Genomic DNA, 120028 nt, shown 5'->3' on the forward strand with positions numbered 1-120028 from the left:
AATTACATTTTTCTGTGGTACACTGAGGACACAGGGGTGGCAAAGTGGGGGACACTGAAGGCACAGGGGAACAGAGGTGACACAGAGGAGGACAATGGAAGCACAGGGAGGCACAGAGGAGGTACAGGGGACAGAGATGGCACAGTCTTTCGACTTATGGACAGACTCAGGTTAAAGAACAAGCGACACCCATGATAACCTAGAAATAAAAAACACATACATAAGTAGATAAATACTAGTTCTACTTACATAACAGATGTATTGTGCTATCCACATAATGATTCCTGTGAATTTTATAAAGGAAAAGCAGAAAATCCTATTCTAGGCAGTGGCCATCTTGCCAAGCTAATGCTGACATCATATCCTCCCTGACTCTTGTTTCCCCCCCTCCCTTCTCTTGCTCATTGTGTATTCATTAGCTGCCCTCCTCCCAGAGTCTTCAGACACTCCCACTGAGGTGTATACTAGGAACTACACTGTCTTATCCTCCAATCACTGAGTCACCTCAGCCTTGCTTGTGGAACACAAGTAATCAGGGCGTTTCTGATAAGCAGCTAGGCAGGGAAATAAATGGAAGAGGAGGAGTATATTATAGATAAAAAGAATTCCCAGCATTCAACTCTTTGGCACTGTTTGGCACTAGGGCCAGTGCTCCTAAAGTATGTGATAACTACAAACCATAACAGCAGAAAAAGTTTTGCAAGTTTTAAATGCAAGATCAGCATCTTTATCACTTAATACACTCAGACCAGTTGCTGTTGAAATTTGATTTTTATGGTGACATTACCGCTTTAAGGCTGACCTACTGTCCCTATCTGGTTCATCAACCAGGGACTACCTGTAGTTGGACCTTAAAGAAGGCATTCTTTTCATTTTTATCCGCATGATAATAACATTAAGGAGGACACGTTGATTCATAGCTCTGATTGCACAATATAAATTTTTAATAAACACTGAACATGTGTTCTGTACTAATAATAATATCACAATAAAAATATAGCACAAATACTTCATCGTTATTTTACATTATCTACAAGAGGTGGAAGGTGATCTAATTACAAGTAGTAAGAAAATACTTTGATACATTAAAATAAAAAAGAAATTGCTGTAAGACATACAATAATGTTCTGTACAATGGAAAATACACATTCAAAAGCTCTTGAACCACTGAAGCCCAACCCACCCTCATCTGTGATTGGTCAGGGCTCACGTAGGAGGAGGAGCATAATTATATTGAAAAATAAATATTTTCATTATATATTCATTTATAACTGGTCAACATTTTATACTGGGGAAATAATTTAACTTCTTATTATTTAGGTTGATGGAGAAGTTAAGCGGATTGCATAGTTGTGTTTTGTTTTTACTTCTGTTTTTTTTGGTATACATTTATTTGGTGCATATGAAACATTACAGATCAATATTTTTTTTAAGTGTGACACCTGCTGGTTTGACTGGCAAAGTATATTTAGCAGAAAAAGAGACTCGCTTTACTGTTGTGGTAAACAATAATATTGGTTTGCATGCAAAGTTTATGCAAAATGGAAAATGGGGTCAATGAAATTAATTATTTGCAGGCAGGCCAGAATCAAAATAAATGTCTATTGGTGAGTAATGTTGAGGCCTTGTTATTTTTTGTGTAGAATTTTTTTTCCTTTACTACTAAGCTGTAAAATTAGACCTTTTTTTTAATTCAAACCGTCAAGTGGAGCGCCAGCTACCGTCATTGTGATTTTTTTTTTAATTAGCTACATGCATTATTCTACTGATTAGAGAAAATATTGTTTGTCTGCTTTTTTAATGCCTGCTTAGGTTCTTTTTTTTTTTATTTTTTTTTTATTGATTTAGGTCACATTATATCTAAACAAAAAAGAACAGTTTCAGCTGAGCACATATTTGTATTCTAGAAGTCAATTATTTTTAGTAATAAAACTAAAAGCTAAATATAATACAAATCTGAAAAATAAATTACTATACCTTCCCTTCAAAATGGTCAATAGTCTAGTTTAGGGTACCCAGCAGGACACCTCATTGAGAAATTCAGCTGACGTGATTGGGTGGACGTCACCCTTTCGAACTGCTTGGTTTCAGATAGGTTGTAGTAAACCACGCCCACACTATTCAGCCAATCACAATGCTTCATGCCGTAGAGGGTGCTGTGATTGGAGAGCTGTTCCCTGTGTGGTTTCCTGCCCAGTACCCTAAACTAGACTAGCGCTGGAAAATGTACCTCAGGGGGCTGTTTATAAAAGTTTTTAAATCCAAACTGACGCCCCCCCACATGCTCCAACATTCTCTCGCCGGCGTACAGGAAGTAAGTTGCTGGTTGCCGAAAATGAATGAAATAAAAGCTGCTCTCACAGTACTGACGTTAAGCCAATTTAGCCAGATTTGCACAGCCAGACTTGTAAGGGTTAAGCTTGGTGTTGAGCACGCATAAATTTTCTTGTAGTAAGCACAGTACTGACGTTGCATGGCAGCGGAACAGACAATATAATCGCATCAAAACACAATGCAATTGCATTTCAATAGCACTTTTACACCAGCTCGCGATTTCTGAGAGAATGATGCAGCGCTTTACCGGACAACGCGATTTCACATCACCACTGCGATAGTATTTTTCAGGGTGTGCAACACCAATGCCATGTATGTAGTGTGAAAGTAGCTTATCTAAAACTAATTTCCTAGAGACTTGATGTATTTCTGAAGCAAATTTGGAATGTGTTCTGAGGAACCATTATCAATAAGGCCTAGTGCGCACCAAAATCGCAATCGCAAATCGCTAGTGCTTAGCGCTTTTCAATTGCGATTTTGCAGAGCAATTTTTGAACAGATGCACTTTCGTTCATGCTGAATTGCTACCAAAATGCTACATGCAGCATGATTGCGCGATTTAAAAAAAAATCACAACGCTGCTGTGGGAACACCCCCTTTAAACGTTACAGTAGCCAAGCGCTCTTGGTGTGCACTAACCCTTAGGCCCCGTTCACAATGGGGATCGCAAAATGGTAGCAAAATCACTAGCGTTTTGCAGCGGGGTTTTTTTGTGTTTTTATACTGGACTTTTCTGCGATTTTTGAGCTATTATGATTCGCGATTTTTTTTTATTGCAAAAAAGCACTGCATGTACTGCATTTTTGTTTTCCACAACCCTGAATCGCTGGCGATTGCTGCAGTGAGATCACTACCATATACTATAAATTACACTAGTGCTAGCAATCGCCGGTGATTTGAAAAACTGTGGGAAACGCCTATATATTGCCGCAGTGTTAAAAGGCCCTAAGGGCCCGTTCTCATTAGGGCAATTAGCGGGTGATTCCAACTAATCGCCAAAGCGCTAGCACAATAGAAACCTAATGGCAGTGATCTCACTGAGGCAATTGCCGCAGATCGCAGGCGTTTAGCGATTAACGGCAATCGCAAAACGTGTTACCTGTAGCATTTTGCTGTTATACTCAAGCGATCGCGGTACAGTGCTTAAACAAGCGCTGATCCTGATCGATGGGAATCGTAGGGGTGTACAGTGATGTTAATCGTGGTAAAATCACCTGCTGCGCAAAACGGTAGCGCTAAGTGCTGAATGGGTTCTAAGGGGGACTTTGCTAGGCAAATGAGGGCTGCCTTTTTCTCAATATCCTGGTCACAATATTTTAAGTTTTAGCTCTTCACCACATAAAGGGCCTCACCCAATTATAGTTCTGTAGAAACACAATATTTTAAAGACACCTCTGCAGAACTTTGCGTAAAAATGTTTTTAAGGTAATTTTGAATAATGTCTTTTATATCCATAAAAATAAACAATAATGTGTAATTAAGGATGGTCTGTAAGATGCGAATATTTCCGAATTGATGCTGGATTGTACAAATTTTGTAAGGCGTTTTATGGAGCTTGAAAATGAGCCAATCACGTCCCTCCAAAGTGGAAATAATCCTAGCTTGCATAAAAAATATAATGCAAGTTTTATGCAACTTGAAATTGGGCTAATCAAAATTGGTAGGAAGTGCATTTGATTGGCCAATTCCAAACTGCATACTATTTGCAGTAAATTTGCAGGTAAGTCAGAATTATTTGCATTTCCACAATCGGCTCTATGGTAGATCAGGTTTTACAGAATAAACCACAGAAAGTACCAGCAATGCCAGCGCCAATCAGTCATACCTAAACTGCGATTTTTACAATGCGATTGTAAAATCAGGGCAAGCAAACCGCTCCTAAAAACTGACCCCATTTGTGTGATGCAAAAAGAGAGTGATAAACCTCAAGAAAGTCGCAGAGGATGGAATTATACACAATGCCATTATTCAATAAATCATGGACAAAATGCGTTAATAGCAGCAACCAATCAGCCAACAGAAAGATAAAGAAAAATGCAGGTTTCTTTTAAAAAACGCTCCGAAAATCATCGCATTGCAAAATAATAATCATTAAGTGCTTAGCGATTGAGTTTTGCAGTGTGATCTAAGCCTTAAAGCAGAACTGTAGTGAAAGAGATATGGAGGCTGCCATATTTTTTTTTAAGCAATACCAGTTGCCTGGCAGCCGTGCTGATCCCCTGCCTCTGATGCTATTAGCCACAGACCCTGAACAAGCATGCAAATAAGAGGTTTCTGAATTTTTATCTAGTCGGACTTCAGGTCCAAGCTGCATGCTTGTTTCTGGTGTGTGATCCAGACACTCCTGCAGCCAAAGAGATCAGCAGGGCTGTCGGGTAGCTGGTATTGTTTCTAAGGAAATAAATATGGCAGCCTCCATATCCCTCGGAGTTCAGGTGTCCTTTAAAGAGGGCATGGGTGAAGCTCTGAGAAGGTTGCAGCATGAAGCTCTGGAAGTCTTTCCTAAAGGAAGTAACTCCCAATCATTTATGTGACTTTGGCTATTCAAGAAGTTTCTAAAAAATAAAAAATAAAGTCTGTTACGTGGACGGAGCACCTTTGGCCCAGTTATTAGTTTTAGCCATAGAACTTCAGTAAATTTTTCCCAAGTACTCAATATTTCTCAAAAATAAAATCTCAGTTCCTCGATATATATATATGTACATAAAGAGTATATAAAAATCTGTATTTCTGTAACGTAGCTTTGATGGTCAGAGAATGACCCAAGAGTTCCAAACCATTGGAGAGCTTTGTCCAACACAGTCTTGAGGGCCACAGCAGGCCACCTTGGTCCCTAATTTAGTCCAGTCAATGGTAGCCCAAGTCTAGCTTGAGATGAGTTTGCTTATTTTGCTGAGTCTCTTCCTGTCCCGGCTGTGGTGGTGTTGGTGGGCGTGGACGGGCTTGACAGACCCTTCATAATTGTGGCTGGATTCGTTGTGCTGCCTTGAATACCTTTTGCACTTGCAGGAAGTGACCACGGTGACTTTGTAGGTCCTGCTGGTGCCGTCGGCGCACTGCAGCTGGATCCGCTGGGTCCGGGACTTGTCATTGACACACCGCCACTCCTGGGCGCTTCTGCGGCTCCAGTATTTCAGGCCGTAGCCGCCGCCAATCCAGTTGGGTAAAATAGGAAGGGGAAGGCATTCTCCGGCGCAAACAAGCTCCTTCAACGGCCTCAGGCTGGTGCACTGACCGTCCGAAATGTACTTGGTGGACCTCAGCTCTCGGCACCCAACCTGGTGGTGGCCTACAACAAAAATAATGAGATGAAACATTAGTAACTCTGAAGATTAAGTCTATGTGTTCACAAATGACTGTGTAACTCAACAAAAACAACTAACTACTACATCAACAACTCTTATTTTTAATTGTATAAAAAACACATACATTTCAACTGAATTATCACAACTTAACTGTTTGTTTTTGTGGTTTTTTTTTTAACTTTTAACTTTTTGCCAGTCACCACCAGTTTAGAAGGGTCCACCCATGGCTGCTACACGGGGATGGTGGTCGAGCCAAAGAAATAAGTAGACTGCGAAGGAGGAGCTGTGCTGGAAGGGAGAAGTTGTAAGGGTGCATACACACATCCAATTTTGATTGGCCTATCACTGACCAATTTTAACACCTCCATGTAGTATGAGGGTCAGCAGACTTTGAATACTGTGGTCATACAGTGTAGGTAAGCTCTCATACCACATGGTAGTGGCAAAATTGGCCATTCATTGGCAATCAAAAAGCTGCACTTGGGAAAAGGAAGGGGGTGGGGTCACATTTGATCGGGTTCATGGCCAGGCTGCATACATTTGCATCAAATCAGAATTATTAGCATCTCATCGACCATCAATTGACCATTTAATAGAGTGAATCACACATCCATAACGATAAAGTTGTCGACCGTCATGGCAGCCATCCAACCATTCTTTCCCACGGTGCCCTGTTATCTGTGGCTGGAAAGTGTAATGGTTAAAGGCTCTGCCTCTGACACAGGAGACCTGGGTTCGAATCTCGGCTCTGCCTGTTCAGTAAGCCAGTACCTAGTCAGTAAGGTGACCTTGGGCAAGACTCCCTCTACTGCCTGCTGAGCATGCCCTATTGGCTGCCTCTCAAGCGCCTTGAGTCGGACAGAAGAAAAGCGCTGTACAAATGGTGGAACTATTATTTGTAAGGACAGATCTGATCCTGTGCGGTCACATGGACAAACAGCTCATTTTCTCCCCCATAATGCCCTGCGGGTGGAAATAGTAGGTTGGCGTGTTGTGGTCATGTGACTATTGCCTATGATGAAGATAAAGTTGTTGGATCGTTACGGCTGTTACTTCCGCCTTCTTCCCCATAATTCCCAGCGGTGGCAGCATGGAAACCGTCCAGCTGGTTTTGGTGGTCATGAGACCTTCACTTTTAAGCTGAGACACCTTCAATTACCAGTTTAGCCCTGTCTAGGAAGCAATGACCTTAATTATGTTTACAGGGAACCTGAGAACCGTCCCTGGGCCGCCAGACAAAAGAGGAACAAGGAGAGTTGGAATTTGACAAGACTTTTAAAAAGTGGTGGAAGCGTTGATGAGGGGTTCCCATTCCACCGGAAAGAGACTGTCAGCCGATGACAATGGCTGAAGCCAAAACATTTCAATGACACGCCGCCTCCAATCTGGGCTGAGATCTTGTGAGAGCGAGATATGACTCTGGTTTACATCCTCATCGAATGCTTCACAGCTCAGCTCTGAGACATACGTCTCACGCATTAACCAGAGGAGTAAATAACGACAAAAATCCTACTTACCTAAGGAGAGGGAAGCCTCTGGATCCTAATGAAGCTGTCCGCCGGTCCCCTGTTGCTGCTCGTGGACCCTCCAAAGATTACCAACAAGGGCTTGGCACAAGCGAGTTCATACTGTGCCTGCGCAAGTATGGCCACATCTATGCAGTAAGCCAGTGCCGCTAGGGCACGAGCAGCTCCATGGAACTGCACAGGTGCTTTCACGTGTTTTGGCAGCTAATAAATCGCTTTCCTAGCAGAAAATGGCTTCTGAGAGCAGGAAAGAGATAAAAAGGGTCAATAGTTCATACATTTTAGCTCTGGCATACTTCAATGAATGTGTCATTGAGCAAAAACAGTGGCTGGATAGTGTAATGGTTAAGGGCTCTGCCTCTAACACTCGAGACCTAGGTTTGAACCTCAACCCCTCCTGTTCAGTACTTCAATGAATGTGTCATTGAGCAAAAACAGTGGCTGGATAGTGTAATGGTTAAGGGCTCTGCCTCTAACACTCGAGACCTAGGTTTGAACCTCAACCCCTCCTGTTCAGTAAGCCAGCACCTAGTCAGTAGGAGACCTTGGGCAAGTCTCCCTAACACTGCTACTGCCTATAGAGCGCGTCCTAGTGGCTGCAGCTCTGGCGCTTTGAGTCCGCCAGGAGAAAAGCGCGATATTTGTGTTTGTTTGTTTTTTGTTTAATATTTGAACTCCATTTAAGAGAGTCAAGAGACGGAGCCCGAATTATGATAAAAACAGCGTAATTGGGAAAGCAGCAGTAGCTGTCAGCAAAAATCTTACCCCAGAGTCCATGGCGGCCTGGAGGGGGAATAATAATTAACGCCGCCGGGACTCTTGCAGGAGCAGTTTGAGACATTTTTTCAGTTTCACCCTGTGCCCAAATCTCACAGTGCCTTACATGTACACAACTGGATTAGCTGCATGCTTATTTCAGGTGTGTGATTCAGACACTACTGCTGTATGAAAGATCAGCAGGATAGCCAGGCAACTGGTATTGTTTAAAGGATACCCGAGGTGACATGTGACATGATGAGATAGACATGTGTATGTACAGTGCCTAGCACACAAATAACTATGCTGTGTTCCTTTTTTTCTTTCTCTGCCTGAAAGAGTTAAATATCAGGTATGTAAGTGGCTGACTCAGTCCTGACTCAGACAGGAAGTGACTACAGTGTGACCCTCACTGATAAGAAATTCTAACTATAAAACACTCTCCTGGCAGAAAATGGCTTCTGAGAGCTGGAAAGCGATAAAAAGGGTCAATAGTACATAAATTTTAGCTCTGGCATACTTCCATGACTGTGTCATTGAGCAAAAACAATAAAACAGTTAAAACTTAAAAAGTAGATTTAAACAGAAAAAAAAAACAGTGGCATATCTTACAAAGTCATTTTCAGGAGAAGGAAGATAGATACAATCGTTTATTCGTTTATTTTCGCTTTGGGTGTCCTTTAAGAGGAAATAAATATGGCAGCCTCCATATCCCTCTCACTTCAGGTTCCCTTTAATTTGCGGACATTTCTGCTGTTGGAGATCACATAAGATCTGAAAGTTTCTCGCCAATGAAGACGACCTACCCAGACAGGTTACCCTGGACTTCGAACCTTGAAACTTATGCTCAGAACCAAACTTCCTGAACTGTGTGTGAGCTCAGGAGCTGTTCAGTGCAGAGCTGTGGACGGAGGGGGCTCTGGCACCTCCTGATGACACGGAAGCTTCAGGTAGGTCGGGTGGGAGAGCTGCAGGTAAGATGGGGGTGGCGGAGTTTTTATGAGACCGGCCTTGTGTTGACATTTGCCGGGAGGCCTGGAGACGCGCTATCCCTGCCAGGAAGAGGAAACAAAGACTGGAACTGAATCAAAAGCCTTTTATGTGTGGGATAAATCACTACATATTTCTCAAGTGCCGCAGACAGGTGAGAGTGGAAGGGGGGCCACCCCAGCCACCCCCCCCCCCCCCTCCCCCAGCTTCCCCTGCAGCTGCCGGAATGGAAAGGATGTAAAGGTGGGAAAATGTGTATTCCCTTTTATGTGAAGTTATTCATATCTCTCAGCTGAGCACAAACCACTTCCACAGCTTCACAGCGAAAGATCCAGGTTTATTCAACAGAAACGTATCGCCATATGGTTATGAGCGGGATTCTCCTTTAAGGCTACTTGCACATCAAGACGTTGCGTTAGGTGCTACATTAAGGTCGCATAACGTGCCCCTAACGCGACGCCTGGTGCTCTTCGGTGTGGACGTCGGAGTGAGCCGCGTTGTGCAGCTCACTCTGGCGTCCGTGATGCCGTGATGACTCTTGGACGCATGCGCCATCACGTGGTCCCGCCAGCCAATCACCGCACAGAGCGGCCGCACCAGGAAGTAAACACTGCACGTCACATCGTGCAGTGAATATTAATTAGCCATGTGCATGGCCGCTATCCGCTCCTCCCCAACATGACTGCGCATGTGCAGACAGTCTAACGCGGCTTAAGCCGCTCTAACGCCGTAGCATGCTGCACTTTCCCGACAATGTGCAGCGTTACATGTTACGCAACGTGGGCAGTGTGAACAGCCCACTTGTGTTACATTGCTGTGCGTTGGGGGAGCGTTACAGGCTGAACTAACGTGCGCCTGTAACGTCCCTGTGTGGAAGCAGCCTTAATTATACTGTACTCACACTTTAATATACATAAAATGTTCTTATTCTGCCAGCTCTTAAGATACTGTATGTTGTCAGTATGAAAAGCTATAAGCTACCCCATCATGTACAGACTCAGTATAAGCTGTTGCTCTATGCCTGTATTAATAGTAAACTAACTGCAGCGTGTGCTGATCTCTGCTACCTCCACTATGTAGAGTATGAGCTGTTACTCTGTGCCTGTACTGATAGTAAACTAGCTGCAGTGTGTGCTTCTGATATCTGCTACCCCCAGTATGTACAGTATAATATAAGCTGTTACTCTGTGCCTGTACTGATAGTAAACTAGCTGCAGTGTGTGCTGATCTCTGCTAACTCCAGTATGTACAGTATAAGCTGTTACTCTGTGCTTATACTGACAGTAAACTAGCTGCAGCGTGTGCTGATCTCTGCTACCCCCAGTATGTACAGTATAAGCTGTTACTCTTTACCTGTACTGATAGTAAACTAGCTGCAATGTGTGCTGATCTCTGCTGCCTCCAGTATGTACAATATAAGCTTTTACTGTACTTTGTGCCTGTACTGATAGTAAACTAGGTGCAGTGTGTGCTGATCTCTGCTGCCTCCAGTATAAGCTGTTATTCTGTGCTTGTACTGATAGTAAACTAGCTGCAGTGTGTGTTGATCTCTTAGGGAATTATGTTGACTGCAGAGACTGGCAGGGAAGGATGCTAACAGCACAAATTGGCATAAAGGGATGCTGACTGCATAGACCAGCATGGAAGGATGCTGACAGCAGAGATTAGCAAGGAGGGAGGTTGACTGTAGAGATTAGCAGGAAAGGGTGCTGACTGCAGATATTAGCAGTGAATGGTGCTGACTGCAGAGATTAGCAGGGAAGGGTGCGGACTGCAGAGATTGGCAAGGAAGGGTGCTGACAGCAGAGATTGGCAGGGAAGGGTGCTGACTGCTGAGATTAGTAGGGAAGTATGCTGACAGCAGAGATTGGCAGGGAAGGGTGCTGATAGCAGAGATTTGCAGGGAAGGAGACTGACTGCAGAGATTGGCAAACATTTTTAGGGGGGCAATGGGAAGCTGGGAAACATTTTGGGGCATTGGGAAGCTGGGAAACATTTGGGGATGTTATTAGTAAGTGGCGGATATTTCTGGCCATAGTAAGGCGGCATCTTTGCCCCGGTGGCTTCTGGGTAAGGTCTCCCTCCATGTAATGTCACACATTGAGAGCGTGGGATCTGGGTGTCAGGCTAGTATTACCATTGTGCTGTTTTCTATAGGACAGGACGTGGCAGTGTCTCCGCAGGAAGTACAGTCTTTGTGATGGCCGGGATCACGTTTAATGTGTTACTGGTGTCATATTAGCTGCGGGGGGTCGGGGGAAGCGGATCGGAGGACTTCTAGGGTTACTTGTCATGCAGTGAATAATGCTTCTGACAGCAGCACAAGGCATTTGTCAAAGGCAAAGAAATATTTCCTACTGTAGGGCAGGCCGGAGGTGGCCCCATACCTGACTGACAGGGACAATGCCACCGCTAAGACAAGAGGGAAACTCTCACTTTCACCAGATGTGTGTAACGATAAGAATTACAGCTGTGTGTTGTCATTCAATACCTCCACTGCCCCCCCGCTGCTCTGTCCCACAGAGCTTGCAATCAAATGATTTGTTTTATTAACAATAACAATAATATTTATATAGCGCTTTTCTCCCTGGGGACTCAAAGCGCTGTGACCCTGCATTATGCAGTCTCAAAGGCTAGGGAAAAGAGGTGAGTTTTTAGCCTTTTTTTAAAGCTGTCCAGAGAAGGAGCCTCTCGTACTGATTGTGGAAATGAGTTCCATAGAGTAGGGGCCGTGTAGGAAAAGGCCCGAGCACCAAATGTTAAGTGTATCCTGGGAATAACCAGCTTCATCTTGTTGGCAGAGCGGAGGGTGCGTGGAGGGGGATCAGTGAATAATGGCGCACAGTGCCTATGCATAGAAATGGCGCCGCATTAAAAAGATACGCTTATCGCTATTTATCGTTAGTACTGCATAATAATGGCGCACAGGGAAAAAAAGAAGAAAAACGGCACACAGTAACGTTATTTATCAATAGTGGCACACACTAACGTTATTTATCAATAGTGGCACACACTAACGTTATTTATCAATAGTGGCACACACTAACGTTATTTATCAATAGCGCCCTACATAAGCCAAACTGCAGAAGTTATTTAACTGCAAAACGATGAATGGATTTAATGTAACACTGTCAAGGTTAGGGTTAGGCACCTCCAGGGGGGTCTTAGGGTTAGGCACCACCAGGGGGGTGGTTAGGGTTAGGCACCACCAGGGGGGTGGTTAGGGTTAGGCAGCACCAGGGGGGTGGTTAGGGTAGGCACCACTGGGGGTGGGTCTTAGGGTTAGGCACCACCAGGGGGGTGGTTAGGGTTAGGCACCACCGGGGGGTTTAGGGGTTAGGGATAGGTACAGAGAGGGTTCTGTGTGTTAACGCTAAATAACAGTAAGGCTTTAACGCTAAATAACAATAAGGCTTTAACGCTAAATAACAATAAGGCTTTAACGTTAAATAGCGATAAGCGGCAAACGGATTAGCGGCAACACTGTGCGCCATTATTCACAGGCGCCATTTTCAGATGGATGCGCGTGGAGGGGCATATAGCTCCAATAGATCCGCTATGTATTTGGGTCCCATGTGGTGTAGAGCCTTGAATGTCAGCGGTTAGATCTTAAAATTGATTCTCCATTTTACTGGCAACCAGTGAAGCGTTTGCAGTACTGGGGTGATGTGTGAGCTGCGGGGGGCATTGGCTAGGAGTCTGGCTGCAGCATTCTGTACTAGCTGTAAGGGGCGCAGAACCTTATCTGTAGATCCGATGAACAGGGCGTTGCAGTAGTCTAGTTGGGAGGATACAAATGTATGAACCAGGGCAGGTAGGTCTTCAGCTTCATTAAAGAACCAGTTTTGGTAAAGGGGAACACTGCCCAAAACCTGTTCATTTATTATTTAAAACAAAAGTTTGCTTTCCTAAAACAGAAAGAATTTGCGATAATTCAGGTTGGAGTGAGCTTGAGATGTCTCCCAGAGCAACACTGCTGAATATATGCAAATTAACCATTGTACCCTTAGACACTAAACACACCTCCAGAACCGCTGGAATGCAATGATGTGTCAGCTTGTTAATTTGTACAGAGCCATAATAATCCAACATGCATACAGACTGTTTCAGATTGTTTGATCCTCATCAGTGCATGGCATGGATTAATTTGGCTCTATGGAGTAGGGCTTGTGAATCCGAGAGGCACAGACTAACCAGCAAGCTCATGGTGACCCAGAACTCATTGGAGTGTGTAAGGGACTACAATGGTCCTAAAAGCCCCCTTACTAAGATGTTAAGATGCCATTTATTATTTAGTCATTGTTTTGCCACTGTAAAATCTTTCCTCTCCCTGATTTACATTCTGAAATTTATCACTGGTGGGGACATCTTTAGTTCTGTCAGGTGATCTGTACGGAATGTTCGTTACTGAGAGTTCTATGCACAGAGCGAGGTACTGCTTGCTTGGCAGTTGGAAAAAGGCGTAATTTCCCACAATGCAACGAGGTTCACAGACAGGAAACTGTCAGAACCATGGTCATGACATCACACTGTGGGAGGGGTTTCACCACAATATCAGCCATACAGAGCCCCCCTAATGATCTATTAGAGAAAAGGGAAAGATTTCTCATGGAAAAGGGGGTATCAGCTACTGATTGGGATGTTCAATCCCGTGTTACAGTTCCTCTTTAAGATCTGTTGTAAAATTACTATTAATAACACCACTAGACACTATGACAATCGGCCTAAATTCACTCCATGCAATGCAGAGGTTGATTGGACTGAGGTTGGAGATCATGCAGTCGCCTATTGAACCTTGACAAGTTATTGTAAAAATGATCTTGTTTTAGGGTTGCAAAGGTTGGCAGCCTTCACTTGAGTCACATCAGCTACTAGTGAGAATTGATGAATTAGAGTTTGTGCTGTCACTAAAAAATTAATTATGATAACCGAAAAAACTAGTAGGGTGCTTTTCATTCAGCACATTCTGGAGTTCCCCTTTAAATGCTGTCATCATGTCAAGGACAGCAAACATCAAAATAGCCGTCTACGCACCGCTTCGAGTTTCGCCTCAACTGTTTGCAATTTTCTGGAGCGTATCGGAGACATTACAAAGTGATTAGAACAAGTTTGAAAAAAAAAAAAAAGTTCCTTAATGTACAACAGCTGCAGAGATTTACTTACAAAAGACAAAACCACATTTTAACCAGTAAAAAGAAAATAAAAATAGATATAGCGTGTACCAATGTGATCAAGAACATCGTAACAAGAGGTCTATCGAAAGAATTTTACGGATGGCTTAAGAAGGGCACACACACTGGACTTTCATCTGCCCGATTGTCGGCCACAAAGATCTAACGAGGAAAGATTGATAATGTAGGGTAAGTAGTACAATTATAACTGACCGCCTACCCCACTAAAGTCTGATACACACTTTTAATGATGATTAACCAATCACTGACCAATCTGACCACCTCCATGTAGTGTGAGGGTTTAGCCTACACAATCTGCTCATAGTATTCAATATCTGTTGATCCTCACGCTATATGGGGGTAGTAACATTGGTCACTGATTGGCCAATATCCATCGTGTTACATCCCTATTGACTGACCCCTATAGGGGACTATCATAGTGCTTTCAGCAGACTATCTTTTTCTGGTCCTCCGCTACCCTCTCCGTAGAACTCAGGGCTGTATATCCATTTTTTGCACACTAAAGCCTTCAATTATTCAATGACAGACACACCTCCAATTATGATTGGCCAATGACAGGCTAGTTCTACCACCTCCGTGTACTATGAGGGTCAACAGATTTTGAATATGTTGAAGATTGTGAAGGTGAGCTCTCATTTTATGCTCATGGCAGTGCTAAAATTGACTACATATTGGCCAATCAAAGTTGGAAGTGTGTGTCAGGCTTTATACTTTAGGTTTCCACCTTGACTAATGGTTAAAGAAATGTTTTTTATCTGAAATTAACTAAAGGGTTCTTTATAAAGCAAACCTGAAGAAATAGAACATTAGTAGCAAAGAAATGAGTCTCTAATGTTTCCCAGTACAAGAAGAGTTAAAAAAACTTCAGTTATCTATGCAAACAAGCTTCTCTGAGCTCTCCGACTAACCAGGCTGAATACAGTCCTGTTTTTTGAAGCACTTAAACAGTCAAAAAATAGTGAGAGACAGCATGAGATAAGGTTTTACTACAGGAAAGTTGAAAGGGTCAATACTTCTGCTTCGTTTTATAGCTTAAAAGTAAATTGTTGTCCTATTCTGAAGCTACAACCCTACAAAAGTCCATGATGTTCACCACTAAACTCCCTTTTCTTCGGCATGTAATATTTTACCCCACTTCTAATGTTCACTTAACTCAGAACTGGTATTTCAGTGTTTGGTGGATTCTGGAGACCAAAATCATCTCATGGTGCCTTCTATCTCCTGAAGAACCTGAACTGAGAACTTTTACTTCGTTCCCAGCTCTGCCCACCTGCCGAAGCCATTATGGACATTACTAGATTACTAGAAGATGATAGAAAAACATATATCATTATCCTACTGGGAGAAGAGGAATCCACAGTGACAATCGCTGCACACTATGTCACAGCATGCCACAGACTAAGAGGAGCATAACGGAACTGTAAACCTAAAAAAAAAAAAAGTCCACAGACTGCTTAGCCATTGTCCCCCTACCCCACCCCCTCCTATGTCCCCCATTTCCCCTTGCTTTGGCAATACCTGTAATGAATCTTGGTCATGCCAATAAAGCTATCTTTGATTGTATTTGACATTCCCCCTCTCTTCGTTGAGTTTTCTACTGATTTGAGAGGATGGAAACCGCAATTGATGTAGCAGGAGAAGCTCCCCTTGTAGCGGAGGAGTGAGACTCTGGGTTGGACAGGAACATCTGAAGCACCTGATGAAGGGTGTGTCTCCGCTGAAACATTGGCCTCAATTCACTAAGCTTATCTCCTGTCTTTAATAACTCTTCTAGAGTTGTTACCATGGTGATAAGGCATGTAGTATTCAGGAAACATTTTACCTTAGGCAAACTTAAAGTTAACTCTTCTGTCTTTAAGTTAACTCTTTAACCACCCTGGCGTTCTGATTAAATCGCCAGGGTGGCTGCGGGAGGGTTTTTTTTAAATAAAAAAAAAACTATTTCATGCAGCCAACTGAAAGTTGGCTGCATGAAAGCCCACTAGAGGGCGCTCCGGAGGCGTTCTTCCGATCGCCTCCGGCGCCCAGAATAAACAAGGAAGGCCGCAATGAGCGGACTCCCTTGTTTTGCTTACATCGTCGCCATAGCGACGAGCGGAGTGACGTCATCGACGTCAGCCGACGTCCTGACGTCAGCCGCCTCCGATCCAGCCCTTAGCGCTGGCCGGAACTTTTTGTTACGGCTACGCTGGGCTCAGGCGGCTGGGGGGACCCTCTTTCGCCGCTGCTCGCGGCGGATCACCGCAGAGCGGCGGCGATCAGGCAGCACACGCGGCTGGCAAAGTGCCGGCTGCGTGTGCTGCTTTTTATTTGATGAAAATCGGCCCAGCAGGGCCTGAGCGGCAGCCTCCGGCGGTGTTGGACGAGCTGAGCTCGTCCAGACCGCTCAGGTTTAATCCTTAAAATAACTCCAGAGTTAAAGACAGGCTGTTCATTAACTGCGTGTGAAAATAACTACAGAGGAGGTAACTTAACTACAGAAGAGGTAACGTAAGGAATGAAGAGATAAGATAACTCTCTTACTGTGTGGAGGTAAGTTTTCTCTTGCCTTATTATCTCCAGCATGATCTTAGTGAATTGAGGCCAATTGTGTGTGATCTGCATTAAGCTACTCGTTATTTAATTAAAAACGTTGAAGGTGGAGACAATTTGTTTTGGCTCCAGAACATCTGGGAACCATAACAGGCGCATCTCACATGCAAGAGATAGAAAGGGATAGTGGTTAACAGACTCCACCTGCAGCTGTACTTGGTGGTTTTTGGGTGGACCAAACCACTAAACTGCCAAAAATAAATTAGAAAAGCAAAGTTTAACATAAATAAAATCAAATCCATAATTTTAGCAGATGCCTATACCATCTCACCAGGTTGGCTAAAGATAAAACCCTTTCACCTTTTAAGGACACTATGTGCATGGAGATTGGATGTTCTACCTACGGTATGTTTAAGAGATTTTTCTCCTGCACCCTCATATCATATTGATAGGTCAACTGGCTTCCCCTAAACTGGCTGTGGTAGACTCTGGGGACTTTAGATTGTGAGGGACAGCAAATGACATGTGTCCTTCATTGTTCTCTGTATGGCATTGTATATTCTGCCAATGCTTTATAAACAAAAAGAATAAACCAACACAGCACCAAAGTGCCCTTGGAAACTCTACAGACACACTGCCAAGAATCAAGATCTTTGGGCCAATCTGTTCTCAAACAGAGGGGGAAAAAATTAAAGAATGGTGTTTAAAAACAATCTTCAGAAAGATGTCTGAAGTTAGAAATGATAGGGGCAAACTTTTCCACTAACACATCATCTGTGGTTTTATAAATCGGATGCTGGCATGTGGCCCGAAGAATGGAACATTTCCAAAGAAAATTACACAGATCTTTTCACAAGGGCTGTACTTTTTAACGAATATGATGGTGAAGATGCTTTTGACGTAGAAGGTATCCTGACAGTAGATGGATGGACAATCAAGGAGGACTCGTTCAGCTAGTCCCATTCTATAAACAGATTCCACAGAGTCCCATGAGACCAGATTGGAAATTTGTCTGCTCATAAATGTGGGCAGCTCGGTGGTTAGCACCCTGTCCTTGCATAATTATAGTCCCTGGTTCGTATCCCAGACAGGACAACCTATGCAAGAAGATGCCCTTCGTTTTCACATCTATAGATATGATCGATTCACATTATGGGGAGGTCGAGACAAAAGTCGTAAAGCTGGAGGTCTGCCCGCACACTTCACAACTGATGATGTCTCATGGCAATAGTACTCCAAACAGAGTACATGCAATAGTGTTGCCAAGAAACGCATATATTTTTGGCAATTAATAATGAAAGCAGAGTTTCCCAAAATATCCTTTCATTAGAGACCATATCTATATAACAAGTCATTTCCCGTATTTGATTTCTTAAAAAAAATCGATCAAACGTTATTGACCGACTATGTGAAAACCAGTTGACTGATTGAATAAAAGATACTGGAACCCCATTAAATGAATACATTGGATCAGTTCTCTCTATCTGCATGGGGTTTGTAGGTTCTCCCTGTTCTGCAGGTTTACTCATACCTCCCAAAAACATACCGGTAGGTTAATTAGTTCCTCTCGAAATGACTGAGGAGGGGACATTAGATTGGGAGCCTTTACTGAGGGGCAGTAAGTGATGTACTCTGCAAAGTACCCCAGAAATGGTTCCACGCTATGGAAATTTATCTCAACAATAATAATAATATTTTGAATGGTAGACTTACTGGTTCTGTCCATAGCAGAGGGGTGTCTCCCTCCGTTGCGGGCTTGGTTGATGGAGCTGCTGTTGGCGGATTGCAGAAGGTGTTTATCCACGTGGGAATACAGGATCTCGGTCCCATCGTTCTTGAAGGACAGGCAAGTTTTGCAGAGCAGGCAGGCAAGGTAGAGGAAGATCTGCAGAGGTGAGATGGGCATGGTTCTTGGATGGCTGGATCCAGATGTGTGTGTGGCTTCCTATGCCTGGGATTCTGTACTCTGCCTGTAGATGCCTCCTCTTTATATACTCAGAGGGGGGGCTTGGCGTTCATTCAGGTGTCAACTTCTTGAAGGGGAAGTGCTGCAGGGAGAGAAGGGAGGGTGGTGGGGGGAGGAGGAGGGAGGGAGGGAAGGAGGACTGAGAGGCAGCACAGATTTTATTTTTTTGCTTGCAGGGAAAGTTGTATGAAAAGGCTGATCTCTCTCTCCTGAGCACAGACACGAGGGGTGCAGGTTACACAGTGCGAGGCTGATAATATGCTCTATATACCGGGAGGCCTGGGGGGGACAATGGCATCAGGAAGTCTATGGTTCAATAGTTGGCTTTGTTTCAGGACCATACAGGAGGATCTGTGTCTGAATCTTCGCTGGGCTACGTGAGACGGGCAGAGGCGTCCCCCACACCACCACTGAAACCTAATAGAGACTACAATTCAACAGCATCTATTATTACTAACATAAACCTGAAGTGACAACAAACTGATGAGATAAACAAATTGTATGTATAGAAATAATCGAACATTTTTTGGGTATGCCATATTTTTTATCCTAGTTTGAAGGGTTAAAAATCTAAGGGCTCGTTTCCACTATTGCGGTGCGGAATTGCCTGGATTCCACCGCTGATGAAATCGCATGCGGATGCGATTCCCCATGCGTTTTTTGCCGCGAATTCGCATAGCTGAGGGTATACGCGATTTTAACCATGTCACTGCCTGTGTGAATTTACATCGGTACCTATGCGAATTCGCATGCGAATTCGCGGCAAAAACCGCATGGGGAAAACGCATGCGATTTCCCTATTAAATACATTGCATGCGATTCGCATGCATTCCACTCTCAGGCGAATTCGTTGGCTCTTTTGTGCGTTTTTTCACCGCTCAAAAAAACGCGCATCACCAACGCAACAGTGGAAACAGGCCCATTCACTTGCATACCATGTGCGAATCCGCATGCGTTGGACGCATGCGGATTCGCGATAGTGGAAACGAGCCCTCAATGTAAAGTGCTTCAAAGTCATTAAAATGAACCCGAGGTGAGAGTGATATGGAGGCTGCCATATTTATTTCCTTTTAAACAATACTAGTTACCTGGCAGGCCTGCTGATCTACTTGGCTGCAGTAGTGTCTGAATAACACCAGAAACAAGCATAGAACTAACCTTGTCAGATATGACAAGGATGCCAGAAACACCTAATCTGCTGCATGCTTGCTCAGGGGCTATGGCTAAATGTATTAGAGGCAGAGGATCAGCAGGGCAGCCAGGCAACTGGTATTGCTTAAAAGGAAATAAATATGGCAGCTTTCATATCCCTCTCGCTTCAAACTTCTTTCCTTTTTGTGATTTGTCACAAGTACGTCTCATGATCGTTTCAGGTGACTAAACCCTCTACAACACGCAACTCAGCTATCTGCCCTATAGGAGGGGGAGGGGATAAAACAGGAAGTAGCAGTAGTGAGGAGGCGTGGCTTATCCCTGTAGGCACGTGCCGACTTTATGAAGATCGCAGAAGGTAAAACAACAAAATAAAACTCAGGTCTGCAGCACATCTTGTAATAAAACCTTTTATATTTGTGAATGAATATGGCACAACAGCAGCACAGCATGATAATCTCACACAGTGTTAGAAACAACTAAAAACTACAATAGAGCAGAGTGGTTCAACAGCACATAACACTGAACATGCACATTAGCAAAACGCAAAGTGCCATCTTGTGGCCATTTAGCAGTCTAACATGAAATTTATATTTATACAGTGCCTCTGGCCTTGGGCGTATCAAGGGGCCCTGCCTGCTCTCTCCCCTGAACTCCTGCAGTTTTACAGAAAACTACAAGAGATACCTGAAGAGCAGAAATACAATGTCTTCATTTAATGTCATACATATGTCTATTTTTATTATTTTCCCAGAGCTCCACATTCAGGTTCTCAAGTGTTTTGGAGAGTAAGAAATGTATTTCAGGAGGGATGTCTGTATCTACAGCTAGTAGATACAGCTGCAGCTAGTTTACTATCATCATAAGCACAGAGTAAAAGCGTATATTGTACATGCTGGGGCAGCACACATTGCAGCCAGTTTACTATCAGTACAGGTACAGAGTAACAGTTTATACTGTACATAGGAGGAAGGGGGGGGGGGTAGCAGAGGTCAGCACACCCTATAGCTAGTTTACTATCAGTACAGGCACAGAGGCACAGAGTAACAACTTATACTGTACATATTGGGAGTAACAGAGATTAGCACACACTGCGGCTAGTTTACTATCAGTACAAGCACCCAGTAACAGCTTATACTGTACATACTGGGGGTAGCAGAGGTCAGCACACACTGCAGCTAGTTTTCTATCAGTACAGGCACAGAGTAACAGCTTATACTGTACATACTGGAGGTATCAGAAATCGGCACACCCTACAGCTAGTTTACTTTCAGTACAAGCACAGAGTAACAGCTTATACTGTACATACTGGGGGTAACAGAGGTCAGCACACACTGCAGATAGTTTAGTATCAGTACATGCACAGAGTTACAGCTTATACTGTACATACTGCAGGTATCAAAAATCAGGACGCCCTACAGCTAGTTTACTATCAGTACAAGCACAGAGTTATGCCGTGCATACACAGCTCGTTTTGTACTCATTTTGATCGAGCCAACTAGCCTCAGCTAGTTTACTATCAGTACTGGCACAGAGCAACAGCTTATACTCTACACTCTAGGGATAGCAGAGATCAGAAGCACACACTGCAGCTAGTTTACTATCAGTACAAGCACAGAGTAACAGCTTATACTGTACATACTGGAGTAACAGAGATCAGCACACACTGCAGCTAGTTTACTATCAGTACAGGCACAGAGTAGCAGCTTATACTGTACATATTGGAGGCAGCAGAGATCAGCACACACTGCAGCTAGTTTACTATCAGTACAGGCACAGAGTAACAGCTTATACTGTACATACCAGAGGTAGCAGGGATCAGCACATACTGCAGCTAGTTTACTATCAGTACAGGGACACAGTAACAGCTTATACTGTACATACCGGGGTAGCAGAGATCAGCACACACTGCAGCTAGTTTGCTATCAGTACATGCACACAGTAACAGCTTATACTGTACACACTGGAGGTAGCAGAGATCAGCACACACTGCAGCTAGTTTACTATCAGTACATGCACAGAGTAACAGCTTATACTGTACACACTTGAGGAAGCAGGGATCAGCACACACTGCAGCTAGTTTACTATCAGTACAGGCACACAGTAACAGCTTATATTGTACATACTGATGAATTTATAGCTGGAGATTATTTCCTAGGAAGCATAAATCGCTGCTGAAATCCCTCTAGTGGCTCCCAGGCCTTTATGTTCTGGGACACTTTAGGCCGTCTGCTGGGAAAGCTGGTCTGACAGTTGCTGTGAAGTTCCTGGGATTTCCTGCCCTGCAGGACAGCCGGGGTAGAAGGAAGAGATTTCTGCAATTAGGTGGGAAAAGTCTCAGGAAGTCATCGGAAGCAGATATCGCAGATAGCGGGCAGCTGCGGAAGCCAGACAGATTCTCCTAAGAGCGGACGCTTCCTGTCCTGTCTGTGAATTGGCTGCAGGATGGACACTCAGCTACATGGCAAGCGATGTGCAGAGCAAATCATCCCAGGCCAACCAACATGGCTGTCACTGTTAAAGGGAATCTGAAGCGGGAGGGATATGGAGGCTGCCATATTTATTTTCTTCTAAATTGTACGAGTTGCCAGGCAGCCCTGCTGATCTGTTTGTCTGCAGTAGTGCAGGCAGCGCGGTGGCGTAGTGGTTAGCGCTCTCACCTTGCAGTGCTGGGTCCCTGGTTTTAATCCCAACCAGGGCACTATCTGCACAGAGTTTGCATGTTCTCCCGTGTCTGTGTGGGTTTCCTCCAGGCACCCCGGTACTTAAAGATCTGATCCAGCGTGACAGTCGTAATCAACGTCGTTTGCATAATCGCACGCCTGTACCCACATGAAGAGATGGTGGGAACTATCGCTCAAAAAATCGCCAGGAAAATTGTTGGAGAAACCGTGTGGTGGGTACAGGCACTTTGTCATTAATCCTGGTTCACATGCACGTCACTAGCAAGGATGGGTACTGATCAGTTGGGCAACATTATTGAAAGACCGAGATGGAACAGACTCGTCATTAGTCTGTAGGCTAGAGACTAGTTCTGTTGCTATGGCCAGGGGGCGGGGTAGTGCGGTCCACAGAGCAGCACAGGAGTGATGTCACACGGCAGGCAGGTTGAGCGGAGAGGACAACGCTCTCAAATGTCACTAAGGCTGATCTCTGGCTGAAGCACGGGGGGAGCATCTTGGGCAGGGGCGTAACTAGAAATCCCTGGGCCCCTGCAACACTATGAAGCCCCCCTCGCTTTCTGCACAGATAAACTGAGAACCAATGTTATTCAATTATCTATTTTCTCTATCAATTACATTAGCTTCTGTGATAAAACGTGCATGTTTTCACACATCCAGACACACATGGTAAGCAGAAAATGCGACAGATGAGTGTGCTTTCAGCTTCAACTTATTACACTCACTCTGTCCATCTCTGATGGAGCAGAACTGGCTCTGCAGACTCCTCCAGCATCACTACAGCACACAGCACTTGGGGAGGGGTAGAGAGGCTGGGGGCGGGGCTCTGCAGACTCCTCCAGCATCACTACAGTACACAGCACTTGGGGAGGGGTGGAGAGGCTGGGGGCGGGGCTCTGCAGACTCCTCCAGCATCACTACAGTACACAGCACTTGGGGAGGGGTGGAGAGGCTGGGGCGGGGCTCTGCAGACTCCTCCAGCATCACTACAGTACACAGCACTTGGGGAGGGGTAGAGAGGTTGGGGGCGGGGCTCTGCAGACTCCTCCAGCATCACTACAGTACACAGCACTTGGGGAGGGGTAGAGAGGTTGGGGGCGGGGCTCTGCAGACTCCTCCAGCATCACTACAGTACACAGCACTTGGGGGGGGGGGGGGGGTAGAGAGGCTGGGGGTAGGATTCTGTACACAAGACCCTGCTGCACACGGAATAGGGACTGTCTACAAATCCTTGTCTGCAAAACTTTGCATGATTCCTTAACAGTGGCTGCACAGATGCAGTCATTAGAACAATTGTGCAGAGAGCAGAACGTTTTTTCTCTCTGTGCCCTTAGTTGTCAGTCTCTCAGGACAGGAAAAATAATATTCTCCTCCCATGGGGCCCCCTGTGGCTTCTGGGCCCTCCTGCGGCTGCATCCTTTGCAGGGTCTATTGTTACACCTCTAATTCTTGGGCTTCTGTACACATATTAGACTCTCAGCAGAGACGGACGTTATCGGCCTCATTTAGCGCCTTTCTGAGGCTTCACTGCGGCCCAAGTCTGTCAGCTGAGGAGGAACCCCGAACACCGATAAATCCATGCTAGCTATGCCAAATATACCGGCGAATAGTTCATTTATATAACTGTACATGCACCCCGCTAATGCCCCGCCGGCCGCCGCTACATACAGCTGCCAGTGTGCACTGTGGACACAACAGCTCTCAGTCCTGCAAACACCAGCTGCAGCTGCAATACTTGCTGAGAAAGATGTGACAGTGTGAATACCGACCCACCTTCTGTCAAATCCTTTCCTAATTTCTTACCTGGGTAAGACTCAGATGACTACAGTGCCACCTAGAGGCCGTGCAGTATAATTTAAAATCCAATGCAAGTTCAAAGCCAAAGGATAACTGAAATGAGAAGGATATGGAGGCTGCCTGCCATGTTTATTTCCTTTAACTTAAGCCAGTTGCCAGGCAGTCCTGCTGATCTTTCTGATTAGTATTGACTGAATCACACACCTGAAACAAGCATGCAGCCAATCTTGTCAGATTTTTGTCAGAAATATCTGATCTGCATGCTTGCTCAGGGTGTATGGATAAATGTATTTGAAGCAGTAGATCATACTGGTGGCACCTATACCTGGCTATCTATACTGGGGCAACTATACCTGGCTACCCATACTGGGGCAACTATACCTGGCTACCTATACTGGGGCACCTATACCTGGCTATCTATACTGGGGCAACTATACCTGGCTACCCATACTGGTGGCACCTATACCTGGCTACTTATACTGGGGCAACTATACCTGGCTACCCATACTGGAGCAACTATACCTGGCTATCTATACTGGGGCAACTATACCTGGCTACCTATACTGGGGCACCTATACCTGGCTATCTATACTGGATGCACCTATACCTGGCTACCTATACTGGTGGCACCTATACCTGGCTACTTATACTGGGGCAACTATACCTGGCTACCTATACTGGGGCACCTATACCTGGCTATCTATACTGGGGCACCTATACCTGGCTACCCATACTGGGGCAACTATACCTGGCTATCTATACTGGGGCAACTATACCTGGCTACCTATACTGGGGCACCTATACCTGGCTATCTATACTGGGGCAACTATACCTGGCTACCCATACTGGTGGCACCTATACCTGGCTACTTATACTGGGGCAACTATACCTGGCTACCCATACTGGTGGCACCTATACCTGGCTATCTATACTGGGGCAACTATACCTGGCTACCTATACTGGGGCAACTATACCTGGATACCTATACTGGGGGCACCTATACCTGGCTACCTATACTGGGGGCACCTATACCTGGCTACCTATACTGGATGCACCTATACCTGGCTACCTATACTGGATGCACCTATACCTGGCTACCTATACTGGTGGCACCTATACCTGGCTACTTATACTGGGGCAACTATACCTGGCTACCTATACTGGAAGTATGTTTTTTATTTTTATATCCCACCTGGGCTACCTTTCCAATCTGTGTTTTAAGGGAGGAGGAGATGAGGGGGGGAGGGGGGGCATCCAAAGTTTCAAAGGGGGAATACTTGCAGGGTACAAAAAAAACTATACTGGGGGAACATGGCTTAAAGTGTAACTGTTGGGTATAAAATAAAAAATCAATTCTTTATTTTTATCTGGTAAATGTAATAAGGATGCTAACCAGGCAATACAAAAGTTACAATCACTATTACTTTTCTTGTTGATAAATGATCATTCCCCAGTTTACCTGACTCTTATTTGGTACACAAAAAGGAAGTTGCAGGGCATGCTGGGTTGTCTTTTTTTCCTTCTCTACTTCCCCTCAGACTTAACTAATGCAGCCTGATTGGATGAAGCTTCTCTCCTTCCTGTTTTTCCCCTCCCACACCTCTGTTCCTCTCGGATTGGCCAATATTTCTAATGCTGAGACAATGCACTTTCTATAGTGAAGGGAGGGCAAATCAGGCAGAGGAGAGTAAGGGAGGAAATGACATCAGGATTGGCTTCAAAATAGCCACACTTAAAATGGGAAATGCTAAGAAGGATTTTCTCTTTTATTACTGTAGAAAAATCACTAAAATCAAAACGTGGACAGTACAATACATATGTTATATAAGTAGAGCAAGTATTTATCTACTTATATATTAAGGTTTTTTTTTCTGAGATAGTATGGCTGACAGCTCCTCTTTAATGTGTTGTTGGATAATGCAGTCATAGTTTAGGTACAGGACATGGATATATTTTGTTCTTTAATTGACAGATGATCTTTAATAAAGCCAGGTCACATGGGGTTCACTCATTACCTCCAGTCTTGGGGAGCCTCTTCAGTCCTCATCTGTGAGCTCATACGCTGTTACTAATATGATAACATACCAGCCGTGGGGTTGATTAGCTGTTTAGATAAACCTCACAGCAGACATTGCCTCTGACATCATCCATCCAACAATAAACAGGCGATAAGGCATTGGGAAGAGGAACCGGCGATGGTGGGAGCAGATTGCTCAGGTGGATCCTCTTATATAAATGATCCTGGTGCTTAGCAGAGCCAGAAACTCACTACCATATGGCTAATTGGCCATTAGTGTCTGTCCTTGTTACACACACGGGGCTATCGCTCATTATCGAATGATTTAAAGGGGAAGGAGAGGCTGGCCTGTGACCTGTTCTGATCTCATTATCCTCATCAGCTGAGGCCAGCCTCCCTAATTTCATAACATTAAAGGTTTTACTTTAGGGCTGGGCAGAGGGGCGACTGCCGGAGGCCCCAAGCTGTAGATTGATGCTTTTTGCTCTCATCACATTAATGATATCAGTGGTAATAGACTTATGTTTATTGTCTGCCCAGATTGTTGTTTTTTTGCAGTAAATGCCCAGAAAGGACTTATTTCCAATAATGGTTACAGTGTGTGAGAGGAAATAAGTGCAAATTATACCAGGGGAGGTGCCAGGATTTTTTTTATGGCTATGCAGGTGCTGTATCCACTGGTGAGGTAGCCGTCATGGGTGTGTCCATGCACTGGAAGGTGGGTGTGGTAATGAAGGGTCATGGGCAGGGCCAAATGTACATGAACTTAGCAGTGGTATAATTCACAGACAGTAGACATCAACAACAAAACTTTGAATGAAGCCCCCTTTCTTAATAACAAAAAATGCCCTTAGGGCTTTAACCCACTAGAGCGATTTTTTGAGCGTTTAGGGAGTGTGAGAAATTGCTAGCGATTTCCCTAAACGCTCTGCCAGTGTAAATGGATGGTGCAAATTCCACAGAAGCGATTGCAAAAATCACAAGCGCAGGACATGCAGCATTTTGTTAGCGTTTGTGCTTCAATGTAAAGTATATAATCGCTGGCGTAATCGCTCATCAAAACTTGCACGGAGTGATTTTGCTAGCGTTTTGAAGTTAATGTACACTGTAACAAAATTAAAATCAATAGAAAGGACCAATCAGACTTTAAAACGCTAATCGCTACACAACCGCTGGCAAATTGATATATTTTTTTAAAATCTCTCCCTGCTCATACAAAACGCTAGCGATTACGATTAGCGATAGCGTTTTGTAGTGGGTTCCAGGCCTTACAGAGATTAGATAGTGAGCTCCTGTGATAAATACATAATAATAATATGCTAGGACATTAGACTATGACTATGGTAGGATTAGATAGATGGCCAGGGGCTGCCTCCTCCCCCCCGTATATTGGTGGCCAGGTATTTCTGCCCTCCCACCCACAGCAGCACTGCCGCCAGTCACTCACCTCTCTACTCGCCTACAGCACCAAAGCTTCCTCTTCTCCTTTGTCATTAGCCGCTGCTATGTATCTGTTCCTGCAGTCGGGGTCTCTCACATGTGACTCGGCGGAACGTTATGGGCAAATCACATGATAGGAAATGCCAGCTGCAGAGACAGATACACAACGTTTGCTGATGATAACGGGGAAGAGGAAGCTTTAGTGCTGGAAGGGAGCGGAGAGGTGAGTGACTCTCTCACTGGGCTGGCTGTCGCCGCTCTCTTCCATGTGCTGCCTGCCACACACTCAATAGAGGCGCTATTGGGCAGCTTGGGGATGCTATGCTTTTGTGGAGGCGATGCTATGCTAGCCATACTTATGCTAGCTGAGACTCTGAACCAGCTACTCCTATTTACTGCCCGATGAAGCAGGTTGTAGCCCGTGAAATGCATTGCAAAAACATTTTTGGAGTATCTTATTAATGATTATTTATTCAGTGGATATTGACTGCTCGAGTCTGTTTGGGGAGGTAAGGCCACCATTACCTCCCATTTTAAATCTGTTTTAAATTGTTTTACACTTGGCTGGCGCCTCTGCTCAAGATTTACCAATTGTCATAATGAGAGGCAGCCTCATGGGGGACAATGACATGTAGGGAAAGACAGCTGTAAAGGGGAGTGATACAGGAATGGAGAGACAACTTCTGTACAGGAGGGGTGCTGATACACGAACCTAGAAGATAATCTGACCTTGACTGCAGAGGAGGAATATCTACTAGGCAACCTAGGCAGGTCTTGGGGCCTAATAGGTGTCAAGGGGCCCACCTGCACTTTCTTTGACCACTCCCCACTTCAGCTTACCAAGAGGACCACAAAGGTCTGTGGTGCAGCTGCACGGGCCCCAGAGGAAACGGGGCCCCTGTGTGGCTGTACAGCCTGCTCGGACCTATGCCTGCCCCTGAAATGACCTGAGCTCAGTCCGTTTCTTCTCTTTCTCATTGTCTGCCTTCTGCTAAATGCTTTGCTCCCAGATTTAAACGTGGGCGTTGGATCATAGGATCAGCGCTGCCGAGTGGTCAGAGAGCTCCGCCCTCTGCGGTTCTCACAGTGGGAGGATACACAGCAGGGAATCATGTGAGGAGAGGCTGCTGACAGGCCACACACTTTATGTCTCATCTGGATGCAGAACCCAAATCCAGACACCAATATTCCCCTGTCTGTCTGCATAGACGGTGTCCTTTTATCTGTGTTGCAGCTACTGGAATCGCTGTCTGTCAGATAATGTTGCTATTTTGATTCAAGAGATGGGATAATCGTCCTTATGCTGCTTCCTAATTTCATCTTGTCAATTACGGCAGATAAAACGGGAAATGCTAAGAGGGTTTTTTTTTTTTAATACTGTAGTAATATCACTAAAATCAAAACATAAAAAGAGCAATACATATGTTATGTAAGTAGAGCAAGTATTTATCTACTTATATATGTGTTTTTTTTCTGTGATAGTATGGCTGACAGCACCTAACCAAGCCCTTGTGACAGAGATTTTCCATCATTCCTGATCGACCCTAAGGGCCCTTTCCCACTAGCAGTCGCTAGCGTTCACGCTGAACGCTAGCGATTGCTGAATCGAAAAGCTAAAAAATTACCGTCGATTTTCCGACGTTTGCGGCCGCGATTTTGCTATGCACTGCATAACAAATATCGCTCCGCCGCGCGTTCGCGTTCCTGTAAAAAACGAATCGCGGTAGTGGAAATGACCTACCGCGATTCCTATGTTAAAAAGCAAACCGTAGCGATTGTAAAATCGCTAGCGGTTTGCGACTTTTCGATTCAGCCAGCGCAAACGCGCTAGTGGAAAAGGGCCCTTACAGATTTTGGGTGGAAATTAATTGAAAAATTAATCAGGTGGTCGTGTTGCAGTACCAATTCTCCTTCGATCCGATAAAATTATTGTATAGGGCGACCGGCCGGCAATATTAAACACTTTATGGGCACCCTTACTCAGCATCCATCTCTATAAGCCTTCCCCCTCCGAGTCCTCCGCCCAGCATTACGCCATCTCAGGGTGGGCGCAGTCACGGGTTTAGGAACCCAATCGTTTTACGTCACCTATTTAGCATTTCAAATATCCAGCGAAGATAAATGATTCCGCAGCGGGGTGTGGAGTTTAACAAGCTGTGGAAATTTCCTCCACGTCGGAATCGGCTGTATACATCTCAGGGCGACGGCCGCGTGTTTGAGGCTACGCTTTATTTGCTCTCGCAATTGGTATACAAGTTTGACGGCTATGCAAAACAGAGGTTTGCCTTCTTAACTCAGAAGATTTGCGATAATTCAGGTTGGAGTGAGCATATGAGATCTCCCACAATGCTTCACTGCTGAATATATGCAAATCATCCTTTGTTATCCCTGGTGGTTAAACACTCCTCCAGAACTGTTGGAATGCAATGATGTGTCAGCTTGTTAATTTGTACAGAGCCACAATAATCCAACATGCATACAGACTGTTTCAGACTGGTTGATCCTCATCAATGCATGGCATGGATTAATGTGGCTCTATGGAGTAGGACTGGAAACAGTCCCCCCTCCCCACCCAAAGCCTTCCAGGTCCTTCTGCTTGGCTGGGAGCGCACACGCGGCAAGGGCAGCGCATGCGCAGTGTAGCTCACGACCAGGGCCGGGCCGAGGCATAGGCTGGAAAGGCTCCAGCCTCAAGGCGCAGTGTAGGAGGGGGCGCAGAATTCATTCAGCTGTCATTCCTAATTGTGTTTGAAGCACAAATAAATAAGAAAAGGGGATAGATGGCAGTGACTGCAAGCCAGATAACTAGATATTAAGGTGTTGGGGAGGTTGTGGGCCCTGTGGCGCCTCTTAGTCTAATAGCAATCAGTGTGTGATGGCTGGGGTGGGAGGGATGGAGGGGCGCACTTTGGTGTCTCAGCCTTGGGTGCTGGAGGACCTTGCCCCGGCTCTGCTCACGACTAGTTAGTTGGGGAACTTTCGGAGGGGCTCAGCTGCTCAAAGGAGCACAACGCGGGGAAACCAAGAGACCTGCAAGCAGGGCCGGATTTGTACTCTTTACCGCCCAAGGCCGCTGTCACCAGCCGCCCCCCTTCACTATAGGTAGCCAGATGACCCCTCCCCCTTTTCCTCTAGTATAGGTAACCTGATGACCCTCCCCACCCCCCAGTATAGGTAGCCAGATGACTCCTCCCCCCTTTCCCTCTAGTATAGATAGCCAGCTGACTCCCTTAATCCCTCCTTTTCCCACTTTTACCCTTTCAGTATTGGTAGCCAGCTCGTCTTCACACCGTAGCAGCCATCAGTGTCACTCAGGGGCGTAGCAATAGGGGTTGCAGAGGTAGCGGCCGCATCGGGGCCCTTGGGCCAGAGGGGCCCCGTAGGGCCCTCCCTCAACAACAGTATTAGCTCTCTATTGGTCCTGTGCTGATAATAATCACTTCTATAGATACTTTCAATAGTAATAATAATTAGCACACTGTTCCCCACCCTCTTCTTGCATCTCTGACACTGTAGTTATCCTTGGCAGGTTTTGGTGCGCCATATCAATTATTATGTATAGGGTGCTTGGGGGGCCCCATGTAAAACTTGCACCGGGGCCCATAGCTCCTTAGCTACGCCACTGGTGTCACTTATTTCTCAGCTCGTCTTCAGTGCCGAAGCTTCCTATTTACCTCGGTCTCCAATGCTGCTCAAGTCCATAGCCGCAGGCCACAATGCAAACGTGCACAGAGAGCAAGATGGCCCCTGCACAAGCCGCTGGCAGCAGAGTACCATGGCCAGGCGCTCGCCTGATTTCCGTGGATTGCAGCATTTGCACGTTTGCAAATGCTGCAAAAGTTCAGCCTGCTGCTTTGGTGCCCTTGCTCCTGTGGTGCCCTAGGCCATGGCCTAGGTGGCCTAGGCCTAAATCCGGCCCTGCCTGCAAGGCTTCATGGGGCTGGAAGAAGCCACAGGTAATTAAAACAGAATTACCCCCACCCCTGTGACAGGTACACTTTAAAAGGGCCACTTTTTTCCTCTTCAAATTTGTGGTCCCCTAGAAGCTCGGAGACCGAAGGTTGTTTGAGGAGACCGGGTTACGCAACAGCCGCTCGGAAGTGCGATTGTTGGGCGAGCGCGTCCTATAGCGCATTGTGTGCATAGCTGTAGAAGAATGCAGAATAATGTGAATGTGAGATAGGAAATTGCCCGGGGCTGGTATAGAAGTCTGTCAGTGGAAAAAGCGCCGAGCGTTCCGCCGCCTCTCCGCACACAATACCCGGCCGTGAACCTGACACTGAGAATCCGCAGCGGGCTCCGGCCCAGGAGGGGGGAGGGACTTGTCCTCATCTGACAGACCAGTCAGGGACAAAGGATGAGATACTATGAATACAGCAGGTGACAATGACAAAAACATGGCGGGAGCGATATCCATGTCGGGCGGGGCTGTGATCACTGGGTGTGTCTGTGAGACCCAAACCCCGGACAATGGAAGACCAACAACAATGGACTCTGATGGAGAAACAGGTATAAATATATATCATATAAAAGTATATCAAAAAATTTTAGGATAGAAAATGAGGGAATTTGAGTCAAACGACCACAATGGTTCTTTTTTTATAAAAAATATAAAAATTTACCTTTTTATTAGTCAAATAAAGTACAAACGTCTAGTTAAAAAGAGTTTGTAAGGAGAACGGAGGCGCCAACAGAATAAAATATATCTAAAAACTTTAAAATTCCTCAGGAGGCGGTGGTGGATTCATCTCCCGGAAGCAGACATGATACTGTCGGTTTTAGTACAAACACATCTATCTTCTATATATATAATAGAGTAAGTGCCTCAACCTTCAAGCAAGAAGAAGAAGTAGTGCCCTCCCTGCCCCCAGGGCGTGCCTCAACCTTCAAGCCAGAAGAAGTACTTTGCATGAGAAAATGTATGCGTGCTCAAACACCAAGTTTAAGGCCTCTTTTCCACGGACTGTTGAGCTGTGTGCTCAGCAAGCAGTTACCAGGCAGCAACAAGCAGTTACCAGGCAGCAGTGAGCAGTTACCAGGCAGCAGTGAGCAGATACCAGGCAGCAGCAAGCAGTTACCAGGCAGCAGCAAGCTGTTACCAGGCAGCAGTGAGCTGTTGTGAGAGTTTGAGAGGCATTTCACTGCCTATCAACAGTCCATGGAAAAGAGGCCTTACCCTAGCAAGTCTGGCTTTGCAAATCTGACCTAATTGGCTATTCATGAGGCAATGCTCATGCAAATGCATGCACAAACCAATACCGCAATGCGGTCACCCTGCTACATGCGACATTAGCACTATCCAGAAGCCATGGGGAGGATTCCCAATGCCCCCTTTTTATACAACCGGGGGGACCACAGGGTCCCAGGCTCTCTCACTGCCTGGGAACCACAGCGGCACCCCCGAGGGGGAGGCTGGGTGGCGCAGACGACCCCCCCAAGTGTGGCCAGCGCCGGGGAGAGCCATCCGCACCCACCTCCCAATATTAAAAACAGACACTTACCTTAACGTCCATTGCGTTCTGCTACATGCGCATTAACTTGGGGGCACCACATGAGAAAGGAGTGAAGCATGGGTCACCCCGAGCTTTAGAGCTCAGGGCTGGCTCACATACAGCACTCCAGAGGGGGGAGGACAGGCGCAGACAACTCACTCCAAGGCTCACACCACCGGAGCAAGCCATCCACCACCTGCCTCCAAAGGATACAAACTGCAAAAAATGCTTTCCATGAGAAAATTAATGCGCATATAGCAGAACACAATAGACGTTAAGGTAAGTGCCTGTTTTTAATATTAGGAGGTGGGTGCGGACGGCTCTCCCCGGCACTGGCCACGCTGGGGGGGGGGGGGTCGGTTGCGCCACCCAGCCTCCCCCTCCGGGGTGCCGCTGTGGTTCCCAGGCAGCGAGAGAGCCTGGGACCCCGCAGTCCCCCCCCGGCTGTATAAAAAGGGGGCATTGGGAATCCTCCCCGTGGCGCTCCTGGATAGTGCTAATGTAGCATGAACTAAGTCCCGCAGGGCGACCGCTTTGCGGTATTGGTTTTTTGACCCTGCATAGTTTGGCATGCGAAAACAAATGCATATTTGCATGAGCATTGCCTCATGAATAGCCATTTAGGCCAGATTTGGAAAGCCAGACTTGCTAGGGTTATACTTGGTGTTTGAGCACGCATTAATTTTCTCATGGAAAGCATTTTTTGCAGTTGTATCCTTTGGAGGCAGGTGGTGGATGGCTTGCTCTCTAGGTGTGAGCCCTGGAGTGAGTTGTCTGCTCAGCCAGCCCTGAGCTCTAAAGTTTGGGGTGACCCATGCTTCACTCCTTTCTCATGTGGTGCCCCCAAGTTAATGTGCATGTAGCAGAATGCAATGGACGTTAAGGTAAGTGCCTGTTTTTAATATTGGGAGGTGGGTGCGGACGGCTCTCCCCGACGCTGACCACACTTGGGGGGGGTCGGCTGCGCGCCCTCCCCCTCCGGGGTGCCGCTGTGGTTCCCAGGCAGTGAGAGAGCCTGGGACCCCCGCGGTCCCCCGGTTTTATGGGGGCATTGGGAAGCCTCCCCGTGGCGCTCCTGGATATTGCTAATGTAGCATGAACTAATTCCCACAGGGCGACCGCTTTGCGGTATTGGTTTTTAGACCCTGCATAGTTTGGCATGCGAAAGCAAATGCATATTTGCATGAGCACTGCCTCATGAATAGCCAATTAGGCCGGATTTGCAAAGCCAGACTTGCTAGGGTTAAACTTGGTGTTTGAGCACGCATACATTTTCTCATGGAAAGCCTACTTCTTCTTCTTGCTTCAAGGTTGAGGCGCGTACTCTATTAGATAGATAGATGCGGCGTATGCTACGACGCGGGTTGGCTAGTGTCCCCAGAGGCGCTCACAATCTAATCCTATCATAATCATAGTCTAATCTGCACCATATTATTATGTAGTTATATAGCACTGACATCTTCTGCAGCACCGTACAGAGTACATAGTCATGTCACTGACTGTCCTCAGAGGAGCTCACTCTCTAATCCCTACCATAGTCATAGTCTAATGTCCTACCATATTATTACTATGTATATATATAGCACTGACATCTTCTGCAGCACTTTACAGAGTACATAGTCATGTCACTGACTGTCCTCAGAGGAGCTCACAATCTAATCCTACCATAGTCATAGACTAATGTCCTACCATATTATTATTATGTATTTATATAGCACTGACATCTTTTGCAGCATTGTAAAGAGTACATAGTCATGTCACTGACAGTTTAGGGATAAAGTTATTGAGAAATTTAAAGCAGGCTTAAGCTCAACACACACCATACAATCTTGGTTGTACAGATTTACCAAATGTACGTAGTATAAGGGCCAACAGATTTAAAATACCTTGAATGATTGATTGGATAAGCTCTTATACTACATGAAAGTGGTAAGATTGAACAACCTAGATTGTATGGTGTGTGTTGAGCCTTAGGCTACAAAAAGATTTCCAAAGCCTTGAACATCCCACGGAGCACTGTTCAAACGATCATTCAGAAATGGAAGGAGTATGGCACAACTGTAAACCTACCAAGACAAGGCCATCCACCTAAACTCACAGGCCGAACAAGGAGAGCGCTGATCAGAAATGCAGTCAAGAGGCCCATGGTGACTCTGGACGAGAGCTGCAGAGATCTACAGCTCAGGTGGGAGACTCTGTCCATAGGACAACTATTAGGCGTGCACTGCACAAAGTTGGCCTTTATGGAAGAGTGGCAAGAAGAAAGGCATTGTTAACAGAAAGCATGAGAAGTCCCGTTTGCAGTTTGCCACAAGCCATGTGGGGGACACAGCAAACATGTGGAAGAAGGTGCTCTGGTCAGATGAGACCACAATGGAACTTTTTGGCCAAAATGCAAAACGCTATGTGTGGCAGAAAACTAACACTGCACATCACTCAGAACACACCATCCCCACTGTTAAATATGGTGGTGGGAGCATCATGCTCGGGGGTGCATCTCTTCAGCAGGGACAGGGAAGCTGGTCAGAGTTGATGGGAAGATGGATGGAGCCAAATACAGGGCAATCTTGGAAGAAAACCTCTTGGAGTCTGCAAAAGACTTGAGACTGGGGCGAAGGTTCTCCTTCCAGCAGGACAATGACCCTAAACATAAAGCCAGGGCAACAATGGAATGGTTTAGAACCAAACATATCCATGTGTTAGAATGGCCCAGTCAAAGTCCAGATCTAAATCCAATCGAGAATCTGTGGCAAGATCTGAAAACTGCTGTTCACAAACGCTGTCCATCTAATCTGACTGAGCTGGAGCTGTTTAGCAAAGAAGAATGGGCAAGGATTTCAGTCTCTAGATATGCAAAGCTGGTAGAGACATACCCTAAAAGACTGGCAGCTGTAATTGCAGCAAAAGGTGGTTCTACAAAGTATTGACTCAGGGGGCCGAATAATTACGCACACCCCACTTTGCAGTTATTGATTTGTAAACAATGTTTGGAATCATGTATGATTTTCGATCCACTTCTCACGTGTACACCACTTTGTATTGGTCTATCACGTGGAATTCCAATAAAATTGATTCATGTTTGTGGCAGTAATGTGACAAAATGTGGAAAATACTTTTGCAAGCCACTTTATTCACGTCACCGTCTTTAGAGGAGCTCACAATCTAAGTTAAGAAGCCTTCACATTGAAGTTAGGATGGAATGGGTCAGTTTGAGGAAACTGGTGGAACAGGAAAGCGCAGTTGATGTCCTCAGCAGCCCTCAGCAAGCGGAGGGGGTGGGGCCTGTAACTTTAGCCTGCGTGCTGGGAGATCTCTGACTGTAACATCTGGAGAAGTGAGAACAGCATGGTAACTCCATCGTCTCGCTGCCTTCCACCGCTGGATTACACTTTATTACTCTCACAAAGGCTGCGAGATCAGCTTTCCCCCGACACCTGGGGGGAGCCTGAAGCCTGTAATGTGGAGCCAGCATATCGAATAGGGCCGGGGATACTGGATGTGCAGCTATTCAGCCATGTATAACCAAGTACAGACTAAAGGGGAACCCCGCTGCCCCCATCAGGTCAAATGCCTGACTCTAACCAACAGGACAAATCTCACATCCCCATTCCACCTACCTGCAGATAGAGAAGCATTTCCTGAACGGCAGTTGCTAAGTTAGACTTAGCAATTGCCATTCAGGAAATGCTTATGAAAACAAAGAAAAAACTGAGAATCCCCCATGAGGAGATGGACTAGTTCAAAACTTGTTGGTTCTTTCAGATTTTAACTGCTTACTTTGTTTTTCTATAGTGGTCCTTTAACCCCCTTGGCGTTATGATTCTTTCTGGATTTTAGGGTCTAAGAGCGATACAATTCTTTTGCACCCTTTAACACCCTAAAATCTGGAAAAAATCCTGCTGCCTGGGAGATCTGCAGCAGTTTTACAATCACTCACCTCCCTGGCTCCAGAGCGGCAGTTATGCCTCCATCCTCCGGGTGGCGCTGCAACTCTAAAGTGAAATTGCCGGCTGTCGTCATGACGACAGCCGGCGATCTCACCAGCAGGAAGCAGAGCCCCGGAGGAGAGGAAGAAGAATGGAGGCCAACGGCGGGATCCCCTGGGAGGTATCTAAAACCGCCTCTGTCGGCTACCCCGAGCAGAGGTCGGGATTACCGCTCTTAGCTGCGGTTTTCCGCCCTGACCCTATCTTGGGATTACCGGCCGCCAAGGAGGTTAAAGGAGTACTGTAGGGGGATAGGGGAAAAGAGTTGAACTTACCCGGGGCTTTTAACGGTCCCCCGCAGACATCCTGTGCCCGTGCAGCCACTCACCGATACTCCGGCCCCGCCTCCGATTCACTTCTGGAATTTCTGACTTTTTAAAGTCGAAAAACCACTGCGCCTGCGCGGCCATGTCCTTGCTCCTGCTGACGTCACCAGGAGCCTACTTCTCAGGCGCGGACAGTACTGGGCCTGCTCCGTACGCTCCCGGTGACGTCAGCAGGAGCGAGGAAACGGCCACGCAGATGCAGTGGTTTTCTGACTTTAAAGGGAACCTGTACTGAGTAAAATTATTTAAATGAAACACATGAGGTAACTTCAAATGAACATTAAATAGTTACCTTGCCACCAGTTCCTCTCAGAAGCTCACCATTTTCTTCTGACATTTTGTCAGAACTGAAATATATCAGTTGCTGTCAGTTATAGCTGAGTGGACAACTGATGTGCCCGGTAATGTCCATGTTTCCCTATGGCTCAAGTGGACGATGTTACAATTTAACAGTGTGCTGACCAGAAAGCTGTTATGGGGTAATGGCCATTTTTAAAATGGAGGACGGAGAATTCCCTTGATCACAGTGGACAAACAAGACGCGGGAGAGGAGAAAGAGTTTGAGGAGTAGACTACACGGGAGGTAAGTATGGCTTGTGTATGCTTATTTTGACTTAATTTTCACTTCAGGTTTTCTTTAAAGTCACCAATTTCAGAAGTGAACTGGTGGTGGAGACTGGAGCTTCGGCGAGTGGCTGGGCAGGCATAGGACATCTGCAGGCAGAGCCGGGACAAGGTCCTCCAGCACCCAAGGCTGAGACACCAAAGTGCGCCCCTCCATCCCTCCCACCCCAGCCGTCACACACTGATTGCTATTAGACCAATAGGTGCCCCAGGGCCCCCAGCCCTTCCAGCACTTTAATCTCTAGTTATCGGGCTTGCAGTCACTGCTATATATCCCCTTTTCTGATTTCTATTTGCTTCAACCCCAATAGGGGAATGATAGCTGAGTGAGAGTTGTGCGACCCCTCCTACACTGCGCCCTGAGGCTGGAGCCTCTCTTGCCTATGCCTCGGCCTCCTCCTGTCTGCAGGGGACCGTTAGAAGCCCCAGGTAAGTTAATCTCTTTACCCCTACCACTCTACAGTACAGAGCTTGAAGTGATTAAATGAGCAACTGTGGTTTCCCATGATGCATCACTCCCAAAAATGCAAATTATCTCTTTATACCCCCTGAAGCCAGGCACACATCTAGAACCGCTGGTGTATAGTGAGCCTGTAGGTATCTATCTATCTATCTATCTATCTATCTATCTATCTATCTATCTATCTATCTATCTATCTATCTATCTATCTATCTATCTAATAGAGTAGCAGTTACCAGGCAGCAGTGAGCAGTTGTGAGAGTTTGAGAGGCATTTCACTGCCTATCAACAGCCTATGGAAAAGAGGCCTTACCCTAGCAAGTCTGGCTTTGCAAATCTGGCCTAATTGGCTATTCATGAGGCAATGCTCATGCAAATGCATGCACAAACCAATACCGCAAAGCGGTCACCCTACTACATGCTACATTAGCACTATCCAGGAGCGCCACGGGGAGGATTCCCAATGCCCCCTTTTTATACAACCGGGGTGACCGCGGGGTCCCAGGCTCTCTCGCTGCCTGGGAACCACAGCGGCACCCCGGAGGGGGAGGCTGAGTGGCGCAGACGACCCCCCCCCCCAAGTGTGGCCAGCTCCAGGGAGAGCCGTCCGCACCCACCTCCCAATATTAAAATCAGGCACTTACCTTAACGTCCATTGCGTTCTGCTACATGCGCATTAACTTGGGGGCACCACATGAGAAAGGAGTGAAGCATGGGTCACCCCGAGCTTTAGAGCTCAGGGCTGGCTCACATACAGCACTCCAGAGGGGGGGGGGGGGGGGGGGGAGGACAGGCGTAGACAACTCACTCCAGGGTTCACACCACCGGAGCAAGCCATCCACCACCTGCCTCCAAAGGATACAAACTGCACAAAATGCTTTCCATGAGAAAATTAATGCGCATGTAGCAGAACGCAATGGATGTTAAGGTAAGTGCCTGTTTTTAATATTAGGAGGTGGGTACGGACGGCTCTCCCCGGCACTGGCCACGCTTGGGGGGGTCGGCTGCGCCACCCAGCCTCCCCCTCCGGGGTGCCGCTGTGGTTCCCAGGCAGCGAGAGAGCCTGGGACCCCACGGTCCCCCCGGTTGAATAAAAAGGGGGCATTGGGAAGCCTCCCCGTGGCGCTCCTGGATAGTGCTAATGTAGCATGAACTAATTCCCGCAGGGCGACCGCTTTGCGGTATTGGTTTTTTGACCCTGCATAGTTTGGCATGCGAAAGCAAATGCATATTTGCATGAGCATTGCCTCATGAATAGCCAATTAGGCCAGATTTGGAAAGCCAGACTTGCTAGGGTTATACTTGGTGTTTGAGCACGCATTAATTTTCTCGTGGAAACCTTTTTTTGCAGTTGTATCCTTTGGAGGCAGGTGGTGGATGGCTTGCTCTGGTGGTGTGAGCCCTGGAGTGAGTTGTCTGCGCCTGTCCCCCCCCCCCCTGGAGTGTTGTATGTATGTAAGCCAGCCCTGAGCTCTAAAGTTTGGGGTGACCCATGCTTCACTCCTTTCTCATGTGGTGCCCCCAAGTTAATGTGCATGTAGCAGAATTCAATGGACGTTAAGGTAAGTGCCTGTTTTTAATATTGGGAGGTGGGTGCGGACGGCTCTCCCCGGCGCTGACCACACTTGGGAGGGGGGGTGTCGGCTGCGCGCCCTCCCCCTCCGGGGTGCCGCTGTGGTTCCCAGGCAGTGAGAGAGCCTGGGACCCCGCGGTCCCCCCGGTTTTATGGGGGCATTGGGAAGCCTCCCCGTGGCGCTCCTGGATAGTGCTAATGTAGCATGAACTAATTCCCGCAGGGCGATCGCTTTGCGGTATTGGTTTTTGGACCCTGCATAGTTTGGCATGCGAAAGCAAATGCATATTTGCATGAGCATTGCCTCATGAATAGCCAATTAGGCTGGATTTGCAAAGCCAGACTTACTAGGGTTAAACTTGGTGTTTGAGCACACATACATTTTCTCATGGAAAGCCTACTTCTTGCTTCAAGGTTAAGGCGCGTACTCTATTAGATAGATAGAAGATGCGGCGTATGCTACGACGCGGGTTGGCTAGTAGGTTTTACAAAGCCACATCAACCCCACATGCAGACAGTCTGTTTTTGACTCTCTGTTCCTCATTGGTGTGATATGGCGCTATAGAATAGGGCTTGGACCTAGGGGCGTAACTAGAAATCACAGGGCCCCCCTCCCGCCTTCTCTCCGTGCTCAGACTCCTCAAGCATTACTACAGAACACAGCACTTGGGGAGGGGTAGAAAGGCTGGGGGTAGAGCAGGCTGGACACAAGAGCCTGCTGGACACTGAATAGGGACTGTCTACAAATATTTGTCTGCAAAACTTTGTATGATTCTTTATCAGTGGCTGAGCAGATGCAGTCATTAGAACAACTGTGTAAAGCGCAGAATGTTCTTTTCTCTCATTGCCCTTAGTTGTCTGTCTCTCAGAACAGGGGGCCCTGTGGCTGCATCCCTTGCAGGGTCTATTGTTACGCCCCTGCTTGGGCCAGTACAACAGATTACTCAGATAGCTCATGCAACCTGAACCACTAGAAAAGTATAGGGGACTAAATGAGACCTATAATATTGAGAAATAATGCATCATGTTTTAAGAAGGCAAATTGTGTTGCTTCCTATTAAGAGGGCTTTTCAGTGTCTTTTAGCCCCTCACACTTTCCTAGTGGTTCGGGGTCGCCCTGAGCTCTGGATATTCTGGGGCAATTCCATAGCTCCCAAGTGTCCCTCTTTGGGAGCCCTGTCCCTCTTCCCCTCTTTCCTCCTAATTTGTTCCTGAAAAATGTGTTAAATTGACTCTAAACTTTATTCCCATCCTTTAAATGGATATATTTCTTATTTCCATGTGTTAATATGAAGGAAATTTGAACCCAAGTCTACAGGACACATGCAGCCTGAATGGAGTGCCTTAGACCTTTTAACCATACTGATAGATTTTGTTATAAAATCTTTATGGTAGGTGTGACTAGGGGTGTGCCAGGGGTGTGATATGGGGTGTGGCTTAAAGAGGAACTCCAGTGAAAATAATGTAATTTAAAAAGTGCTCCATTTTTACAATAATTATGTATAAATGATTTAGTCAGTGTTTGCCCATTGTAAATTCTTTTAAATACCTGATTTACATTCTGACATTTATCACATGGTGACATTTTTACTGCTGGCAGGTGATGTAGCTGCAACACACAATGCAACAATGTTCACAGACAGGAAACTGCCAGGAGTACCACGGTCCTCAGAGTTTCCTGTGGGAGGGGTTTCACCACAATATCAGCCATACAGCGCCCCCTGATGATCTATTTGTGAAAAGGAATAGAGTTCTCATGGGAAAGGGGATATCAGCTACTGATTGGGATGAAGTTCAATTCTTGGTCACGGTTGGATCTGAGATGAAAAACTAACTATAAGTAACTAGTCTATATATCTTATCTAAAGTTTAGATAGTTTACACAGCAAATCTAGCTGCAAACTGCTTTAATAGAATATGATTATTTCTTCCTGTGATACAATGACAGCAGCCATGTTGGTTGTAAACATTACACACAGGCAGGCTTATCTGTATCTTAAAGTGAACCTAAAGCCACTAAAAAAAATGAGATGAACTCACCTGGGGCTTCCCTCAGCCCCCTGTCACAATAGCAGCATAGGGGGCGATATACAGGCTGAGTGATTGTTCGCGTTCCCATGCCTGTCGGCCGGTGATGGCCAAACCGGAAGTGTTCACCGGCAGGTCCTGGGCCATCGGAGCGGAGCTACGAGGGCACCGATCGTCTGCAGGGGGCTGAGGGAAGCCCCAGGTGAGTTAATCTCATTTTTTTTTTTGACTCTAGGTGATCTTTAAGCATCCAGCCTGCGAAAAAAAACCTAATCCCACCTCCTCCCTCCTCCCCTATGCCTCTGAAATCAATGGCTAGTAACCTCCTCCTCCTGCCCAGACTGAGCTCCCCTGAGCCCTTGCTACTGCCAAGGCTCTTTGAAAACCTGTGGGCGTGGCTTGTGTAGTTTATAGGGAATTAGAGTATTAAAACAAAAACAAAGAAGTATTTGGCTTGAGGAATGCTCTATAAACAATAGGAAAGGAACACAATTATGCAATGAGTAAAAGTTCACCTCGGATCCACTTTAAGTGTCCCTCTTTCTTATCTCAAAATGTTGGGAGGTGTGCAGTTCTCAGAAAGGCCTAGTTGACACCCAAAATCACTAAGGGTAACCGCAAACGCTTAGCAATTTTTTTCAGCGATTTGCAGTAGCGATTCTGGGCATGGAAAATCGATCTGTTCAGAGCTTTTTAGAGTGATTTTCCCCTTTTCCTATACTTTACATTGCAGTGTAAATGCCTCCAAAATTCAGCAGGAGCCGCATCTGCGTCTGGGAAAATAATCACATTGCTCTGGTGTGAACCGGCCCGTACGCTGTGCGATTTTTTTCGGTCAATTTTCGATTCGTTTTTCCGCTTGATTCTCATCTTTTCTTATCAATTTCCATTCACTTCTATGAGAAATCAACCAGAAAAACGATCGAAAATATCAGACATGACAGAAATAATCTATCGAACCAACACAAAATTGTATGGTGTGTACCTAGCAGATGAAGGAGATGTAGGTTTGTGCTTCTCACGTAGCAGCCAGGCAAGTCTTACATTCAGGTTCACTTTAAAGGGAACCTTAACTGAGAGGGATATGGATGTTTCCTTTTAAACAATACCAGTTGCCTGGCAGTCCTGCTGATCTCTTTGGCTGCAGTAGTGGCTGAATCACACAGATACAAGCATGCAGCTAATCCAGTCTGACTTCAGTCAGAGCACCTGATCTGCATGCTTATTGAGGGGCTGTGGCTGAAAGTATTAGAGACACAGGATCAGCAGGACAGCCAGGCAACTGGTATTATCTAAAAGGAAAAATCCATATCCTTCTCAGTTTCGGTTCCCTTTAAGTCCCGTCAGTTACTTACTCAGCACAAAGTTCCGCCTTCACACTTGGAAGTCATAAGGCATTACTTAACCTATAGGGGGATTATCCTTCACCCCCACCCCACCCCATTGTTGCCCTGCCAAACATCAGAGCCCCTATAAAACCAGCACGGCTGCAGCCGGCGTCCTCATCTGGCGGTGACCCGTGCCGTCAGGTGACGGGGCTTATACCGCGGTCTAATGACTTGTCCTGACCCCCGTCCGCGCCTCTGTAAATCACGCTAAACGATCGTTATTTCACATCAAAGCCACGCCGCCCGCTTTGGTCTGGCAGAAATGTCAATGTGTTGGAGCTTGCAGCGCCCCGAGGGCAGCGGAGTCACTTTATCTACAAATATAATAATCATAATAACGCAGCGACATAAAAGAAGAAATAGTTCTTTTTATTGAAAGTTTCATCAGAAAAATTGCAGATCTTGCAAACTTTTTATTTCTGGTGGCGGAAGATGAAAGCGTTCCGCTCGGCGAGGGGGGGAGGGAGACACAACAGTGATGTGCAGCTGATGGGTGTCAAAAAAATAGTAATAATATTAACAGTGCAGAAACTGACAGGGGCTGAGCAGCGAAGGTTCTCTGGTAAGCAGAATACATGAGATGGATTAAAATGTGTCGCTGGGCTATATCGGGCCTAAAGAGGACCTGTAAACCAGGACTGAACTTCATCCCAATCAGTAGCGGATACCTCGTTTCCCACAGGAAATATTTACCTTTTCTCAAATAGATCATCAGGGGGCTCTGTATGGCCGATATTGTGGTGAAATCCCTCCCACAGGAAACTGTGGTCCTGACAGTTTGATGTCTCTGAACCTCATTGCATTGTGGGAAATAACAGCTTTTTCCAACTGCCAAGCAAGCAGCATCTCCCTCTGTGCATAGAACTCTCAGTAACGAACATTGAGTACAGATCTCCTGGCAGGACTGTGTCACTCACCACCTATGATGAATGTCAGAGTGTAAATCAGGAAGAGGAAAGATTTGACAATGGGCAAGCACTGACTACATAATCTATAAATGAATACTGTAAACAATAAGCAGTTTTATTCATGATATCATTTTCACATTTAAAAAGGAACTCCAGTGAAAATAATTTAATAAAAAAGTGCTTCATTTTTTTTACACTAATTATGTATACATAATTTAGTCAGTGTTTGCCCATTGAAAAGCTTTCCTCTCCCTGATTTACATTCTGACATTTATCACATGGTGACATTTTTACTGCTGGCAGGTGATGTCATTGGAAGTAGCTGCTGCTTGCTTTTTTTGGCAGTTGGAAACAGCTGTTATTTCTCACCATTCAACAGGGCTCCCACAGTGTGATGTCAGGACCATGGTACTCAGTTTCCTGTGGGAGGGGTTTCACCACAAGCCATACAGCGCCCCCTGATGATCCGTTTAAGGAAAGGAATAGATTTCTCACGTAAAAGGGGGTATCAGCTACTGATTGGGATGAAGTTAAATTCTTGGTTAGGGTCTCGCTGTAAGTTCACAGTGGTGCGTTGCGGAGCGGCATAAGGGGCGCTTTGTAATGGCTGCAAGGCAATGCACCACCTTCACAGTGCGACGGGTGCATTGGTGTGCGGCATGGTAATGCACTCCATGCAGTGTTACCACAAAACGTGCACATTAGCAGGCACACTGAAGCATAGTTCTCATTGACTGTATGCTTCACTGTATGTGACACAATGCGTCTGTAACATGCGGTACATAGCTACTGTAAGTATCAAACCTGAAATATTTCCTCACTTCAGGTTTGCTTTTAGAGAAAAACAATCTTTAAAATGAAGCCGAGAGGCATTGAGAAAAGGATTTTTGCTCACCTGGGACTTCCTCCAGCCCTGTGGTCCGTCAGCTCCCTCACCGCCCTCCTGGTCCCCTCAGTTGTGCCGCTGTCAGCCACGCACTGTCAGTGACACAGCTGTGGCTGGTAGCGTTCTGCGCATGCAGTGTGTTAAGACTGTAACTGCACTTGCACACAATGCTCCCAGACAAAGGAGCAAGATGGAGGAGGTGTGTCGCCTGCAACAGGCAATGCTCAATGGCCCACAACCCAGCAGGACTGCAGACACTGTGCCACAACAGAAGGGAGCGGGAGAATGGGGAGGGATCTGGCAGACTACAGGGGTTAAGTAGCCGGCTCAGGTAAGTAACGGTCAGTTAACGTGGATGTTGAACTGCCGCTGATTGCTGCTCAAGCGCTGTCCATTGAAATAATGCCTCTAGGGGGCTCTGCACGTCTCTGTTGGTTGTCATTTTAGATGCGGCCTGGTTTTAGGATGTGCTGCCAATTCTTCCCTGTTGTCTAAAAAAATGAGTAAACCATTTTATAGCCTGCTGTTCCCAGGCTCACACTATCTTTGTTTGGTTTTTAATTTGAGGTTAGGGTCCCTTCTAGAAGGAAAACCTCATTGCGGTGGAAGGGTCTTGTACGGAAAACTGTTCTGGAAGCTAACATCCTCCATTAATGTTAATTTGGTGTACCTGTTGTGAATGCAAGTTGTGTACCCTGCTTATAATAGGGCTCTGCACACCTATGCTGGTAGTCATTCAGATGCAGCCTGTCGTGGGAAGCGCTGCCACCTCTCCTTGCATTCAAATAAAAGGACATTTTTTAACTGCTTCCGGACCAAAGCAGTGTGAATCTACATCCAGCAGGTGGTGCTGCGGCTCTGACTGGACGTAGATTCTACTGCTTCAGTATTCCACATCCACGCCGCTAGGCCGATCTCAGCGCTCTTTGCACGCCACAATTCGCTTGCTAAATGAGCAGGTCAGGAAATGCTTTCATTTGCTCCTGCCTGTGTGATCACGGAGAGCCAATCACATTGGCTTACATTGATAGACAGCGCCAGGAACCAATGAGAGCGGCTCCTGACCGGCTGACATCGCTCTGCCGTCATAGAGACAGCAGAAAGAGGGGCCTGCGGTGATGGACAGCGTCGTGACAGGTGAGAGCGGCTGGTATGTGCGGCAATTTATTGGTATGCTGCGGTTTTTGGTACTAGCAGTCTCTGGTCCTTAAAGGGACACTTAAGCCAGAAAAAAAATGAGTTTTGCTCACCTGGGGCTTCTACCCGCCCCCTGCAGCAGTCCTGTGCCCTCGCAGCCACTCACTAATCCTCTAGTCCCCCGCTGCCAGCTAGTTAATTTTTGTTGACAGGACTGGCCACGCGTAGCTTTCTCCGCATTCCCGACTGTAATTAGCACTATTGCAGGCCGAAACGCGTACAAAAATACGCATTGCCACATATCTATGCGTAGGTAATGCGGCAACGTGTATCTTTGTACCACAAGTTTTGGGATAGTGTTCTGTGTTCTGTGGACTGATGAAACAAAATCAGAACTGTTTGGGCCCATGGATCAACGCTATGTTTGGAGGAGGAAGAACAAGGCCTATGAAGAAAAGAACACTTTGCCTACTGTGAAGCATGGCGGGGGGTTCAATCATGCTTTGGGACTGTCTTGCTTCTGCAGGTACAGGGAAGCTTCAGCGTGTGCAAGGTACCATGAATTCTCTTCAGTACCAGGAGATATTGGATGAAAATGTGATGCAGTCCATCACAAACCTGAGGCTGAGAAGTTGGACCTTTCAACAGGACAATGATCCCAAGCATACCTCCAAGTCCACTAGAGCATGGTTGCAGATTAAAGGGATACTGTAGGGGGGGGGGGGGGTCGGGGGAAAATGAGTTGAACTTACCCAGGGCTTCTAATGGTCCCCCGCAGACATCCTGTGTTGGCGCAGCCACTCCCCAATGCTCCGGCCCCGCCTCCGGTTCACTTCTGGAATTTCTGACTTTAAAGTCAGAAAACCACTGTGTCTGCACACCCGTGTCCTCGCTCCCGCTGATGTCATCAAGAGCGCACAGCGCAGGCCCAGTATAGTCTGTGTCTACGCAGTACACTCCTGGTGACATCAGCGGGAGCGAGGACACGGGCGTGCAGGCGCAGAGGTTTTCTGACTTTAAAGTCAGAAATTCCAGAAGTGAACTGGAGGCGGGGCCGGAGCATCGGTGAGTGGCTGCGCCAACACAGGATGTCTGCGGGGGATTGTTAGAAGCCCCGGGTAAGTTCAGCTCATTTTCCCCCGACCCCCCTACGGTATCCCTTTAAAGGCTGGAACATTTTGGAGTGGCCATCGCAGTCACCAGACTTAAATCCGATTGAGAACCTCTGGTGGGACTTACAGAAAGCAGTTGCAGCGCAAGCCTAATGTGACTGAACTGGAGGCTTTTGCCCATGAAGAATGGGCTAAGATACGCGTAGATCGCTGCAAGACACTTGTGTCAAGCTATGCTTCACGTTTAAAAGCTGTTATAACTGGAAAAGGATGTTGTACTAAGTGCTAAGAATGAAAGTCACTTGGGGGTTAAATAAAACTGATAATGATGTGAGCACAGAAAAGGCATTTGTGGTTATTTCATTATAAATGTTATATTTGTCTGACTTACAAGTGCTTCTTTGATTTAATTGTAAACAAGATGACTGAAATGATCAAAATCAATGTCAAACTGGCCAAAACAGTCCATTTCAGTGGGGGTTGAATAATTTTGAACACAACTGTACAGTGGTGGGCGGACACATAGCGCTGCCAATGCAGTCATCACAGATATGAAGATTAGGAAGTCCTCTTTCCCCCCATATTCCAGAGATCTGCTGCTGGATTTAATAAGTCTCCCGTCTGCAGCCCATTAGCGCTGTGGAATGTACATGTAATCTCATAATGACACCGGCGCTTCCCTCCCAGATGTGTGTTTAGCATAACAAAGATAAAGCATGAATATTCAACAGGCTTCCCTTTCATGGCTAATTAACCCTTGTCGGAAGGACGACCGCACGCCCCGCAGGACGCCGCTGGCAAGGGAAGGGTCTGCAAGCAGGAAACGCGGAGCCCTACAGGAAGTGAGGGAAGGCCAGAGCCTACGCCAACCGCTAGAGCACACATGTCAAACCTCGGCCCACGGGCCAAATCTAGCCCTCAGAGCCATCCAATTTGGTCTGCAAGAGGTTTCCCCAGTCCCCACTATTCATTTGGGATATTATCTGTGATCCTTGTTGCATTGTGGGAAATAACATGTTTCCAACTACAAGCAAGCAATAACTCCCTCTGTGCATCTATCCCATACATGTCAAACTGCGGCCTGTGTGCCAAATCTGGCCCTCGGAACCATCAGATTTGGCCCTCAGGTGGTTTCCCCACGTTGCATAATGTTTGGCCCACTTAGGACCACCAGAGAAGCTATGTTGGAGTGTAAGCCCTAGATCACCAAGGAAGCTACAGTATATGGGTAGGGGAAAAGCACTAGGTACCGGGAAACTGTATGGGGAGGGAGGACCACTAAACATCAGGGAATTGTATAGATGAAGGAGGAGGTCCACTAGACACCAGGGAACCGTATAGGGGAAGGAGGTGGCCCCTAGACACCAGGGAACCGTATAGGAAATGGGGGGGGGGGGCTATTAGACACCAGGGAATTTTATAAGGGAGAGAGGTGGCTAGTAGGAATTGAGGTTGGCCCATGACTTGGTCCCAGAGCTCAATTTTGGCCCACTTCGTATTCGAGTTTGACACCCCTGCTCTATCTATACACGTTTAGCCTTTCACATTGTTAGGGGATGTGGTTATAGATGAGGGCAGTTGGTGCTGTCTGGTTATTTTTCATGCCTGCCAGCAGTAAAGATTATTACCTGCAGGATCATGGAAAATCAAACAATATAAATGAAATACACGGCGAGTATCAATCATATCCTGATTTATCTGCTAGGATTTAACCTCTCACTTTATTTGCAATGTATCGATCTACTACCATCTTTCAATAACTCTTTAAAGGGAACCAGAGATGAACGTTTCACACAAAATAAACATATCAGTTGATAGCTTGTAAAGAATAAATGCTCTACCTGATAATTTTGCCGCTCTGGTGTGCCTTTTTGAGTGTTTTTTATCCATTATTGCTCCAGAAAATATCCAATATGGCCGCCGGCTCATATCCCTTCTGTTTCCAGGTTATAAGCTGTTCTGGATGTGCTGTCTAGACCAGGCATGGGCAAACTCGGCCCTCCAGCTGTTACGGAACTACAAGTCCCACAATGCATTGCAGGAGTCTGGCAAATGCATTGTGGGACTAGTAGTTCCGTAACAGCTGGAGGGCCGAGTTTGCCCATGCCTGGTCTAGCCTCTATAAGACTATGGACAAGCAGGGCTGCTGCAGCATTTCATCTGTGTGCTTTCAACTTTAATATTCTGGCATGCTGTGTGGCTGCCTGTAGGAAGTGTCTCTCATAGAAATGAAACTGCATACAGTAGATAATGACTGGCTGCACACTGCACACAGATACACTTGTCTGTTTCAGAGCTTCTTTCTCGGCAGCAGCAGCCCCTCCCATATCAACAGCTCTGAGTAGGAAATCTGAGCCAAGAGGGGGAAGGCTTGGGCTTGAAAATACTCCACAGAAGAGTGACTCAGCTATGATTCCAGGGCAAACCTAGACTGAATCGGTCAGTGGATTCTTATCACAGCTGATAACAGATAGATTAGACTAAAGGTCCGTACACACGCCGGATTGCAGGAAACGACGGGTCCGTCGTCACCTCCTGCTGGGCGTGTTTTCAGCAGACAGTCCGGCGTGTGTACAGTCTGTCGGCAGACTGATACGGCTGTTTCTGAGCGATCCCAGAAACTACCGTATCAGTCCGCCGACAGTCTGTACACACCCCGGACTGTTGCTGGAACGCCCGCCCAGCGGGAGGTGACGACGGACCCGTCGCTTCCTGCAATCCGGTGTGTGTACGGACCTTTAGAAGAATAAAACTAAAAGCATGGTAGGTGTTTACTGTCATGTTCCCACTGATAAATGTAATAAAATACATGAGGGTGCTTCGTCTCTGGTTCTCTTTAAGTACCGTCGCTATGGCCGCAGCACAGATAATTCTGATGTTTGAGGCCTATTGAGACAATCATCACACCCGGATACAGAATGAAACAAAAAAGCAACTTTATTAACATTAAGTTGTATAATCAGGGGCGTAGCAATAGGGGGTGCAGCGGTAGCGACCGCATCGGGGCCCTTGGGCCAGAGGGGCCCCATAGGGCCCTCCCTCAACTACAGTATTAGCTCTCTATTGGTCCTGTGCTCATAATAATCACTTCTATAGATACTTTGAATAGTGGTAATCATTAACACATTGCTCCCCATCCCCTTCTTGCACCTCTGACACTGTAGTTGCCATTGGCAGGGAATGCTATGTATAGAGTGCTTGGGGGTAATCAGTAACAAGCTGCTCCCCATCCCCTTCTTGCACCTCTGACACTGTAGTTGCCATTGGCAGGGAATGCTATGTATAGAGTGCTTGGGGGTAATCATTAACACACTGTTCCCCATCCCCTTCTTGCACCTCTGACACTGTAGTTGCCATTGGCAGGGAATGCTATGTATAGAGTGCTTGGGGGTAATCATTAACACACTGTTCCCCATCCCCTTCTTGCACCTCTGACACTGTAGTTGCCATTGGCAGGTTTTGGGGCGGCGTATCAGTTGTTATGTATAGAGTGCTTGGGGGGCCCCATTGTAAAACTTGCATCGGGGCCCACAGCTCCTTAGCTACGCCACTGTGTATAATGGCCTGTGCACAATCATGTAACTTACATTGATTCCTCCTGACGTTTAACAGAAAGCCTGACGTGTAATAAATGCTATAAGCACAGAATCTGGCAGGACCAGATATCTCTAAAAATACACCTTGCATCAGGAACAAAAGAAAAAACCCAAACAAGACAGCAGACTGAATACATAGAAGTCCACATAGAAAATAGTCCAGTTTCTGTACACAGGTGAATAGCCATTTAGTTTTTATGACCACTTTCTGTTTACACAGAATCCAACTAGACAAATTTAAAACCCCAGTTCGAAACATATATTTTTTTAAATAGGCATTTGTAATACATGAATCACACAAACGCTTTGCCAAACACACTCTGTGGCTCTTGTAAAATAAAGCCGACAACTCCCCCTCCACCTCTGTGCGCTGCTCTCCGCGCTGTACTCCAGCTCTACAGCTACTTCCTGCTTCACAGCCAGAAGAGGAAGTATACGAGGGCTGGAACGGGATGTGGAGGGCGGCGCACAGATGCGGTGACAAGGGGTGAGTTAAAGAACAACTGTAGAGAGAAAGATATGGAGGCTGCCATATGCACTTCCTTTTAAAAAGAACCTTAAAGCGGATCCGAGATGAAAAACTAACTAGAACAAGTAACTTGTCTATATATCTTAGCTAAAAGTTTAGATAGTTTACACAGCAAATCTAGCTGCAAACAGTTTTAATAGAATATGATTATTTATTCCTGCGATACAATGACAGCAGCCATGTTGGTTGTAAACATTACACAGAGGCAGGCTTAAGGTGCCCATACACTCGTCAGATTGGCAGCAGATAGATAAGAAATGCATCTGATGATCTATCTGATGCGTTTTTGGAACATTTTTTACCAGGATAGAATTCCAATAGATTTCAGTTTGAAATCTATTGAAATTCGATCTGATGGCATTTTTTTGCCATCAGATTTCCATTAAGGCCAATGCAAACTGATACGCAATCTCATCAGATCAACCTAAATTTTCCACCCTGCAAGTTCGATGGAAATCCATCGAAATCGGCCGTCGATCGGTCAATTGGCCAACCGATTTGCAATCGATCGATCGGTCGGCCAGAAAATCGGCTGAGTGTATGGGCTGCTTTATCTGTATCTTCAGCCATCAGCCTAATCCCCTCTCCTCCTCCCTCCGCCTCTGAAATCAATAGCTAGTAATATCGCCCCCTCCTCCTGCCCAGACTGAGCTCCCATGAGCCCTTGCTACTGCCAAGGCTCTCTGAAAACTGTGGGTGTGGCTTTTTTTAGTTTATAGGGAAGTAGAGTATTAAAACAAAAACAAAAAAGTATTTGGCTTGAGGAATGACCTATAAACTATAGGAAAGGAACACAATTATGCAATGGGCCTGATTCACAAAGCGGTGCAAACACTTTGCACGACTGTGAAAAGCCCTTTATCACTCCTAAACTTAGTTTAGGCGTGATGTGAAGAAACTCTTGCAAAGTTTTGCGCGCTTCGCGTGCAGCGCCAATTAAGCCCTATGGGACTTTGTGCGCGGGAGCTTCGCGCGAGTTAGAGCAAAGTGGTAATAATTTTGCTAGTGCAAAGGTTATCACGCCTAAAGTCTTTTAGGCGTGATAACTGAGTTATCACCGCTTTGTGAATCAGGCCCAATGTGTAAAAGTTCACCTTGGATCCACCTGAGAGGGACATGGATGTTTCCTTTTAAACAATACCAGTTGCCTGGCTGTCCTGCTGATCTCTTTGGCTGCAGTAGTGGCTGAATCACACACCTGAAACAAGCATGCAGCTAACCCAGTCTGACTTCAGTTAGAGCACCTGATCTGCATGCTTGTTCAGGGGCTGTGGCTGAAAGTATTAGAGGCACAGGATCAGCAGGACAGCCAGGCAACTGGTATTATTTTAAAAGGAAAAATCCATATCCATCTCAGTTCACTTTAAATCATACCAGATGCAAAAGCTAAAGCTAAACCTGTACTGGGTAAGGGGGCATAATCAAATACTCACCAACCTCCTTTTTTCTCCCCCCCCCCCCCCCCTCCATTCCCATGGTGCTTTTTTTTCCGGTCTGTCCCGTTGTCCTGGGTGACTTTAGCGACTCCAAACCCTGATATACTGCGTCACGCATGCCCAGTATGTCCGCTCTGCTCCCCTGTGGCTGCGCAGTGACATCACAGGCCAGAAGCGCGATCGCTTCCCCCGCATCTCCAATTCACACTCACGCAGGGGCGAGCGTGCTCCTATCTTGTGACGTCACTACACGGCCACAGGTGAGCAGAACGGACATGCTGCACATGCGCAGCGCAGAATGTCCAGGTTTGGAGTCGCCGAAGTCGCCCAGGGCAACGGGACAGAACAGAGAAGAGCGGCGGGGGACGGAGGAAAACGGGAGGCGCGGTGAGTATTTGATTATGCCCCATAGACAGTACAGGTTTAGTTTTTACAAGATGCTTTTGCATCTGGTATCCTTTAAGGAATACCAGTTGCCTGGCTGCCCAGGGGATCCTCTAATACTTTTAGCCATAGCCCCTGAACAAGCATGCAGCAGATCAGGTGTTTGAAATTTTTGTCAGATCTGACAAGATTAGCTGCATGCTTGTTTCTGGTGTGATTCACTCTACTGCAGGCAGATAGCTTAGCAGGGCTGCCAGGCAACTGGTATTGCTTAAAAGGAAATAAATATGGCAGCCTTCATATACCTCTCACTACAGTTCTCCTTTAACCCCTCCTGCCCCAGTCTGCTTTAGTTGAGATTTGAGTTCTGCTCCGAAATAGAACACTCATCCCTAGTAGCAATCTATCGATGTAATGGTCAATGATGCCCTTAAAAAACAAGGTATCCTCTTTCTGTGCATAGTTCTGACATTCCCAGCAAGATGTCACCTTCCAGGCATAGGAATGTCACCTGCAGCGATCGGGACATGTGGTCGAATCGTGTCCAGTTCAGAGGCCAAGCTCTGTGTAGCCTGCAGGGTAGCGCTGCGTCCTGTTGCCATGGAGGGTGGAGGAGGGGCAAGGGCAGAGCGCATGACGGAGCAAGTATCTCTTGGCAGGGGACCGAGAGGCAGTCGCTGTACACAGGTTAGATTTTCGGCAGACGGCCAAGAACCATCTAGCATGTGTAGAGCACTTTACTAGCACGTTTATAGAGATTGCTTTGACAGACGAATTGGACGTCTTTGTACAAATCCTCCTGTCCATAGTCTCGTTATAAGCAGTGAATACTATATGCAAGTAAGACACGCCCAAGGGACAATGTATAAAACTCCGCCCCTGAACACAGCCCCACCCACCAGCTGACACGAGACCTCAGACCGCCGTCCCCCTCTCCAGGTTTTGTTTGATCTCCGCCGTGTATTTCCCGTAAAACCGCTCGGCCTTCTTGTTGAATTTGGCGTTCCTCTCGTTGATGTAGTCGATGTCGGCGTCATCGTTGTAAGCGCGTCTCCGGCTGTACTTCTCCCGCTTCTGAATCCTACAAGACAGAGGAGGGCGGAGTAAGAATGGAGCTGCTCAGAGTTCTAAAATGATTTCTTAGTCAAAAGTCAGAGGTAAGATTAAGGCTAGTTACACACCAGGACGTTGCGTTTAGGGGACGTTATAGGGCACATAACGTGCCCCTAACGCAACGCCTGGTGCTCTCTGATGTGGACGTCGGAGTGAGCCACGTTGTGCAGCTCACTCTGGCGTCCGTGATGCCGTGATGCGTACTCTTGGACGCATGCGGCATCACGTGGTCCCGCCCGGCCAATTGCCGCACAGAGCGGCCGCTCCAGGAAGTAAACACTGCACGTCACTGAGTGCAGTGAATATTAATTATGCCCGGCCGCTCTCCCCTCCTCCCCAACACGACTGAGCATGTGCAAACAGTCTAACGCGCCTTAGCCGCATAGAACGCACAGCATGCAGCACTTTGCTGCGTTACAATGTAACGCAACGTGGGCAGTGTGAACAGCCCACTTGTGTTACATTGCTGTGCGTTGGGGGAGCGTTACAGGCTGCACTAACGTGCGCCTGTAACGTCCCTGTGTGCAAGAAGCCTTAAAGAGGAACTGTCGTAAAAATCTTAAAATGTAAAACTCATACAAATAAGAAGTACGTTTCTTCCAGAGAAAAATAAGCCATAAATTACTTTTCTCTTATGTTGCTGTCACTTACAGTAGGTAGTAGAAATCTTACATTACTGACAGGTTTTGGGTTAGTCCATCTCTTCATGGGAGATTCTCAGCATGGCCTTTATTCTTTATAAAGACATTCCCTGAAAAAGATTTATACAGAGAAGCTGGACAGCTTCCCTGCTCGCTGCACACTATTTTGGCAGTTGGACGGAGCAACTGCCATTCACTAAGTGCTTTTAAAAAAAAAGAAAACCCTAAGAACCCCCCATGAGAAGAAGTGCTAGTCCCAAACCTGTCGGTAATGTCAGATTTCTACTACATTCTGTAAGTGACAGCAACGCAGGAGAAAAGTCATTTATGGCTCATTTTACTCTGGAAGAAAGGTACTTCTTATTTGTATGCGTTTTATATTTTAAGATTTTCGCAACAGTTCCTCTTTAATTCCCATTCGCCCTGAATGAGAAGTGACTATTTTGCAATTCATTTGATATGAACATTTTAGACCTGCTTAAAAAGCTGGAAACGGTTGAACGTTCCCCCATTGCACAAAGGCTTAGTTCACCTAAATCGTCAGCGCCATCGCAAGCGATTTGAGCCTTTTTAAAAGCGCCTTTCCCTGCGTTTTGCGCTTAGAAAAGCGCTTTTGTAACTCTGAACTGGAAATGAACAACTACAATATATTTATTCATAAAAGCGCTGGGGAAATCGCTATACAAGGTGCTTTTTCAAACACTTTGCGATTTCCCTATACCTTCCATTATAGGCAAATCGAAACGCTCAAATGTGAACACTCTCATAGGAAAAAGTTGCACATGCGCTTTTAATGCAATTTCTAAAATAGTCAGTGAAAACACAACACAAGCCCTAGAACTGTATTTATTGGCTGCTGAGAAAAAAAAAGCGAAACTGAGGAAGGTGCCAGCCATACAACCCATCCGAATTTAACCTCTTGAGGACCATGGTGGTAAACCCCCCTAGTGACCAGCCTAATTTTACCATAATTGGCCACTGCAGCTTTAAGGCCAAGCTGCAGGGCCGTATACCTCTGCACACAAGTGATCTCCCCCCCCCCCTTTTCTCCCCACCAACAGAGCTCTCAGTTGGTGCGGTCTGATCGCCCCCCCTGTGTTTATTTTTTTTTATAAATATTTGTTTGTTTTTTTAATATTTTTTGCCTTTTTCTTTTTTTTTTTTTTTTTTAATTCTAAATCCCCTCCCTCCCCCCAGCCGGCCAATCACGGCGATCGGCTGTCATAGGCTTCTGCCTATGAGAGACGATCGCTCTCTTGTCCCCCATGGGGACAGCCGTGTCACACGGCCGTCCCCAGTGCAGCGCTGCTGCTGACTGCAGCGCTGCACATGTAATTACACGGCGGTTTCGCCGTGTAACAGTCTCCCGAGCGGCGAGCGGCGCTCGGAGACTAAAGGCGGAGCTCAGCTCCGCCCACCAAGCGGGAGATGCGCGCGCATCGTGCGCGCGATCTCCCGTAAACTGCTGCCCCAGGACTTTCCGCCAATTGGTGTTAGCTGGTCCTGGGGCTGCCGCCGCGGCCACGCCTGCTGGCGTGACGCGGGCGGCAAGCGGTTAAAGGACAACTGAAGTGAAAGGAATATGGAGGTTGCCATATTTATTTCCTCTCAAACAATACCAGTTGCCTGGCAGTCCTGCTGATCTATTTGGCTGCAGTAGTGGCTGAATTACACACCTGAAACAAGCATGCAGCCAATCCAGTCATACTTCAGTCAGAGCACCCGTTCTGCATGCTTGTTCCAGGGCTATGGCTAGTCAGACAGCCAGGCAATATGCATTGTTTAAAAAGTGAATAAATATAGCAACCTCTGCATCTCTCTCACTTCAGGGGTGCTTTAGAAGGTAACTGTGCACCTGAAATAAAACAAAACAAACAAAGGAACGGTGTGCCTAGGAGGTCACACATACCTCTGCACTATACGTCACAGAGGTGGTCATGTGACTGCGCCCTTTCTAGCAGAAACAATGCATTTTTAGAAACTTGCACCTGCAGAGCAGATCTAGCAGGAGGGGGGACATTAGATGAGGAACATACCATGTGCAGAGAGGCTTAAAGGAATACCCAGGTGACAAGTGACATGAGATGGACATATGTATGAACAGTGCCAGACACACAATAACTATGCTGGGTTTCTATTTTACTTTCTCTGCCTGACCCGAGTTAAAGTGAACCTGAACTCTTGCACAGGACAGAAGGGAAACAGAGAGAAGTGCACCCTGTATCTATTTAGTGAGTTTAGCCTGTCTAATCCCCCCTCATTTGTGTCTAATCACAAATGTAATTTGATCTCTCAGCTATGTCAGCTCAGGAATCTACTCTGCCATGGCAGAGCAGCTAATTTGTAGACACAGGATGTTAACCCTATGTCTGCTTCCATGAAAGAAGGAAGTAGACACACTTCAGATTTATGGCAGGATTTGTATCGGTGGTAACAAATGATGAGTTTTATATTTAAATCGACTTTGTCTCTGCTCAATGACACATTCACTGACGAATGCCAGAGCTAAAATCTATGGACTACTGACCCATTCGTATCTCTAGCCTGCTCTCTGAAGCCATTTACTTCTAGGAAAGTGTTATATGGTTTTAAATTTCTGATCAGTGAGTGCTGCTAAAGTACGACCCAGTCCTGATCCGGACAGAAACCGGCACTTGCATGCCTAAGGTTTAAAAAAAAACAAACACAAAATGCAGAATTGGAATTGTGAAACAAAAAAATAAATACATTACAGGGACAAGTGTGACTAGCCCCTTAAAAGGACACCTGAAGTAAGAGGGATATGGTGGCTGCCATATTTATTTCCTTTTAAACAATACCAGGTTGCCTGTCAGCCCTGCTGATGTCTTTGGCTGCAGTAGTGGCTGAATCACACACCTGAAACAAGCATGCAGCTAATCCAGTCTGACTTCAGTCTGAGCACCTGATCTGCTGCATGCTTGTTCAGGGGCTATGGCTAAATATATTACAGGCAGAGGATCAGCAGGACAGCCAGGCAATCTGCATTGTTTAAAAGAAAATCATAATGGTAGCCGCCATATTCCTTTTGCCTCAGATTCCCTTTAAAGAGCAGCGTACAAGTCTTGTGAACTGGCAGATTCATTTCTGTAAACAGAACAAACAAGCCCACGTACTGCTTCTCCAGATCGTTCACCATCCTGTCGACGCCCTCCTGGGACGGGACGTGGGTTCCGTGGTACAGGCTGTCCGACGTCGGGAAGAAATCCTCACCCCTGGAAGAACAACAACATATAGACTGAACTACAAGTCGTTATTCAGAGACAGCTGCAGCTCTGGAAGACTGTGCTACAGGAGACACTGTGATGACCCTTTAATAGACCTCTCTACATAGATCAGTTCAAAATCATAAATGTACAATCCCAAGTTCAGAAAACATCTGTGTGGGAGTGTACTTACACTTTACTCTCTTGCCCCCTCCCCCCCCCCCGCCCAACTGAGTGCATAGACTGGGCAAATAAAATGTGTGGGTTTTAACTACTTTGGCCTCCTGGACGTACTAGCTACGCCCAGGAGGCCATGTGCGCGTCCGCACGCTCCCGCGGCCGATCGTGCACGCGCGCTCCCGGCCTGCGGTTCGTAGGCCGGGCAATCAGTGAATCGGGCTATGGTGCCCAATCACTGATTCCTTTCCCCCGCAGAAAAAGGGACAGCTTCTTTCTGAAGCTTCGCTTTTTCTGGCTGTTGCGTCCCCCATACGTCGCTCTAAGCGTATGTTACGCTTAGAGTGACGTCATGTAAACAAACTCATGGCCGCCATCTTGTGGCCAAAAAGTAGAACTACAACAAAAAGTAAAAAAAAATAAAACTCAACACACATTTACATTATAAAACCACTGTTTACATCCCGCCCTCCCAAAAAATACCCAAATAAAATGTTTAATATAAAAAAAAAAAATTAAAAAAAAATACATTACAATAAAAAAAAAAAAAAAAAACAACAACATGTAAATATTTACCTAAGTGTCTAAACTTTTTAAATATCAATGTAAAGATGAAATATTTCCATATTTTTTTTTATTTTAAACTTGTAAATAGTGATCGATGCAAAACGGAAAAAAAATGCACCTTTATTTCCAAATAAAATATTGTCGCCATACATTGTGATAGGGACATAATTTTAACGGTGTAATAACCGGGACATATGGGCAAATACAATATGTGAGTTTTAATTATGGAGGCATGTATTATTTTAAAACTATAATGGCTGAAAACTGAGAAATAATGACTTTTTTTTTTTCCTTATTCTTCCTGTTAAAATGCATTTACAGTAAAGTGGCTCTTAGCAAAATGTACCCCCAAAGAAAGCCTAATTGGTGGTGGAAAAAACAAGATATAGATCAGTTCATTGTGATAAGTAGTGATAAAGTTATAGGCTAATGAATGGGAGGTGAACATTGCTCGGATGCAAAAAGTGAAAACGACTGAAGGCTGAAGTGGTTAATCACAGTAGCACATTTCATTTTAAAGCTATAATGGCTTATTCCCTTCAAAATACATATAAAATAATTCTTAGCAAAAAGTACCACCCAAAGAAAGCATTATTTTTGGCAAAAAACAAAACAAAACACCCCAATGTGATCAGTAGTGATAAAGTTATTGGCGAATGAATGGGAGGCGTGCTGAAATGTGATAACTGCTTTGCTTTTTAAGGGGAAAAACTCTTGAGGGGTGAAGTGGTTAAAGTGTACACAAGACGGTACAGGGGAAGCAAGTGAGACACAGGGGCATGTTTCCTGCTTACAATACAGTGTGTGTTGCCAAGGATGCAGTTGATCAGGTGTACTCAACCTGATTGTTTTCCGATGCCGGGTCTCAAACCGGACTGCTCAAATGGTTTCGGACAACTCCGGAAGGACAAAAGAGACAGCACACCACTGGCTGCAATGCAATGTTGCTGTGTATTCAGGGAACAAGACATGTTCCCTGCTCCCTGCCATGCCCCCCCCCCCCCCCATCCTGGTGCACATGCCTCTTCTATAGACCATATTCTATGGAATACATCAGCTCCAGCATTTGATTCGTCCATTTACAAGCTGTGTAAATGATCCTAAAATATGCATAATATTTGCATCAACTCAATAATTAGCATTTTACTAACTAAACCTAATGGTAATATATCCAGAGGGAGGTCCATCTCACCTCTATTAGTTTCCACTGGAAAATAGTCAGAGAAGGAGGGATTGGGGGTGGAGCAGGGGACCCTGTTGGGTGGAGTTTCAGCACACCACCCAAAGGACAGGTAGAAGCAGTGTAACTGAAATCACCTGGAAGAGAGCGTCACTAACCGTTTCTCCCGTTCCTGCTCATATTCCGCCATGTTGGGTTTGATCTGTTTGGTCAGACGCTGGTACTGGCGCAGCTGGGCAGCGGCGTAATCTGCAGATAGAAGAGATCACATGACAGATGAATGAGAAGAAAGACAGCTGACATTGTTGGCAGCAGTTGAGGAGAAGCTTTCTCCTTACTGGTTACTTGATTCCGTGGCTCCTCACCCTTGACAAGCAGAGATAGTCAAGGAGATGCAGATTTATTCTGCTCACATGCAGGTTGTGTGCAGCCTAAGATTATGCCAATCAAAAACAGCAGGAAGGGCATTTGATTGAAACAGAAGCTGCACAGGATTTGTGGAAGTAGATGTGAATAGAAGCGCCCAATAAAAGTATTAAAAAAAAAACAAAAAAAAAAAAAAAACTTAAAATCAAGGTAACCAAAAGCTGATCTTCAGTGTTGACACCATTCAAAGTTTAGACAGTTTTATCAATAAGGACAACAGCAACGCATTTCATGGCCTGAAGCAACTTCCTCGGGTTAAAAAAGCCTTGTCCAAAGCTGTATCTAGCTCAGAGCGCCTTTAAAAAGACGCGATTTGCATGAATGTTGCATGCAAGCGTGTATATCAGGTGCTCAGACCACATGAAAGGAAACCAGAGACGTCAAATTTTAAAGATTGGATACTTACCCGGGGCTTCCTCCAGCCCCATAAGCTCGCCTGAGTCCCTCGTCTGAGTCCCGCGGTCTGCCGTTCCGCCACGATCAGCCCCAGTAACTGGCTCAGTTGCGTCAGTCTGCGTTTACTGCGTATGGGCGGGAGGTCCACGCATGCACAGAAGACCCAGACTGGACCCGACTGAGCATATTACCGGGGCTGATCGTGGCTGAATGGCAGACCACGAGAGGACACCGAGGGACTCACATGTGCTTGTGGGGCGGGAGGAAGCCCCGGGTAAGTATCAAATCTTTAGAATTTGACATCTCTGTTACACTTTAAAGCTACACACACACACACACACACACACACACACACACACACACACACACACACACACACACACACACACACACACACACACACACACACATACACACACTGTACACACACACACACTGTACACACACACACACTGTACACACACACACACACACAGTACACACACAAAGTACACACACACACACACTGTACACACACACACACACTGTACACGCACACACTGTACACGCACACACTGTACACGCACACACTGTACACGGACACACACTGTACACACACACACTGTACACACACACACTGTACACACACACACTGTACACACACACACACACACACTGTACACACACACACACACTGTACACGCACACACTGTACACGGACACACACTGTACACACACACACTGTACACACACACACACACACACACACACACACACTGTACACACACACACTGTACACACACACACACTGTACACACACACACACACACTGTACACACACGCACACACACTGTACACACACGCACACACTGTACACGCACACACTGTACACACACACACTGTACACACACACACTGTACACACACACACTGTACACACACACACTGTACACACACACACTGTACACACACACACTGTACACGCACACACTGTACACGCACACACTGTACACGGACACACACTGTACACACACACACTGTACACACACACACTGTACACACACACACTGTACACACACACACACACTATATGCTCCCTCACATATCCTTGTTGACCCAGGGGAAGGCAAAAAACCCTTAGAAGGCATGGTCCAATTAGCCCCAAAAGGAAAAAAAAATTCTTCCCAACTCCAGAAAAAATCCCTGGATCAACATCACTGGGCATTACCTAGTAATTGTAGCTATGGATGTCTTTCAATGTAAGGAAAGCATCTAAGCCCCCTTTAAAAATGCAGATATAGAATTTGCCATAACTACTTACCATGTCAATACACTCAACATTTTAAAACACTCTTACTGTAGAGGAACTTTCCCTAAATAAATGGTCTACTTTTAGCCATACACACTACTGATACATGAAAGATCAGCAGGACAGCCAGGGAACTGGTATGGTTTAAAAGGAAATAAATATAGCAGCCTGCATATCCCTCTCCCTTCAGGTGTCCCTTAAATAAGGTTGAAGTTAGTGGAGATCTGTTGGAGGGAAGAAAACACGCATGCAGTGTCTACCTGTGTGCTACTACAGCGGGAACCACCCCCTGAATCAACTTACATTTGTTATGGAAAGCTGAGTACAGGTCAGGTGGCCACTGCATGACTAGAGCAGTAAGAGAGAACTAAGAGGGCAGATGTAGGACTACAGCAAGTCTGTATCCAAGCATACCAACATCATAATAATACACATAGTGTATCTGCTCAGCAGCAGCAGGAGAGACTCTCTAACATAATATACCTGAGAATCCCAGATCCGGGTTCCTCCTCTTCTTCTTCCTCTCCCATCGCTCCGCCTCCTCTGCGCTGATATCCAGAATTTTGGCTCGCTGATAGTCTATTCCTTTAGCTGCACAATCCTAGTAGAAAGGACAGCAGAGAGAGACGGAGGTTATACTGGACACAAAAACTTTCTAATGGGGCCCATACACCTAACGATTTTCCCGCCGATATACAGCAGATTCGATCACCGTGATTGAATCCGCTGCAAAATCGTTGCGCAAACGTTGACCAAATGATCGGTTTCCGACCGACATCGATCGTTCCCATCGATTCCCATCGTTCCTGTCCGTGCTGAAGATTTCGCTCGATCGCCGGGTCGGGAGTGCGTCGATAGCGGCGTTTGAATGTCCGACGACCGACGCAATACAGCGGCAATACATTACCTGTTCCGCCGGCGCGTGTCCTCCTCCTCCACTGGGCTCTGAGTCCGTCAGGCTTCCCTTCTTCCTGTCCCAGCAGGAAGTTTAAACAGTAGAGCGTCGGGGAAAATGAGTTGAAGTTACCCGGGGCTTCTAATGGTCCCCCGCAGACATCCTGTGCCCGTGCAGCCACTCCCCAATGCTCCGGCTCCGCCTCCAGTTCACTTCTGGAATTTCAGACTTTAAAGTCAGAAAACCACTGCGCCTGTGTTTCTGTGTCCTCGCTTCCCGATGTCACCAGGAGCATACGGCGCAGGTACAGACCATACTGGGCCTGCGCAGTACACTCCTGGTGCCATCAGCGGGATTGAGGACACGGCAACGCAGGCACAGTGGATTTCAGACGTTAAAGTCTGAAATTCCAGAGGTGAACCGGAGGCGGGGCCGGAGCATTGGGGAGTGGCTGTGCGGGCTCAGGATGCCTGTGGGGGACCATTAGAAGCCCCGGGTAAGTTCAGCTCATTTTCCCCCGACCCAACTACAGTATTCCTTTAAAGAAGACCCAGCATTTCTTCTTTGCTCTAATAGATTATTTACAGCATATTATATACAACCAGCATTTTTTTTTACTAGAACAGCATTCAAAGGGTTACACACAGGACTTCAAAGTTCCCTGCCAGCAAAGCTGGAAGCATCCAACTTAGATTATGTTAACTTGTATTTAATTGTATCAAGTGAGGAATGTAAAGAAACACTTCTCTAATGCTGGGCATACACGGGTCGATCCGGCGGCCGATTAGCCGCCGGATCGACTCCTGCTGCATCCCCGTTCATCGATTCCCGCCGGCGCTTCCTTATCAGCCGCTCAATTCTCTGTCATTGTCCGCCGGCGGGGATCGGGCAGCATCATCGGACTAGCTAAATATTATCAGCTGGCCGCACCAGCTGCTCGATACACGTGTATCCCCCAGCACGACACTGCAGGCTCTGATGAACAAAGTCAGACGATCAGAAAGCATTTCATCTTAAAGCGGAATATAACCCTGCATTTCAACTTTGCTCTAAAACATTATTTACAGCATATTATATGCAACCAGCATTCTTTTTTACTAGACCAGCATTGGAAGGGTTACACACAGAGGTTTAAAGTTCCGTGGAGAGATATGCAGAGGTTCAGATAGATACATTTAACTAAATAGAATGTAACAAGTGATAAATGTTACACACTCTTTGGCTGTCCTCCAGCTCCTTCTCAGTCAGAGAGAGTGAGTCACATACCACAGTTAGATACATTTATGTAAACAAAATGTAAACTTCGGATGCGTCTGCAGTTCTCTCCAGGAACTTTAAAGCTCTGTGTAACCCTTCCAATGCTGGTCTAGTAAAAAAAAAAATGCTGGTTGCATATAATATACTGTAAATAATGTTTTAGAGCAAAGTTAAAATGCAGGGTTATATTCCGCTTTAAGTTAGAAGATGAATAAAGGAGTTATAAATAAAATGGAAAGTCAGCTCTCAGGGAAAAAAAAAGTGTACTTTGGGAACCTATAATTTCTAAATGAATAATACTTATGCACAAAAGCAAATATGATAACCGTATGGCATATAAAAAGTAGGAAAACATGATTTTATTGAATATTATGTCAGGGTTTTATACCGCTTTAATGTGCGGTGACCGGAGAGTCGTAACTTGCACGCAATTTCTAACAAGTGTAACCCCGGCCTTAACGTTTCCCCCGGAGAGCTTTGTGCTGTCACTTCTGTTTTTTACTCCAGAGAAGCCTTTAGTAACCCAGGCATGAAGTGTGATAGGAAACCCTATAGCAGCCCTCACCCTCTTCTTCTCCTCCTCCTTCAGCTCCCACTCCAGCCGGGCCTTCCGGGACTCCCAGTTACTGGGCAGCTTCTGCCTCTTGTCCTCCTCCACCACCTCCTGATGGTTCAGCTTCCGGGCTTCATTCTACAAGAGAGGAGATGCTCAGAGAATGCTGGGGGTGCTAAGAGACGACACATAATATAATTATAATCGATTTATATAACGCCAGCATCTTCTGTGGCGCGGTACAACAGAACACAGGGTATAGCAATACAACAGTTAAAAGGAACCTGAGGTGTGAAGACTTACGGAGGAAGCCATATTTCCTTTTAAACAATACCAGTTGCCTGGCATCTTGCTGATCAGTAGTTATTATTATTTGTATTATTATTTATTGTATTTAGAAAGCGCCAACATATTACGCAGCGCTGAACATTATTTAGTATGTATATAGCGCTGACATCTTCCACAGCGCTGTACAGAGTATATTGTCTTGTCACTAACTATCCCTCAGAGGGGCCCACACTCCCTACTATAGTCATATGTCTATGTATGTATCATGAAGTGTACGTATCGTAATCTAGGGACAATTTAGGGGAAGCCAATTAACTTATCTGTATGTTTTTTTTTTTTGGGGGGGGATGAAACTGGAGTGCCCGGAGAAAACCCACACAGACACGGGGAGAACATACAAACGCCTTGCAGATGTTGACCTGGCTGGGATTGGAACCGAGGACCCAGCATTGCAAGAGCGCTAACCACTATGCCACCGTGCTGCCCTGTACTGTAGAAAAATCACTAAAATCAAAACGTGTACAGTACAATGCACATTTTGTGTAAGCAGAGCAAGTATTTATCTACTTATATATGTGGGGTTTTTTCTGAGATAGTATGGATGACAGCTCCTCTTTAATGTGTGGTGACCGGAGAGTTGTACATTGCACGCAGTTTCTAACAAGTGTGACCCCCTGAATAACACCAGAAACAAGCATGCAGCTAATCTTGTAAGATTTCTCTTAGATGTCTGATCTGCGTGCTTGTTAACGGTCTACGACTTAACATATTAGAGGCAGAGGATCAGCAGGACAGCCGGGCAATGTGCATTATCTAAAAGGAAATAAACATGTCAGCCTCCATACCCCTCTCCCCTCTGGTTCCCTTTAACAATAAAAGACAAAATGGTGCATTACAGCTGATGCAGTGAACAAATCAACTACAGGTTTTTAGACCTTGTTCACATTATAAATCGCAATCGCTGAGCGATTGGTGTAAAGCGCTCGGGAAATTCCAATTCGAAACGGATTTTCAAACACTTTGCGATTTCCCTATACTTTTTATTGAACACAAACGCTCAGCAAATGGTACAGGAGTAGCGTTTGCGATTCAATAGGAAGCGGAACGCTCATATATGAACACTCCCATAGGAAATCATTGCACAAGCGCTTTGAGAGCGATTTCCAAAATCGCAAGCGCTTTTTTAAAACACAAACTTCTGTTTTGCATGGCATGACACAAGTAGTTTGTATAAAATAAATCCTCCCAGGTGCATTACTCTTTTCAAGTGAAGTTCTCGGAACTTTCTCAGTCGCTCCTCTCTCTTCTGTGCGGCCAGATCCTCAGCAGCCATGGATTGAGACTCTTCCTCTGAAGATCCCTGCAGGACGAACAACACACTTTCACTTCATATAAATTCCTCATACATATACTCATTACACGTGGAGCTACACAGCCCAGCGTGTCCTGCCAACCTCTAGTTTAGGACTACAAGGCCCAGCATGCCCTGTCAGCCTCTAGTTTAGGACTACAAGGTCCAGCGTGTGCTACCAGGATCTGCTTTAGGACTACAAGGCTCAGCGTGCCCTGACAGCCTCTAGTATAGGACTACAAGGCTCAGAGTGCCCTGCCAGCCTCTAGTTTATGACTACTGGGACCAGCATGCCCTGCCAGCCTCTAGATTAGTACAAGGCCCAGAGTGCCCTGCCAGCCTCTAGTTTATTCCTACGAGGCCCAGAGTGCCCTGCCGGCCTCTAGTTTAGGACTACGAGGCCCAGAGTGCCCTGCCAACCTCTAGTTTAGGGCTACAAGGCCCAGAGTGCCCTGCCAACCTCTAGTTTAGAACTACTGGGACCAGCATGTCCTACCAGCCTCTACTTTAGGACTACAAGGTCCAGCATGCCCTGCCAGCCTCTACTTTACGACTACAAGGTCCACCATGCCCTGACAGCCTCTAGTTTAGGACTACAAGGCCCAGCATGCACTACCAGCCTCTAGTTTAGGACCACAATGCCCAGCGTGCACTACCAGCCTCTAGTTTAGGACCACAATGCCCAGCGTGCACTACCAGCCTCTAGTTTATGACTACAAGGCCCAGCATGCACTACCAGCCTCTAGTTTATGACTACAAGGCCCAGCGTGCACTACCAGCCTCTAGTTTAGGACTACTGGGACCAGCATGCCCTGTCATCCTCTAGTTTAGGACTACAAGGCCCAGCATGCACTACCAGCCTCTAGTTTAGGACTACTGGGACCAGCATGCCCTGTCATCCTCTAGTTTAGGACTACATGGCCCAGCATGCACTACCAGCCTCTAGTTTATGACTACAAGGCCCAGCATGCACTACCAGCCTCTAGTTTATGACTACAAGGTCCAGCATGCACTACCAGCCTCTAGTTTATGACTACAAGGCCCAGCATGCACTACCAGCCTCTAGTTTAGGACTACAAGGCCCAGCATGCACTACCAGCCTCTAGTTTAGGACTACAAGGCCCAGCATGCACTACCAGCCTCTAGTTTAGGACTACAAGGCCCAGCATGCACTACCAGCCTCTAGTTTAGGACTACAATGCCCGGCGTGCCCTGTTAGGCTGTATATGAAACGACAAACCCTAGCACACAATATCAGGGACTCTGAGCTCCAGCATTTCCTGACACCCTATAAGCCGGGGCAGGAAGCTCCCCTCCCGGATCTCCTGGCCCTTGTTTACCTCCTCTTCGCTGCTTCTAGCCTCCTCTATCGCCGCCATGATGAATACAGCCACTTCCGCCAGCGCTGCCCGCAGAGGAACTTCCGCCCTCAATGCTGCGTGACGCATTTCCGAGTCCTGCAGCATGCACAATACTCCGCGTGACGTCCTCGTATCCTGGCAACAGGAGAAGCCAACATGGCGGAGAGGGTGAGTGCTGGGCTGCTCTGTACTACACACACAGCTGTCATTATCATAATATATATATAACATATAACAATCATGGCCACAGATATCACATTACTTTTTATGCAATTATTATGATGTTAACAATAATTATTTTTATTAGGTTATATTATTATTATGTTATATTAATATTATGTTAAAGTGGGATTGTCACCATAAAAATCAAATTTCAGCAGCAACTGGTCTGAGTGTATTAAGTGATAAAGATGCTAATTCTGCAACCTTTTCTGCTGGTATGGTTTGGAGTTATCACATACCTTAGAAGCACTTGCCCTTTAATAGCCATTGCCATTCAGTTGCATGCTGGGCAGGGGCATAGCAATAGGAGGTGCAGAGGTAGTGACCACATCGGGGCCCTTGGGCCAGAGGGGCCCCGAAGGGCCCTCCCTCAACTACAGTATTAGCTCTCTATTGGTCCTGTGCTCATAATAACATACCTCCCAACTTTTTGAGATGAGGAAGAGACACTTAAGCCACGCCCCTGCCACACCCCTGATCACGCCCCCAGCACACCCCAAGTCACACATACCAAAAGAGGGACAGTTGGGAGCTTAGCTATGTAATAATCACTTCTATAGATTCTTTGAATAGTAGTAACCATTAATACACTGTTCCCCATCCCCTTCTTGCTCCTCTGACACTGTAGTTGCCATTGGCAGGGATTGCTATGTATAGAGTGCTTGGGGGTAATCAGTAACAAGCTGTTCCCCATCCCCTTCTTGTACCTCTGACACTGTAGTTGCCATTGGCAGGGATTGCTATGTATAGAGTGCTTGGGGGTAATCAGTAACAAGCTGCTCCCCATCCCCTTCTTGCTCCTCTGACACTGTAGTTGCCATTGGCAGGGATTGCTATGTATAGAGTGCTTGGGGGTAATCAGTAACAAGCTGCTCCCCACCCCCTTCTTGCACCTCTGACACTGTAGTTACTATTGGCAGGGATTGCTATGTATAGAATGCTTGGGGGTAATCAGTAACAAGCTGCTCCCCATCCCCTTCTTGCACCTCTGACACTGTAGTTGCCATTGGCAGGGATTGCTATGTATAGAATGCTTGGGGGTAATCAGTAACAAGCTGCTCCCCATCCCCTTCTTGCACCTCTGACACTGTAGTTGCCATTGGCAGGTTTTGGTGCGCCGTATCAATTGTTATGTATAGAGTGCTTGGGGGGGGGGCATTGTAAAACTTGCATCGGGGCCCACAGCTCCTTAGCTAAGTCAATGATGCTGGGGGTTCTTTTTATCTATAGTATAATCCTCCTCTTCCTTTTATTTCCCTGCCTATCTGCCTATCTGAAACACGATCCTGTGCTCACTCGTGTTTACAAGCAAGGCTGAGGTGACTCAACGATTGTAGGAGAAAATAAAAAAAAGTTAAGGGAAGAAATGACATCAGTATTTAGCCTCAAACTGTGGGCAAAAGACCCGGTTCCCACCAGGAACAGAATTCTCTTTATTGTCTATATAAAATTCACTGAAATCAAAATGTGGACAGTACAATACATGTGTTATGTAAGTAGATCAAGTATTTATCTACTTATATATGTTTTTTTCCCCTGGCATAGTATGGCTGATCCTACTGCTTTAATGACATAATCATAGTGAAGAAACATTTATTGTTGATAATAATAAAGGATAATAACATATTGTATGTCAATGTCGGTATTATTTTGCACCCCATGTTTGTTTCTTACTTTGTACAGCGCCACGGAATATGTTGATGCTTTATAAATCAATCAATAATAATAATAATGGCCTTTTTCCACTACACACCATTTGCTGGGTCTTGCGATCCATTTCTGATCGTTTACATGATCGTTACAACGCAGGGTCATCTGCAAAGCAATAGAAACAACACGGGAATCCCTACATCAGCGCAATCCGACTGCAATCTGATTTCCCTGACCGTAAACATCCTGTGCTTCACCTGCTGCATTTTTTGGGTATTTGCGCTTCTGTTCTTAGCTTAATATAAAAATGGAATTGTAGAAAATTTTTTAAATCACATGGTAAAATCACAATGGTACTGCGATTGCGTTTTGCAGTGGAAGACAGCCCTAACATACGTGCTGCAGAAGCCTGTGCCCTTGAAATAGGGAGATCACTGCAGCTGAAGTGTAGTCAGGGGCCAGGGCCTGTGAAGATCTGGGGCGTAATTGTGATTATCGACTCTGATAAAAATCGGTGCAGCAACAAGCATGCCTGATTGACGATTAGAACGATTTTGGGCTGAAAGAGGTCGACTGAATTGATCGAACAAGCTGTAAAAATCTCAGCAAAAAATCTCCTAACCAATCCGATCATATTAATGAAATGAATCCAATTTTTGAAACGATTTCATTAATCTAATCGGATTGCTTAGGAGATTTTAGTGTGACATCACACGTGCCACAAACTATACGGCAGCGGCGTGTGAGGTGCAAATGAAAGAGGTAGAACTGAAAGATGGACGCGTTTATACACTAGGGAGGCAGCAGTGGACTCGGACGATTCCTGAGAGATCTCATGCTGAAATCGATTGGGAATCGGCCGGTGGTGTATGGGCAGCCGACAGATCTCTCTCTAATCAGATTCGATCAGAGAGAGATTAGCCTCTTGGTCGAATCTGCCCAGCATCGCTAGGTGTATGGGTCCCTTACATTTATCATTACTCCCAATCTGAAAGTGATCGATTGTGTTTCGGACTGAGCATCTATTGACCCGAGTTAGGCCTGGTGCACACCAAAAACCGCTAGCAGATCCGCAAAACGCTAGCGTGTTTTTATGCGTTTTTTCTTATTATTATGAAGCGTTTTGCTAGCGTTTTGCGGTTTTGTGTAGCGTTTTTTTGTGTAGCAGATTACAGATATTGTTACAGTAAAGCTGTTACTGAACAGCTACTGTAACAAAAATGCCTGGAAAACCGCTCCAATCTAGCGTTTCTTTTCAAGCGTTTTGTGTTTTTCCTATACTTAACAATGGAGGCAGAAACGCCTCCGAAATCCAAAAAATGCAGCAGCCCGGGAGTATGCGTTTCTGCAAAACGCCTCCCGCTCTGGTGTGCACCAGCCCATTGAAATACATTAGCCAAGCGGATCCGCACCCGCAAGCGGATCTGAAAAAGCGACCGAAGCGCTCTGGTGTGCACCAGCCCATTGAAATACATTAGCCAAGCGGATCCGCACCCGCAAGCGGATCTGAAAAAGCGACCGAAGCGCTCTGGTGTGCACCAGCCCATTGAAATACATTAGCCAAGTGGATTTACAGGCGGATGCGGCCGGCGGATCGCATCCAAATCCGCTCGGTGTGCACTGGGCCTTATTGATTAAACTTTAACTAACTGAGTTATTACCTAACGTTTACCAATGTCTCTTCTGAGGGCAAGTAGAGTTTTCTGTGCCTAAAATACGTTTCAGGCTATGTTCACAGTGGGAAGTTATTGACCTGCGTTAATAAAGTCTTATTACGCAGGTTACCGCACTGTAATGTTAAGCCAATGCGACATTCACAGTGTGGCGTTAACGTTGCGTTGTAAATGTTGCGTTATGGTAATGCACTGCTGCAGTGTGTTACCTCTAAATGCACATGTTACCAGATACACGGAAGCATACTTTCAATTGCATGTATGCTTCACTGTATCTACTGTATATGACGGTAATGCAGTGTTAATCTGCGTTACCACTGTTTTGTTGTGTTGCGATTTTGACGTATCACAACGTAACGTCCTACTGTGACCCTAGCCTCAAAGTTCTTCTGCACCATGCTAATACTATGCCTCTCTTTTTCTTTTTAAAGTGGACCTGAACTCAGAACTCCTTTGTGCTCTAAAAGATACACAACAGCATATTAACCTTTAGGCTGCTTGCACACAGGGACGTTACAGGCGCACGTTAGTGCAGCCTGTAACGCTCCCCCAACGCAACAGAAATGTAACACAAGTGGGCTGTTGACACTGCCCACGTTGCGTTACATTGTAACGCAGCAAAGTGCTGCATGCTGTGCGTTCTATGCGGCTAAGCCGTGTTAGACTGTTTGCACATGCTCAGTCATGTTGGGGAGGAGGGGAGAGTGGCCGGGCACATGGCTAATTAATGTTCACTGCACTCAGTGACGTGCAGTGTTTACTTCCTGGTGCGGCCGCTCTCTGCGGCGATTGGCCGAGCGGGACCATGTGATGCCGCATGCGTTTAAGAGTACGCATCACGGACGCTAGAGTGAGCTGCACAACGCGGCTCACTCCGACGTCCACATCGAAGAGCACCAGGCGTTGCGTTAGGGGCACGTTATGTGCCCTATAACGTCCCCTAAACGCAACGTCCTGGTGTGTAACTAGCCTTAAACAAAAAAAATGTCTTTGTTACAGCTGATACAATACTGTTTCTACTTCCTGATCCTAAGACATATTGTTGAAACCTCCTGTACTTTCAAATGGCCTTATCTGCCATCTCTGCCATAGGCAGTCATGTGACGCAGGGGAGATCAGATTACAATTTGTGATTGGACACAAATAAGGGGGAATGAAACAGGATAAACTCTCTAAATACATACAGGGTGCATTTCTCAATGTATTTCTTCTGTTCTGTGCAAGAGTTCAGGTCCACTTTAATAATTGGGCAGCACGGTGGCGTAGTGGTTAGCGCTCTCGCCTTGCAGCGTTCGGTCTCCGGTTCAAATCCCAGCCAGGTCAACATCTGCAAAGAGTTTGTATGTTCTCCCCGTGTCTGCGTGGGTTTCCTCCGGGCACTCCAGTTTCCTCCCACATCCCAAAAACCTACAGATAAGTTAACTGGCTTCCCCCAAATTGGCCCTAGATTACGATACATATATAGTTACATAGTTACATAGTTATTCTGGTTGAAAAAAGACATACGTCCATCGAGTTCAACCAGTACAAAGTACAACTCCAGCCTGCTCCCTCACATATCACTGTTGATCCAGAGGAAGGCGAAAAAACCCTTACAAGGCATGGTCCAATTAGCCCCTAAAGGGAAAAAATTCCCTCCTGACTCCAGATGGCAATCAGATAAAATCCCTGGATCAACATCATTAGGCATTACCTAGTAATTGTAGCCATGGATGTCTATCAACGCAAGGAAAGCATCTAAGCCCCCTTTAAATGCAGGTATAGAGTTTGCCATAACGACTTCCTGTGGCAATGCATTCCACATCTTAATCAATCTTACTGTAAAGAACCCTTTCCTAAATAAATGGCTAAAACGTTTTTCCTCCATGCGCAGATCATGTCCTCTAGTCCTTTGAGAAGGCCTAGGGACAAAAAGCTCATCCGCCAAGCTATTATATTGCCCTCTGATGTATTTATACATGTTAATTAGATCTCCTCTAAGGCGTCTTTTCTCTAGACTAAATAAACCCAGTTTATCTAACCTTTCTCGATAAGTGAGACCTTCCATCCCACGCATCAATTTTGTTGCTCGTCTCTGCACCTGCTCTAAAACTGCGATATCTTTTTTGTAATGTGGTGCCCAGAACTGAATTCCATATTCCAGATGTGGCCTTACTAGAGAGTTAAACAGGGGCAATATTATGCTAGCATCTCGAGTTTTTATTTCCCTTTTAATGCATCCCAAAATTTTGTTAGCTTTAGCTGCAGCGGCTTGGCATTGAGTATAATTATTTAACTTGTTGTCGATGAGTACTCCTAAGTCCTTCTCCAAGTTTGATGTCCCCAACTGTATCCCATTTATTTTGTATGGTGCTAGACCATTGGTACGACAAAAATGCATGACTTTACATTTTTCAACATTGAATTTCATCTGCCATGTATGTGCCCATATAGCCATCCTATCCAGATCCTGTTGCAATATGACACTATCTTCCTGAGAGTTGATGATTCTGCACAATTTTGTATCATCTGCAAAAATAGCAACATTGCTCACTACTGCATCTACTAGGTCATTAATAAATAAATTGAAGAGCACTGGACCCAGTACAGACCCCTGTGAGACCCCACTGCTAACAGTCTCCCATTTTGAGTACGATCCATTGACCACAACTCTTTGTTTTCTGTCCATTAGCCAGTTCCCTATCCATGCACACAGACTCTTCCCCAGTCCTTGCATCCTCAACTTTTGCACCAGACTTTTGTGGGGAACAGTGTCAAAGGCCTTTGCAAAGTCCAAGTATATCACATCTACAGCATTCCCAATATCCATATTAGCATTCACTACCTCATAAAAGCTGAGCATGTTAGTCAAACAGGTCTTTAGTAAACCCATGTTGATGCTGAGAAATAAGATTATTTTCTACTATGAAGTCATGTATAGTATCTCTTAGTAACCCCTCAAATAGTTTGGGAAAACGTGGGCTGTACGCCAATCCACTGGGCCATTTTGAAAGAGAGTCACAAAAGATAAGATAAAGGGGTTTATCTATAACTGGACTTAATTCCCTTAGGACCCGAGGATGCATGCCATCCGGGCCAGGTGCCTTGTCTATTTTTAATTTATTTAGTCTTGCCTTCACTTCTTCCTGCGTTAAGTATTTAATATTACAGTTAGAAGATTGAGACTCTTCTGCCTCTGTAATTTGCAACAGTGCTGTTTCATTTGTGAAGACAGAAGCAAAGAAAGCATTTAATAACTCTGCCTTACCTTGGTCATCCACCATTGAGTTCCCACCCTCATACTTTAGGAGTCCTATACAGTCAACCTTTCTTTTTTTAGAGTTGATGTACTTGTAAAACTTTTTTGGGTTAGATTTGATATCCCTAGCGATTTGATTTTCAGGTTCGATCTTTGCCAGCCTAATTTCTTTTTTACAATTTTTATTGCACTCCTTATAATTGCTTAGTGCAGCCTCGGTTCCCTCCTGTTTTAGGACCTTATAGGCATTCTTTTTCCTCTTCATTTTATCCCTAACCTTTCTATTCATCCATAGAGGCCTTTTTTTTATTCCTAGACATTTTGTTTCCATATGGGATATACATACTACAATATTGATTGAGAATACGTTTAAAAGCTTGCCATTTCCTTTCAGTGTCCTCCCCTTGTAGTACATTATCCCAGTTCACCAAACTTAGTGCCTGCCTAATTTGATTGAACTTTGCTTTTCTAAAATTCATAGTTTTAGTGGTCCCGCTGCCCTGTGGCCTATCAGTCACCAGATCAAACGTTATCATGTTGTGATCACTATTTCCCAAATGTTCTTGAACCTGCACATTTGATACATTATCTGGTCTATTAGAAATGATCAGATCCAGTAACGCATTCCCCCTAGTTGGTTCCGTTACCATTTGAGTCAAGTAATTGTCCTGTAGTGCTGCCAGAAATCTGCTGCTTTTACCAGAATGGGTAGCCTCAATACTCCAGTCAATGTCTGGAAAGTTGAAGTCGCCCATAACTATGACCTCATTTTAACTTGCAGCTTTTTCAATCTGCTGTAGTAATCACAGTTCTGCAGCTTCATTAATATGGGGTGGTCTGTAGCATACCCCAATAAGCAATTGGCAACTTTTATTTCCACCATGAATATTTACCCAAACGGACTCCACATCTTCGCAATCTTCCTCCATCTCATCGTTGAGGACAGCTGTAAAAGAATTCTTAACAAAGAGACAAACCCCTCCACCTTTTTTCCCTGTTCTATCTCTCCTAAACACATTGTATCCTTTTAAATTAGCTATCCAGTCATGGCTTTCATCCATCCATGTCTCGGTTATTCCCACAAGGTCATAGCCTTTGTCATTCAGTATGAACTCTAGTTCGTCTATTTTATTTACAAGGCTCCGAGCATTGGTTACCATGCACTTCATATTTTTTGCAAAAGGTGGATCAGCGCAACACCAGGCCGCCTCCGAATGGCCTCCAATCAGAGATGCGCTGAGCCCCCCCAGGAACTACAAACGCACCTTGAACCCAAACAGAAGCTCTGCATATACACCAAAAGCATGGCTGTTAAGTGGGAGCAGCTGACCAAAAACGAATTACATTAGTACATAGCAAGGAAATGAACAGCGCTACTTAAAAACAGACTAGTGCCTACCTGCAAAAGAGTGCAAGCCCCACTTGTGGGGTCGAATACACACCGAGCATACACATGACCTGTCTACCACTGAAGGATGTTGGTTTCCTGTAACAGCTTGCATGCAACCTATTAAGTACTCGTCCCTCCCACTGCGAAGAAGTCAATCCTCCATGGGAGGGGCCTAACTCTAACTAAATCCTAACCTATGTATATGCATAGCCTGGGTGCGCTACTAAGTAAAATTGAAAAATCGAAAATTGCGCAAAAGGTGGATCAGCGCAACACCAGGCCGCCTCCGAATGGCCTCCAATCAGAGATGTGCTGAGCCCCCCCAGGAACTACAAACGCACCTTGAACCCAAACAGAAGCTCTGCATATACACCAAAAGCATGACTGTTAAGTGGGAGCAGCTGACCAAAAACGAATTAAATTAGTACATAGCAAGGAAATGAGCAGCGCTACTTAAAAACAGACTAGTGCCTACCTGCAAAAGAGTGCAAGCCCCACTTGTGGGGTCGAATACACACCGAGCATACACATGACTTGTACTTAATAGGTTGCATGCAAGCTGTTACAGGAAACCAACATCCTACAGTGGTAGACAGGTCATGTGTATGCTCGGTGTGTATTCGACCCCACAAGTGGGGCTTGCACTCTTTTGCAGGTAGGCACTAGTCTCACATTTCCTTGCTATGTACTACTTTATATTTTTACCACCACATTTAGAATCAGAATTAGTGATGGGCGAACAGTGTTCGCCACTGTTCGGGTTCGCCCGGATTTTGGCCTGTTCGGGTTCGGTTCGGCACCCCCCGAACACCTCATGGTGTTCGGGAGGGTGCTCAGCTACGCTGCCTGAACCCAAACAGGCCTTCTGTGTTCGGCCGAACACAGCCGTGTCCGGCCGAACAAAGCCCCCTATAGGGTCCCAGCATAAAGGGAGAGCATGCCCCGAGCGCGGGGGGGGGGGGTCGGAAATGCCCCCACCCCTCCCCGCTAAGCTCTCCCTTCTGCTGGACCCTATAAAATTAAATAGAATTCCCCCAAAGTACCTGTAGCAGGCTGGCAGGAAGAGGACAGGAAGCGGGCAGCCGGAGAACATAGGCGCTAGTACCATCTGGTACTTCCGCCCTCTCTCTGACGCACTTCCTGTTTACATTTGTAAGTCGCGTCAAGAGAGAACAGAAGTACCGCAATGACGCGTACGAGGGTACGTGTCATCATGTAAATGACGCGAACCCTTCTATGCGTCATCGCGGTACTTCTGTTCTCTCTTGATGCGACTTACAAATGTAAACAGGAAGTGCGTCAGAGAGAGGGCGGAAGTACCAGATGGTACTAGCGCCTATGTTCTCCGGCTGCCCGCTTCTTGCCCTCCTCCTGCCAGCCTGCAAAGTACCTTCGGGGGACTTAGATTTAATTTTATAGGGTCCAGCAGAAGGGAGAGCTTAGCGGGGAGGGGTGGGGGGCATTTCCGACCCCCCCGCGCTTGGGGCATGCTCTCCCTTTATGCTGGGACCCTGTAGGGGGCCCCAAAGGGACATGTTCGGTTGGGTTCGGGGTTCGGCCCGAACATGCCGAATATCGGGGGCATGTTCGCCCGAACCACCTCGAACCCGAACATCCAGATGTTCGCCCAACACTAATCAGAATCAGAATCAGAATCAATTTATTTTCGCCAAGTAAGTTTGCACCTACAAGGAATTTGTCTTGGCAGTTGCTTAACAAACACAAACAAAAACAATACAAGGACAGACAGTGTGAATATTACAAGTTAAGGACATTATAAGTATAGTGGCAGTAAGCAATGTGAGAATTGTTCATGTTTAGTTCTGTGCTGATTACTTTCAGTCCTAGCAGCTCTAACGTGGTTCAGCATTAAGTATGGCTACCGCTTGAGGAAAAAAACTGTTCCTGTGTCTAGAGGTTTTGGTAGCGATTGACCGGAATCTTACTCCTGAAGGCATGCGCTGGAAGATGGAGTGAGCTGGGTGAGAGGGGTCAGAGGCAATTTTGGTTGCTCTCTTTCTGCACCTGCTAGTGTAAAGATCCTGCAGGGAAGGTACCGGTAAGCTACAGCCAAGTATCCTTTCCAATTTTGTTTACATGAAATGGGCTACTTGAAGTTTTACCAACCTCCTTAATCTTTATACTCTCCCCACCCCCCTCTCCACCCCCCATAATGTTAGGCTCCCACTGTCTTTTTACCTTATCTTGTCTACATATTGAGACTTTATCCTCCCGCCTCCCCCCAGATCCTAGTTTAAAATCTCCTCCAACCGTTTAGCCATCTTCTCCCCCAATGCATCTGCACCCTCCCCATTAAGGTGCAGCCCATCCCTGCTGTAGAACCTGTAGCCGACTGCAAAGTCTGCCCAGTTCTCCAGGAACCCAAACCCTTCCTTCCTACACCAATTTCTCAGCCACTTATTTCACTCCCTAAGCTCCCTCTGTCTCTCAGATGTAGCGCGTGGCACTGGCAGTATTTCAGAGAACACCACCTTGGAGGTCCTTGCTTTAAGTTTATCTCCAAGTACCTGAAAATCATTTTTGAGGACCTTCCATCTCCCACTAACTTTGTCATTGGTGCCAATGTGTACCATGACAGCCGACCCTTCCCCAGCCCCACCCAGTAATCTGTCAATTCTTTCCGCTACATGCCGAACCCGAGCACCCGGGAGGCAACAGACTGTACGGCATTCACGGTTTCTTCGACAGATTACCCTATCTACTACACAATATAGACATATGACTATGGTAGGGACTAGATTGTGAGCTCCTCTGAGGGACAGTTAGTGACAAGACAATATATATATATATATATATATATATATATATATATATATATACTGTACAGCGCTGCGTAAGATGTCGGTGCTATATAAATACTAAATAATAATAATAGTAGTGAATTTGAATAAATAAATAATTACTACTATTGTTACAAGGTTAATAAGATAATGATAGTTATGCTAATAATTGTGGATCATAATAATAGTGGTTATAAGTGTCTGATATCGTTACCTCATTATTGTTGTTGGTTTTTGTTTTAGCTGCTGTCATGTTAACAACATAATTATAATTATAATAACCGTAATGATAATGGGGAATGTTATTTCATAGTAATAATTATGACAGTTATTCCAGTTCTTGTTTTTACTTTTATTGTTAGTATAGTAATTGCATAATGGTAGACACAACCACAACGAATAACAGCAGTAATTACCCAGATTATTGTAACACCGTAATGTTAGGCATAACATAAGCGGGCGGTAATAATATTCTGGCAGGTCCCTTCCTCTATTGTTTCTTGTTTTCTCCGAATGGCTTCTCACAAAGCAGGATTTGCATTGTTGGTTGTTCTTACATATACAATGCATTACCTGTGTACAGATCACCCTCTATTGACTATAGGGCTCTCTGTACAGCGCTATGGAAGGTGACAGAGAGCTATTTATATAAATACATAAAAATAACAACAATAAGAAAACTAATAATAAAAGATTGCAGATTACATGCCCATTCAGCTAATATCTAAAGATGTCATACATTACTCAATTTTCACAGTCAATCGACATTTGATTGGATGATTTTATCGGATTTTGATCGATGCAAATTGGCGATAGCTGACCGAATCCACAACATTTCGATCGAGCAGGATGAAAATATTGAACGTAAAGGAATCAATTAGTGTTTCCATGGTTTCGATTGATACAAAGTTGATTTTTGGCGTCAGAGCCCGGAGGCACAACATCGTACAGCTCGATTAGTGAAGGGGCATTGCATAGGATCTCGATTGTAGTGTGTAGGCCACCAGTCATTTTACTTTCAAATGATCACACTGTAGTTGATCGCCCAATAAAGGAGATTGTTTTTTGTTCAGTGGGCAGTCAAGTAATTTATGGGCACCTTAAAGGGAAACTAAAGTGAGAGGGATATGGAGACAGCCATATTTATTTCCTCTTAAGCAATACCAGGCTGTCCTGCTGATCCTCTGCCTCTTTTTGGCCAAAGACAGGGCCAGATTTACCATAAGGCACTGTAGACACATGCCTACAGGCGCCTGATGTTGGAAAGGCGGCTCACTCCCCTCCCCCGAGTGCTTCCCTCTCTCCTTCCCTATGCAGAGTCCCGAACAGAGTGTAAATGAGAGGTTACCCGGATCTCTGCATTCCACTGACCAGATTTACCAGTTGGGGGCACCTCCAGCTACTTAGAGGATAGCCCTGGCTACCAGTGGTGTAGCTAAAAAGCTGTGGGCCCCAGGTGCAAGTTTTGATTGGGGCCCCCCAAGCACTCTATACATAACAATTGATACTCCACACCAAAACCAACCAAGGACAACCACAGTGTCAGAGGTACAAGAAGGGGATGGGAAACAGTGTGATAATAATCACTGCTATTCTATTCATCTATAGAAGTAAATATTATCAGCACAGGACCAATAAACAGCTAATACTGTAGTTGAGGGAGGGCCCCTCTAGCCCAAGGGCCCCGATGCGGTCGCTACCTCTGCACCCCCTATTGCTACGCCCCTGCTGGCTACCTGATACTATGGGGCACATGTAGCTACCTATGACAGGCAGGGGGACTAAGAGAGATGTGACAGCTGGGCCAGCTGGGCCTGTGGTGCGGTTAGGCGTGGGTTTGTATGTTCATGGAGGGCGGAGTCTAGGGTGCCAGGACATCTGTGCCTATAGGCTCCTGTGATGTAAATCCGCTCCTGCAAATAGGGAAGGTCAATAAGTTGCAAATATTGCACAACTATGCAAATATCACATACAGTGAAGCATGCTGTCCCAGACTGACGTCAGGGAGTGAATGACAAAACTGCTCTGGAAAAGCACTTTTACCAAAAACCGAGGTCGCGGGGGAGTGCCAGGAGGGGGGGAAAACAGTATTAGAGGCAGAGGATCAGCAGGACAACCAGGCAATAAATATGGCTGCCTCCATATCACTCTCACTTTAGGTTCCCTTTAAGGTGCCCATAAATATGTATTACACCCAGACATTATCATTACTCCGTGTTTTATGGTACTGTTTATATAATTATACATGATTCAGAGCAGATTGGGTTTATATTAGGATAAAAGGTAGCTGCAGCAGTCAGTATGATAGCATTGTCTATTCTTAATTAATGGTACAGTATAAGCTTAGCAACACTACAGTCAATTAAGAAGAAACATTCTCTAGCAAAAAACAAATTAGCAAAACATTTTATGTTTAGCTGCTTGCAGAATAATAACACAAAACAAAACTTAAAGGGAACATAACGCAAGGTTGCCATATTTATATTTTCTTTTAAAGAGAAACTCCAATCAAGAATTGAACTTTATCCCAATCAGTAGCTGATACCCCCTTTTACATGAGACATCTATTCCTTTTCACAAGCAAACCATCAGGGGGCGCTGTATGGCTGATATTGTGGTGAAACCCCTCCCACAAGAAACAAGAAAAGTACGTACTCTTGGCAGTTTCCTGTCTGTGAACCTTGCTGCATTGTGGGAAATAGCTGTTTACAGCTGTTTCCAACTGCCAAAAAAGCATGCAGCAGCTACATCACCTGCCAGCAGTAAAAATGTCACCATGTAATAAATGTCAGAATGTAAATCAGGGATTTAAAAGATTTTACAATGGGCAAACACTGACTCAATCATTTATACATAATTATTGTAAAAATGAAGCACTTTTTTATTACATTATTTTCACAGGAGTTCCTCTTTAAGTAATACCAGTTGCCTGGCTGTCCTGATGATCTCTTTGGCTGCAGTAGTGGCTGAATCACACACCTGAAACAAGCATGCAGCTAATCCAGTCTGACTTCAGTCAGAGCACCTAATCTGTTGCATGGAGTCTGGAGCCTGGAGTTTGCGTTTGAGTTTTTAGGTGTGAATGAAGCCTCACTCAGTTGTGCACACACTGCATATCCAGTGACTGTAGATCTCTGTGTATACAGGTGATGGAGGAGCAGATACAGGACTGTGGCTACAGGACGGACTCTGATGTATGTGAGCTGTATCTGGGCAGGAAGTAAGTATACATATCCTGATATCACCGTTGGTGTTCAATGTATCATCTGAACTTGTCATAATCTGGCATTTACTGTATCATAAACTCATCTGCTTTTCTCTGTTTTAGGAACAGAGTTGCCAAATCATCCCGTTAAATACTGACACCTCTAAGTTATGCTTGTTCTGGGGCTACAATCAGTATCTAAATTGCATTTGAACAGCCACAGAACCTGTATAACTCATAATTGTCCATTTTAAAGGGACAATTATGTTGTTCAGGAACTGGGCTGTGTTAAGGGGAGTCCAGACCTTGAACGAACAGACCACTTCCTGTGCTGCATTATCCAATACCGTAGTACTTATAATTATGGTGAGTGTACTTAAAGGTAACTTTAAGTGAGAAGGATATGGTGGTTGCCATATGTATTTCCTTTTAAAGAATACCAGTTGCCTGGCTGTCCTGCTGATCTTTGTGGCATCAGTAGTGTCTGAATCACCAGAAACAAGCATGCAGCTAATCTTGTTACAATATCTGAATTTAGAAATATATGGTGGCTGCCATATTTATTTCCTTCAATACCAGTTGCCTGGCTGCCCTGCTGATCCTCTGCCTCTAATACTTTTAGCCATATACCCTGAACAAGCCTGCAGCAGATCAGGTGTTTCTGACAAGATTAGCTGCATGCTTGTTCCTGATGTAATTCAGACACTACTGCAGACAAAGAGACCAGCAGGGCTGCCAGGCAACTGGTATTGTTTAAAAGGAAATACATATGGCGGCCTGCTGCAGGACCCGTGTTTGGGAGAAAATCACATCGCTCTGGTGTGATCCATCCCAGTCAAATACATTAGCCAAGCGCTTTTCAAATCGATAGCATTTTTAAAAGCGATCCAAAGCGCTCTTGGTGTCCACCAGCCCTGAGGCCTGGAACCCACTAGAATGCTTTTTTGAGCGTTTAGGGAGCGCTTTAAATCACTAGCGATTTCCTTAAAAGCTCTGCCAATGTAAATAAATGTAACAACTCCACAGTAGCGATAGCGATTAGCAAAATCGCAATCACAGGACATGCAGAATTTTGGGAGCATTTGCGCTTCATTGTAAAGTATTGAAGCGCTGGCAAATCGCTCATGAATCACTACACATAGCGATTTGTGTGCGATTGTAAATGACTGCAAACTGTAAAGAAAATTATAATAAATTGAAAGAACCAATCAGAATTAAAATCTCTAATCGCAAAATCACCCTCACAATTGCTGCCAAAAAGCTTTCACTTTTTAAAATTGCTACCAAAATCGCTGGAAAACGCTCATGAAATCGCTTACAAAACGCAAATTCAGAACGCTAGCGATTGCGTTAGTGATTTGCGATTTGTAGTGAGTTCCAGGCCTCATACCGATTGGAAATTTAATTTTAACCTGTTTTCCATTTCTGTCACAGAGGTCTCCGAGATGTGCCAGACCTCTCCAGGTTCCGCATGCTGAAATATCTGTGGCTGAATCACAACAAGGTGAGGAGAATGTAGCTCTGGGACACTGAAAGACTGTGTGAAATACTATATCGTTCAGACGAAACAACAAAACATTAAACCTACTTTTTTAGCTTTTAAACAGAAAATAAAATTCTGAGATTTTATAAAAAGTTATTTTTAGGAGTAGGAGAACAGATACAACTGTTTCTCATCAGTTTATTTTCAGTTCAGGTTTGCCTTAAAGAGACTCTGAAGTGAGTCTGAAAGCATGTCATTACTGTAAAGCACTATAGATAGTGCTAAACCGCCGCATCCCCACAGCAAAACGAGGGGTTTATACCCCCCAAATCCCTTCTGCAAACTCGGGGAGTGCTTCCTGATGAGGCAGAGCTTATGACTGTAGCTCTGCCTCTTAGCGCGTCAATCCCCGCTGATCGCCGCCTCTCCCCCGCCCCTCTCAATCTGCCTTCACTGAGAGGGGCGGGGAGAGGTGGAGATCCACCGCTGATTGACGCACATAGAGGCAGAGCTTCAGCTCAAAGCTCTGCCTCCATGGGCAGCAAAATCCACGACCAAGAAAGTCGTGGATTTTGCAGGGGGGATTTGGGGGGCATAAACCCCTCGTTTTACCGCAGGGATGCGGCGATTTAGCACTATCTATAGTGCTTAAAGCCGCATCTACACGCGTAGATGCGGCCGCGATGTTCCTTATCAATCGAGGCGCTCATGCGGCTCGATTGATAAGATCCGACAGGACGGATCTCCCCACCGCCGATTCCCTGCTCGCTTCCCGCGAGGGGACAATGGCAGGGAATCGAGCGGAAGATAAGCGGGGACGAACGGGGAATCGAATGTGGCGAGCGGGGACGCGGCGGGTATGCGCAGGGACGCGGAAGAGGCGATCCGGCAGCTAATCGAGCCGCTGGATCGCCGCCTCATCTATACGTGTAGATGAGGCTTTACAGTAATAACATGCTTTTAGACGCGCTTCAAAGTCTCTTTAAGTTATCTTCAAGTTTTATTTTTTAAATGTTAAAAAGTGAACTCAGTTGTAGACGGGTCAGGAACCTGCATGTGGCTTTTTTAGCTGTCCTTCTTTAAAACAGTGTTTCAGTGTTTCAAAAAGGCAAGAAAAGGGTAAATAATCTGAGGAAACAGCTTTACTGTTACTGTTAAAAAGGGATTCATGTTCTTAGAAATCCCTATTCGGAACAGGGTCTCTTTATAATATGGGTGTTGAGTTTTGCCTTTTTCAATCTATGAACTATTGACCTTTTTTTTAATCTAGCTAGCCCTTGCCCTCAGAAGTTGTTTTCTGCCAGCCATGAGTTTTATGGCTGTAACTCTTTCAGGCCCGGTTCACACTTGCGGTTGTTTGCCAAACGGACCGGATGACCTGACCGGATCCGGACCGGATCCGGATCGGAACCGTACGGTTCTGATCCGGATCCGATCCGGATCCGGTCAGGTTGCATCAGGTGTTCATCAGGATGCGATCCGGATCCGTTTGGCAAAAGTAACGTAAAAACAAAAAAAAAGTTGGGGTCTGGGAGGTCAGCAGAAGGGGGACCTGTGGAATCAGGCCCTCTGCTGTTTAGCACTCACCTCCACCTGCGACATGCTGCCAACATCTCCGGATCCGGATCCAGCTGTGCTGCTCCACTCCAAAATGCTTGCCCACGTGTCCCCATCCAATATCGCCGCAACAATCCGCATAGGAAGTGGGGTAGAACATCCGGATTTCTCAGCCAGTGTGTTGTGCGCTCTCCGGTTCCCATTGGTTTGTATTGGCCGGATGGTGCAGTCCGGCTCCGCCCCGGATACGGCTGCCGGAGGAGCCGGATCAAAAAATAGCGCATGTTGGAACGGAGGCCGGAGTCCGGATCCGGCCCGGATCCGGTCCGGCTCCGGTCCGGCAGAACGGACGCATGTGAACGGACGCATAGGCTTTCATTGCTATGCCGTGCGTCCGTTCCGTCCGTTCTGCAAGCGGTGCGGCTCCGGCACGGCGATTCCGGACGGCCACCGCTAATGTGAACCGGGCCTCATTGGTGAGAGTTGCGCTATATTCCAACTAGCTCCCAACTGGAGAGAAACGGTCACTTGCTTACCTGAATGTTTAACTCTTTCAGGTAGAAAAAGAAGAAAAGGAACACAGCCTAGTTGATTGTATGTTAGGCACTGTACATACACATGTCTATCTTATCATATCACATGTGCCCTAGGGGACACTTTAAAGAGACTCTGAAGTCTCCCTATAATGAGGTTTTTAGTTTAAAAACCTCATTAACATTATAGTCCGACCTAAAACACGGCAGAACCGCGGCTGAAAGCCCCCTCGATCACCCCAAACTCACGGGGGGTACACGGCAGGCAACTTCCACATAGAGGCAGCGCAGCTCTGCCTCTATGCGCGTCAATCAGTGCCGATCGTCGCCTCTCCCCCGCCCCTCTCAGTCTTCCTTCACTGAGAGGGGCGGGGAGAGGCGGAGATACGCACTGATTGACGCGCATAGAGGCGGCAGCAAAATCCAAGACCAAGAAAGTCGTGGATTTTGCCTGCCCTGTACCCCCCTGAGTTTGGGGTGATGGAGGGGGTTTTCAGCCGCGGTTCTGCAGCGTTTTAGGTCGGACTATAATGTTAATGAGGTTTTTAAAATAAAAACCTCATTTTAGGGAGACTTCAGAGTCTCTTTAAGCCCAACTAAACTGGTAAGGGGACAAATCAAATTCTCTAACCAGTCACATTTTTTAGTGTAAATTATTTAGACCCAAATTTTTCAAATTGAAAAACTCATTTTTTGTAAAAATACTGCCCCTAAATGTGAATGCTGACTACTGCTGCCCTCCCCCACCCCTACTAAATGCTCCAAATGTCTAATCGAATCTGCTGTGGAAAATGCTGGTTGATCGGGGTTGCGGGGAAGCGCCGGCAGATTGACGGCCCGTAGCGTTGCACCATATCAAACAGTGTGATGTGCTTCCATAGGTTTTCTTTTTTTTTCTTGCAAAAAATCGATACAACTTTATTCATACAAAAAGTACAAAAAGTGAATATTCATAAAACTTTTATCTAAAAAAATCAGTCTTCAAGAATAGCAGTGAAGCCAATCAGCAGATACCTCCACGAGACCAGCAAGATCCACAATCTGGCCCGACAAAGCCAGCAACAATTAATTTCTGGTGGCATTAGCAATAATCAATTTCCGATGGCAAGGACACATGTTCAGCTCACCTGTGGGATAGTGTTATTGCTCTCGGCTGGTCGGATGCCTTTTTTCTAATCTTATACTGATCTGGCTCTTATAGTCAACTGGGCCTGAAAGACAATTATATACTACAAGGAGGCCTGATGAAGGGTATTAAACACCCGAAACGAACATGTGCCTTTGCCACCAGAAATCAATAATTTCCAACTTCGCCAAGGCAGATCACCGATCTCGCTAGTCCCATGGAAACATCCCCACCTCTCTTTTTTATATATTCTTTATTTATCAAAAAGATATTTTATATTTTTTAACAGTAATACAATACAATCATCACAGTAATACATAATATCTAGATATTTACAGATCAATTACTGCAATTTCAACCTCTCCCCCCCCCCCCCCCCCCCCTCCTCCACTCTCCTTCTCCTGTCTCTTCCAGCTTGTCCCTTCTCCACTGTGCCCATTCTTTCCTCTTGGGTGCCAGCATGGGCTTCCGCACGTCGGGCAAATTGGAAGCCCGCTTCCCCCCCAGCCGTCCCCGTTGCCAGGCAGCCCAGCTTCAGACCTCCGACCCGCCGGCGACCGGTTGGTAAGGTTCTCTACCTCCCTCTTTGTGGGCATCTTGCCCAACCAGAGGTCGAGGTCAAGACATCTCAACGAGATTTAGTCACCCCCCCCTCCCCCCCACGGCACGGGTTTTCACTTTTCTTCTATCCCCTAGCCATCCCCATTTTCAATATTATCCCTCCCAAGATCTTATTAATGGACTTAGGTCCAGGGAAAAGGGCCAGGCTTCATCACTTACAGTAATCCCCTTAGAGATATATCAATCAACTTCCAAAGTGTGGCTTTCACTAGGGTAGAGTCTCTTTCTTAATACAGTATAGATAGATACAACACCGTACATCAGAGCTCACATATTAAGCTGTCATACGCATAAATTGCACATTCCAATACCCATTTTTATCCTCGTTCTCTATTTCCCCTCCCCTCCCTCACCCTCTCGGGGTGTAGGCCCTGAAGTGCGCCCCCCAGCCGCATTCCGCCCTTCCCACCCAAACCACCTCCCCACACAAAGATCATATGACCGATTCTCCTTCTCAGTCTTTCAGTGTATTTTATAAAGTCTAAGACCACATGAGAGTTATTTTTCCCTTTTTCTACTACCCCCCTTCCTACAAGAAAAAAAGGTGGTACACCAGCTTATGATGTTAATTCACCCTGAGAGGACCTCTCTGCCTCCAGATATCATAATGGCATCAGTTTCAACGGGTTTTCCACGTCTTACCCATCACAATACTCTCTGGGTCCCAGTCTGGCACTTCCACTGATGGAATATCCAATGCTCGAAATAGATCCGGTAGTTCCTTCGGGTTTCTCAAAACAAAAGCTAGAGCACCTTTTCTAATGGATAATGAGAGCGGATGTCCCCACCTACACACAACTTTTTCTTTCTGCAGAACTTGTATCAACGGTCTAAGAGCTCTCCTCTGCTGAAGTGTCGAGGTGGCCAGGTCCTGGAAAAGCTGCACAGGTTTCCCTTCAAAAGTTATCTCAGGGTTCTTCCACACTAATGGCCTCCTTTTCTGTAAAGTAATGTAGTCAACGGATCACATCCCTGTCCCTTTCGCCTGCCTTTGGGGCCGGTCTCAAAGCCCGGTGGATCCTGTCAATCATTATCGGTCGCTCTTCCGATCTTTTCAAGATCCTGTTGAAAATTCCTTGAGCTGTCGCTTGCAGTCTCTCTGCACTCACAGTCTCCCGTAAACCCAGAATCCTGATATTTAGACGTTGGGAATAATTATGCGTCTCTTCCAACTGCATGCATAGGACTGTATTAAGAGCTACTTGATTGCTTTTATCCTGCTGGAGTTCGGTTATTGCTGTTTTAACCTTCAACAGTTCGGCCCCCAGAGACTCATTTTTAGCGATAACTGCTGCTAGTTCATCCCCGCCACTTCGGTATGCGCAGCCGCCAGGATCTTCTCTGTTTGATCACATAGATCCTGTTTAGTAGGTAGAGTCTTTAGGTAGGAACAGACTTTCTTAAGGCTTGCAGGTTTTTTGGGTACCTGATTGATTCCGTACCTTTTTTCTTGGTGCCCCCTGCCATTTCAGGAGGTATTCACAGGGCCTTTCAAGCCCCCCTCTGATGGGACCTCACACAGGACAGAGTCTTTTGGGCTTTTGGGCTTTTGCCCTCAAGCCTGCCGCCGGCTTCTAGGCCCAGGTTCAGGAGACGTGAGCACTGATTCTGGAGCCGCTCCCTTCAGTGACGTGTCAGCGGTTCTCTCAGCGTTCGGGGGATGCGAGCTCATGCACCACACGTAGTACCTGCTGTGCTATGGATAGTTAGCGTCTCTCGTTTTAACCGGAGCTTTGGGTACCATTCACTATGCAGTCGGCTTAGCGTCTCTCAGGCAGGGGTAACACTTGTCTTTCAGTTTCTACACTTTTCAGAAAACTGAAAGACAAATGTGACCTCTACCGTACAACAGCTAATGTAATTTATAGAGAAAACTGACAAATTGCGCAAGATGTCAGTTTTTTTTCTGCATGCGAAATCTGCATTAAAGTGTGACCTAGCTCATTGATTAACATGAGTTCTCAGTTGAAGTCAGTTTTTCTGTGCAGAAAACGCATAAGAAAGCCGGTAAGTGTGACCCCTGCCTCACTCTCGGGTACGGAGACGCCGTTCACCATGCGGATGTTTCCACACCCGATCCATGGGAGGGAGCGTGACTTATGTTATCACGTCATGGCGCCCGCCCCTACTCCCCCTAAATGATTATTTCGTGGTTCGATAGATTTTCAATAGATTTCACATTGAAATCTATTGATAATCTGTGTACCCTCAGTCCCTCAGTGATCAAATCAAAGAGGGATTGGTCTGTTTGCTACATTGGGTAGCTATCTTAACTTGTGTGGCCACCTTAAAGAGACACTAAAGCGAAAAAAAAAAAATATGATATAGTGAATTGGTTGTGTACTATGAATAATTACTAGAAGATTAGCAGCAAAGAAAACATTCTCATACTTTTATTTTCAGGTATATAGTGTTTTTTCTAACATTGCATCATTCTATATTATGTGCAGATTACACAACACTCAGCATTCAAAATGAGTCTTTCAGAGCAGTCTGTGAAGTAATGACCTCTCCTCTAGCAGAGAAAAAGTAAACAGTTCACTTACAGTCGAGATAATAAAAGACAGATAACAGCCCTCTCCACGACTAAGACTAAAGGTAGCCATACACTGGTCGATTTGCCATTAGATCGACCAGCTGACAGATCCCTATCTGATCGAATCTGATCAGAGAGGGATCGTATGGCTGCCTTTACTGCAAACAGATTGTGAATCGATTTCAGCCTGAAACCGATCACAATCTGTTGAGCTGCTCCTGCCGCCTGTGCCCCCCCCCCCCCGTATACATTACCTGAAGCTGGCTCCCGGGCGTCTTCTCCGCGCTGCACCGCACCGTTCTTGCTCCATCCCGGCGCTTCCTGTGTCACTCCGTGACCAGGAAGTTCAAATAGAGCGCCCTCTATTTGAACTTCCTGGTCACTGCAGTGACACAGGATGCGCCGGGATGGAGCAGGAACAGAGTGGTGCAGCGCGGAGAAGACGCCCGGGAGCCAGCGTCAGGTAATGTATACCTGATCGGATCGGCCGCCGCTAGCGACACGCTTCCTACCCGCGGGCGATCGAGGGTAATTTCCCGCACGGCGCGATCGAAGGACCGATCCGATTTCGGGAGGAAATCGGATCGGCGGGTGCGTTTAGCGCCAACGATTGGCAGCAGATTCGATCCCAGGATCGAATCTGCTGTCGAAACGGCCGCGAATCGGGCCAGTGTATGGCCACCTTTAGTCAGAGAGTTAATGGCTCGTTTGCATAGAGATAACAACTGGAGTTTCTTAACTCTTCCTGTACTGGAAACAATTAGACTGATGTATCTGATCTTAATGTTTTATTTCTTAGCTGTGCTACACATACAAATCATAATATCATATTTTTTTTTCGCTTCAGTGTCTCTTTAAGATTACACGCTGCGTAAGCAGGCATCCATTTGCTCTGCATTCACTTGGTACGGTCTGCCCCCCATCACACTCCCCTAAAGCCAATACCGTAGTCTCTGGAGGAAGGCGTATGAGGGGGAATAGTAACTTGTACTAAGGAAGCATGGAGAATAGGAATATTCAGTGTTTGTGCTCTTGTGTGTTTCAGATTTCCAGGATACATTTTCTGAGCATGAATTACCGTCTGTCTGAGCTGTATCTCGACCACAACGAGCTCAGCGATATAACAGGTGAACGTTTCAAAATCTTCTTTAGCCTCTTAGCAGCCACATATCGTAAGACTACATGTGCCTACAGGCAGGGGTGTCTGCTAGCCCCAAAGATCAGTGGCACCTGCCCCGGTTCTATTCTGGGGTGACCTGAATGTCCCCAGGCAGAGTCAGCTGTGGTGCCTCAATGGTGGGCATTCTGGGAGCTGTGGCTCTTCTATGGGGCATGCTGGGAGTTGTGTTGCCTCAATGGGAGGCCCGCGGGAGCATGGGAGGGGGTCCACTAGAAGGTCAGGGAATGCTATGTGGGAACTGCCAGACAACCTAGTGGCAGGCCAGCCCGCCCGCCCAGCAGAAAGCCAGACCAGCCAGCACAGAAGCCAGGTAACTCTGCCTAGCTATGTTTAAGTGACACTGCCTATTTATGTGATATGCTGCATTTTTTATAATTTTTTTCTACTTAGACCACTGTTAAGTTCATGTAACTTCAGCTTCACCCATGACCACACCCACATTATGGTGCGTGGCCACACCCATTTTCTAGATGGAGTACCCAAAAGTGCCCCGGATTTCTTTGGATCCTAGCAACGCCCCTGGCTACAAGGACAATTCTTTTTCTGCCGTTGGTGACTTCCAGGCCGTGCAGAGCGGTGCAGGAAGCTGTCATAGTTACCTGTCCAGATGCTGGATTGGCTCCTCCTCCACCTGCAGCAGCGAAACACTCCCAACATCCTCTTCTCCCAACAGCCACATGAAATGTGGTGATTGGGCGCCAGATTATCCACTTAATCCACCGCTACAGTATATCTACGTCATCTGTGGCATCCTCCAAGCCACAATGACGTAGATATACGATTTTAGGTTAAAGCTCTGCAGTGCACCATCGGAGCGCTTCCAAGCGCACCCCCCGGCACTCTCAGCTGCCTTACTAATTGGTGAAAGGGCTCATGTTCCCTTGTAGCCAATTATTGATCCCCCCACGGATGAATGATCACCGCTGTAGCCAATTAGTGATCCTTCATCTCGCCCTCCTCTGTGCACAGATTGCTTAAAAAACTGTAAATGAAGCTTCCTCTCTCACCTTACCTCGTTCCAGTGATGAGCCTGCAGCCCGAGCATCCGATCCCCGCTCTGCACTCGCGTAATGCTGGTCACCCGGGTCCCGGCTTGATGATGTCATCAGCTGAGTGCAGAGCGGGGATCGAAGGCTGGGGCTGCAGGCTCATCGCTGGAACTAGGTAAGGTGAGGGAGGCTGCTTCATTTACATATTTTTAGGCTACCTGAGCTCGGAAGGGCTGTCTGATGTAGGGGGGGGGGGGGGGGGGCACATCTGGCTATACACACTGGGTGGGGGGGTGGGGTAGTTTTTATTTAATAGTTTTGTTTTTTTTATAGGAGGGTGCTAAAAACCTGCCAGGCATCTGAGTAACTGGGGGGGGGGGGGATCTAACAATGGGGGCTCATTTTCTTACCTGGGGGGGGGGTAACCTAATACTGGGGGCACATCTGGCTATAATTGGTAAGGGGGGCCAATTCTGGGGGCACATATGGCTATAATGGGGGAACTTTTGTCCTTTTACATATCTGCCTATAATGAGGGGTGCCAATCCTGGGGGCGGTACTGTTTCTCTGTACTGGGGGGTGGTACATACAAGGGACACATCTGACTATACGGGGAGTGCTGATATTGGGGTCACATCTGGATATACTGGGAAGGTTGGGCTGATACTCGGGACACATCTGACTATATTAGTGGGGGACATAAAACTGGTGCCATGGTTTTTATCACTGTGGCACTTTTTATTTTTAAACTGGAATTGTTAAAAACTGAGAAATATTGCATTTTTTTTTATTTTTGTTCCTTTTTTTCCATTAAAATGCCTAGAAAACAAAATTGTTCTTGGGACTAAATACTCCCAATTGAAAGCCTGGTTTGTCTTGAAAACCCCCCCCCCCCCCGATATCTAGATCATTTAGGTGTAGTGAGTAGAGATAAAGTTATTGCTGATTGAATAGGGACATAGCTAAAACGTCAAAACTGCTCTGGTCCATAAGGGGATAACAAGGTCTGGATGCGAAGTGGTTAAGGTCTGAGCATTGCAGCACCGCCCAGTGGTGGAAGGAGGGTGATGGTGGTGGAAGGAGGGTGATGGAATAGTCTTTTTTTTATCTAGTCCTTGCCCTCAGAAGCAGTTTTCTGCCAGGCATGAGGTTTGGGGCTGTAACTCCTTATCAATGACAGTTAGCTATAATCTGATTATGTCCCAACTGGAATCACTTCCAGGCAGTGACGAGTTCCTTCTCTGTGTCTCCAGGTTCCCTCAGTCACCTGTCCTCACTGCACACTCTGATGCTGAACGACAACCGACTGACCGGCCTGAAGAAAACTGTGAGAGAGATGAGAAGGATGGCGAACCTGCGAGTCCTGAGTAATCCCTGATGGCCAGCCAGACCGCTCAGCCAGACACCAGCCACACAACCGCCAGCCAGACAGCCCAGCCAAACACCAGCCAGACAGCTCAGCCACACGCCAGACAGACAGCTCAGCCACACGCCAGCCAAACAGCTCAGCCACACGCCAGCCAGACAGCTCAGCCACACGCCAGCCAGACAGCTCAGCCACACGCCAGCCAGACAGCTCAGCCACACGCCAGCCAGACAGCTCAGCCACACGCCAGCCAGACAGCTCAGCCACACGCCAGCCAGACAGCTCAGCCACACGCCAGCCAGACAGCTCAGCCACACATCAGCCACACAACCGCCAGCCAGACAGCTCAGCCATACGCCAGCCAGACAGCTCAGCCATACGCCAGCCAGAAAGCTCAGCCACACACCAGCCACACGCCAGCCAGCTCATTAGCCACACGCCAGCCAGACAGCTCAGCCACACAACCGCCAGCCAGACAGCTCAGCCACACGCCAGCCAGACAGCTCAGCCACACGCCAGCCAGACAGCTCAGCCACACGCCAGCCAGACAGCTCAGCCACACGCCAGCCAGACAGCTCAGCCACATGCCAGCCAGACAGCGCAGCCACACACCAGCCAGACAGCTCAGCCACACGCCAGCCAGACAGCTCAGCCACACGCCAGCCAGACAGCTCAGCCACACGCCAGCCAGACAGCTCAGCCACACGCCAGCCAGACAGCTCAGCCACACACCAGCCAGACAGCTCAGCCACACGCCAGCCAGACAGCGCAGCCACACACCAGCCAGACAGCTCAGCCACACACCAACCAGACAGCTCAGCCATACGCCAGCCAGACAGCTCATCAGCCACATGCCAGCCAGACAGCTCAGCCACACAACCGCCAGCCAGACAGTTCAGCCACACACCAGCCACACGCCAGCCAGACAGCTCATCAGCCACACAACCGCCAACCAGACAGCTCAGCCATACGCCAGCCAGACAGCTCAGCCACACAACCGCCAGCCAGACAGTTCAGCCACACACCAGCCACACGCCAGCCAGACAGCTCATCAGCCACACAACCGCCAACCAGACAGCTCAGCCACACGCCAGCCAGACAGCTCAGCCACACGCCAGCCAGACAGCTCAGCCACACGCCAGCCAGACAGCTCAGCCACAGGCCAGCCAGACAGCTCAGCCACAGGCCAGCCAGACAGCTCAGCCACAGGCCAGCCAGACAGCTCAGCCACAGGCCAGCCAGACAGCTCAGCCACAGGCCAGCCAGACAGCTCAGCCACACGCCAGCCAGACAGCTCAGCCACACGCCAGCCAGACAGCTCAGCCACACGCCAGCCAGACAGCTCAGCCACACGCCAGCCAGACAGCTCAGCCACACGTCAGCCAGACAGCTCAGCCACACGCCAGCCAGACAGCTCAGCCACACATCAGCCACACAACCGCCAGCCAGACAGCTCAGCCACACGCCAGCCAGACAACTCAGCCACACGCCAGCCAGACAGCGCAGCCACACGCCAGCCAGACAGCGCAGCCACACGCCAGCCAGACAGCTCAGCCACACGCCAGCCAGACAGCTCAGCCACACGCCAGCCAGACAGCTCAGCCACACGCCAGCCAGACAGCTCAGCCACACGCCAGCCAGACAGCTCAGCCACACGCCAGCCAGACAGCGCAGCCACACGCCAGCCAGACAGCTCAGGCCAGCCAGACAGCTCAGCCACACGCCAGCCAGACAGCTCAGCCACACGCCAGCCAGACAGCTCAGCCACACGCCAGCCAGACAGCTCAGCCACACGTCAGCCAGAGAGCTCAGCCACACGCCAGCCAGACAGCTCAGCCACACGCCAGCCAGACAGCTCAGCCACACGCCAGCCAGACAGCTCAGCCACACGTCAGCCAGACAGCTCAGCCACACGCCAGCCAGACAGCTCAGCCACAGATCAGCCACACAACCGCCAGCCAGACAGCTCAGCCACACGCCAGCCAGACAACTCAGCCACACGCCAGCCAGACAGCGCAGCCACACGCCAGCCAGACAGCGCAGCCACACGCCAGCCAGACAGCTCAGCCACACGCCAGCCAGACAGCTCAGCCACACGCCAGCCAGACAGCTCAGCCACACGCCAGCCAGACAGCGCAGCCACACAACCGCCAGCCAGACAGCTCAGCCACACAACCGCCAGCCAGACAGCTCAGCCACACGCCAGCTAGACAGCTCAGCCACACGCCAGCCAGACAGCTCAGCCACACGCCAGCCAGACAGCTCAGTACCACGCCAGCCAGACAGCTCAGCCATACGCCAGCCAGACAGCTCAGCCATACGCCAGCCAGAAAGCTCAGCCACACACCAGCCACACGCCAGCCAGCTCATTAGCCACACGCCAGCCAGACAGCTCAGCCACACAACCGCCAGCCAGACAGCTCAGCCACACGCCAGCCAGACAGCTCAGCCACACGCCAGCCAGACAGCTCAGCCACATGCCAGCCAGACAGCTCAGCCACACACCAGCCAGACAGCGCAGCCACACACCAGCCAGACAGCTCAGCCACACGCCAGCCAGACAGCTCAGCCACACGCCAGCCAGACAGCTCAGTCACACACCAGCCAGACAGCTCAGCCACACACCAGCCAGACAGCTCAGCCACACACCAGCCAGACAGCGCAGCCACACACCAGCCAGACAGCTCAGCCACACACCAACCAGACAGCTCAGCCATACGCCAGCCAGACAGCTCAGCCACACGCCAGCCAGACAGCTCAGCCACACAACCGCCAGCCAGACAGTTCAGCCACACACCAGCCACACGCCAGCCAGACAGCTCATCAGCCACACAACCGCCAACCAGACAGCTCAGCCACACGCCAGCCAGACAGCTCATCAGCCACATGCCAGCCAGACAGCTCAGCCACACAACCGCCAGCCAGATAGTTCAGCCACACACCAGCCACACGCCAGCCAGACAGCTCATCAGCCACACAACCACCAACCAGACAGCTCAGCCATACGCCAGCCAGACAGCTCAGCCACAGGCCAGCCAGACAGCTCAGCCACACAACCGCCAGCCAGACAGTTCAGCCACACACCAGCCACACGCCAGCCAGACAGCTCATCAGCCACACAACCGCCAACCAGACAGCTCAGCCACACGCCAGCCAGACAGCTCAGCCACACGCCAGCCAGACAGCTCAGCCACAGGCCAGCCAGACAGCTCAGCCACAGGCCAGCCAGACAGCTCAGTCACACACCAGCCAGACGGCTCAGCCACACGCCAGCCAGACAGCTCAGCCATGAAGCTCAACCACACACCGGCCAGCCAGACCACTCAGCCACACACCAGTCTACTAGACAGCTCAGCCACACACCGGCCAGCCAGACAGCTCAGCCAGACACCGGCCAGCCAGACAGCTCAGCCAGACACCGGCCAGCCAGACCGCTCAGCCACACACCAGTCTACTAGACAGCATAGCCACACACCGGCCAGCCAGACAGCTCAGCCAGACATCGGCTAGCCAGACCGCTCAGCCACACACTCGCCTACCACGCAGCTCAGTGACACATCGGCCGGACAGCTCAGCCATACAAAGGCCAGACAGCTCAGCCACGCAGCTCAGCCACACATCGGCCAGCCAGACAGCTCTGTCTCTACATCGGCCAGCCAAACAGCTCAGCCACACACGAGCCAGAGAGCTCAGCAGCACACCAGGCTACCAGACAGCTCAGCTCCACACTGGTCAGCCAGACAGCTTAGCGACACATTGGATAGCCAGACAGCTCAGCCACACACCGGCCAGACAGACAGCTTAAAAACACACCAGACAGATTTGATAATAATAATTGAATCCGCCAAGTCTATAGATGTACGGCCACCTCAAGCCCTCAGCGGCCATTCACACTTTTCCTTGCGGAGAAAGCATGTGCTTTTCCCAGCATGCATGATTCTGTGTTTTTGTGATTACGGTTCTCTTTATGGTACTTTTCCGTTAGCCGGCGCATCCACTAGGTGGCGATAAAACTCCACCAGAATTACATCTTTCCCTACTATCCATGGAGGCCTGGAGGGGAAATAGTAATTATCGCCACCTAGTGGATGCGCCCGGCTAACGGCAAAGTACCTTTTATTTATTTTAAAGAGCATTAGTGTGCGGTTTTGTGATTTTTATCTATGTTTGTATGTGAAAGTTTGCTTTGTGATTTTTTTTTTTCCACATGAATATCAATTAAGCTAATTTACATGAAAATACATCTAATTAACTTCAAGATGTGAGTTTTTGTGCAAAATGTGAATTTTTACACTAGTTTTCTGCGTTTTATTGACTTCACTATCTTCACATCTCACACACAAAAAAAAAAGCAGAATTCACAGAAAATAGGAAATACAGTGCAATGCCATTAAGGTAAGGTGCACCTCCTACGGTTTATTACCACATCCTAAAAACATACGGATAAGTGAATTGGCTTCCCCCTAAAATTGGCCCTAGACTACGATACACACACTACACGATACATGCATAGACATATGACTACGGTAGGGATTCGATTTTGAGCCCCTCTGAAGGACACTTACAGGACAACTGTAACAAGAGAAATACGGAGGCTGCCATATTTATTTCCTGTTAAACAATACCAGTTGCCTGGCAGCTTTGCTGATCTATTTGGCTGCATAGTGTCTGAATCACACTAGTAACAAGCATGCAGCTAATCTTGTCAGATCTGACAATAATGTCAGAAACACCTGATCTGCTGAATGCTTGTTCAGGGTCTATAGGTGGGTACACACATCAGATAAAAGTCTTTGGAAAATGAAAGATTACAGACCAATTTTACCCCCTTCCATGTAGTATGAGAGCCATACTCTACACAGTCTATTCTATGGAGCTGCACTCCCCATCAGATAAAAATCTTTGCAAGATGCTGCACACAAAGATGCTGTACACATGCAACAGATCAGTATCTGCAAAAGATCAGTTCCTGCAAAAGATCTGTTCCTGCAAAATACATTCATAAGGTGCGTACACACGTCTGATCTCTTCAAACGGCACGTCGTCAGACCCGCCCAGAGGGCGAGCGTTCTGACGACAATTTCCCCATGTGTACAGTCTGTCGGCAGGCTGATAAGGCTGGTTTTCACTGATCCGCTTGGCGGATTGGTCAAAACCAGCCTTATCAGCCTGCCGACAGACTGTACACACGCGGAAACTGTCGTCAGAACGGCTGCGCCAAGACCCGTCGTTTGAAGAAATCCGGCGTCTGTACGCACCTATAGTCTATGATATCTGCAGATCTCATACACACCTTGTTTAACGTACAATCATCTGCAGATGTATGGATCTTCAGATCTGCAGATGATCGTCTGATCTGCAGATGAATATCTGTTAAACAAGGTGTGTATGAGATCTGCAGATATCGTAGACTATGAATGCAATTTGCAGATCAGTGGGCTTGATTCACAAAGTCGTGCTAACGTTGTGCTATGCGTTTGGCACGCAATGTGACGTGAAGATTTACGTGCTTGCGCTAACGGAGGTGTTCGAGCGTTAATGCGCGCACTTTGCCGCGTTAGCTTTTGCGTGTAAGTCTTTACATGCGTAAACCTTCACGCGCGTTACATTGTGCGCTAAACGCATAGCACGGTCATTATATGCGGTTAGCACGGCTTTGTGAATCAAGCCCACTGATCTGTTACATGTGTGCAGCATCTTGCAAAGATTTCTGTCTGATGGGGAGTGCAGCTCCATAGAATAGACTGTGTAGAGTATGGCTCTCATACTACATGGAGGGGGGTAAAATAGGTCTGTGTTCTTTCATTTTCCAAAGACTTTTATCTGACGTGTGTACCCACTTTTAGGCTAAAAGTATTATGCTGGGAATACGCAGTTTGTTTTTGAGCCATTGAGATGGCTCAATAGATAATTTCCATCATGTCTGATCTCCCACCCGATCATTTCCGCGCTCGATTCTGCATGGAGGACAATGGGAAAAGATAAGAAAAACGCGCGGAAAACGATCGGGCGCGGAATCGAGCTGCAAAATTGAGCAGTGTATGCCCAGCATTAGAGGCAGAGGATCAGCAGGGCTGCCAGGCAACCGGTATTGCTTAGAAGGAAATAAATATGGCAGCCTCCATATACCTCTCATTACAGCTGTCCTTTAACCACCCTGGCGTTCTATTAAGATCGCCAGGGCGGCTGCGGGAGGGTTTTTTTTAAATTAAAAAAAACCTATTTCATGCAGCCAACTGAAAGTTGGCTGCATGAAAGCCCACTAGATGGCGCTCCGGAGGCGTTCTTCTGATCGCCTCCGGCGCCCAGAATAAACAAGGAAGGCCGCAATGAGCGGCCTTCCGTGTTTTGCTTACTTCGTCGCCATGGCGACGAGCGGAGTGACGTCATGGACGTCAGCCGACGTCCTGACGTCAGCCGCCTCCGATCCAGCCCTTAGCGCTGGCCGGAACTATTTGTTCCGGCTGCGCAGGGCTCAGGCGGCTGGGGGGACCCTCTTTCACCGCTGCTCGCGGCGGATCGCCGCAGAGCGGCGGCGATCAGGCAGCACACGCGGCTGGCAAAGTGCCGGCTGCGTGTGCTGCTTTTTATTTCGTAAAAATCGGCCCAGCAGGGCCTGAGCGGCAGCCATCGGCGGGGATGGACGAGCTGAGCTCGTCCATACCGCTAAGATGGTTAAGTGACAAGATAATGTACAGCGCTTCGGAAGATGTCGGCGCTATATAAATACTAAATAATAATAAAAAAAAATATTTGTGCTTGTTGTTTCCCTGGCAGATCTGTTTCACAACCCGCTGGCGCAGGATTCGGGCTATCGCGTCTACGTCCTGCACCACCTCCCCTCGCTGGAGCTGCTCGATAGGGAACGTAAGTGTCTCCGCAGCGCCCGCGGCCAGTTCCAGCCTCTCGGTGAAAAGCACGGCTTGTTTCTGCTGGGTGTAAATATGCCACCCACCCAAAAATACATTCCCACACACTCGCTAAAGCGAAACAGATTTTCCTGCCCACAGCGCACATTTTTCAGGCCTGGTGTAATTATCGCCAGCAAGTGACAAAGTCCAGCACCGAATTAAGTTGGATTTGTCAAATTAGAATGTTGAAATGTGTGGCTTTCCGGCTGCTGCTTTGTGTTGTTTAAGCTTGTGTGGCAGGGAATTTACACAGAATGACGGCAGTGGAGGCCCTCCACACAGCGCAAAGGGGGACCCGGGGGGGGGGGGGGGTCTGACGGAAAGAAAATCCGTTATTCTATAATAGAAATGCAAGAAGCAAAGTGTATTCAAATTTGTTTTCTTAAATGAAATGATGTAAGGAAATCCCTCCAGTTTAAGAGAGGCCTCCGCCAGCGATCGCCCCACTGGTCGTGTACGGCGTGTTGCCCAGAACTCCTGATACTGATTAGCAGTGATCCAGGGCATGTAAATGTGTCATTTCTGCACTGAGCTGAGGCCTTACTAAAGCATTAAAGGGGAACTCTGGCCACAGCTGTTTCAGTTTTTGGTAGCCCAGGATGATGTTAAAGTGGACCTGAACTCTTGTACAGGACAGAAGGAAAACAGAGAAATGCACCCTGTGTGTATTTAGAGAGTTTAGCCTGTCTAATCCCCCCTCATCTGTGACTAATCACCACTGTAATGTGATCTCTCAGCTGTGTCAGATCCTCTGACATCCTGTAAACACAGGATGTTACCAACACGTCTGCTTCCATGAAAGCAGGAAGTAGACACACTGCAGATTTATTGCAGAATTTGTATCAGCTGTAACAAATAAATGTTTTTCTGTAAAGGGTATTATGCTGTTGCTTATCTTTTAGAGCAGAGAGGAAGTTCTGAGTTCAGGTCCCCTTCAAGACTTCCTAGGAATTTGTATTGCTGTCATTGCTCCCTCTGGGAAGGCTTTTTTTTTATTCCCTGGTGGTGACTGTTGGTCATCAAAACAGGTAAAAACTTAATGCCAATCTCTTAAAGCGGCTAAACGCAGAGTCCTTGTGATGCAAATAATTCTGGCTTGCTTGCCAATTAAAGAGGAACTGTAACCAAGAATTGAACCTCATCCCAATCAGTAGCTGATACCCCCTTTCCCATGAGAAATCTTTACCTTTTCTCAAATAGAGACAGGAAGCTGACAGTGTGATGTCAGCTTCCTGTCTGTGAGCCTTGTTGCATTGTGGGAAATAATGGTGCTGTCTGCTTTTTTTTTTTTTATGTCTTCCAGTAGTAAAGATGATGACCTGCAAGCTGATTGGGGATCAAACAACATAAACAGATTACATGGCGAATATCAATCACTTCTTGATCTATTCTATGTTTTAACTTCTTACTTTGCAATGTATTGATTTATTTTTTTCCCCGTTTCGCTAAAGTTCCTCTTTAAAGGGACTCTTTTAAGGGCTTCCTCCAGCCACATCCGCTCGGATCGCTCCCACACCGCCGTCCTCTGATGTTTGCAGCTCCGGTACCGGGTCCCGTCACTTCCGTCAGTCGGCTCCAGTCTACGCCGGAGAAGTGCACTCTTTGCGTACCTTTAGAAGGTGCACTTTCCTTACCTCAGACTGGCTCCGACTGACGGAAGTTACGGGACTCTGTACCGGAGCTGCAGACATCAGAGGACGGCGGCGTGGGAGCGATCCGAGCGGAAGGGGCTGGAGGAAGCCCCAGGTATGTATATGGAAAAGAAGACCGAGAGCCCAATATAGTGTAATATGTTCTTTAAAAAGGTGGGATGTGTTATGAACTGTAAGTAATATACTCACAAACCAGGGTTGCCTCCAAAGCAACCACTGTTCAGGCAGGTGGGGAGAACAAGCCTGTCCCCACTCAGGGTTAAAACGTCGCTCTCCGTGGATAGAAGGAAACAGTAGGGTAAAACACCCTTCCACCAAGGGTGGACTTCAGGATACGTTGAGGTGTACAGAGGCGCCGGTAGGATAAAAAGAACTAAAAGGTTTAAAATTGTTGTGGTTGAGGTGGTGGACCAACCAACCATAAACGGACAAGAGCTGTCAAATTTCAAAACATATAACAATTTATTCAATTACTCCCGGTACAAGAGTCGCAACGCGTTTCGCAGGCTAGAACCCGCTTCTTCAGGCAATAGGGACAGGAGCAATACACTGGAAGAATGACAGAGATACGTAGCAATCATCAGAATACTAATTGTGGTACAATTGCATATGTACAATATGTTCTATATACACATGATTATTATAGATATCAACAAGCATACATTTTCTGGTGTCAACCTGCATCTAATTTCAGTGTAGGGTATAGTGCTATGCTGTGATCTAGTCTCCAGAAGTGCCACATTAGAAACAAATAGTTAGTCATGGATCAGTCGTATGGCTACATGTATGGCTATTTCTTTTAGCTGTGAAATAAATATGAGCCCAGTGGAACAATCTATGTGTGGGCTGTATTGCACAAGTGAGGTAGATTATTAGTGATCAAGCTAAATTGCTAGCAGTATGTCAACCATTGTGTCAATGTGTGAAGAATCTGAGGGGAAGGAATAAGGACTTACCAGCGTGTAGTCTGAATAGGGCTTGGCACCTCTGTGCCGGTCTATTGCTAATGTGGGATTTAAAAAGGGGAACTGAGGACGTGGAGGACAACGTGGCGTGGGCGGGGCGATGAGGTAGGCGTGCCCGAGCGGCCAGGTTTGCTTGGCCACTGTGGAGGGAATAGGCGGGGTCTGGAGGGCGGCTAAGTTCAGAGCGCTGCGTCGTATAGAACGTGCGCACGCAATGGGCAGTGGGGCGGGTCTGTTATGGTCCAGGTCCTCTGCGCATGTGCGCGCTGCGTATGTGGGCAGTGTGATGCGCACCGAGCTCTTCCGCAATCAAAGCGGGCATTTTGGATAAGGGAAGGGTGGGGGAGGCATGAAAAGTTAAATCACCTTTTTTTTAAAAAAGTGTAAAAGCATAGCAAATTTCGGTATGATGGGCCATGTCCATCAATACAGTGTGTGGCTAAAAGTTGGACACATATATTTGTTTACTATAAAGTATTCTGTGGTATGGCCATTCGTATGTTAAGTTCTGTTTACCAAAAGGCTCTGCTGCCCTCTACTGGACTATATGTGCAGAACATTGTCAGAGTTTACATAGAGACAGAACAACGATTTTTACTATCATTTATATATACTGTTTTAGCAGGAGTTAAGTTCCCAATCGGACAGTGTTATTTTTGTTGAGATAAAACAATCTCGTTCAGTAAACAAATATCTTAAAACACGTGCATTGGATAATATGAGTCTGTACAAGGGTATATATAAAAATTACATATAACAGTTTGTAATCATGTAATATAAAATAAAAAAATATATAATAAAAAAATAATAAGACAATAAAATAAAGAATAAAAAAACGTGTTCAGACTATTTCTGTGTTACCTGAACAAAATGTTTAGATATGACTAAAACAGTGTAATATAACATAGACATGCATTTATAGTACACCTTAAAATAAGATCTCATATTCTAAAAGGAGAGGACGGATAAAAAATTGTAATCTTTAAGGGGATGGTTCATTAATAGATTTTTTCCAGTTGTTCATTAAGGCCCCCTGGAGTAAGGGACTTGAGGATTTGGATCCAAAACATCTCTCGTGACTTGAGAAGCTCAAACGAGTTGAACTGATTCTGTGGGATGGTGTCAATCAGTGTGATGTGAAAGAGTTCCGGATTGCTGTCGTGGTGGGTGGTGAAGTGTCGTGATACGCTGTGAAGGGGGTATTTTTTGAGTATGTTCCTTTTATGTTGTCCAATTCTGGATCTTGCAGGTTGGGTGGTTCGGCCCACATACTGGAGCTGGCAAGGGCATGTGATGATATAAATGATATATTTGGATTCACAGTTAATATGGTGTTTAATCTGGTGCTCTGTTTTGGTAACCTGGGATTGGAAATTTGTGGTCTGGTGGATGAACATGCAGGCCAGGCATTTTTTATGATTGCAGGGGTAAGAACCCATAGGGGAATCAATTGGGATTGGGGTGAGGTCGGGACGGGGTGTACGCAGCTTGCTCGGGGCCAGTATTCCCCGCAAATTGGGTGCCCGTTTGTAGGTGACTGCTGGTTTTGGGGTCAAGATAGGGCGGAGGTGGGGATCCTGTAATAAGATTTCCCACCTCTTATTCAGTATATTGCGAATTGATGAATGTTGGGCACTATATTTCGTAATGAACCGGGGTGTAGCATTGGTCTGAGATTCGGAGGTGGAGCGAGGGGGGTTCTGAATCTTTGCTTTTTGTTGTGCATCAATCAGTAATTTTTTGGGGTATCTACGGTCTATGAATTTTTTGGTAAGTATTTTTGATTGGGCACTAAATATCTGTGTTTCTGTGCAGTTGCGATATATTCTTCTGTATTGACTATAAGGGGTGTTTTTTGTCCAAGGGCGGTAATGAAAACTATGGTAATGTATGTAATTGTTGGCATCCACTGGTTTGAAAAAGGTTTTGGTTAATATACGGGCTGAGTTTGTGTATAATACCAGATCTAGAAATTCTATGGAACTAGGGTCTTGGTGGAAGGTGAACTGTAGACCTGCTGGATTTGAATTGAGGAAATCTACAAAGGACGGAATCAAGTTGCTAGGGCCTTTCCATATGAAGATTAGATCATCAATGTATCGTTTGTAAAACATGATGTTGCTGATGAAGGGGTTGTCGTTGTACATTTTTATCTGCTCGAGATAGCCCATTGCTAGGTTTGCATATGAAGGGGAGAACGAGCTTCCCATCGAAACCCCATTGATCTGTTGGTATACGTCCTCGCCAAATGTGAAGAAGTTGTTGTGGAGAATAAATTCAACACAGTTTATCAGAAATGTTTGTTGTGTTATGGGCATACTGGTATTGGTTTGCAGGTAGTATTGAAGGGCTGTGAGTCCAAATTGGTGTGGTATGTTAGTATAGAGGGATGTTACGTCGCAGGTCAGCCAAATGTAGTCGTCCTGCCAAGGTGTAGACTGTAGAAAACTAATGAGATGTTGTGAGTCCTTGATGTATGAGGGGAGGGCTTGGACATGGGCCTGTAGATGTGTGTCTATGAATCTGGATAGGTTGCTGGTGACTGAGTCTATTCCTGAGATGATGGGTCTTCCTGGAGGTTTATGGACGTTTTTGTGTATTTTAGGAAGGTAATAAAAGAATGGAGTTTTGGGGTGGTGATTGATAATAAAATTTCTTTCGTTTTTAGTGATAATGTTATTAAAAAAGGCGGTATTAATAAAAATTTTTAGGGTTTTGTTGAGTTCTGATGTGGGATCTGTAGCAAGTAAGGTATAGTGTCTGGAGTCGCTTAATAATCTGGCGGATTCCTCGAGATAGTCTGTTCTGTTGAGGATGACAATCCCTCCCCCTTTATCGGCTGGTTTGATGACAATGCTGGTGTTATTACGTAGGTTTTTTAGGGCAACTTTTTCTAGTGATGTAAGGTTGGAGTGAGGGCGAATGTCGTCGGTAAGTAGTCCCTGTAGGTCATTGAGGACCAGGGCATAAAAGGTATCAATGAAAAACTCCATTCTTTTATTACCTTCCTCATACATCAAGGACTCACAACATCTCATTAGTTTTCTACAGTCTACACCTTGGCAGGACGACTACATTTGGCTGACCTGCGACGTAACATCCCTCTATACTAACATACCACACCAATTTGGACTCACAGCCCTTCAATACTACCTGCAAACCAATACCAGTATGCCCATAACACAACAAACATTTCTGATAAACTGTGTTGAATTTATTCTCCACAACAACTTCTTCACATTTGGCGAGGATGTATACCAACAGATCAATGGGGTTTCGATGGGAAGCTCGTTCTCCCCTTCATATGCAAACCTAGCAATGGGCTATCTCGAGCAGATAAAAATGTACAACGACAACCCCTTCATCAGCAACATCATGTTTTACAAACGATACATTGATGATCTAATCTTCATATGGAAAGGCCCTAGCAACTTGATTCCGTCCTTTGTAGATTTCCTCAATTCAAATCCAGCAGGTCTACAGTTCACCTTCCACCAAGACCCTAGTTCCATAGAATTTCTAGATCTGGTATTATACACAAACTCAGCCCGTATATTAACCAAAACCTTTTTCAAACCAGTGGATGCCAACAATTACATACATTACCATAGTTTTCATTACCGCCCTTGGACAAAAAACACCCCTTATAGTCAATACAGAAGAATATATCGCAACTGCACAGAAACACAGATATTTAGTGCCCAATCAAAAATACTTACCAAAAAATTCATAGACCGTAGATACCCCAAAAAATTACTGATTGATGCACAACAAAAAGCAAAGATTCAGAACCCCCCTCGCTCCACCTCCGAATCTCAGACCAATGCTACACCCCGGTTCATTACGAAATATAGTGCCCAACATTCATCAATTCGCAATATACTGAATAAGAGGTGGGAAATCTTATTACAGGATCCCCACCTCCGCCCTATCTTGACCCCAAAACCAGCAGTCACCTACAAACGGGCACCCAATTTGCGGGGAATACTGGCCCCGAGCAAGCTGCGTACACCCCGTCCCGACCTCACCCCAATCCCAATTGATTCCCCTATGGGTTCTTACCCCTGCAATCATAAAAAATGCCTGGCCTGCATGTTCATCCACCAGACCACAAATTTCCAATCCCAGGTTACGAAAACAGAGCACCAGATTAAACACCATATTAACTGTGAATCCAAATATATCATTTATATCATCACATGCCCTTGCCAGCTCCAGTATGTGGGCCGAACCACCCAACCTGCAAGATCCAGAATTGGACAACATAAAAGGAACATACTCAAAAAATACCCCCTTCACAGCGTATCACGACACTTCACCACCCACCACGACAGCAATCCGGAACTCTTTCACATCACACTGATTGACACCATCCCACAGAATCAGTTCAACTCGTTTGAGCTTCTCAAGTCACGAGAGATGTTTTGGATCCAAATCCTCAAGTCCCTTACTCCAGGGGGCCTTAATGAACAACTGGAAAAAATCTATTAATGAACCATCCCCTTAAAGATTACAATTTTTTATCCGTCCTCTCCTTTTAGAATATGAGATCTTATTTTAAGGTGTACTATAAATGCATGTCTATGTTATATTACACTGTTTTAGTCATATCTAAACATTTTGTTCAGGTAACACAGAAATAGTCTGAACACGTTTTTTTATTCTTTATTTTATTGTCTTATTATTTTTTTATTATATATTTTTTTATTTTATATTACATGATTACAAACTGTTATATGTAATTTTTATATATACCCTTGTACAGACTCATATTATCCAATGCACGTGTTTTAAGATATTTGTTTACTGAACGAGATTGTTTTATCTCAACAAAAATAACACTGTCCGATTGGGAACTTAACTCCTGCTAAAACAGTATATATAAATGATAGTAAAAATCGTTGTTCTGTCTCTATGTAAACTCTGACAATGTTCTGCACATATAGTCCAGTAGAGGGCAGCAGAGCCTTTTGGTAAACAGAACTTAACATACGAATGGCCATACCACAGAATACTTTATAGTAAACAAATATATGTGTCCAACTTTTAGCCACACACTGTATTGATGGACATGGCCCATCATACCGAAATTTGCTATGCTTTTACACTTTTTTAAAAAAAAGGTGATTTAACTTTTCATGCCTCCCCCACCCTTCCCTTATCCAAAATGCCCGCTTTGATTGCGGAAGAGCTCGGTGCGCATCACACTGCCCACATACGCAGCGCGCACATGCGCAGAGGACCTGGACCATAACAGACCCGCCCCACTTCCCATTGCGTGCGCACGTTCTATACGACGCAGCGCTCTGAACTTAGCCGCCCTCCAGACCCCGCCTATTCCCTCCACAGTGGCCAAGCAAACCTGGCCGCTCGGGCACGCCTACCTCATCGCCCCGCCCACGCCACGTTGTCCTCCACGTCCTCAGTTCCCCTTTTTAAATCCCACATTAGCAATAGACCGGCACAGAGGTGCCAAGCCCTATTCAGACTACACGCTGGTAAGTCCTTATTCCTTCCCCTCAGATTCTTCACACATTGACACAATGGTTGACATACTGCTAGCAATTTAGCTTGATCACTAATAATCTACCTCACTTGTGCAATACAGCCCACACATAGATTGTTCCACTGGGCTCATATTTATTTCACAGCTAAAAGAAATAGCCATACATGTAGCCATACGACTGATCCATGACTAACTATTTGTTTCTAATGTGGCACTTCTGGAGACTAGATCACAGCATAGCACTATACCCTACACTGAAATTAGATGCAGGTTGACACCAGAAAATGTATGCTTGTTGATATCTATAATAATCATGTGTATATAGAACATATTGTACATATGCAATTGTACCACAATTAGTATTCTGATGATTGCTACGTATCTCTGTCATTCTTCCAGTGTATTGCTCCTGTCCCTATTGCCTGAAGAAGCGGGTTCTAGCCTGCGAAACGCGTTGCGACTCTTGTACCGGGAGTAATTGAATAAATTGTTATATGTTTTGAAATTTGACAGCTCTTGTCCGTTTATGGTTGGTTGGTCCACCACCTCAACCACAACAATTTTAAACCTTTTAGTTCTTTTTATCCTACCGGCGCCTCTGTACACCTCAACGTACCCCAGGTATGTATAATTTTTTTACTTTTAATAAGCTCTGGTACACTTAAGCCTACTTTCCCACCAGGACGTTGCGTTTTAGGGGACGTTATGGTCGCATAACGTGCCCCTAACACAACATATGGTGGTGCTGAATGTGGACGTCAGACTTAGCCGCGTTGTGCAGCTCACTCTGGCGTCCGTGATGCCATGATGCGGACTCTTGGACGCATGCGGCATCACGTGGTCCCGCCAGCCAATTGCCGCACAGAGCGCCGCTCCAGGAAGTAAACGCTGCACGTCACACCGTGCAGTGAATATTAATTAGCCATGTGGCTGGCCGAGGAGGAAGAGGGGAGACCTCCTCCTCCAACACTACTGAGCATGTGCAAACAGTCTAACGCGGCTTAGCTGCTTATGACGTACAGCACGCAGCACTTTAACTTGACGTGCTGCGTTACAATGTAACGCAACGTGGGCACTGTGAACAGCCCATTGACTTTTCATTACTGTGCGGTGGGCTGCGTTTCAGTAACGTCTAACTGTGAAAGCAGCCTAAAGGTAGAATTAAAAATGTCAAGTAGAAGTAAAATTTTTAGCGAACTATCGTATTTTTTATTAGATCATTCCAAAGAAAGATCTTATTTTGACTTATCACTGACTTGCGATCAGATGTCCAAACACTTCACCGCTGCCTAGCAACAGGAACTTTCTGAATATGCAAATTTATTTTTTTCGATCTGAAGACAGTTTCCAGTTATGTATAAAGTGCTGTCTGCGGAGTAACTTGGCTGCTCACTGCAAACACCCCCTTCCCTCCTCCAGCCTCAGCGCCGTGCCATAAAGCAGCACTAGCCTTATCTCAGCTTGTACGGTCTTTGTTTAAAAAGTAAATGGAGGTCGAGGAAATTCCTGTATCCAGGCAACGGAGAAGGATCTGGCCACAAGAATTCAGCAATGCAGTCCATGATTTTTATATTCCATTTTTCAGTTTTAATTTATGAGCGCACATTTATAGTATTATTGACAGCAAAACTATGAAGAACCATGTTTGGACATTGTTTGTTGCTTGTTTGTCTCTCAGCCGTCAGCCAGAAGGAGAGAGAAGAAGCCTTCAAGCTTTTCAATCCAGAGCGAACCGCCGTGATTCAGTCTTTAGGGTTCGGCAGACGGACAGACTCTGTCATCGGAGCCAGGCCAGCCATACGGAGTCCAGCATCGTGCAGATTGCTGCAAAGCTCAGGTCAGGCACCCCCTAGAGGTCTTCTGCAGTAATGCTGATCAGACATTCATTGGTGTACAGTTGCAAGTGGCACTACAGCAAAAAACTGTCAAATGGAAAATATGTGCAAACATATAAAATTAAGAAGTACGTTTCTTCCAGAGAAAAATTAGCCATAAATTACTTTTCTCCTATGTTGCTGTCACTTACAGTAGGTAGTAGAAATCTGACAGAAGCGACAGGTTTTGGACTAGTCCATTTCTTCATAGGGGATTCTCAGTAAAGCTTTTATTCTTTATAAAGATATTCCCTAAAAAGGATTTAATCAGTGATGCTTAAAGTTAGTCCTCCTGTTCCAATCAGTCCATTAAACACACCAACTTTTGCATACCATGGTACTTGAAGGAGTCTTCCTTTCTTAGTTCCATCAGCACTTCTCTTGTACATATGATGATTGGAAATTTGCTCAATGCTTATCTGGTCTTTTTCAACAAACCAAGTGGCGGGTGCTATTTTAATGATTGTACACCTTCCTTTTCCACCTATAGGTAATAACTTGTACGCTGTATTTCCACAAGCCCAGAACCAGTTATATGGCAGTTTGATTTGTCCCAAGATGCTTCCTTGAAATGCATAAGTGAACAGTGGTTCTCTCCAAGTTTTATTTGCAAAGAGATTTTCATATTGTTTTCCTTTTTCAGTCAACTTGTAAGTAAGTCCTTTTTCCCAGTTACAGTGTAGGTTTAAAAGTGTTCCTTTTGGAGTATATCTCAAATGATGTAGGGAATCAGTAGAAATATTTTTGCAATTTTTAGGGTTCAAGCATATGTATGACTGTCCTTTGTTTAATTGAACAGGATTTTCTCTTTCGATTGTCCACCAGGGTGCATACATCCAGGTTGTCAGTTGTAGTCCATGTATGGAGTAATTGAATTTTTGTGTAGTAAATGTCCCATAACTTGCATGTGTAGTATTTACCAATTCTTCTAGTGGTACTGGAATTGCTAGGTAAGGCATGATTTTTGCGGATAGTGGAGTATGTGAACAGATCCAACAGTCGCTCTTGTTCAAGCGCTGGGCATATTGTTGATGCATCAGTATCAATTTATTTTGAAGTTTTCCTTGTAGATTATGCCGTTCCGCTTCAGTATGCAGTAGTAGCGGCAGACTCAACAAACACCATATTAGTGGCATCTTTATGGATTGTAGAGTAGGTTGTCAGTTTCAGCACCTTAAAAATATAAAAAAGTAAAGAGAGGCAAAACATATATAATATGCAACATTCTTGGTGACCTTCAGCATAAAATAACTACCTTCTCACATGTGATTCTGAAACAAAAATATGTTATTTTTGATGTTACTAGGTGCAGGTTGTATTTTTACTTGTTTGGTCAAGTATTCAAGTTATAGCAGGAAGTTCAATCTTTCCTTGCTGATGGCTCTGTAAGCTTTATCATAGTTCATCTGAAAAAATCAAAGTAGTATTTTCTTTTCCTTCTGTAGAAAAAATAACATGTTTCAAATAGTGCCTCAAAAATAGCACATCACTTATGGCTTCATATGTGTGCTCATATGTCATGGCTTGTCTTAGCTTGACTTCTATCTTGTTGCTTGTAAGGTATATTATCAGAAAAAAATAATGTCCTTTTATCTTCATTACACACTTTATAAGTAGATTATCTGAACTCAATTTTTTCCAGTGCTTCAGCGTACTTCACTTTTTCTCCTTTGATTATCTTTAGATAGATCATTGTCCATTTAGGCTTCACTTTTCACACTAGGCCTTTGCTGCTTTTCACACAGAGCATATGTTGTAGTGCAGATGTCTGCAGAACTAGCTTGGTTTCTGTATGTCTGTATTCTAACAGTCATCTTCCTGTTTCAACTGTAGTAATCTCTCTTCTGTCTCTTGGTATCTGCTTTTTTTAGCTAGAGCATGTCCTTGTATCATCGCACAGGTAGAAAGTTCCCTGTCTTCATAGACTTCTTTAGGTATGGAATCAAAAATAAAAACATGTATCTATGTTTCAGTCATCTTCTCAAGATATTATGTAGGCTATCGTCTTTCATCACAGGATAATCTTCTTCAAGATCTTAATGTCTCACCATCTCCATATCTTCAAATCTCCATCTCAAATCTTCTCATCATCTTCTAATTTGACTGCTTTTATCTGTAAAGTCAATAACCATCTTCTTCTTCTAATATCTTCAGTTTGTTCACTCACCTGATAATTTACTTTATCTTAATGCCCTTCCTCTTCTTTCTATGTTCGGTTCTTGTCTCCCAAGTGGCCTACTCCTCTTAGTGCTTTCTTGATCTGTTGTCAGCCAGTTTTTCAAACCAGTGGTCAGAGTTTTGAAAGAAGTAGAAAGTCCTCAGTCCTCACACACTTCTTTTGGACACTCCACCCAATTGTATTGATGTTCAGCTGTTTCAAATCAGATCTTCTAGCTTAGCCTGTTTCAGTGGCTTGTCTTCATGTTGACATCTTGCTCAGTCTTCTTGCATGTAGCTGTCTTCGCTTGTCTTAGCAAGTTTCTTCAGGCCTACATGGGATGCTTGTTTGAAGTCTTGGTGGGCCAGATAAAATAAATTATCTTGTGATACTTCTAAATCCTGGTAGCAATAGCAACCTTTTCCATTCTTCAAAAATGACAGTCTCTTTACTGATGTGTAGGATGCCTTAATGCGTCTCTGTACAATTCTAGCCTCAAAATATATAGAATTCCCCCCTTTGAGGGTAGAAACTACATAAAATAAAAAAAAATCTCCTTTTTATACTTTAATCTCTGTGTGTGATACCTAACTATCTCAGCCCTATATCTGAGTCTTCGTGAGTGGTTGCACAAAACTTTGGCTTTTTTTTTTTTTTTATAAATAAATAAATAATGAAAAATAAATAAAATAAAATAAAAAACCTCAATCTTCATGATTGCACCTTGAACTATCTTTCCATCTTTCTATGGCATAAACTGTTCCTTATATTTGTATTTAGAAAACTTGTAAAAAAACAAACAACGAAGAAAAAAAAATGTTCATTTGCCGTGTTTTACTATAAAGGCGGGGGTGAGCGCGCTCTATATGAGACTTTGTTTATCAGCTCCTGCAGCTTCTCCCTGACAAGTTCCTGAGCTCTGTGTATTTTTTTTTCTCTGGTAGATGCTTAAACACGGAGCATTTTCAACTGGCGTTGAAATTTAACTTCTTATTATGACGATGGAATGGACTTCATACATCCTAATAGCTTCGTGAAAAGTCATGTAGGATTGCCTCTTTTTTTTTTTTCTTCTAACTTTCAGCTGAAAAATATCTTGTTTCTCCTTCAAGCTGTGAATTACTGAAAGATTTTGTTTTGTCTTGTTGGAGGAGAGTTCTGATAGTGTAGCTTTTGACACAGTAACAGACACAGAGAAGAATGAATAACAATTCAGTTATGAAGTCTGTTGTCTTCAGTCTTGTAAAGAGTCATTGCACTATATGTTAGCTTGCAGTTAAAATAGGAATTTGCTTCATCACAACTTGTCCGTTATAAAGTATTGTATTTATCATAAAAGTGTCTTGTGAAAAAAAAAAAAAAAAAACCTGTTTCTCCTCTTCTTATTGAGGGATACGGCATGTTACTTTGCTAGAATCATGTATTGCGCACAATCTTCTTTTAGTGTCGCATAGTGCAGCTGTGAACTATAAACATTGTCCGTATTTCTCTAATATTTCCTTTGTATTTGTGAGATCTCAACGGTATGTTGAATTTTGAAAGAAAGCTGCTAGATTCATCCTGTTTTAATCTCTCGTCAGAGATATATAGGGATGTGTATGTAGCTCTTTTCTTCTCAGATAAAAATAACTTCACCCGTTATTTATTAAAGTAGTCTATAGACCGTAGCTTGAGTGTGCTTGTAAAAAAATCTCCTCTCTGAGATTAAACAGCATAAGAATTCTTCCTTCTTTGCTTCAAATTATGGTTGCAGTTTACCTTTCTGACCATATATATATAAAAAAAAAAAAAATTTCTAGCTTATTTCCCGGGTAAAATTCACAATGATCTATGTTTCCATCACGTGAATATGTAATTCCAGGGTAACTGTTAACACATCTGGGGTGCCATCTGTCAAATATCTGATCGATATCTGCTTAAAATGATTACCAACTCAGTAAAGGACCAGCCTTTAAAGCGTCATAACCAAAATTAGACAGAAGTGGGTGCGTGCTCACTATAAACAGAATATTTATAGGTTAACAGTTTTACCTCTGAAAGAAATACGCAACACTCAGCTGTTGAATTTTATAAAATTATCTTGTTATTAAAAAATTGATAAAGCTTATATACAGGAATATACATCTCTCCAGTTGTTGTCAATCATTCAAAAAATACATTTTCATCCAAAAATACATTTTCAAAGTTCCTTTAGTTAAACCAGTCCATTTCAATATAGCAAATATTCTGCTGTAGTTTTTATCCTTCATCGATAATTGTTGTCTCGAGATTGAACAGTGTATGTTACACACAATATAGCTTTATCCTTAAAAATGATTATATGAAGTTCTATTCTTATATGAAGAACTTAAAGTAGATATATCTTAATCCTTCAAAGCTTGTTAATTGCTTCTAAGCTTGCAATTGCGTTTGAATAGTAAAACTTATAGCATAGAAAAAAAGTTATCTAAAACTCAAAAAACTGCTGAAGTTTAAAAAGACAAGTCTTAACTTTTGCATAGACTAATTGTCAAAGAATTCACCAAGAATAATTGCATATTACCTCTCTTGGGTTTCAGAATCACGTCTGTGAGAAGGATAAACGTCGGCCTAGGATGTTTCAATCAGCTAGGGCATCAGGCAATGAATAAATATACAGCCTGAAAACTCTCTTTTTATAGAGAATTTCTCCCAAGAAATGATATAAGGGACTTTCCAAACTATGACTTAATTGTTTATAACATCTCTATAAATACAGGTATGATTTCATTTTTATTTTTAGATCGAGTTCTATAGAGGCCCCTTGTGGTTAATAAGTGTTAGTAGCAGGCACAAGAGATGCCCCCTATGGTTATAAGTGGTAATGGCCAACACAAGGCTTATGGCCTAACTGTTTTTATACAATCTGAAATAAAGTGTATATTAGTGATCAGCTTATTAGATATGTGTGAACACTATGTGATTAACATCTTGCGTATAAAATAGACTTAGCTAAACAGTGTATATCTTGACCTAGATGGTTAAAGTTACTAACACAACAATATTGCATAACGTGAACATCTCTTCAATACTATCTCATTCTTAACCTTGTAGGAATAAACAGCTCACTTCCAATAATAACATTGAAAAGTACACAATCTAATTTTGATTTTGCCCGTACTCACGGATCTTGAAATTCACTCAATTTATTTGCAAACCATTTAACATTTGTATACGATTTGGGCAAGGGGGATGATCAGTTCTCTGCATTAATATGAGATTCTGACAGTCCAGCTTCCCTGCTCGCTACACAGTTTTTTGGCCAGTTGGACGGAGCAACTGCCATTCACTAAGTGCTTTTGAAAATAAATAAATCCCCGAGAATCACATATAAAGAGATGGACTAGTCCAAAACCTGTCGGTAATGTCAGATTTCTACCACCTACTGTAAGTGACAGCAACATAGGAGAAAAGTAATTTATGGCTCATTTTACTCTGAAAAAAATGTACTTCTTTGTATATGTTTGCACATAACAAAAAATAGAGGCTGGGAGCACACATAACATAGCGTGAAATGCTGTGTTTTATGTAATGTTTTATGTGTGCGTTTTGTGTTAGTTTTTACTGCGTTTTTGGTGCCTTTGGATGGGTTTTTCATATGTTTTGCGTGCGTTTTAATGCGTTTGCATATACAAAACGCATATGCATTTTCCATGTATTTTCATATTTCCATTTATGCAAATTACTAGGAAAACAACAGGAAGCAGAAATACAGCAAAAAAAAAAGAAAAAAATATTTTGGGGGGAAAACGTATGAAAAACACATACCATTGCATTCCCATTGATTTTCACTACATGCGTTTTTCATGCGTCTATGAATATTATGCAACAAAACCGGCGTTTTTAAAAACGCACGCATCAAAAACGCATATGCGGTTTTCCTGCGACCTATAGACTTCCATTAGCGGCAAAAACGCAGCGTTTTATGCAACGCTTGCATTTCTGCTATGTGTGCACCCAGTCAAAAGATTTATACATACCTGGGGCTTCCTCCAGCCCCATGCGTGCAGATCTCTCCCTTGCTGTCGTCATCGACGTTCTGTATCGCCGGTACGTAGAAGTGCGCACCCACCAGCCCGGCTCACTGTCCCCGTCCTCCTGTCTCAACGGCTGTCCGGGTCCGTGCTGCGCACATGCACAGTAGCAAAAAGCAAGGCGCCAAGGCCACAGAGACAGGTACGCAGGGACACTTCCATTTTATTATAGAGGATAATAAAATTAACTTAAAGGAATACTGTAGGGGGTCGGGGGAAAATGAGTTGAACTTACTCGGGGCTTCTAATGGTCCCCCACAGACATCCTGTGTTGGCGCAGCCACTCACCGATGCTCCGGCCCCGCCTCCAGTTCACTTCTGGAATTTCTGACTTTAAAGTCTGAAAACCACTGCGCCTGCGTTGCCGTGTCCTCGATCCCGCTGATGTCATCAAGAGCGCACAGCGCAGGCCCAGTATGGTCTGTGCCTGTGCAGTACGCTCCTGGTGACATCAGCGGGATCGAGGACACAGCAACGCAGGCGCAGTGGTTTTCTGACTTTAAAGTCAGAAATTCCAGAAGTGAACCGGAGGCGGGGCCGGAGCATTGGGGAGTGGCTGCGCCAACACAGGATGTCTGCGGGGGACCATTAGAAGCCCCGGGTAACTTCAGCTCATTTTCCCCCGACCCCCTACAGTATTCATTTAAATATCATCAACACAACTCTCATTTCATTACAGGCAAATGTGACAGAACACGGAATTCAGACAGGTAAGTCATAAATATACATACCGGTATGCTTTATTTTTCTCCTATAGTCAACCTGAAGTGGTTTTAAAGGAACTCCGAGCACCTCTCATGGGCATGTGGTGGCTGGATGGTGTAATGGTTAAGGGCTCTGCCTCTGACACAGGAGACCTGGGTTTGAATCTCGGCTCTGCCTGTTCAGTAAACCTGCACCTACTCAGTAGGGGACCTTGGGCAAGTCTCCCTAATGCCGGGCATACACGGCATGTTCTATGCTCGTGCGCGCGGATCGATTGCCGCTCGTCCCTGCCGGCGCTTCCCTATCACCGCTCGATTCCCTGCCATTATCCGCCGGCGGGAATCGAGCGGGCGCGGGTCGAGCGGCATGATCGGGCCAGCTGAATATTATCAGCTGGTCGATACACGGTATAGAAACGTACCATTTATCCCCAGCATACCACGGCTACTGCCTATAGAGCGCGCCCTAGTGGCTGCAGCTCTGGCGCTTTGAGTCCGCCAGGAGAAAAGTGCAATATAAATGTTATTTGTCTTGTCTTTAAGAGTCCGACAAGTACTGCAAAGTACTTAAAGATGCATATCATTTGACATGAATTCAGATTACTGTAGATTTGGCCTTATTTTTCCTATAGAGATTTGGTATATGGAATACCCTCATCTGTTGGGGACCATCTGTGATAACTGGAGTGGTATCATTACCTGTAATGGACTTCTCTGTGCTTCCTCCACAGACCGGACACCGCTCCCTTTGAAGATCGAGTGTTGCTGAGAGGGTATCAGAGATCCATCATGCACTATTCCCTCGTGGACTGGAGTAAAATGGCGCGCTCGCAGCAGAGACGCCTCGCCCAGCAGCCCTGCCACCTGCCTCCGCTAGTGACAGTGGAGTTTAGGTAGTCAGACAGGAGCAGGGTGACATTATGCCTATGCTGGTTACAGGGCTCCCGCTTCCTCCACCAAGCAAAATCGCTGTGATATATACAGTGTGCTGTATTTACGGAGATGCTCCCACAATGGAAACCAACAGCCCAATTCTGTTTTTTAATTTTTGTTTTACTGTATCCTCCGGATATCTCAGCAACTTTCTCCAGGAACAATTTGTACCAAAAGTGCCCAAGTCAAAAGCAGCCATTTCTATTTTAGCAAGAGGCTGTTTGCCACTCCAGATTGGAGACTCTGTTCACGTTCGGGTAAAGGCAGATGTCATACACTGTACAATTATTTTACACAGATGTTCATTTGGAAAAAAATGTCTAATTGATTGTACATTGAAGTGGTTTTACGTATTTACAGTTTATGGCAGCATGGTGGTGTAGTGGTTGGCGCTCTCGCCTTGTGGTGCTGGCTCCAGAGTTCAAATCCCAGCCAGGGCACTATCTGCATGGAGTTTGTATGCTCTCCCCGTGTCTGCATGGGTTTCCTCCCAGCACTCTGGTTTCCTTTCACATCACAGAAACATACAGATAAGTGGAAGTCAATGAGAACCTTCTTTTAAAAAAGAATAAAAAGCCAGATACTTACCTAAGGAGAGGGTGGGCTCTAGTTCCTATAAGAGCCGTCCCCCTCTCCTCTCCCCATGCTGGCTCCTCTGTAGCATTATTTGACTAAACCAGTCAAGTACTTCTCTCTCCACCGTCGAAGGGACGCTGTGGAAGCTCGAGTGCTCCTGACGACGGATCGCTCCATACTGCCGCACGTGCAAGCGCCCCTCTCACTCAATCACGCCTGCGCAGTATGGAGCCGTCCGTCTTCGGCAGGACTCGGCTCCCAAAGTCCCCCGCTGCACCGAGGGCACCAGGAGTGGGAAGGCTGATCAGGACCCAGACTATTCCATCACCTCAGGTAAGGATCTGGTTTCTTTCTTTCTTTTTCTTTTCAAAGACTCCCATTACCTTTAATTGGCTTCCCCCTAAATTGGCCCTAGACTATGATACATACATAAACATGACTATGGCAGGGATTAGATTGTGAGCTCCTCTGAAGGACAGTTAAGTGGTGAGACAATATACTCTGTACAGCGCTATACGAGTACTAAATAATAATAATACTACAATTGATATTACGATCAAAGACTGAACTGCAATGCTGGTTTTTGGTTTATCAATCCTAATGTTGATTGTAATATCAATCATGATGATGAGGATTAAAAACAAAATTGTACAGTGTATGGGCAGCGTTAGGCGTATTGGAGTGGTAATGTTTCCATACACTGCGGATTTGCCGCCTCTCCTGCAGCTCTAGGAGCGGATGTGTGCTATACCTGAGCATCCACGGTCTGAAGAGGTTATGCAGGTGGGGACTAGCGTTCACCCTCCACACATTTCCATGAGCCTCCAGGTCAAACACTGCTATTCCAGTGCAGGAGAT

At 45.8% G+C, this 120028-nt stretch overlaps 3 protein-coding genes across 3 annotated transcripts; 1 reads left to right on the top strand and 2 right to left on the bottom strand.

The window, feature by feature from the left end:
- Positions 1-934: 934 nt before the first annotated feature.
- SOSTDC1 (sclerostin domain containing 1) lies at positions 935-18583 on the bottom strand. Its single transcript, XM_068235106.1, has 2 exons — positions 18349-18583; positions 935-5623 (listed from the first exon to the last, which is right to left on the bottom strand). The coding sequence occupies exons 1-2, from the start codon at positions 18539-18541 to the stop codon at positions 5199-5201; spliced, it is 618 nt and encodes a 205-aa protein (XP_068091207.1). The 5' UTR covers positions 18542-18583; the 3' UTR covers positions 935-5198.
- Positions 18584-50527: 31944 nt separating this feature from the next.
- On the bottom strand, positions 50528-68371 carry SYF2 (SYF2 pre-mRNA splicing factor). Its single transcript, XM_068235108.1, has 7 exons — positions 68249-68371; positions 66816-66917; positions 65282-65407; positions 63048-63165; positions 60614-60704; positions 58442-58540; positions 50528-54634 (listed from the first exon to the last, which is right to left on the bottom strand). Exons 1-7 carry the CDS (start codon positions 68354-68356, stop codon positions 54469-54471), a joined length of 810 nt encoding a protein of 269 aa, XP_068091209.1. The 5' UTR covers positions 68357-68371; the 3' UTR covers positions 50528-54468.
- On the top strand, positions 68334-118927 carry LRRC72 (leucine rich repeat containing 72). The gene is made up of 9 exons (XM_068235109.1): positions 68334-68437; positions 82390-82463; positions 83883-83952; positions 91350-91431; positions 93727-93840; positions 100617-100706; positions 110552-110710; positions 117637-117667; positions 118393-118927. Exons 1-9 carry the CDS (start codon positions 68426-68428, stop codon positions 118556-118558), a joined length of 798 nt encoding a protein of 265 aa, XP_068091210.1. The 5' UTR covers positions 68334-68425; the 3' UTR covers positions 118559-118927.
- Positions 118928-120028: the final 1101 nt, after the last annotated feature.

This window comes from Hyperolius riggenbachi, chromosome 5 (genome assembly GCF_040937935.1).
Source record: "Hyperolius riggenbachi isolate aHypRig1 chromosome 5, aHypRig1.pri, whole genome shotgun sequence".
In the NCBI taxonomy this organism is placed as follows: Eukaryota; Metazoa; Chordata; class Amphibia; order Anura; family Hyperoliidae; genus Hyperolius; species Hyperolius riggenbachi.

Bases quoted from the DNA above. Each gene is read 5' to 3' on its own strand.
- SOSTDC1 (XM_068235106.1), bottom strand. From the start codon at position 18,541: ATGCCCATCTCACCTCTGCAGATCTTCCTCTACCTTGCCTGCCTGCTC. The intron at 5,624-18,348 runs GTAAGTCTACCA...TTTTTGTTGTAG, and splicing joins CTCTGCTATGGACAGAACCA to GCCACCACCAGGTTGGGTGC.
- SYF2 (XM_068235108.1), bottom strand. From the start codon at position 68,356: ATGCGTCACGCAGCATTGAGGGCGGAAGTTCCTCTGCGGGCAGCGCTG. The intron at 65,408-66,815 runs GTAATGCACCTG...CCTCTCTTGTAG, and splicing joins GAGAACTTCACTTGAAAAGA to AATGAAGCCCGGAAGCTGAA. The intron at 60,705-63,047 runs GTATATTATGTT...TTCTATCTGCAG, and splicing joins CCCGGATCTGGGATTCTCAG to ATTACGCCGCTGCCCAGCTG.
- LRRC72 (XM_068235109.1), top strand. The intron at 83,953-91,349 runs GTGAGGAGAATG...TGTGTGTTTCAG, and splicing joins TGTGGCTGAATCACAACAAG to ATTTCCAGGATACATTTTCT. The intron at 110,711-117,636 runs GTCAGGCACCCC...ATTTCATTACAG, and splicing joins CAGATTGCTGCAAAGCTCAG to GCAAATGTGACAGAACACGG.